Source organism: Sturnira hondurensis, unplaced genomic scaffold (assembly GCF_014824575.4).
Source record: "Sturnira hondurensis isolate 20B ecotype Veracruz unplaced genomic scaffold, ASM1482457v3 Scaffold0018877, whole genome shotgun sequence".
NCBI lineage: Eukaryota > Metazoa > Chordata > Mammalia > Chiroptera > Phyllostomidae > Sturnira > Sturnira hondurensis.
The window spans coordinates 1,632,176-1,754,815 of record NW_028091508.1 but is presented as its reverse complement, the minus strand read 5'-3'; the positions used below and the strand labels follow the sequence as shown (position 1 = coordinate 1,754,815).

Genomic DNA, 122,640 nt, shown 5'->3' with positions numbered 1-122,640 from the left:
TTAGACTATCACTCCAAGAATCCTCTAGTACAAAGATATTGCCTAGGTTCAAAAAATATGTTAAGAAAGACGTGCTTAATATTCGATAAACGTATCTACTAAGTACGTAGATAAGTACCTAAGTATCTAAGTACCTACTATGTGCCAGGCAGGGGACCAGGAACTCACGGGGAGATATGTAGAGGATATCAGTAGCTCATTGGGAGCTGAACTCAACCTCTCAAATGGACAAAAACACAATCTGGAAAAAAATCAGAGTAAAGAAGGATATTTAAAATTTTAAATATTGGAACACAGAAAGTCTTTTTTCCTCCACTGGCTATTACTGGCTTTCAGCATCCTTACAAAGCTGAGGAAAGTAACATGATCAGCTAAAATAAAACTTTTAAAACACAATTTTAGGTGGGTTCCTATAAGACATGAACTGAGCTTCATTAAGAAAAGTTTTTCTACAATTGAACTATCAACGATTGAATGTTAGCTGCCTATTCAATTTACCATTAGTAATTTTCAATAAACATTTTAAAACAAAAAGCAGTCTTAACAGACCTCAAATTTTAGATGCCAATGTATTTTGTCCAAGTATATAGCTTAGATCAAATATTTCCATGGTAAATAACTGTAAAAATTTCTTCAATGTCTAATTATACAAATTTTAAAAGTTTGTGACTAGAACCATTATAGGTGACAAAAGATGACCAGAGAAACAAACAAAAGTTCTTATGTTTGGAGGCCTTAAATTTCATTATCGGTGAACTGGCAAGTATTTGTACTTTTAAAATTCTTACTGCCCTTTCATGTTTTGGCAAGGCACTCATGAAGGAAGGTAAAGATATGCCAGAATAAAATGAAGGTTGGGTTCATGACTAGTTGTCAAGTCTTAAGGTGTTTAATTGACTATATTTAAGTTAATCCCTCTATGCATCTGATAAAATGTTTAAAGAGCTTTCCTAAAGCTCTCTAGCCTTATTTCTGACATTAATTTCTCTCCTACTCATTTTTAAAGTGCTGGGTTAGCAACGAAATAGTAAAATCCATAAACAAAGAACAAACAGTGAACTGAAAGAACTTGTCCCACTTAGAGTGTTAAATATAGATGAGAAAAATTTTTTAAAATGATTTGGAATTCATGGGCATAGATGAGTAGAAAGTGCCACTGTATTTACAGTTGCAACCGTAGCACCATCTTCAGCCTGAGTGCCATCTGGCCACATTTCTGGGAGGCGAAATGCAATGGGTGCATGGCCTTGCAGAAGGCCTGGAAAGTATGGGTGAGGCCTTCTTACACCGATTTTAGTGACTCTCTTCAAACACTAAAATATAGACTTTGGTACACTCTCATTTGTGATATTTCTTTTGAGATATTTAAGAATAGACAGATGACCACTTTTAAGATAGTGGTGATAGAGATCTGCCTGAAATAGCCAGGATAAACTGACTGTTTATGGTGCAGTTTAAAGAGAAAAAAAAACCTCCCAAATTGCAGGCAAAACCAACAAAGGTTTATTACTTTCTTATGCTACATATCCAGAGAAATTAATTGGCTAAGGTAAAGTAGGCTTGCTTCAGGCATAGCTAGATGGAGATACACCAAGGTGGTCCTTCAGAACCTGCCCTCTTGCTCCCCTCACTCCTGTTTTTGTCTGGGTTGGCCCCAGTCTCAACCACCCACCACCAAATCCCGGCTGACATCCATACAACTCCAAGTCTAGGGGGAAAGAAAGATTTTCTTCTCTCACATGAAAATCACAGTAATTCTCATGAAAGTCCCACAAGTCACCTAACTGGAACAGCTGAGTTGCATACCCATCCCTGAACCAATTGCTAGGAAGAGGGAGATGGAAATGCACTGATTAGCCTGGAGCCCATGGAGGGATTAGCTGCATCTGAGTTATGTGAGTTGACAATGTGAAAAGATTAGTTCCCTCAAAAAAAATCTAGGTTCTGTTACCCGAGGAAAGGATGTTAATGAAAGCCCGAACAGCAGTTTTTATTGTACGGTCAGAGACTGAAAATGCTTTGACTCCCTGCCTGACTCAGGCCCTGATGTTTTCCATGTTATAGAGAGTGGTGGCAAAGACCCCTATGTGCTCCCATAGTGGTTATAAGGAGGGGCTTTTCAATTTTAGTTATTCATTCAACAAGTAGATACTGAGTACATACAATACATCAGAAACTCTGCCACCCGATAGAAATACAAATTCCAATAAAATACAATACTTGACTTCAAAAACCTCTTGGGGTCAAAGACATTTAACACAAAATTACAAACCCCTGTCCTGCATACCATAAAAGAGGCATGTGGAAAGTGTTGTGTGACACATGTCCCAAATTCTACCAGTCACGGAACTTACTTTTCTAGATCAATTCTGAACTTGCACAGCACACCTAAATCTATTTCAAAATAGCAAAAATCTACTATTTTTCATGAGAATCTTATTAAAGAAATAGCTATGTTTTAGGACCTAAATAAAGTTCAAAGTCTAGAATGTCGCATCCTCATTTCGCCGTCAATCAGCATCTAAAATGAGGTGCATAAGTGGTTCTAAGACTGTGTGAAGGTGACCTTGAAAGCAGTTTTTTGTTTGTTTTTTCCAAACAAAATAATAAATGCCTCAGGGAGATAAATGTCACATTCTTGGCCAAGGAGGAGCCAACAATAGACAATCCCACCTGCCATTCAAAATTCCATGGAACTTTCCAGTAAGGACTCCCTGTACTGAGGCAGGTGGTTCAAGGGAAGTAAACTCAGGGATGAGAGACTCATGTCAGCAGGAGAAGAGCCTCAATGGACTTTATTCACAAAAGTGATTCATTCCTCCTGAATTTGTAACATCTTTATATGAAATACAACTCCCTATGAAAGGAAGACTTTGTTTATGAGTGAAATTTGAAAGTATTCCTAAAATGAACTCGAGTCTATTAACTTCTTTTTCTCGACTACAAGTTCATGTTAGGTAGAAAGTGAATATTTAAGAAAGTTTTTAAAACATGGAGTCTAGTATTCATTTACTTTCATTCAAGAAACATTCATTGAGCACCTACTATGTGCCCTACGTGTCTCACTGTCTACGGGGGAGATAAGATCATAAACACATAGTTACAGCATTATGTCATTCATGCTGTAACATGCTTTTCTACGGTGCTAGAAGAAGGGGCCAGGGGTGGAAAAAGGGAGGAAAAGAGAGTCATGTTTAAGTGGAGACTTTAAAGATGCATTGTTTCACCACGTTGATGAGGTGAAGGAGGGTCCAGGTAGCAGAGACAAAGAAGTGAAGGTATAAAAAGTATGTAATGTATGTGCATTCTAACGAACAAAATAAACTAACAACGTGGAAACAGATACATGGACACAGAGAATAGACTGACAGCTGTCAGAGGGGAGGGAGTTGGGGGGGGGGAGACCAGTGAAGGGATTAAGCAAAGGGGAAATAAAGAAACACACATGGACACAGTCGACAGTGTGAGGACTGCCAGAGGAGGAGGGTAGGGGGATGCAGGCGAGGGTGCAGAGGGGATAGATGAGGCTAGAGGGAGACTTGACTTGGGGTGGTGAACACACAACAGGCAGATGATGTAGCACTGCATGTCTGAAACCTATATAATTTTATTAACCAATTTCACCTCAATAAATTCCATTAAAATAAATAAAATTTAACTTAAAAACTTAAAAATGGAAAAAATATATGTCATGCCTAGGGAACTTCAGGAAGCTCACACGGGCAGCGGGCAGCCACTGATAACTTGAACAAGGGAGCAACATGATCAAAAGCTGTGCCTCTGAAAAATCCTCCTGGCGATGTTACGAAGGCTTAGACTGGACAGGGGAAGAGTGTGGAAATCAGAACACTAGCCAGGGGGCTCGTGTGGGCATCGGGACATGAGGAGAGACTGAACTAAGGCAATGAGATGGCAGCAACCGAGGCATGTTGACTAGTTGCTAGAAAAGCAGGGGAATATCCGGCATGATTCCCAGGTTGAGCTGACTTCAACTTTGATGTGTGCGGTTTTGATCTCCCAGCCCTTCTCCCCTAAGAAGAGCCCAGGCTTGGTTTAACGCTCCACTGCCACCATCTTGAATTCAGTAACTTTCGAACAACAGACCCCATAGGCTCAATTTCATTTTGCACTGGGCCTTACAAATCCTATAGCCAGTCCAGGTTTCTGTCTTGGGCCAAGGCATAGATCCAGTGCCAATCATTAAGATTGGAAAAAGAAGGACAAATTTTGTTCCACTCTGCTCTGTGAAGAGCCGAGTTCAGTTTTATCACATGTCCTATGGGTCATCAAAGTAGGGATATTCAGTAGACTGTTAGAAATTAAATGTAAATTCTCAGCAAGGTACAACCTAGAGTTATAGATGCGGGGAGTACCGAGGCCAGAGTGGTGGAGATCCTGGATGTAGATGAAGTACATAGACGGAAGAGATGGAGACAAAATGCTTGGGAACACCAAAGTTTGAGGGCAGAGAAGGGAAAGAGAAATAGAAGAGTCAGAGTCCTGTGTGAAGTGTGTCCTGGAAGCCAAGGAAAAAGGAGTCTCAGGAAGGAGGAAGCAATCCTGTAAAACATACACCACGAAGAGACCTAATAGGACAAGGCCCATTGCATTTGGTGACCAGAGGCTTGGTTGTAATTACTGAGACTACTGGTCAAGCTGGAAGTCATTATAATGGGAAAAAGGAAAAAGAAAAAGCAGGAAGCGGTACATGCAGACTGTGCTTTCAAGCACCTGGGCTATGAAGACAAAGGGAGGAAAGGAGGAGAGTGGAAGATGTGTAGAATAAAGGCAGGTTTGGGGTGGGCTTTCCCCTTAAGATGGGGAAATGGAGCACATTTGTGTGAGAGAGCACAGCTCTTAGGAGATGAGAAGAGGGCACACACTTCTGGGACAAAAGTACAGAAGATAAAGGTGGGAATGAAGAGTGACAAATTCATAGAAGGAGTAGACAGGTGAGTGAGTGTTACACAGGCTCCCCCCTGCACATACACCTGCAAAAAAAAAAGAAAAGCCAACCCAACAACGAATCTCTACTTTTCTTAGTAGTGTTAAGTTTACTACTGAGTGAGGTGGTCTGGACAGTGGGGGGCTTCCGAAGAGTGTTGAAGGTGAGGAACTCATTGCCCTTGGAGAGGACACAGACCAGGGACAGGTGTGACTGCCTTGTAGCCAGGAGGGCTCAGCTGCTGTGACAGCAGAGGGCAGTCTCAGGAAAGAGGAACAACTGAACGATGCTTGCATTTGTATGGATGAAAAACTGTAATAAGCAACTCTGGCCCAGGATATTAAAAACTGGACAAGGGTAAAAGAGATTTGTCTTTTAATACTTTTAATTAAGCTCTGAAGACTCGGCATCACAACATTAAACCTTCAAAGAGCACCTGCTTTCTCAGTGCTCTCAGGGCTGCCCAGCCAGCACAAGGATCCTGAGCAAGTTAGAGGCTGAGGCAGGGCAAGTGCTTATTTGGTGAATAATTAATGCATCACTAAGACCTGCGGCTCCTGCCTCCCTCAGCGAAAGCATATTTATAAACTCATAAAGCAACTTACTCTATGGTCTAATGATTAAAGTTTCCTGGGCCCTATTTCATTACAGCTAAGTTAAAAACTGACCAACTAACTGGGCACTTACCCCTTCTCCCTGGGTGATTAATCAGAAAACAAGCGAAATCTCCTGAGTAGGACTAACAACTAATTACATCTCCCTCTTCCAGGCACTTTTGCCCAGAGCAGGATGCAGGAAAGCTAAAGCCTTAACTCCATCCGTTGCTAAGGCAGAAGAACTGGGCTAATTCACTGAAAGGGAAGCAGAGTCCTTCCACTCACCTCTCTTCCCCCTCCAACTCCTAGGAGATTGGTGAGCTTACCTTTACCTTTTATTTAACCAGACAGGTTACACACACGGTGTCGCTCGAGACCTTTCATTAGGGCTCCTCTCCCCTACTACATTATATGTATAGGTACCATGGAATTTCTCTCTAATTATAGCCGGTGTGGTGCTTAAGATTGTGGGGAAGTCTCATGAAGAGACCTCCAGCTTCCTTGTTGAGTCAACCCTGTCCAGGTGAGATGGGAAAAGGTGTCACTTAACAAAAGTGTCGATCGAGAAGTTAACTGAATTAGAGCCATCATCTAGATTTAGATAAGAAGTCTATTTTTAAAAGCAGATGGGTAATGCAATGCCGTGGCCACTTGGGCGGGTCCTAGATAAATGTGTGCGCAAAGGAAGCGAAGTGAAGAGCAGTTTTCTTCCCTGGTACGAAGACACAGATGTCCCGCCTAGTCCAAGCTCAGTGATACCGATGTCAGACAGTTCGTTTCCCAGGAACCAGCCTGACTTGTCGACCCTGTGCAAAGGTTTAACCGGCCTTCCTGAGTGCTTAGGGCAAGAGTTAGTACCGTAGGGCACCTTTTCCTGACTCATTGCTTACAAATGTAAATTGCACGAGAGCGCGGGAGGTCTCGACCAGCCTTCCAAGCCCAGTGATCTGAACACCCACCTCCAAGACCAGTTCAGGCACAGCCCGCCCCCTGCACACCGCTGGAGACCCACCACGGGTGGCAGCCCCGGAGCCCCTCGCGGGGAACTGGAAGAGCCAACCCTGCAGTGACGGCGGCCGCATCCTTAAAACAAAAGCGCCCCTCCAGGCCAAGTTGTGGCCTCCCGCCGCCCTCCCCCTCCGCCGACTCTGCAAATGCGCATGAGCAGAGGCGCCTCCCTCGGTTCCTCCCAAGGCTAAACTTTATAATTCCCTTCTTTGGCTTGGGCTGCCGGCCGCTGGGAGAGCGCTCGCATCGTCGGGTGAGCTGAACAAAGTGGTTGCGCGATATCCCCCTCCCCACCCTCCCACCCCGCGTTTCCGTGGGAGCGGCAGGAAATGGAAGGGCCCCTCGCCTCTCTCTGAACATTTGCCTTTTTCCCCCCACTCCACTGCTCCATAAAGGAACACGGGGAAACGGGGCAAGCGGCTCGGTGATCGCTCCTCTGCCGTGTCCCCTCGGCCGCAGGGACTGGACATGGGGCTGCTCCAGGTGTTCGCTTTCAGTGTCTTAGGTAATTCCGAGGAAACGGTGGGGGAAGGGGTGGGCTTGGATGTGGGGAAAGAAAACCCTAAAGCCTTTTGACCCAGCTTCGAGGGCACTTGGGGGATAGGGAGAGGGACTGGAGTGGAAATTATGCGCTGGGATTAAACCCCAGCGCCATCGGTGGCCGCTGAAGACGGCGCGCGAGGATCATCGCGGACCCGCATACTCTCAGCTCTGTGCCCAGAGCTCTGGGTCCAGCGGCCGCTGCTCCGGACTTTACATATTCCTGCTGGGGCTCTTCACTGTGGGGGGAAGGCTCCTTGGGGTGGCATGGGTCGCTGCGGAAGGCCCCCCGGAGCCCGTTTCCCAGAAAATTGCCCGAGTTGAGCGCAGGCTTCGTCCTGGGAACAGATTGGGGCCATGTGGATTTAATTAACTAGCGCTGTCTGCCCCCGGATGGCGCCAGAAACAGCTGGACGCGGAGCTACCCTGGAATGGCAAAGCGTTGAAGCTGCTGCGGAGCCTCAGGAATTCTCCGCTCGCCCCTCGCTCGAGAAAGCGGACTCCCTCACGAGCCCGCCACCTCTACCCCATATCCAGGGATCTTCGCGCGTGCACGTGCGCGCGTGCACACACACATGCACACACTCTCTCCTGTGCCCCCTTGATCACAGATTTCCGCGCGCACACACATTCGCATTCACAGCGAGGATGCACGGGCTGCCCGTGCACGCAGGTTCACATACACACTCCGGTGCAGATGTGCGGCGTTTGGCTGCCCGCTCACTATATTGCACCCAGGTCAAGTCGCGTCTAAGTGGCGGGACTGCACCTAAGTCTTTTGTGTCCAGAGCTGCCCCCACCCCCGGGGCAAATCAGGGTGGGCGAGATGCCCATGGCTGCTGGATAAGTCAGATCGTATCTCTGTTTCTCCCCAAATTCGCCTCTCCACGTCCCTGCCTTTCCCTCACTCACCTCTCCATTGTCTCTTTTCTGTGCATTCTGCTTTCTTCTGAACCGACACTATCCTGGCCCCTGCTTGTTCCTTTTGCTCGGGCTCGCTTTCTACTCCCAATCCCCATTCCCCACCCCCATCTGCCCCTTCCGCAGCGGTGTTCGGGGTCCGAGTGCGAGGTCAAGAACCCGAGTTCAGCTACGGCTGCGCGGAAGGCAGCTGCTACCCAGCCACCGGCGACCTTCTCATCGGCCGAGCTCAGAGGCTTTCGGTAACCTCGACGTGCGGGTTGCACGCTCCTGAGCCTTACTGCATCGTTAGTCACCTCCAGGTGAGCGCGGAGAGCCCAGCTGGACGCTCTACGCGCACGTCCTCCAGTCCAGACCAAAGGGGCTGGCCCAGGGGACTCCTCATCCTGCCTCCTATCCAGATAGGAAGCGGGCAAGCCAGGGAGGCCCGGGATTCGTCTGGTAACCCACCCTTTTGCCCCATCTCAGTTTGCACAGTTGCATCCGCCAAACGTTTCCTGTGGTCACCGCTGCCGGCACAGGCAGTATGGAAAGACAGGGCTGCAGACAGACCTGGCCTCTGCCGCTGCCCTAACCCGCAGGCTCCAACCCACCCGCTCCGGGGGCTCCAGAAATCCTGTGTGTGTGCGTGCGCGAGCAAGCGCTTAATCTTTCCCCTGTGGAAATACGGGTGAAAAATTTTTTTTTCTTTTCTTTTTTCTTTCTTTCTTTCTAAATAACGAGTAGTGATCTTGGATTTTTTTTTTCAAATTTTGCACTTGGATAAAGGGTATTACAGCGCTGACCTTTGTAAGGTCACTCCAGTCATCGGACAGGTTTTTCTCGCCTCGTTTGGTGCTGTTCTCCCATCCACCTTTATTAGATACGAGGATCAGATGCTTTCTTTTTCAAAAATGACCTGGTTGCCATGGTACCCTGATAGATGAGGACCTAAACGGAATTTCAGGGTGTTTTCTGTTTCTAAAAGTAGGACCAGATTTTAGATTTCAGAAGTCACACTTTTATAAAGTCAACACATTCTAACAGAAAAAGTGGGAACTATCCAGACTGAGAATCCCCTTCCTTGATTTTTAAAAAGGAGACTGATACCTCTGGCCTCTCCGGCAAGCAGGTGTTAATCTCACAAGTGGGGCAAGTTCCAGACCAGTTAGTCTAATTTTGGTTGCTTCATCCACCTGTATGCCTGCCCTTTAGGAGGAAGGCGGTGTGGTATGGTTTACATAGCAGATTCCTTAAAATGGAGTCGCTTTTACAAAGCAGAAGGGGAGCCCATTCTGGAAACCTGATAAATTAAGCTGAAGGAATGTGGTAAAGTGGATTCCACTCATTTGCTTGCAGATTGATGCAGAGATGTCTAGACTGTTTCCTCCTGATTAAAAGGGAGGCTATAATTAAACTTTTTGTAAGTTCTGGTAATTGTTCTTCAGTATTAGTGTGCTTGAAAAGTTAATGAAGGCAGTAGATGTTACCTTTTCTAATGTTAGCATACACATTGTACTTAAAATATTCTGCTAGCATTGACCTCAGAGACCAGGCCATTCTGTAATGAATCGCCCAATCCCGAAACCAGTTTTGACTAGAATGAGATTTGGACTATTTGTGTTAAAAGTAAGTAGAACCAGACTCTCTGGTTTAGGTGATTAGCCAAGAAATTATAGAGTGCTCTCCACAGATACCAGATCTTAAAGAAAGGGGCTGGGCGAGAGCTTTCCTCAGGCATTTAGCGGGTGTAAAAACCGAGTCAGGAAGCTTATGTTTTGTTCATGGTCCCTGAACTGCACGGCTGACTTCTGGTCTCTGTATTTTCATTAGTACATTTTTGCCGGGTTCTAAATTCTTTAGGGAGGAAGAAGATAAATAGATAGAATTGTAAAGTACTGCCAGTTGATAATGTACTCGTAAGAATACCACCCTTGCTTAAATGTTTTTGTAAGATGTGTGTGAGTCTCTATAGATTCCAGTCTCAGTGCATTCTCAGACTCAAGGGTGACCTGCATTTCAGAAAACTTAGGTGGAAACCAGAGCCCTGTGGGGAAGAGGGAACTGTGAAGTCACGCCATTTAAGATTTGCCATGCTGGAATAGGAAGAGGGTTCTTTGAACTCCCCTGACCCAGCTGCCAGGCGGCTCTGCTGCAGCCCCATTGTAGGGAGGAGGAGAGTGAGGAGGGCGCGGTTCAGAGCTACCTGACAACCTGAAGTGTCCTCAGCTCCAGCTCAGGTCTACTTTGCTGTTCTTCAAGTTGGTCACAGTTTATAGTGCTCACAGCACAATGGGGCAGCCTGGTACCCCTGTCCCCAGATATCCGGAGGAGTGTGTTGTTTGTAGGCCACCACCACCAGCTGGTTCACAGTTTGGGCAGAGTAGAAGCTAAGAAATCTTGTTCTGTAGTTCCCAAAGGCTCTTGAGTACATCTGCCTGATAGTTGATTTCTGCCTTATGTAGGTTTTAGGAAATCAGGCCAAGTGAATTGTTTTTTTTTTCTTTCTTTCATTTTCAGTTTGCTTTATGTCAGCAAAAATTCTCTAATACCTATTTTGCATTTTACTTGAAGAGTGAGCTTGTCTAGCTATTTATTGAGATGAAGGCTTAAGCCTAGAAATTTCATTTTGATTAAATTAATAGCCAGTGGAAACAATACCTTCTTTTACTTTTGACCTTGAATTTGCAAAACAGGAGGAAATTTTCAGGAGAATCTCACATGCTGTAAATTAAAGTGGAAGGCATGTGACACGTTATTTAAGTAATGTTGGCACATCCATTTTTTTTCTTTGAAACAAGTAGGTTTGGTTTTTGTATTATGGGCTTGAATTTTATTAAAATTCAAGGTGTGTGTGTGCATGTGTGTGTGTGTGTGTGTATGTGTTATTTCCCAGACTGATGAAAGTCACTTTGCTTTCAGGAGGACAAAAAATGCTTCATATGCAATTCACAAGATCCTTATGATGAGACCCTCAATCCTGACAGTCATCTCATTGAAAATGTGGTCACTACATTTGCTCCAAACCGCCTTAAGATGTGGTGGCAATCTGAAAATGGTATGTGGTTCGTGTGGGAACAAGTTTGTGGAGTGTGATTGGTCACTTGGAAGGGGTTGACAGACTCCTGGGTACTTGTAATTATGGTTCCTCTGTCCTGTGATCATGGCCTTTGATAGATTTACTGCCTGAAGCACTAACTTCTCTGGTAAAATCTGATCCTTCTTCCTGAGCGTGTACTCCCTAAAAGAAAGCAGTCTTTCATGCTAGACCAAAGTCATCCCTAGTCCTCATTCTGAGGGGGGCCTTTGGGGAGGGAGTAGGTGCTAAGGAGGGCGTGGGAAGGCCTGTGTTCTCTCAGGCCCTTATTCTTCTACAAAAATATAGCATCTCATTTGGATCAACCCCAAATGAAAGGGCAGAATCAGCCCCCACCACTATCACCACCTTCCTTCTATCTGAAGAAAAATTGGTAGTACAATGAATAAGTACTAGATGTGATTTTTCAAAGACTCGATCAACGTGTATATGACCCCAAGTCGGTTTCCCCAGTGAGTATGTCAGTTTGATCTTTTGTCTCTTCTTTGCCTTCTGGCTTTTGGTTTAATAAATTCATCAAATATGGTATTACTATCGCTGTGAAATTAAGCCAAAATTATTTTTGCATTTGTTTGAAACTTGAATGCTGAGCTTTGGGGGATAAAGGTAGAGTTACTGTGTTTGTTAATTAACCAGGTACCATTCGATTTTTAAAAAATTATGAGTAAGGTCTCTCACCAGTGAACCTAAGCCTGGCCGTCGAAAGCATGGACACTACTAGATCTGATTGGTAGACACCCTCTACCTGAGCTGTTTGGGGATGCTTGCAGTCATCCATCATTCTGTAAAGAACTTCCTTAATCGATTTCCTCATCATTGACTAGAAAGTCCCACATGCTTTCTAGAAGACTGTTGGTTTCTGGGGAGGGTTGAATTGTTCGTTGGTTGGCCTTGGGACTCCACTGGTTACCAGCTTGATTGAAATAGACTGGTTCCCAGAAAGTGTGTATCTGTTAGAGCTTTATTAATTCTTACAGGAGGATCTCTTGGTCGATAGATCAGTGTGGAAGTTTCTGTAAATCTGCACCTGAACACAGAGGACCCCTGAGATAGTGTAGAGCTTGTTACAATTAATTGAGCATTTCCTGACTGCTCATGTTCTAGGGAAATGGAAAGAGAAGGAGGATGCCCCCGTGTTAGAAAAGAAAGACCGTTCCCATTTTAGGTGATGGCCAATAAAATAGTTCATCACGTGCTGTAGTTCTAAAGAAGAGGTGTTACTTGGTTACATCAGTAAAAATTTTCTGCAACTTTTAATTTTTATGGCAAGAGAAGCCAAATGCCAGAAAGAAGGGTTTTCCAGTGAGAGGGACTTGCTTTCTCTGTCACTCTGAGACAGGGTTAGATGACATGAGGCTGCTGGGGCTTGGTCTCTAGAGGGTCAGAGCAGCGGTTACTGTCGCCTGTCATTTCTCTGTCATCTGACAGTGGGAGTCACAATTAAGGACTCTCTGTATAAGTGTGATTTTATCTACTTTCTGTGTTTTTTGTCCAAACCGAGCTTTCCATGGTGGCATTAAATTATCAGTTCTTGGGCTTGGCATGTATAGCTGCTTTCAATTTCCCCTTCATGGTGATCCATTCCTAGGTCCGACAGAAATCAAATACACCATGTAAGAACGGTCTTCTTTCTTCTCGCTGGATTTTTCTTCCCATATTAAAAAAAAACTGTAGTGCTTTACTAGGTTATAAATCTAAAGTGGAATGTGCTTTTAGGCCACACATCGCAGCACATGGTCTTATGTTGCAGAAATGGTACTAGTCTTGTTTGTACTTTCTATTGTTTCGTTATCTCTTTATTTGGAACAAACATTTCACATTTTTGAAAAGATTTTATTCACTTATTTTTAGAGGGGAAGGGAAGGAGAGAGGGAGAGAAATATCAATGTATGGTTGCCTCTCCTGAGTCCCCTGCTGGGAACTGGCCTGCAACCCAGGCATGTGCCCTGACTGGGGATCGAACCTCGATCGTCTGGTTCGCAGGCCCCAGGCTCAATCCACTGAGCTACACCAGCCAGGGCAACATTTCACATTTTTTAAAAGCTTGGGCGAAGAGAGACATATGGTTGCTTGGCTAACATTTCACATGAAAAGAAATGTCCAGAACAGGTTTATAATATGGTTCTTTTTAATAATTTGGTAAAGCTAGGATGATTATAATGTTTTTCTGTAACATTCCAGCTCACATCCGTTCCAGTGACCCCTCTCCCCTCCCCCAATTGACTTGGTAGTTTCCCAGCTGGAGAGTTTATTTCGAAAGCCCGACTGATTTCCTGAAAATACAGCAGCTGGCGATGTGATTCATTCTGACCCATTCCTGCCTTCTAGCGTTTGAGGCTTCCTTTGCTCTGGAAGACGGGCCCTGAACGCCCTCTGAGGTGCAGGAAAGGTGGAAGGGCTCCTCTGCCCAACAGGCAGGGCCCAAGGCGTTGGGGCGGAGATGAGGCCCAGCGCTGGAATTCCAGTGGCCTTTCTGTGTGTTGTAGTCGGTCTGATGTGCCCGGGGGGCACGGTGCAAAGGCTCATTTGTTTGTTCAGGCTTTCCCCTCAAAGAGGAGATGTTAGTGTTTGTCTGGGCTAGTTTGTTTATGGGACCAGCGCTTTATCTCTTTGGCATCATTTTTCAATTATGGAAATGGATCCAAAGCCTTCCCCATCAGAAATGGGTTTCTCTAAATTGGAGTGTAACTCTTGTTTTCCTTACTGCTACATGAAAAAAAAAAGGAGTATCTGTGTTTCTCCTGAGGGAGGATTGTGTCCTGTGATTTATACCGAAAGGCAAGCCCCTGCCGTGCTCAGGAAGTGCCCCTCTCCTTTCCCCTTGGAGAGCCTCTTGGCTTAGAGGGGTGGGAAGATTTCCCTGTTTCCTAAGTAAAGATGTCCTTGACCCAGCTAGAGGCTGCTGCCAGATGTCGCCTTCCAGTGGGCAGAAGGATTTGTGGAAGATTGAAGGATCCTTCGGATTTGTGCTTCACCACCTCAGTCAGGACGGGGGTTTATTGTCGTCTTGTCTGCCTCTTCAGGCACAGAGGATTTCTATGAGGAGCATAATGATAACTTAAGAAAATAGTCTCAAGTGTTCACAGATGTTCCTGATTTCCTTACTGCTCCTTTTTTTTTAAAATCTGTAGGCGTGGAAAATGTAACCATCCAACTGGATTTGGAAGCAGAATTCCATTTTACTCATCTCATTATGACCTTCAAGGTAAGGAATCCATAACTTCCTCACAAGGGACATGAGAGCACTGCATTCTCCCTTTCAGAACTGGTGTCTGTTGTGAACTGACCTGAATGGGAACTTAAATATTATTGTTGCCATCATCAGTGGGGCTAATTGGGCAATTTTTTAAATATGGGCATAAATAACTGTGCTTAACCAATACTCTATCTGCATGCCAGTAAGTAAAGAAAGCCATTATTCTAAGGTAATTAAACTGTAAACTTTTAATCAAGTATCTTTTTATTTCCCCATGGAGAGAGGCAGCTCTGACTCTCCCAAACCACAACAAAACATCTGGAGAGTAAATCCCTGATCTGAAATGCTGAGTTTGGTAACTGAAAAGGAAGTGTATTGTCTTTAGTTTCCAAGGTTTTGCAAAATTTGTGAGAACAGTTTACAGTTCCTTAAGAAGTGTGCATGCCTTCTTAAATGTGGATTTTCTCATCCTTTTTCTTTTTGAGATGTAAAATGACTCCAGGATGAGGGAATGTCTCTGCATAAAGTCCCTTTGTTTCTTCTCAAGCAGCTGTTTGGAAATGACAGGCTTCACAGGGCTTAGAGTATATGCTGGTGCCCACCAAGCCCATAATTTACTTACTATTTCTCAGATGCAAATCACTTGTGAATAGTTTCCAGTTGCAGCTAGGGGCCTTATCTGCACCCTCTCAGGTTAGGAAAAGGTGCCAGGTTAGTTTACCATGTGGGCAGGTAGCCATGAAAGTCTCATTTGTATCTGCTACTGAAGCCTGCGAGGCTGGGGCACGTGTGGGCGTGGAGGTCAGAACGTGACTGGGAGGGATGCTGGGCCTGAGGAGGAAGGTTTACACAGTGACACTGAGAGGGTGGGAAAGGCTTCCCCTCAACACCTTCCGCACTTACTCCTTGTTCCTTCATTTATCACACACTCAACCTGGCAGTTAGAATTAAAACTCAGCTAGGTGTAAGGATTTTGCCTTCCTGTTATGTGACACCTGAATATACTTAGTCATCTTTATTAATGTTTATGGTCCTATTTTTTACTCTGGAAAGGGTATCTGTTTACATACATGGGTAGTTCTGAGTTCCTTTATATCCAAAAGTCCTTTGGGCACATATTCTATAGTTGAAACTCATTCAAGTGAGTACAATGGGCCAGAGGTGCAGTTCTGCCCAGAAGTACAGAAGGCCAGATGGAGGAGGTGGTGATTTAACGGAGATGTGAAGAATGGGAACAAGGTGTCACACTTTATGAGCGAGAACTCATCTTTGGGTTCTAGTTCATGTGTGAAAAACAGTCTCTATGGTGGTGACTTGCACGTGAACCTGCATTCTGCCCTTTACTGGCGTGCATGGCCAGAGCTTCGTCTTCCCCCTTTGGAAAGTGCAAATAGCAGTAACACCTACGTTATAGGGTTGTGTGACCTCTATACCCTCTGCCTTGGGAATAGGGGTAATCTCACTACCCTTGCCTAGTAGGATAGGCCTCAGTGGGATTTCCTAGTGGGATTTCGTTTCCTAGTGGGGAACTAATGTGATCGTTTTTATATATGCTAATACTTGGCCCAGAACTGCTTCTGCAAATATTTACTGAGACATGAGTAAGTAAATGAATGAGTCTAACTACCTTCCATTTGTAAGAAACTGCTCCAGGTTTTATGGGATGTTTTAAAGATAATGGAGTTATTGCCCTCCTGGAACTTCCCATTTTCTCGGGGAGAAATGAACTTGCAAATAACTATCATACACGGCTGAGTGTGCTAATGGTTACAGCAGAAGGTCAGATAATGCGCGTTAGCACAGAGGAGTGTGAGATTAATTTTAGCCTGGGATACGAGAGGAAGCTTCATGAGGAGAGGCCTGGGGCTGCCCTTGACCTGTGCCAGGAAGCACAAGCAGGATTTCAGAGGGAGGAAGTGGAAGAAGAGCTGTCCTGGGCAAAGGAAACAGTCAGAGAGCATACCTCTGGCAGGGTCTGTTCAGCACAACAATGTAGATTTACCTTGACCTTGGGGTGGTGAGGGGAGGAAGGGAAGTAAGAGGACAGAAGGACTCGACTCCTTCCTGAGGAGTGTGAATTTTACAGGAAATAGGGAGCAACTGACAGGAAGTGAGACCTGTATTTCAGGATGGGAGGCAAGCGGAAATGCAAAGGAGGGCCTGGGGCAGCTCTTGTGGAGGTCAGTGTGTAAAAAGCGCTGACTCAGGAGAGGACTGGTGTCCGTGCAGAGGCTGTCTGGGATTCTCAGCCCCGATGTCTCGGCAGCATTACGAGAAGCTTCTTTAGATGGCACATATGCCCTGTGACCCTGCTACTGCTGCCTCTGAGAATGATCACCCAGACGTGGAGCCTGTTTTGTAAGGTCAGTTGGACCCCTTAGAATCAAAGGTTAAACCGTGAATTAGAGAAAGATTAGAAGCAGAGCAGTGGGAGGAAGGGTAACGACAGGGATAGCTTAAAGATGACTCACTGTCTAAGCTGAGTGGCTAGGAGGGTGGTGATACCCTCAACAATAGTGAGGACCGGAAGGGCATGAGAATGAGTACATGTCATGCTTACTCCTGTTTGCCATGGTCACGGCCGATTGCTAAGTGGATTGCATTTTCTTAGGCTGGCAAAATTCATTCAGCATATACACAGCGTTTTTGTATATGGCCAGATGTTTCCAAATCCACAGCCCCTTTATTTAGTATAAATTCAGAGGCATCTGTGCAGCACTGTGAGGCCTTGAAAAGGTTGGTGACTAAGCAGAGAGTGTGGAAAGTCTTCCATTCTGTTGGTAAAATGTGTTGTTCTCATTTCCAGCAGCTTCCTCATTCCACAGGAAATTGGATAACCTGTCAATGGTCCTTTGGGACTTAGACATTTACAGAAAGGAGCGAGAAGGAAGCATAGCAAGGCCTGGCTATAAGGCTTTTCCTCTCTGCTCCCCGGTGACACAGACGTCAGGCTAGTCTCTCCCAGGTGTCGCTCGCCATCTAGGAGCTGTTCTTGTGGGGAGCTTGCCCTGCTTCAGTTGGCTACTGGGTTTTCTCCCTGACCTTACAGTTCTAATTAAGTATCATTTTTTATATTCCTGAATTGGTTAAGAAAAAAAAGAAGAGGAGGAACCTGAGCCACTCGTCATTGAATAAGTCAAAGAACCTGTCAAGATGTGATCTTCCGTTTCCTTACCTTTGTCTCCTTTTATCAGTGGAAAAGACCATCAGAATTATTAAGAGAGGCGAGTGGAGACCTGGGGATGAGCCAATTTATACCATAGTTGTCACCCAAATCTCTGTCAAGTGCCAGTTTTAATTCAGAAGTGTCTTTGTGCAGCTTCTGTTTAACTTTCTTGATCTTCATTGTAACCTGGCTTTCACTTTACCCTGTTCATCAGTGGCTGAGCATTTGCCTACTCTTAGTGCTCATTCTGCTTCATCTCTGATTTCCAGTTGACCCTGCTCACAACACCCACCCCCCAACTTCTATCCTGCCTCTGTTTCTAGGACTTTTGTCTGTTATTCCCTCTTCTCTGAAATCCATTGTTCAGTCTTCTATTATGCCACTAGCCAGTGAGGCAGAAAGGTAGGTTTGGTCTTGGGCTTGAATCTGAGCTCCACAGGTGGCTAGCAAGTCAGCTGATGTCTCTCAGCCACAGTTTCTTCATCCGTTAAGGTAAGTGTGTTGTGAGGCTGTTTGGTTCCCTGGGGTTCCATTCGAAGTCCCGCAGACTGGACGGCTTAAACAGTGGTCCGAGCTCAAGGTATCGGCAAAGTTGGTTCCTTCTATGGCCTTTTCTTTCCTGGACTTAGAGATAACTATCTTGTCTTTTTGCCTTCACGTGGTCTCCCTTCTGTCCTTGTCTGTATCTTAATCTCTTCTTCTAAGGACAGCAGTCACAATGGATTAGGACCCACTCCAGCGACCTCATTTTACTTTATCCCTTTAAAGAGCCTACCTCCAAATACAGTCGAAGTCTGAGGTACTGAGGGTTAGGTCTTCAGCATAAGAATTTGGGGAGGATAGAGTTCAGCCCATAACAGAATGTTAAATGAAAGAATGTAATTAAAGTTCTGGGCACCATTCTCTTTTCTCCCTTGTCTAGCCCTTTGTGGATGCATTTTCCTGGAGCCCCGACTTTGGCTCTCTTTTATCTTGTCCTTTGCTCTTTGGGGACATATTATATGTGTGGAAGTTTCAAATATTGTAAGTTACAGTGAATCCCAAATCCATGTTTCAAGCTCCATTCTTGCAGCCATGTGCTTGACCACTGTTTTGTTTTTTTAATATTTTGTTTGTTTATTTTTAGAGAGGGGGGAAGGGAAGGAGAAAGAGTGGGAGAGAAACATCAATGTGTGGTTGCCTCTCTTCTGCCCCCTCCTGGGGACCTGGCCTGCAACCCAGGCATGTGCCCTGACTGGGAATCAAATGGCGACCCTTTGCTTCACAGGCCCGTGCTCAATCCACTGAGCTGCACCAGCCAGGGCTTGACCACTGTTTTTAATTGTCTAGTGGGTGTCACCATACGGTTGGCTCACATGTCATTAGTGCAGAACCAAATGCCCTCACATCTCGAAGACACACAGTTGTTTGTGTCTTCGTTACTAGTAGCACAGTCCTCCCAGCTACCCAAGCTCAGGTGTCTGTTTCTTTCCTCTCCCTCCCTTTCCACTGAAGTCTAATTCAATGTATTTTACTTTTAATAAATTTTCAGAGTGGTCAATTCCAACCTGTTATCTGTATTCAAACTGTAAAACTTGAGTTACACCCTTCATCTTTTTTCTATTGTGTGGTTTCATTTTGTCCAGTTAAATCTTTGTGTTTCCCTTTCGTTGCATGAAGATGAAAACTAAACCCCTTCCCACGGCAGGCAAACCCCTTCCTGTTCTGCCCTGTGAGACCTCTTCCGCCACCTGCAGCTTCCTCCGCCCCTGCCTGGGAAGCACCCAGTTACCCTTTTAAGATTTAGTTTGATGTCATCTCTCTGAAGCATTCGCCAGTTTTGTGTGTGGTCAAATATACATAACATGAAATTTGCCTTTTTAACCCTTTTAAGGACAGTTCAGCGGGAGTAGGCATATGCACAACGTTACTGTCACCACTGCCTCCAGGACTTCTTTATCATTCCCCACAGACACTCTGCACCGTAAGCAGCAGCTCCTTCCTGACCCCTCCCACCACCCCTGGAAACCTCTGTTCTGCTGTGTCTCTGTGCGCTTGCCAATCCCAGACATTCAGTGCAAGTGGAATCATACAGTATTTGTCCTTTTGTGCCTGGCTTATTTCACTTGCCGGAATGTTTTCAAGGCTCATCTATGTTGGAAATATTAGAATTTCATTCCTTTTGATGGTCAAGGAGCATTTCATTGCAGGGATATAATTTGTATTTATCCATTCATTGGTTGATGGACATTTGAGTTGTTTCTCCTGTTTGACTGTTGTGCATAATGCTGCCGTGAACGTTCTTGTACACGTATTGGTCTGAGTCTGTTACCGGTCCTTTTGGGTGTATGGCTAGGAGTGGAACTGCAGGATTCCCCAGATTCTTGAGTTAGTAATTCCTTTCTCTTGCTTTCCCAAAGCACACCACACGTGACTCTACTCTGATGCGTGACATATTGTGTGTAAATGATTTATACCCATGCTGATACCTCATCGGACTGTCTAGAGTGTGTGCGTGGTACCGAGTAGCAGGTACTACACATCCATTGATAATTAAATGAACAGTTAAAAGAAGAAGCACTCAAACTGAACAATCGTATTATGTGTCTGGTGACTAAATATACCAAGACTTGACTGTTACTAAGCCCTCCTTATAGTCAGCTTCTAAAGAGAACCAGCTGACTGACCTTGGGTGGGGTGGGAGCAAGTGCAGTTTCGGGGGCAGACACTTACCTCGTGAGAAGAGGCTCTGTGGAGCCGTCTGAAGTATCTGAAACCCAGCTGCATTCTGAAGTACCGACCACATGCAGTCGGTTGAGTGATACTGTCCTCAGAGATTTTTTTTAAAAACCCTTACAGATAAAAAACATTACATGAGTCTTTTCCACCCTGTCTTTAGACATTCCGCCCAGCTGCCATGCTAATAGAACGGTCCTCTGACTTTGGGAAGACGTGGGGCGTGTACAGATACTTTGCTTATGACTGTGAGAGCTCCTTTCCAGGCATTTCAACTGGCCCCATGACAAAAGTCGACGATATAATTTGTGATTCCCGATATTCTGACATTGAACCATCAACAGAAGGAGAGGTTTGTGTGCTTTTTTGTATCGCATTCTACTTGCAGATCTAGTTTTTGATCATTGCAAAAATACCAATTACTCTTCTATCTATTTTTAGGTGATATTTCGTGCTTTAGATCCTGCTTTCAAAATAGAAGATCCTTATAGTCCAAGAATACAGAGTAAGCTTGTTTTCAGATAAAAGTTTGATAGAAAATAGCAATCACAGAAGAACTTTTACCCAGAGTGCTTCTACCCCAAATCCAAATATTCAGTGCTAAATCTACCCTCTTCATTTATTCTTTCTCTGCAATACCCTACCGGAAGCTTTCGAAATCAGCAGTCATCAGAATCCTCACTGATGGGGAATGCATTTTGATAAGAGTAAAAAATTTTGTCACAGATACTCAAACAGTTATGCTTCTCATAGCACCTTATTTATTTTATTGCTCAGTATATGTATATATGTGTATATATATGTGTGTGTATAGATTAGGCTATTAGCTAAAGCTGTTATAACAAAGGGTCTCCCAAAATACAGTGGATCAAATAAATGGAAGTTTATTTCTCTCTCACAAAATCACCCACAGGAATTTTTGGGGAAAAGTAGCTCAGTTGCGATGAGTAGGCTCACCAGATAAAATACAGATTGACACCTAGTTAAATTTTACCTGTACATAAACAATGAGTTTTTTTTTTTAGTATAACTATGTCCTATGTGATATTTGGGACATAATTATACTAAAAAATGACTATTTATCTGAAATTCAAATTTAACTGAGCATCTTGTATCTTTATTGCTAAATCTGGCATCCCTAGCCAGTACGTGACCCCGATTCCCAGGTTCCTTCTGTCTTACTGTCTTTGTCCATATAGTTAGCGCTGGTTAAATATAGTTAGGGCTTTGTCCATATAGTGCTGGGAGGGGAGAAAGTGAGGGGCAAGTGACACAGAGCTGTTATCACTTCTACTTGCATTCCATTGGCTATAATTAGTCACATGGCTACACTGCAGGGGCCTCTGCGGAAGATCTCTCACCGCTGCCCCCATGCTCTCTCACACTCTTAGCGGGGCTCTTATTGTCAAAGGAAGGAAAGAAGAAAGAATAGTAAGGGGAAATCAGAAGTCTCAGCCATGCTCAATGTGCTCAACAAGGTGAGGGTTGTATCTCCATTTCCCAGCTGAGTAAACTGAGGCTCAGAGTTGAAAAACAGGTATGAGGTGACATTAAATAATGTCACTCAGATCTTGAACCATTATGTTAGGATTCTTCGTCCAGAGCTCTTTGCAGCGTTCAGTAACATTGCTATGTGTTTACAGAATTACATTTTGATCTTTTGGGGAGGCAGAATGTGCACTAATTAAAAGAATGGGCTTTGGAGTCAGACAGATTTAGGTTTAAATTCCCGTGCAATATATTATAATAGCTATGTGACCTAGGGCAAGTCATTTGCTTAAAACTTTTCTTCAGTCTCTGTGGTTTTTTTTCCATCTGTAAATGGAGAGAGTAATATTGACCTTAGGGTTGTTTAGAGAGTTAATATGTGTAAACCACCTACCAAAATGCATGACTCATAGAAAGTTTCCAGTGCATTGAAGCTACACTATTATTGTTATTGCTCTCAGCTGTGGCTTGGGTCTTGCGTAGACCTGGTCCTGTGGTCCGGGTGAAAGGGTGAGGCCCTCTCCTGCCGCTGAGGTGCCTGCAGTCAGGTGAGAAGGGGCAGGCTGATTCTTCCCTGCCAAGCAGGGCCCTGTTTTAACCAAGGCCCCATGGAACTACCAGCCTGAAGAATGGAAGAAGTCCAGGGAATATTGCCAGAAAAATGCTGTTTCCTCACTTAACTTAATTTTGCATGTGGCCCAGATGCCGCTGGTCTGTACTTTATTTACTCTTTCATTCTGTTGTAAAACAAATGTTTAATGCCTCGTCCAGTCCTGTGCCGTTTATGGGTGAGCTCTGCGAGGCCCGCCCACCCTGCTCTCAAAATCCATTTGTGAGAAATGTCCCCTGGGCCCTGCAACAGCCCACCCTCCTCCCCGCAACGCCAAGTCCCTGAAAGGACTCACAGTCTCTCCGCTTTAGGTGAAGTTTGTGGGACTTGGGGAATGTGTTGACATGATAATCCTGTTGTCTTCTCTTGTTAGATGGCATTAGGAAAATCTATTTCTGTATCAAAGAAGCATCCATTTCAGCTGTTCCATGCTTTTAATTTACTTTGTAATCAAGGGAACAATATCTCTTTAGTTATTTCTATTGTTGAGACCTTTGAGATTCACTTCAGAAGTGATTTTCGCCTCTTAGAACACCAGTCAGTGCAATGCTGAGTTGTTAAATATGGCAGGAAAGTGGAGCGGAGTGTGTTTGCCCTTCTGAAGGTTTCCAACAAAGATCAGTTCAAGGGCTTCTAAATACTCCAGCTGCTCCTCAAGTTTGTTGTTTGGCCTCTCGTCAATAGGCACTTGTGCTCTCTCCGTGCAGGAGCATTTGTGCAGGAGGAAATGTTGGCATTCATAAGTTCCATTCAGCTCAGTAGACCACAGTTTCTCTGTTTAGTTTTTGGTTTTACAAAGAGCCCAAGTTTAACGCATGGACTCATGGACTTTCTCTTTCAACCCACAGCTCTTTCTATAATCTCTATTGTAAGCTATGCATATATTATAAGTGTTTAACATCGAACTTGGGCTTTGAAAGCATCTGATGCGCTGGGCCAATCCCCTGTTGCCCTGTGCCGTAAATGATAACAATACGTCAGCAGAGACGAAAGTGAATCGTAGGAGCAGTTTCGGGCTACAGAGCTAAGTGGTAGGGCAGATGGACCGACCAATCTTTTGGGGTCCACTTTAGCTAGAACAACGTGGTAATCAATGAAAACATTGGTCAGAACGTGGAATGGCTCTTAAAAAGTGACTACAGATTGCAGTTGACAGCCCAGCTTTCATAGTCAGCAGAGGTCTGTAGACCCAGGAAAAAGAAGATAAAATAAGACAAATGGGTCTACGAGTGACTTGTATGTAGGAGAATAATCTGCCCCAACACCCTAATACTAAACTCTACTAAACTCCTTTACCCTCCTGCCCCTACATTGTGTTGGTAATTGTATTGGTGAATTTGCATCATAAACTATGACAAAAAAGTTACAGATCCTCATGCTGCTTGAAAACTTGGTTGACATATTCTGTATCTGGGTTGTGTTTCTCCTAGGGTGTTAGGTCTATTTTAGTAACTTGGATTTCATCTAAATGGCGGGCAGTTCCAATAGTGTTTTCCTCTGCAAAAATAAACACAAATACAAGGTAGGGCCAGAGTAGGTGTACGTTGTGAGTATGTAAAACATCATTTATTCTTGTATTATTTGTTAAGTATTGTATTATTTTACATACAGAAATTGTAAACCTACTTTTGCCCCACCCTGTATGTTTCTTTCTGTTGTATGATAATATTAATGAGAATTTGGGGTACCGTGATAAAACCTTTCCCACCTGAGTGGAGTTTTCTGATTTTGAGAATGACGCTAATTGCTATGGAAACCAGATGGCACTGCAATAGTTTAGTTTGCTACATGCCAGTAGGTCCTGGTAATCATGCAACCACATTCTTAAATTTGTCCACTCTTATAGTTCTTCCTGAAACGTTAGTCTGCAAATAAATCCATCATAGAATAAACATTCTCGTTAAACTCATAAGAAGGTCGTAACCTTTCTTCCTTCCAGAGAGTGTCGCATTATGTTCAGTTTTACTGCTGTGATCATCTAGATCATACAAGGGGGGTAAACCCGACTTAAGTCATTTTTATTTGCCAAGTCTTTCTATGAAGAGAAAAGATGTATAATTGCAAAAGAAGTCTTGCTCATTTGATTAGATTTTTCATCTCCTTGGTGGCCTTCATAGATCTCTTAAAAATCACCAACTTGAGAATCAAATTTGTGAAACTGCATACTTTGGGAGATAACCTTCTGGATTCCAGAATGGAAATCAGGGAGAAGTACTACTACGCCGTGTATGACATGGTAGTTCGCGGAAATTGCTTCTGCTACGGCCATGCCAGCGAATGCGCCCCCGTGGGCGGAGTCAATGAAGAGGTGGAAGGAATGGTAAGCAAGCGTTCCATGTGGCTTTCTCCTTTCTACAGGTGAAAAAGAAAAATTGAAGCTAGTCCTACCTTAAGCTTTTCACATTTTCTAGGGATTTTATTTTTTCAGACTTACAGTTAGGCCTTTGTACCATGGTCGATTTTTCTTTGCTGACTTCCTTGGACTATGAAACTGTAAGGACTGCTCATAGACACTGAATTCATTTTTGGGATTTGTTGCTGTGGGCTGTTGCTGCAGTAGGTATTTTAATCAACAAATGTTAAAAATGTTTTCTAAATAATATTCTTCATTTACTTTAGGAGGGATGAAAAATCACAAGCATTCCAATCTTTATGGTAGAAGATATAAATTGATCCTAGTCCACAGAGCCTGGCAATTTGAACCCTGAACCACAGGATACCATTTAGGAATCAAGTGGACTTTGTTTCTTTGTATCTTCTAGTTTTGCTTTTCCCCATGTTTTCGAATTTTGTACTTTTAAAAATTTTGAATTTGGGAGATTTGCAAAATGGATAAAGTTGGAGTACTTTACCACTTTCTGAGTGTACTTATAATTTTTGTAGACCCATAGGATTTTAAAGCCAGACAAGAATTATTAAACCCACTGTCCTTATTAGAAGAAACCAGAGAGTAAGTAATTTGCCAGAGGGCTTTAAATTAGCAAATGCAGGTGGAAATTCAAATCTGGCTCTCCTCAGTCTGCCCCAGGGATCCTTCCATCCTGGTGAAGGCAGTGCCTTGCTGACTTGCTGTTTGCCTTTTCATAGCCTGTTAGTTTTCATCTAAGAAGGTACAGGATTGAGTGTAGTTGACTGTCTAAAACTTGTCTTCCTTTTCTTCCATTTAGAAATTTATTGCATAGTTAAAGGAGAATTTTTAACGGAGCCTAAAAGGGAGATTTATCCTAGGTTTGTTGGCTGTATCTTTCAGAGAACTCTATGAAGAAACATTTACTTGTTAATGTAACACATTGTGTGTGTACCTAATGTCATGTCACTGTCATGCATCTCACAGTACCTTGGACTGTTTATTCAGAAACTGTAGAGTCCTATGGTATGTACTCGAGCTATATTTTAGTCTGTGTGAAACCACCTTGGAATGACAGTGTTTTAGTTCTTCTGCAAACTGCATTCCTGTCAAAGTGGGCCCAGGGTGGACCTGTCTGTCCTGTTCCTGAATTCCATTCCATAGAAACTAGCATTAAGGTGAGATGCCGTGTTGGGTAGACTGAAAGAATTTGTGTGCCTTGAGGGTTTAAGCTTGCTCTGCAGTGACACAATGTGTCATGGGCCCTTATAAAGCAAAATAATGTGTATCTTTTTCTGAGACTTTATATTTCCTTTATTAAAGGAAAAAATAAATGTAAAAGAAAGATATAAATGTAAAATGATTGGTCAAAAAAAATTTTTTAAGTGCTGTGCCTGAAGTCAAAAACAAAACAAGCAAACAAAAACCTCTTACCTGGCCTAGTGGTAAAACCTGCAGGAAAGGGAGTTGGTTCCCAGGTGGTGGGTATACATTTGATTCTACGTTATAACTTTGTTGATTCCTATCATAATGCACTTTTTAACTTGTAAGTAGTGTTTTTTTAAATTCTCAGCTTACTAATGTTGTTTATCTGGGTTCTTTTCATTGATACTTTAATAAGATATTTATTGACTATATATAATATAATAGGATTAGTTCCTAGAGATGAGTATTATAGCCATCAACAACATAGATAGAAGTCACTGTGGGGAGGAATAAATTAAAAACAAAGAAATCCCCAGTGTGGTGCAGTAGAGATAAGAATTTGTATGAAAGGGGGTTTATATTTTCCATTGATTGTGGAGAGAATCTAGCCCCTGCCATATCTCTTACTTTGCTCTTTCCTGTTTGTACAACTTTCAAGGTTCATGGGCACTGCATGTGCAGGCATAATACCAAGGGCTTAAACTGTGAGCTGTGCCTGGATTTCTACCACGATTTACCCTGGAGACCAGCTGAAGGTCGAAACAGCAATGCCTGTAAAAGTAAGTCCCAGTCAAAGGGGCATTTTGAATCAATTCAGACTCTGCTGTCCATTTTTTTGTTCAGAGATAGAGTAGCAGTACACTGTTTTATGAAAAGGAAGGGAAGTGACCACCCCTTTCCCAGCTTCACCCTGATAGTCCTTAGGAAACCAGTATTCACTCGGTTAAAGTAATAAGTTACTCTTTACTGAGCAGTATCTATGAGTTTAGCAGATTCAGTAGAAGACAAAGATGTTGTCCCTGACATTGTACACCTTTAAAGAAAGAGGCCCATGAGAGGAAAATGAAAGGAAAATAAGGCCTGGTCGATCATTAAAACAGATATGGAGGAGAATGTTTGGCCTTGTTTCTTTGCCAGTCCAGCTGCAGCCTCTGGCTTACTTCCGTCTGCACATCCATCCTTCCATCCACCTATGCACCCACCCCTGTGCCCCAGAGGTAAGCTCTGGGCAGAGGTGTTGTCTGAAACACCACTACCCCCTGAACCCCCCACCCAGTGATTCTCATAAACTGCCCTCCCTCTGCCTCTGCCCCCACTGACAAGGGCTGTTCTGTAAGTTCAGAAAGCAGTGAGGGCTGGAGTGAGTGGTCAAGGTCTTGTTAGTGATACAGCCCAGCCAGCACTGTGTGAATAGTTAAGATTGTTTAGGTAAAGAGAAGAAAGAAAGAGAGCAGGGGTGGTGGGAGGGAGTTCAGGGAAGGAGAACAAAGCCCCAAGGACGTTCTGGTGACCAGCACAGAGTGTATCCTGGGAAATGATTCCGAAGTTTAGTTCGACCAGTGTATCAAGAATGAGACTCTGATGGGCACCGAGAAAACATCAGCACATAAGACACATTTCCTGTCTCCAGGACTTGTGTTACAGAGGGGACAGATGAGGCCAGAATGTAAAGCCCTATGAGGGCCAAGCTCACTTGAGCTTCATTGTGAGACGATGAGAGGAACCCATGTGGATTGCTGATGCCAGCGTGAGAGGACTAAGGCTGGGTTGGACCACGAGGACTGCCAAGTGGGCTAGTGGAGGAGTGGGCTGTGCCGCTGAAGCCGGCTGGATGGCTGTTAAGCAGACCTTAATTCTCACTCAAGAGCCTGGCCTCATGTGGTGGTGGGAATTCGAGGAAGGGCATCAGACCTTCATACCCTGTTCCTCAAAGCCGGCAGCACACACACGGGCTTTTCTAGGAGCCTATTGCCCAGAAAACCCTCTGGAGTGAGATGTTCCCCTCCCACCCTGAGTGGGACCCAAAGGTGTCCTCTGTGCCATGACATCCTTCCTGCCAATGAGCTTCTGAGGGGAATTTCCCCAAAGGTTTTAAACTTTTTGCAGCCCATGCTCTTCCAAGGATGGCACATTATTGAGCTTATTTCATAAAGTTTACGCTTTGAAGACTTCCAACATGATAGAGGGTTTAAACTGCTGTCATAAGTGGATACATCTTTTTTTAGCACAAGTGCCTTCTTGTTAATTGCTGCTTTGCCTGAACTTCATCCCTAGTTTCCAACATGAACTTTCTTCTTACCAACCCATTCCTCCACTGGCACATAGAATTAAAAGCCTTTTCTTGACATTGGTCTTTCTACACAGAGTGTAACTGCAACGAACATTCCAGCTCGTGCCACTTTGACATGGCGGTCTACTTGGCCACTGGCAACGTCAGTGGGGGAGTGTGTGAGGACTGCCAGCACAACACCATGGGCCGGAGCTGTGAGCAGTGCAGACCCTTTTACTACCAGCACCCGGAGAGGGACGTTCGAGACCCTAACTTCTGTGAACGTAAGTGGGGAAGGTCACCTTTTAGTTTCAACAGTCCCGTAGTCCCCAGCCCTCCCTGGGAACTCCTAGTATGGGCATGAGACCCAGCCTTACTCTATCTGCTGTATAGGATGCTGGGAGTGGAATTTACTTGGGAGTCCAGCTGTCTTCAGTCTATTTGTGTGACATTTGAAAAATGAAGGGGAATATATGTATGTATTCGTACAAACCTGGTGCTTTTCGTTCTTTATAGCATGTACCTGTGACCCAGCCGGTTCCCAGAATGGGGGAATCTGTGACAGTTACACAGATTTTTCTGCGGGCCTCATTGCGGGTCAGTGCCGGTGTAAATTGTACGTCGAAGGAGAACACTGTGACATTTGCAAAGAAGGTTTCTATGGCTTAAGTGCCGAAGATCCATTTGGTTGTAAATGTAAGTACATTTGTTAAGAACTTTGGGAGTTTTCCGATGTGCATAAGCCCCATTCTACTTTGTAGTCTAAACCCAGACTACTACTTCAGACTCACTTGGTTTGTGTTTCTTTATTTTGTTTTATCATCAATAAAGCTTGTGCTTGCAATCCTCTGGGAACAATCCCTGGTGGGAATCCTTGTGACTCCGAGAGTGGTTACTGCTACTGTAAGCGTCTGGTGACAGGACAGCATTGTGACCAGTGTCTGGTAGGTAAATCCTAATTTCCTAATTGCATGGGATGGTTAGCTATGGACATGACAAGTTTTAGTAGGGAATGCTTTTCCCTATGATAGATTTTATCATCACCCTTATATGTAAATGTTACAAAACATAAGTGGATACTTCGCAAAGGAGGAATTATAGTATCTTTTCAAAAATTATTTTATGTTTCAATTACAGTTGCCATGCAATATTATATTAGTTTCAGCTGTACAATAGAGTGGTTAGTCGTTCATACACCTAATGAAGTGATCACCCAATAAATTACTGTATCTTTTATTAATCATTGCAAAAAACCTAGAAGCAACAGTGGGAGAAAGTAGTTAAGTGCATTTGGGGCTCCGCAGTGTGATATTTAGTTGCCACTGAAAACAACAGTAACATGAGGAAATGCTTACGGTGACATAAAAAGAACTCAGGATATGAGTAGTATCTTGATTACAAAGTAAAAAAATCCATCAAGAAAAAATCTGGAAAGAAATATACCGACAAGTTCGCTGCAGTGATTTCAGGTGGAGTAATTATGAAAGTAATTTACAAAATTATCTTCTATCTTTTATAACACTTTTGTGATTGTTTTTATAAGTCGGGAGAGAGGTCTACTGAACCCAAACTGTATGTATGATCACCAAATATGCATAGTGTCTGTATCCTGATAGAGTAAATTTCTGGAAGTCTGATTTGAGTGGTGAACCTGGTCCTTACCTGCTCGTTAGGAAACGTGTGCATGTGGAAGCACACAGAGCTCTTTCCCCCTGTGTATCGATGCTGCGCCAGTTCCTTTTATCTCCCTCTCCAGGGGTTCAGCACGCAGCGATCTCCTCAACGTTCCCTTGTGAAAACAGTTCTAGCTTTGTAGGCTATGTTTCCACATAAACAAATCCTTGAAAAGCTTTCTTTCTGGAGTTTATGACAGACTGAACTTAGGAAAAATTTAAAGGCCTACCGGATATTTGCCAAAACTCTCTTACTGCTGGAGCAATTCTATGGAAAAAAAATTGGCTTCTTTGCGTCCTTCTCTTGGTGATTATTGGACGCAGGCTATTTGCAGGGCAAAGACACTGCTCAGATCTGGTCTACCACGCAATTATGTGACACCCTGTCTGACCCCAGTGACTTGCAGCTTGGGTGTCCTTATTTCGGAATACTTATACTCATTTCTTTTATAGGCTTTCTACTTTCACGGTGCAAGTGAACATTTGGTGGAACAACCAGAACATGCCATAACTTGCTTCTTGCTGAGTCTATTGTGTAATCACAGGAAACCACTTTAGCTGCATTGTTTCTTTTGTTCTGCAGCCGGAGCACTGGGGCTTAAGCAACGATTTGGATGGATGTCGACCTTGTGACTGTGACATTGGGGGAGCCTTAAACAATAGGTGAGTGGAGCTTCACTGGCACTCTTGTGCTCCGTCACCCAGGGAGGCCCCTATGGTCCCCCGGAGGGGTAACGTTCAGTCTCTGAAGAAGATGTAGAGAAGAGAATGTTCACCTCTGGTTTGAACCCTGATAGTCACTTTTATCTGTGGTCTCAATGTTTCCAAAGATTCGTTCATTCCAAGAGTTAACTTTGACATTTTTCTAGTCTATGTTTCTTGGTTTTAATGATGTTGCTGTTCCTTGTTTTTGTGCTTTCATTTGCAGTATTTTTTTTAATTATGGGAACAATGTAAAAGCATAGTTCCAAAAATCCCAAACAGTTCAGGTAGCTCTTCTACCCAAGGTCTACTACCTAGAAGCCCCACTGTTACCAGTTCCTTGTATCTCTGTAGAAACTAATAATAGTGCTCAGAGTACCTGTTAAAAATTATAGTTTCTTCTCATTTCTTTTAAAATAACATGTTAGGTTTTATTTTTTTAAACAGTCAAGTACAAAAAAAATAGTCCATGATTTCCCACTTCACTTTACTGACATTTTTTGAAAATCGAAGTAGTAGATGTTATGTACACAATTCTGCAACTTGCTTTTTTAATCTAGAGATCTTTTTCACATCAGCATGTGTTCATCTGCCCTGTTTTGTATTCTGTCTTGTGAAAGGATCATGATTTATTTCCAGTCTTTTTGCTTTTTTAAAATGTTGCAGTGAATATCCTTGTAGAGATATCCTGATGAGTGTTCGTTAGATGAACCTGCAGATTAGGTTCCCAGCGATGGAACTTGGAAGTCAAAGCGCATGTCAGCTTGTTCTGCAGAAGGGTTGTGCTGATCCATTTTTTTTCACCAACTGGTTATACAAGCACTTTTTTCTCTATTCCCACCAGCGGTTGGTATTATCAACCATTCTTTCAGCAATCTAAAAGATGAAAAAGGAACTCCCATTTTCATTTGTGTAAAGAATCTTTTCATTTTCTTCTTTTATTTTCCCACTTCCAAGCCTATTAATGAAAATTACATAAATAACTTGTAGTTACTTAAATATGCTGGTATTCCTTGAAGAGATGAGACGTGAAGCTATACCAGAAATTATCCTAATACATGTTTGGCAAGATGCTAAATTTCTGGAAGTTTAATTAACTGGCTTTGAGTCCAAGAGAGTTTTGGTCTCTATTGGTTATGGGATCAGATTCAGAACATCTGGTGAAGATAGTGTGAGTGACTGCTGAGAGAACGGGCAGATGTTTCTGTGTCCCTGAACTTTCCCAGAGAGAACATGCTGAATTCATTGAGCAAGCTTTATGTTCTCAAAAATTGACTCTTTACAAGATTATTTCCCAACATCTTAGTAGTCTGCTGGAAAGGAATGAGATTTCAGGCAGTAAGAACAAGTTCTGTCTGGCCTCTGTATTGGGGTTTGTTTTATTTTAAATAGTGTAGTAAACTCAGTAAAGCATGTATATAGCCCTCTGAAACTCCAGTATTGAATGTCTGATGTTAGAAAATCTCCAGAGGGAAGGAAGCAAGGATAATTCCATAAAAGCCAGAAAGAACGGCAAACTGCTTGTCTGCTTATGGAATCACTTTGGTGACTTTCCTTTGTGACTCCCAGAAAACATGCTGATTCCTTTACTAATTTATTCCCCTATTCGAAGCTGTCATCACACCTACAATTCTTCTCGGTTAGATGAAAATGACATCCGGGATTCTCCAAATTATGTCATAAAGTCAGGAATGTCCTATGTTCCTTTACCCTAAATGGTTTATATTACCTACACTCCCTTCTTCTTTCTCTCTATTCCACACACATCTCCGATCTCTGAATCTACCCACACACAGTCCCTGAACTGCTACTCGTATTTCTTGCAAAAAAATTTATAAAAACCAGAATATGCTAATTAAAGGAGTTTGTGAAGCAAAAATTCAGTGGAGATTTTCTAACATAATTGATGAGACACTGTTTTTTGGCGTGACTGATGGAAAAAAGAACCTTGCAAGATGCCTCTGGTCCTGTGACTGCAGAGTTTTGAGGTGATCCTTTTCCAGGGTTCCCTCGTGAGGACTTTCTCTAGGGCTCCGTAAGAGTGGTCAAGGCCCAGTCTTTTGAACACCCATCCAATTAGGGAATGCTTGGTGCATAGCAGACACTCAGGAAATACTTCTTGAGTGAATGATGTGTGCACCCACTCACAAATGCCTTCTATCTGATAACGTTCCTTTGCTTCACGTTGGATGCATAGTAGGTATTGAATAAATGTTGATTGAGTTAAAGACTTTGAGGAACAAGACTTCTTAAATATAAAAACTAAATATGTACTCCTTAGGAGAAACAGTCTCTAAATGTAATCCCAAACATTCCTTAATTTCTTAGACCAGGGCCAGAACTGAGTATAAAAATCATGTGAAGTGAGAAATTTTTTTAATGTTTTGTATAATGAGCCAAATGGATTTTTGTAGAATGATAAAAGCTTAATAATCCATGTCTATTATGTTGACAGCTAATCTGAACTTTGGAATATTTTTAAGAGGTAAAACGTAATTAATGTAAATAATGTAAGGTTATTGAAGATTTGCCTACCAGGTAACCTGCTTTAATAAGTAAGAATGGTTGTTAGGTGAATGCTGCCTTTAAATGTTTTAAAAACATTGAAATCAGGGAAATGGACATCACATGGAGGGATTTCAGTAGGGAGGGGGGAGGGAGGATTTGAGGGGAAAAGGTACAAAGAAGAAGCATAATTAGTAGGTATGGAATAGGTGGAGAGATAAAAATGGTATAGGAAACAGAGGATTCAAAGAACTTTTGTGTACACCCAGGGACATGAACTAAGGTGGGGTGGAATGCTGGAAGGTTGGGGAAGCAGGGTGGAGGGACGATAAAGGGAGAAAAAACTGGGTAAACTGTAACAGCATAAGTGATAAAAGTACTTTAAAAAATTTAAAGGGGGAAAAATTGAAAAATGTAAACATCTTTATATCATCCTTCGAAGTCATTTCATTAATTTAGGGCCTTGGTATCTGGCTTGAAGACTTCTAACTTCCTAGACTGAACTCCCTAGCCCCCTTCTGCGTCTCTTCTAACACTTACTCTGTTTGGCTACTTATAGCTATTTGCATTCCAAAGGTGTCTTTAGATAGGGGTTGCATCTTACTTGTTCTTATATCTCCCTTTGTACCCAGCACAGTGGGTCTTGCAACACTCAATAAATGAGGAACTGAAATTATTATACTTTGAAAGAAGAGCAGAAATTAATATATGTTTTCATTAGTATATTGAGTGGATACCTAACCCTTTGTTAATTATAAGTATTTGGACATAAAAGGAATAGAGAGCACAGCTCCTTCCCCTTAAGACAATACCTGACTTTATGGGGAAGACTACTCTGGATAAAATGAGTAGTGCTTACTGTGTATCACTGAAGAACCAGCTCTTATTATTGGTAATCAGAATTATGGAGAAGGCATCAGTGTTGCACAGTGGTAGTTCTCACAAATGATGTTTTTTATCCTTGTTTCCCCCCTAATATCTTAGTAATAGAGAAAAGTTGAAACTGTACAGTATTTGCTTTGCTCATCACTTTTTAAATGAAACAGAGTTTTTCTTCCAATAGAATTTTAAATAAGTTGCTAGATTCTGTATTTATGAGCAATCTGTGTTTTTAAACAATAATCTTGGCCTTCACTCAAGTAGAAAAAATATGACTTGTATTAGTTTTCTGTTGTTTCCATGGTGTATTACCATAACCTCATGTCCTAAAACAAATTTATATGATTACAGTCCTGTGCATCAGCCCCAGTCTGGACTAAAACCAAGATGTCAGTGGGGCTGTGTTTCTATCTTAAGGCCCTTGGGAAGAATCTGTTTCCTGCTGATTCAAGTGGTTGGCAGGATTCCATTCCTTTCAGTTGCAGGACAGGTCTGTTTCCCTGCGGCCCCTCAGGGAGGGCCATCCCAGCTTCCAGGGGCACCCACATCCCTTGACTCATGGCCTCCTTCTTTCCCAATAACTGCAAATCAGATTCTTCTCTTCTCACATCTTTTACCCTTTTTTTTTTGCTTTCTTCTTCCACTTTTAAGAGCTCATGTGATTACATTGGGCCCATCTGGATAATCCAGGATAATGTCCCATGTCAAGATCCTTAACTTCAGTCACATCAGTCCCTTGTGCTATGTGAGGTAACATATGCCCAGATTCCAGGGATGAGGCTATGGACATCTTTTGGGGTCAATATTCTACCTACCACAGAGCCTGACTTATTTTGTCTTACCTTAAATCTTTATTCTATTTTACTCATGCAATCAATGAAATCTATATCTAGTTACAGGGAAATGTAAACTTGTAAAATGTACCGTTTCTATCCAATATGATTTTTACTTGAACACAGAAAAGAATAATTACATGTAATACACCTCTTGCCTCACTATGGAGAAAGTAGCATTTGAGCTTGGGCTTTAAAACATGAGTAAGGCCCTGGCCAGTGTGGCTCAGTTGGTTGGGCATCATCCTGCAAAGCGACAGGTTGCCAGTCCGATTCCTGGTCAGGGCACATGCCCAGGCTGTGGCTTCAATCTCTGGTTGGTGTGCACATGACAGTCAACTGATCGATGTCTCTCTCACATCAATCTTGCTCTTCCTCCTTTTCTCCCTCCCCTCTCATCTCTCTAAAAATAAATACAATCTTAAAAAAGGTAACAGATAACAAAAAAATGAATGAGATTTGAGAGGCCTTTTAGATGAAAGGAAGAAGGCTGCTAAAGGTGTAGAGGTGAGAACGAGTACAGCCAGGTTAAGATCTGGTCTGACCTTGACCATGTCTGCTCAATTCCTCCATTACCCCTCTTTGCTCCTATCATTCCTATCCTCCCTCTGCCTCCTGTCCACATCCCCTGTGACCTTCAGAGACAGCTCTTTCATGATGTTGCTCTTAATTGGACAAACAATGCTTTCCTCTCCAGGGGTGTCCAACTGTGGGGGCGACTTTGCCCACAAATCCCCCCATCCATCACAGATGAAAGTAACACTACCAAGACATGATCTGCTTGGGGAAGAGAGGTGGCCAATTTCTCAGAGGAAAAAGGCCAGAAGCCCCTTCCTCAAGGGGCTTTTATTGGGTTGTAATACACAGGAATACAGACTGGCAAGGAGCAAACAGTAGATAACATTTCAAAGAAATCTGAGGGCTTAGTTTGAGTCAGAGTCTGTCAGGAAAGGGGGTGGCAGAAACTTTGGGAGACATACTCATTTCTTGCTTAGACCCTTAATATATTAATGAAAGCACTCTTAGCAAAAGCAGGCTTCACAGGACTTTTAGGAATTCTTTCTTATGCCAGATCACCCCAGATCCCACTCTAGCTGGGCAAGGGGCTGCAACGCCTTCCCCATCACAGGTTTCAGGCTTGAGTGGATTAGAGCCAGGAAGCGCTTCTCCCAGAGGACATGGGGACTCGGGCTATGTCAGCTGGGGGGCGAGGGTCCATCACTCCCTCTTTGTTGCAGCCCCCTGAATCCTTCCATGATGGCCTCCCAAGTGATCGTGTCTGACGTAGGTTGCCCCTCCTCTGAGGAGTCTTACCCGTCATGGACTAACCAACCATGCATTGGGGGCAGGGGGATGAAGCAGAAGCAGCATTTGCTGCCAGAGACAAGCTTTGTCTCCTTGTGGCTCACATTCCAGGGGTTGCTCACTCATCCTTAGCCATGGGAGGCAGTTCCAACTCCTGAAACCAGGCAGAGCGGTTCCCAACATCCAACCTTTTGGCATCTCTGAGCCACACTGGAAGAAGAAGAGTTGTCTTGGGCAGCACGTTAAATACATTGTGACATGTAATCACGAAAAAATCTCATGACATTTTAAGTAAATTTGTGATTTTCTGTTGGGCCGCATTCGTAGCCCTGCTGGGTTGCATACGGCCCGTGGGCTGCAGGTTGGACACCCCTGCAACCCAAAGTACATTGCTCGTAGCTCTATATAGGTATTTACAGCATTTTGATTTGTCATATTAGTCGATTGCTTTATTGTTTATCTCCTAAATTAGATCGTAAGTTCCTTAGGACAAGGACTATTTTTCCCCTCCTTATCATTTAGCCGAAACAATGGATTTTACTAAGGAAGTAAGGATTGATTCACAAGAAAGTTGACAATGGGCCAAAATGTGAGAGTATTAACACCAGGAAGCACAGCTTCCAGAGCCAATATTTGCTCAGTAAATATTTGTGGAGGAGTGTAAGGAGTGTGGCTGATCTGAGAGCAAAGGGCGGATACCAGAGTAAGAAGCATGGATTCTAGAGGCTGCTGGAAACCAGGCAGGGACCGCATAATGTGATATAATAAGTAGAGACAGTTGTGGATTTTTTGTGAAATGATGGAAGCAATGCTATGGAAAAATCGGTTCAGCAGTGTAGGCAGGATGGCTGGGCAGGGGGAGGGAGGAGCTCAAGAGGTCAGTTGGTAAGTCTGCTGGAGCAGCGGGTCCAGGATGATGGCACGCTGCCCGAGGATAGTGGCAGCGGCAGCGAGCGGAAACTGAGTTGAGAAACATCTTCAAACGAGACTTGGATATTGAGGATAAAGGAAAGGGGAGTTTATGTCTCACCTACGCTATCAGAAGATCTTTAAATCTGCTGACAGAAATAGCAGAGCTGAAGATAAGAAGTCCGTGTGAGAGGTGACAAGCAATTGGTGACAAGATGAATCAGAGATGACAGGTGGGCAAACCATAGAAATGCCCTGTTCCTGGCTGGAAGTGCCTCCCCAAAGCACAGCTGAGTGTGCGTGCTGGGAGCCGTAGGTGTGAGGGCCATCTGCGCAGGGGCAGGTAAAGCCACAAGAATGCACTCACTGAAGGAGTAAGTGTTGAATTGGAGCCGTGCCTAGCGAAGAGGAGAGATTGCCAGGGCTGATGTTAAGGGCATTCCTTTCACCTGATTGGGTTCTCCTGCACTGTCCCTTTCCTCAGCTGTATTGCTTATTCTCTGTCAATGACATGAAAGATCAAGTTGTTTCCTTGATGTTTCGTGTTTTGGACATTTGTTCCCTCAGTAAACATCTGAGGAGGAAATACTTTTGTCCTTATGATGTAATGTTTGATGCCTGGATTTCTGAAAATGGCTTTTGTTGGTGGACTGTGCCCAAAGAGGGCTAGGTCCTAACTGGAATAGTGTTTCCCACTCTGGCAATTGGCTATAGGATGATAAGTATTCAGATTCCTGTAGGGTAAAAATGACTTCCGTGGTATATGGAAGAAGACTTCATTGGGACTTAGATACTTGTTTTAAAATGACGTTTGGGATGAGGAAAAAAAGAGAAGTCTGGGAATGTGTTTAAAGTAACAATTTTAAACCACGTCTTGACTTTAATGAAGTAAAAATGAAAGTGTGTAATTTGGTTTTACCATGTACATGAAGTCGTGATACTGAGGAAAATGACAGACACAGACTGAGAACAACATGAATACATTATAGTTTATCCCGAGGCATGTATTACCTAAAAGAGTAATGACTAATTTTTAAGTGTTATTTCTTTAAAGATTTATTGACTTATTTTTAGAGAGAGGGAAAGGAAGGGAGAAAGAGAGGGGGAGAACCATTGATGTGTGATAGAGACAGAGATTGGTTCCTTCTGGCAAGCCCCCTACTGAGGACCCAGGCCTGTGCCCTGACTGGGAATCGAACCAGCAACCTTTCGGTTCGCAGGCTGGCACTCAATCCACTGAGCCATACCAGCCAGATCTGAAGTTTTATTATTACATTAAATCTCCTATTTTTTAAATTCAGAATCTCCTATCCTTCCCACACTTATTTGTGGAACCAATGTTTGAGTGTACGGTGTATGGAGAGCACTGGGCCAGGCCCCGCAGGGTTGACTGAGCTGAATAAGGCACAGTCCAGACTCTCAAGGAGTTTACTGGCCAGGAGGGGTTAGATAGGTCTGCCGATAGTTATGCTACTAGAGAGAAGGCAATAAATGTCTTAACAGGACAGATAAGGAGCAGTTGAAGCCTCAGGAAGCACCAGAATAGTAGAGGGAGGGAAACAAACAAAGGATTTAAGGTAGGATTTGAAGTAGCAGTGCCTCGACTTTAATGAACGCCTACTGCCTGACAAGCTTTGTCTTAGATGTTGTGAATACATCATTTCTTCTGCAAGGAGGTGGTGGTGTGAAAGAGAAGGCAGTTCATTCCATGGAGCGGGATGATGGTCAGGAAATGCCATAGCCGGAGCCCTCAGTGAGCTCACTCTGGAAAGAACAGGTGGACCTTTTATTGGGTGCATCAGGGAGAAGAGCCGCCCAGGCTGAACAGTATAATGAAAGGCAAGGGGTCCTGAAGCCCCCAGTGCATTTCAGAAATTGTAAGTAGTTCAGTGTGGTTGGAGAGCTGAGGGAGGAGATGAGGGTGGAAAGACAGAGAAGGGCCAGATTGTGGGAGTCCTGTTGCCCCCCAAGCCATTGCAGCCAGGAAGTGATACGGTTAATGCATCTTAGAAAAGTTCATTTGGGAAGCTCTGGGCGTGGAGGTTTGGGTTGGGAAGTTGGAAGATTAGCAATAAGGATGCTGATTAGAAGACTAACTGCTTTTACTATGAGTGAGAGTAAGAAGAAAGGCAAGCATAGCCCATGGAAAGGGGAAGAGACTACCAGGGGCTAGGAGGCGAAATCCTGGAAGGTGGTGTCTGATTGATGTGAAAACTGACTTCCACATCTCTGACTTGGGTGGCAGTGTCATCTTCCCAGTGGGGAACGTAAGTGGGACTGAGTGCTGTCCTTCTGAATTTGCTGTTAGCCTCTGGGGTAACTAAGTTAGAACTGTCCTTTCCAGGAGTTGTGTAGGGCCCAAGAAAAGGGGTTGCAATGGAAAATAAGGCAAACAACCTAAGCAAGGAAAAAAAATCAAAACAAAAACATTTGTTGTATCTACAGAAAACCCCAACATGGTGTGGATGGAGCACAGTGAAAACCAGGCAAGGGAGATAAAAGTGAAAGACCAGGTCATGCTGAGCTTTCAACTGCAGAGTTTGGAATTAATTCACAGGCAGTATTTTTTCCAAGTATTTACCTTCCAGAGGAAATAAGAAAATCCCACCTGAATCTTTTACCCATGTAACATTTAACGACAAATGTCCAACTGCGTCCACTGAGTTCCTGTATTAGTGGTGAGCATGCTGACCCGGCTCCAATCCCTTCCAGCTGTTCCTCGCAGTCCGGCCAGTGCATGTGCCGACCCCACATGATTGGACGTCAGTGCAACGAGGTGGAACCAGGGTACTACTTTACCACCTTGGATCACTACATCTATGAGGCAGAAGAAGCCAACTTTGGGCCTGTAAGTAGGGGGCGTTTGGCAGGTTAGTAAAGCAGTGTTTGGGGAGCAGTGATGGCATATACACATTTGTAAACAGATCAGTTAAGAAGTAATTTGCCATTGAGCCCAGAGTAAGGATCAGGACCATACTGACTTGAGAATGGTCATATTTAAAGCTAAATAAGTCTACAACTCAGAGACTCTGGGACATTTGGTGTTTGTGGGTATTTTGGGGGTTTTTTTTCCTTCCATTCTTCTCTCCACTTATGCTCCATGGTTATTGTTGATCTGCTATAGTAACTACTCAGAGAGGACATTATTTCCACTTGCTGTTGCTGCGTAATAAGCCATTCAAAATTTAGTGGCTTAAATGTATATCTGGCCCTTCAGCATCCTGTTTTTCTCTGCATGACATCTTCTAGCAGTTGTCTTGGGCTTCCTCACAGCACAGTAGAGCCAAGATAGTGTTCTTACCTGGCATCTGGCTTCCAAGGAGAATACAAACTATCAGGTCTCCTAAAACCTGGGCTCAGAAATCCTAGAATGTCATTTTTTCACCTTTTTTGGTCACGTCATAAGGCCAGACCAGATCTGAGGGGGGGGTAATGTGGGTGCTACCTCTTACTGGGAAACCTGCACATACATGCATCCAGGGAATGAAGGTCTTTATCTTTGGAGATGACTGATCACAGGTATTATATAACCCTGTGAACAAACTCAAAGGCTTGCTTGAGTTAAGCAGCTCAAGTGGATCAATTTTCAGTCTCAGTGAGTCACAATGAACTCATCAGTAGTGAATGTTCATGATTGAACACCCATCAGCAGTGAACTTGGGTGATTATATCAAGCTTCTTCACTTGTCCTTGAAGCCTGAAGTGAATGCCAATGAGGGAGACAGAAACAAATCCATTAAGTATTGGACTCACCTTGTAGAAAATCTGGGAAATTCCTCGTCACTCCTAGGCCTGCTGATAACAGCATTTGGGATGTTCTCTCTCGTTCCTTAATGCTTGTTGCCCTGGTTACATCATAGAAGCTCTGTTCTAGGCCTTTGAGTCCCATCTCTAATGTCCCAAGACCACCTCAACCACAAAACTAAAAAGAAGCCAATTTGCTGTCTGTATATTCAAAATATTTTACAATCTACTGGGAAATGTGACTGCAAAATTTAGGTATAATATCTACAGTTTTGGGCCTTTGGGTGAACTCGGATTTCTTTCACCTCTGCATTTCAAGTAAAACATAAGGACTGTCCTTGTCCTCAGGGGGTCACCATAGTGGAGCGGCAGTATGTGCAGGACCGGATTCCCTCCTGGACTGGAGCGGGCTTTGTCCGAGTGCCCGAAGGGGCTTATTTGGAGTTTTTCATTGACAACATCCCATATTCCATGGAGTACGACATCCTAATTCGCTACGAGCCACAGGTAAACCCTTGGTGAATTATTGGGGGTGGGGAGGATATTGGTAGAGAAATCTTTTTTTCCTAATGGAAAGTATGTTTTTGTGAAATTTGGAGGTTGCGCTGGAATAGAAGAATTTCACTCTGACTTTCTAGCTTCCACGCAATTGAAAATGGACATTTTTCTTCAATTCAATTTCAGGAACATTTAGCAATTCCTTGTTAGGCACTTAACCTTCCTAAGAACTGAAGTGGGAGGAGCCTGTCTCCGATCCTCCCCTTGCCCTCAGGGCCTGCACAGCCCAGGGGCAGGCACGCACCCTGAGTGTGGTAAAGGCTGAAGGTGGACGGTGTAAGAGCAGAAAGACAAACAGCGCTAGAAGATGAGAGTTGCATCATGCCAGTTGGGCCGGGCCAGAGGCTGCCGAAATGTTTCAGAGAGACTCAGATGTAGGCCTGCCCAAACACAGATGGGATCTTGACATGAGGAGGTCAGGAATAAATAGCATGAGCAGAGGAGAGGAGAGTGTTCTGAGGGTGACTCCACACAGCTAGGTGAGGGGTGTGAGATACAGTCAGACATGCTGCTGGAAAAATGCTAGATCAGTAAGTAGACATGGGCTCTCTCTTAGAGGGCGCTTTCGAGGGGCTTTGAGCAGCGGGTTGTCATTATCCGAGTTGTGTTTTAAGATGGAAGTAGTGGGACATTGGGAGATGCAAGGAGAGCAGTTGGGAAGCTGTTTCACTGTCCAGGCGAGCAGGGATTCGGGCAGGAACTGGGGCTATAGAAGAGGAAATGCTGAGAGGGGAAGGGCAATGCAAGAGAGTGTTTTCCATTTAAACTTGGCAAATGATGGATCAGGAGATGTTTTTATTAACAGGCAGTAGTGGGCCAGTGCAGATGGTCCTTTTGCTTGATTGTTTCTTATTCTAGCTACCCGACCACTGGGAAAAAGCTGTCATCACGGTGCAGCGACCTGGGAAGATTCCAACCAGCAGCCGATGTGGTAACACAGTTCCTGATGATGACAACCAGGTGGTGTCCTTATCACCTGGTTCGAGGTCAGTGTGACAGTGGTTTGCAGCTCACTAAAACTAATAAATTATTATTATTATTATTATTATTATTATTATATCTTTGCATGTTTCACAGCAAAGCCAAACACCGATTGTTGACTTTCTTCCTTCAGAATGAGTAGTGTAGCGCTTTGATTGATTGATTGGTTACTTAAAGTTTGTCTTTTGTTGTTGTTCTGTTTTGCTCTGGGGCAGGTATGTCGTGCTTCCACGCCCTGTGTGCTTTGAGAAGGGTGTGAACTACACAGTCAGGTTAGAGCTGCCCCAGTACACGTCCTCCGATATCGGTGTGGAGAGTCCCTACACGCTTATCGATTCAGTAAGTGCAAGGCCGTTTCAGACACGAGCAGGGAAGACTGGGCAGAAAGTGTTCATCGGCTTCCCCCCAGGGTTTGTGGAGGGGTAATGCTGAGAGGCTAGGCAGAATCCTCTTTTTTTTTTCTACCTCTAAGGCTGATTTGCTCATTTATTTTAATAAAACTCCACCCTCTGGGAGGGATTTATTCAAGTTGATTCTTTCTGAAAATATGAAGTATCTTAAAAATAACATGTCAAAAACCATCAACCTAGCCCTGGCTGGTGTGACTCAGTGGATTGAGCTGGCTTGTGAACCAAAGGGCCACTGGTTCGATTCCCATTGAGGGCACATGCCTGGGTTGCAAGCCAGGTCCCCAGTAGGGGGTGTGCAGGAGGCAACCACACCTTGATGTTTCTTTCTCTCCCTCTCTCCCTCCCTTCCCTGCTGTATAAATAAATAAGTAAGTAAGTAAGTAAATAAAATCTTTAAAAATAAGTGAATAAAATCTTTAAAAAATACCCATCGAACTATGTAAGGGCTATCTAAACTTTTTATGGCAAGAATATTTTAAGAATGGGAAGATTTATTAAGTGAATCTAATTTGTTTTCAAGAGGCAAGAGCGTTTTAGGTTTTTGTGTTTACTCGGCTTTTACTGATGACACCAGAACCAACAACCACTGTAAGAACACTTTGCTGTTCTCATTTTTTCGTAGCTTGTCCTCATGCCATTCTGTAAATCCCTGGACATCTTCACTGTGGGAGGTTCGGGAGATGGGTCCATCACCAACAGTGCCTGGGAAACCTTTCAGAGATACCGATGCCTGGAGAATAGCAGAAGCGTTGTGAAAACGCCCATGACTGATGTTTGCAGAAACATAATCTTTAGCATTTCCGCGCTGTTACACCAGACAGGCTTGGGTAGGTATTCCTGCGGCTGCTCTGCCTCTTTCCTGAGAGCCAGGAGCACACTTGGCATCGCGAGGTACATTGGAAGGCATGCCCTGTAGTAGCTTTGTCAGCACGAAGAAAACAGTGTCTCAACGAAAGTCTGTCTTTATTTATTTATTGTTAAGGAATGTTTCAGTGACAGAGCACCACTGCCAGCACAATCAATACTCAAGAAATACCCAACAGGCAACTAGGGGGCAAGTCCATGGGGAAGGAATCAGAGGGGCAGCACAGAACTGAAATGTTTGTTTCTCGACAAACCCCCAGAGGTCACCTGGCTCTTGTCTTTAGGTCCTGTGATATTTAGGTTTCGGAGGCAAGGGGAGAAAACTTCCATGGCCTCTTCCTAAAGAAGCTGTTCGTATCTGCTAATTCCATCTCCTGTTGCTTCCATAGGGATGCGATTGTTTTCTGTGGGACTTCTGAAGAAGCCTAGGTGGTGAAGGAGAAAGGGTCAGGGAGCGCCCGAGGGAAGGGAGGAGCCAGTTCAGAGCCAGGTGGGACAAGCTGCCCTCATTCCTGGGGGGTAGCAGCTGTTCTGTGTCACAGGTTCTGGCCTCTTTTTCCCTGGCAGCATGTGAGTGTGACCCTCAAGGCTCATTAAGCTCCGTCTGTGACCCCAACGGAGGCCAGTGCCAGTGCCGGCCGAACGTGGTTGGGAGAACCTGCGACAGATGTGCTCCTGGAAACTTTGGCTTTGGCCCCAGTGGATGCAAACGTACGTAAATCAGAATTGTAATGTACTCATTCAGATGATCTGAAGCCTACTGGTGTGGTTGCCATAGCTTCAGAAGGCAGTGCCTCACTCTGGATGTTGATCACATGAGCCCACGAGCATCCTGTCCTGGGCACAGGGGTGCTTATCTAAGGGGTGTGTGTGCGTTTAATGAGTCTCTCAAGGAGGTTCCTCGGTTGCCTGTCTCTGCAGCTTGTGAGTGCCATCTGCAAGGATCTGTCAATGCTTTCTGCGACCCCATCACTGGCCAGTGCCACTGCTTCCAGGGGGTGTACACCCGGCAGTGTGACCGGTGCTTACCTGGGTACTGGGGCTTTCCGAGTTGCCAGCCCTGCCAGTGCAACGGCCATGCTGATGACTGTGACTCAGCGACAGGGGAGTGCTTTAGCTGCCAGGACTACACCACGGGCCGTAACTGTGAAAGGTATGTGGAGGAAGCCTCTTGAAAGTAAAGGGAATGAAATTGTTTTTGGCTGAGCACACAGGGGCTTAGAGAAACCACAGAACGAATCTCTACCATGGTCCAGATGGCTCAGTCATTTCTGACCACTTCAGTATCTTCTAGGAACTCATTCATCTAACACATACTTAGTTTATACCTTCCATGTGCCAGGCGTTGTTCTGGGGCTGTGTGTACGTCAGAGAACACAGCCAACGTAAATCCACCCTCTTGGAGGGCCATGCCAGTGGCCACCAGAGACTGTGCAGACTTTATCTCCATCTCAGCAGGTTCTGGCCTAGGATGAGGTTTGTGAGATGTTAATGCCTGATTTCAGTCAACGTAGAAACCCAGTCCAAGTGGGGTTAGTCATTTTAAATAGCTTTTTTTGAAGCATTTTATGTAGCTGCAGTTTTCAGGAGACCATAGAAAATGTGCAAAAGTGGATCTGTTCTCCAGTTAGCAAATGTGAGTCGGGTAATTATTGTGGATGCAAAGCACTGCACTGTGTACCGTAAGAATAAGGCATAGAAGGTGCTTCTAGTAACATCACAGCCCTGCTCAGTCAGTAAGAAATAGTTCACATGGAAAAGTGACGTGACAACTTACATTATCCACCACTTGTTAAGAAAGGTAGATGTGCCGTGAGAACCTGCTTTTTTTGGAGTTCTAATATCCCACCTTCCGTGTCAATACATTCTTTCTTTTTTAATATCCATCCACTCCATATAGGATATTTGTGTTAAAAAATTCAGCAAATTGCTTCAGTCAGTACAAAAGTTGCTCATCAGAGGAAAGAAACTGAGTGAAAATGAATATGCAGTTAGGTTAGGGCATGAAGACATTCGTGAAGGCAGACGTGTGGGCTTGGCTCCGTGCTGGAGGCTGTTCGCGAATTTGGAGGTTCCAATGATTGTTCCTTTGGGTAAAAATTATTCCCTCCACCCACAAAACTGTATTTGAAAGACTACAAGGAAACAGTTGTACCAGATTGAGAGGAAGAAATTGGTATATTGGCGTCATCTTTTGTTTTCTGCATTAAGTTTCCTATTGTTCTGCCAATGAGAGATGGAAAATAAGTTATAGAAAAAGAGACAGAGGAGAATATCAAATTAAAAGGGGGCACACAGTAAACAAAGGGGGTTGTTTCCATGCTGATTCGAAGTCAGCATACTCAGCAATGTCTTTGCGAGAACATTCTGTGAGAATGGCTTCGCTGGTGTTTCTGACCGTTCTTGGATTTTACTTGGAAAGCACTTTGATTTATTGCCGGAGAATGAGAGACGGTGTGGGAGGGGGGAAGATATTTAGCCCTAGTTTGGATGACAAAACTTCACTAAAGTATTTGGGATTCTGCTCTCTAGTTTGAGCCAATTCCTCGTCATTCTTTTTCTTTTTCCAAGATAATTAGTATCAATCCCATGAATTGAAAAAGAAGCTCTAGGCTCAGATTGTTTCTGCAGAGGGAAGCAGAGGGGAGGGCAGGAAGGGAACATTCAATTTCTGTCATGATGTATTTAGATTTATTTCACTTAGAAAACTTTCTCAAAACCCATTGTAGGAAATTGCTTCATCACCACCAATTCCCCCAGCGGATGATTAATTTGCTCTGAACAACTTTTCCCTCCTATTTCTTCATCCTTCCCCGCACTCATTTACAAAAATATTACCTCTGCCTCAAAAAAGTGGGGCGGGGGGGGAACCATGAAAAGCAAACTGAATTGGAAATCCTTAGACCTGAATTCCAGGCCCAGTTTTGCTTCTGACCTGTTTTATTACCTTGGGTGAGTTCTCTCACCTCCCCAAGTATTCAACCTCCTGTGAGTAGAATAGCTAGGTTGGATTAGATGATTCAAATTTAAGCTCTTATGTTGTAGGAAGTTAAAAAGTAATCTAGGTATCATTCACATTGAGAAGCAGTATGTCAAACAATTCCTTGCCAAAAGTCAGGAGGCTAGACTCAAACCCTGGCTCATTGCTAAGAAGTGTGTAAGCCTTGCAACCTCCATGGGGTTCCTATCCATGAGGAGAGGAGATGGGACCTGCTGGGTTTGGGAGTTGATAAAAAACACCCCTCATCCCTACCCAAATGTGAAGCTACCTGAGAGATACAATGGTCGTGGAGCTAGAGAGCATCCTTATTGGCTCTATTTCTGCTACAGGCCAGATTACAGAACATGCCCCCACCGGCTTGCTGACAGGCCGGCCTCTTAGGCGAACGGAGAGACAGACAGCCACAGGCTCTCCCCCGAGCCCCCATACTCCTTAATACAAGGAGGGAGCCAACTGGAGTGCTCCAGGCCGGCAGGCAGGCAGGCAGGCAGCTGATAGGACAGTAGGGTGCACATGGGGAGATAATGCCTCTTTCTCTGGAGAGGAGTGACAGAGGGTCCAGGTGATGCCAGGAGTGGAACCCTGATGCCGTGTGGCCTGCAAGTGTGATCCCCAGACCAGTAGCATCCGCACTACCTGGGACTGCCTAAGTGAGAAACAGGGGAGAAGCCCAACCATCTGATTTGTAACTAGCCTTTTCAGGGCATTCTGCCTAGCGCTGACATCGAGAACCACTGCTCCAGTGGGAAGTGCCCGTGTGGATACGTGAAGAACAGGGAATGAGGGTTCCCAAAGAGAGAATGCGGTTTCCAAGACTTTTTTCTTGTAGCAGGTTTCTTGCAAGTCTGGTTCACAGCCCTGTCTCTTTTGTGATGGATGTAGGTGCTTGGCTGGTTACTATGGTGATCCCATCATTGGGTCGGGAGATCACTGCCGCCCTTGTCCTTGCCCAGATGGTCCCGGCAGTGGACGCCAGTTTGCCAGTGGCTGCTATCAAGATCCTGTTACTTTACAGCTTGCGTGCGTCTGTAATCCGGGGTACATTGGTAAGTAATGTTGAGACTCCTGAAGAAAAAGTCTTTATGAGTTAGTTGTTAATGAAGAAAATAGTTGAAGAGTGAGCCAATTTTGTTGCATTTTTACTTATTTATTTTTTAAAAGATTGTTTTTCGTTTTATTTTTATAATCCTTAATTAAAAGTGAAGGGGTCTAAAAAAATACTCTTTTTCTTGTTTGGCATGTGGAGCGAGTCAGTTCTTGAGTCTGTGATAATAATGTTACAATACAGAGCAGAAGAGCAAGCTCATTTGAACCCATAAAGGAATCCCTATGAACGCTTAATAAGTAGTAGAAATTTTAATTTCCACTTGACTTCTTCTTCCCTTATGCATCTTCTAGCAGAGGAGTCTCAAAGTGGCCACTGGAGAAAAAGAACAAAAGAGTATCATGTAGAGGGTCCCCAGGCAACTGAATCGGTCCACACTAGATACGTTCTTGTTTGTTGTACTTACATTATCTGTCAACACTCAAGGAGCGTAGCAAGTTGTGAAAATAAACTCCCTTTTATTTCACACTTCATGCCACTCTTTCAAGTACGAGATATGCTTATCTGTGTCTCAGTAAGCATTTGCCTTTAGTTTTGGGATTCCTCAGGGAATTTGGGATCACGAAGGACCCCATTTTGGGGTTGCTCAGACAAAAGCAGTGCTATTTCAGTTAGTGTAACCTTTGGATTAAGATTTAACACCAAGCTAAGATTTACTCTGCTAGATCATTAATTTAGCTCCTAATCCGCTTCACCCGTGTGTGAGGTGAAGCTCCAGGTCCCGTGTGCTGGAACTGCTACAGCCATCCTGGCCCCACTGTGGCCTCTGAGCCAGGCTGCAGCAGGGTTACCGGTGACAAGACACTTCTTTCCCTCACAACTCGAAGCCGGGTTTTCCCCCTGAAAGTGTGGCCACCCCAGGCTGGGTAACTAGCGTGGTGAGGGGCACAGCCTGGGTTGACTCTCTGCAGGAGTGTGGATGGACTAGACCTTTCTGTCAGCACGCTGAGGTGTTTGTTGTGCTTGCTTTCGTTGGACAATAGGCTCCAGGTGCGATGACTGTGCCCCAGGCTTCTTTGGCAACCCCTCTGATGTTGGGGGGGCATGTCAGCCTTGCCACTGTCACCACAACATTGACACGACAGACCCAGAAGCCTGTGACAAGGAGACTGGGAGGTGCCTCAAGTGCCTGTACCACACGGAAGGGGAGCACTGCCAGCTCTGCCGATTCGGTTACTACGGGGACGCCCTCCAGCAGGACTGTCGGAGTAAGATGCACCTTTGTTTTCCCACCTCGTTGTAATGATTTCCACTTGCTTCTTCATCGGGAGGTTTCATTTCTCCGGAATTTATTTCCTTTGGGAGTGTACTTGTCACTTGTTCAGAGTGGTAAAATTTCACTCTTGACAAACGAAGGATGAGAGTGATTTTTTAATTTATATCCTCATTTTCTAGCAGAACTGAAGTCTCAAGCCATGACTCAGTGCCTGAGAAAACCAAAAGAAAAAATATGTAGCTGTCACCATGATACATGCTATCCAATAAAGTATATTGATTTTATACAAGTCCTACCCAGGATCCTGCTGATTGGCTAGGATGGGTAGATCTTAGGTACCCACTCTGGTCCACACCTTTTCTGTCATCAATGGACAGGAAAAGAAAGAACCATCTTTAAAGTCTCTCTTAGCAAGAAATCTACCACTTCCTCCTGCTTCTGCCCCACAGCCCCGGGCCCTGTCTTTATGTACACAAACACGTGTGGAATGTCGAGGACCAGCAGGACTGGATTCTTTCAGACTTACCAGCTTACGGGGCTTGTACCTGCTCTGTCTGACACATCCATTACTGCTGCTTCCTGCCAAGAATTTGAAATCATTAGACAGCTCAATTCACACAGCGTATTTTTTATTATTTACAGTTCTATCCTCAGCTTTACAGTGATTCACCAGCAGCTTATTAAATCTGCGTATTTTGAAAATACTGCTAGACAGAGTGTGTTGTTGTGCATGTCTGCCTAAGAAATGTCAGGACATCTCAGGAATTCTGGAGAACAATAGTTGTAGATTTTTTTCTAATAACCTCCGTTCCTTTCCCTACTTATTTGCATTTTCAGTTTGAAATTTGCAGAGTGAAAAACCTTAGCCCTTGGGATGTAGCTAGCTGCATCTTGCATTGCCTGTGTGTTTCTGAATGCGACGCTATTCGCATATGTGGCTGTGCTCTTTTTCAGAGTGTGTCTGCAACTCCCTGGGCACCGTGCAGGAGCACTGCAACGGCTCTGACTGCCAGTGCGACAAAGCCACAGGCCAGTGTTTGTGTCTTCCTAATGTGGTCGGGCAGAACTGTGACCACTGTGCACCCAACACCTGGCAGCTGGCCAGCGGGACTGGGTGTGACCCATGCAACTGTGATGCTGCTCATTCCTTCGGGCCGTCTTGTAACGAGGTGAGGCACTGTAGCTGGGGTGAGGCCATCATGGCGTAAGGAAAGATGCCTTTGTGAGTCCAAGTGACAGCTATTTGGTGCCTTGGTCCCAATTAGAGAGAGAAAGGCACCTTCTCCTGTGGTCACAGCCTTTCTTGCCATAGGACACACAGCTTGGCAAACACAGCTCAGACCAGATGTCAGCCATCACTTGTCTCCTCAGCTGGGACATAACCGGGCGTGTAGGCCCCATCTGATGCAACCATAGCCTCTTAGTACAGGGCCCCCCTGCGGACTCACATTAGAATGGACAGGAGCGTGCCGTTTCTCTCCAGTCCCTGGCTGCTGAATCAGACTGTTTTCTTGGCCACACGGGCTGAAAGGAACCGAATGGCCGTATGCAACATTGTCAGAACTACTCATGTTTCTTGACACATACTCAGAGAGAAGGGCTCCTGTGGAGACAGGAGACCAAAGTGGCCTGTTAATGATTGGTGAGGAGACATGCAAATTGCATGTAATGGACTCTGGGCCTCTCCAGCCTCTGTTGCAGCAGAGCAGTTAGCCCTCAGCACCCAGAGTAGGAGGTAGAATCCCTTCTCCTTGTCAGGAGGTGCAGGTCTTCTCAGGCAAACAGCTCAGTCCCACTTCCCCTAACTAGCAGCCAAGAAAGCCAGTGCGACTGGCCTCTGCCCTGCAGCCCGCTGACCTAGGTCTGTTTTCTGGCCGCAGTTCACGGGGCAGTGCCAGTGCATGCCTGGCTTTGGGGGCCGCACCTGCAGTGAGTGCCAGGAGCTCTTCTGGGGAGACCCCAACGTGGAGTGCCGAGGTAAGGCTGCGGGCGTTCCTGCCTTGGTGTTCGATCAGAGTGGGGGGAACGTCTGTAAGAGCTCTTTGTGAACTCCAAAGTACAGTATAATTAATTTGTCTATAAAAACTCCATGCTTAATAACAAAAGAAATTCACACTCATTGTGTTAAAAAATGTAACAGTCTGGACCCATAGAATTGTGGTCAGTAAAAAGCGGACCTACTGTATTTTCCAGGATAGTGTCTGTTTATCTCTGTGCAGACACACCTATGGACCTCAAATATACTCAAAATTGCTTTTTAGAATGCTTTTTAACAGCATCTTTATTGTATTGTTTCCATCACCATGTAGTCCCCTTATACCCACCCCATCCCCTAGCAGTCACCACACTGTTGTCCACGGCCGTGAGTCCTTTTCCCCTTTTGCTCAATCCCTTCACCCCCTCGCCACCAGCTGTCATCCTGCTCTCCATCTATGGAGTCCGTCTCCGTTTCCCTTACTAGTTTGGTCTGTTCGTTAGATTCCACACATGAGTGGGACCCTATGGTATTGTCTTTCTCTGTCTGGTTTATTTCACTTGGCACAGTGATCTCCAGGTCCATCCATGCTGTCACAAGGGGTAACATTTTCTTTTTTACAGCCAAGTAGTGTTAATGTCCATTGTGTAAATGACCCATAGTTGTTTTATCCACTCATCTACTGATGGGCACTTGGGCTGCTTCCTTATCTTGGTGATTGTAAATAATGCTGCAATGAGCACCAAGGTGCTTATGTTCTTTTGGATTAGTGTTTTGGGTTCCTTTGGATATATTCCCATAAGGGGGATCACTGGGTTAAAAAGCAGACCCATTTTTAACATTTTGAGGTAACTCCATTCTGCTTTTCACAGTGGCTGCACCAACCTGCATTCCCACCAAGAGTGCAAAAGGGTTCCCCTTTCTCCACATCCTCGCAGATATTTATTGTGTGTTGATTTACTGATGATAGGCATTCTGGCAGGTGTGAGGTGATACCTCAGTGTGATTTTCATTTGCATTTCTCTGATGACCAGTGACATTGAGTATCTTTTCATGTGTCTGTGGACCATCTGTTTGTCTTCTTTGGAGGAGTGTCTGTTCAGGTCCTTTGCCCATTTTTTAACTGAGTTGTTTGTTAACCAAAATGGGCTTATATTAACCATGAATTTTGGTGAGTTAATTAGTTCCCCCTGAAAAAAGTATTGTGCGGCCAGCTTCCTGGCTGGCATGTGCCCGGCCGAGCGGCTCTGGTTGTGAGATGGTTTGACCGCACACAGTGTGTCGAGTGGATTCTGCTGACAGTTGGAACCCTGAGCATTTGCATTTTGTGTGATGTCCCCACGAGGGGGAGTGGAGGGCGTGGTCAGTGCCCGGAGGATTGTTTAATTTTTATTCTGTTACAATCTTTTTTTCATCTGCCAGATGACTTTTCAGATCTTAAAGTAAAAACATTTACAGAAAAGGTTTTAACAGGTTGAGTCTATTATTTTTTCCTATTCTTTCTTTCCTATTTGGTTTTCTTCCCTGCGTTTTAAGTTTATAACTACAGATAAATATTTTCTGTAGTTTTATGTTTGTTCTTTGATATATTTTCTTTGTTACATATCTGAGATTCTAGTTCCCTGTGGACTCTAGATTTAAAGTGACCTTTAACTTTTGGGGGACAGCGGTAGTGAGAACCAGTACAGACCTTCAAGGTAGCAGTGTATTCAGTTATCACCTAGTGAAGGTCAGAAAGGTAGATACTGTGTGTTCTCTAAGTCAACCAATTGTTCTTTACGAGCAAGAAAATTTCAAACAGTGGACGAGACCAGAACAAAAGGCACATGGTTTGTTTTTCCAACTGAGGCATAGCCAGAAGGATCTGGACCAACAGGTAGGATTAGGTTAAGGTCTGTTCTACCGAGGAGGTGATGTTTGCTGTGAGAGCAAACAGGTGCTTTTTCATTCACCAGTGCTCAGTCCAGATATTGGTTCCTAGTGGGAGCTGATTTTCTCACTTCCATCCAATAGTCCAGGACACGCTCTGAACCACTTGCATGAGATGTCATCTGCAGAAAAACCTTGCTTGAAATTTGGTTTCTCCTGAATTCTAAAACTATTCTGTTAAATCCCTCAATCTCACAACACCCTTAATGTCCCAGGGGCTTGAATTTTCTCCAGATAATGGTTCTATCACTGCTTGTAGCCTGATTGCCTTAGCATGTGTCACTGGAAAACTAGCTTTGGCTGCCAAAGCTTTCTGACCTTTTGCTCCATTTTAAGTTTAGTATGAGAAGCCTGTTACCAGAGCCAAAGCCAAAGCCAATCAGAGAGTTGTTCTTTTGTACTCAGAAGTTTACCCTTCTATCTTTTCTTTAAGCTTTTGGCTCTAAATTTTCCAGAGAAATTGTGCCTTATAGGGACAATATCAATTTCTTTAGGTCAAAAGGTGATCACGTTTTAGAAACTTTGCAGAGTGAAAATCATGACATCAGTGTTTGTCAAATCATTTGTGTTACCCAGAAGAAAGGCCAGTTCATTTTATAAAAGAAAGTTGTGGGGCCTAAATGCTTTTGACACCAGAGAGGGCGAGAACTGATTTGAGTTAACCCTGGGCGGTCCTCACCAGCAGCAGAGCCTCGTACGCGCAGGTGGCAGTAGGCGCAGCACCTGTGTGATCTGGTGAGGGTGGGGACACAGGTGCAGGAGCAGGTGGAGCTCAGGGCTCTCGAGGCAGTGAAATGTCACAAATGGGAATGGAATGACAAAAACTTGAAGGGGCTGGGCCCAACAATTAGCAGGGACAAGAGGAGGTGTTGTCTGACATTCAGTGGAACTGTGGGAAAAGAATGTGACCACTTTTCTCAAATTAAGTAATTAATTGCCAGTCTTCAATTTTTAATCTTTCAGTTGAATGGGGCACAAATTTAGACTTTCTGGCGCCACCTCATTAATAAATCCTTATAGAAAAACTTAGGTCATAGCTAAGAATTCTCCTTATGGAAAGAAGTGTAGTTATGTAAAGGACAAATGAGTAGAGCCTCATACTTACAAATTGTTGAATGTTCCTATTGTCCGGGCGGGTTGAGGCTCTTGGCCAGTCGTGCCAAGTCTGAACAGGCCCACCACTGTGCTGGGACGCGGAGAGAGTCTCATCCACCCACTGCTGACCATGCCAGAGAAAACCTCGGCTCAGAGCGCTGCGTCCAGCCCCTCAGGAGTCAAAGGGTCACATGAGGAATCTTTCTGTTGACTCATAGATAGCAAAGACCCTCTGGCTCTTGGGAAAGGCCAGTGCCTCTTATACCCAGGCAAACTGAAGAGTGGGGCATAGGTGGGAGCGGCCACCATGCTTGTTTCTCATTTCAGATTGTTTTAGTAGAGAAACTAAGTGCATTTCTTTGCTCAGACGTACATTTTTAGAATGCTTGTATTCTTTTCTCAGCCTGGGATTCATTTTGAGCCACCTTATTCCTTATTGTCAGTGTGACTCAGGAAATCAGATTTCATTTGGTTCTTTAAAGAACCACAACACTCTTGTTAGTACAGGGAAGGCTTGTTTTACATAATCCTAATCCTAATCCCAGCCCAGCGTGCTGGGCTAGACCAGAGGTAAGCGCAACATGGCCCTGTGTCAAATCCAGTTCACTGCCTGTGTCAGGAAGTCTTCATGCTACAGTGCCAGTGTTGAACAGTGTGACAGAGACCATATAGCCTGCAAAGCCTAAATATGTATCCTCTGGGCCTTTGCAGAAGAAGTGCTTACCTCTGGGCCAGACAGCCAGCTCACTTCTATAGGGGAAGTCATAGTTGCTCTGTAACTCTCCTTCCCCAACCGAAGTACTGTTACTGCTGAGGCCAAAAAAAGTGGGGCTGAGGGAGGTAGAAGATGTGAAGAAAAACAAAATCACATTGGAGAGATTTAAAAGTAGGTAGCCCCAGCCCGTGTGGCTCAGTTGGCTGGAGTGTCGTCCTGTAACTGAAAAGGGTGGGTAATGAGGTGGCAGGAGGCAGTGGAGACCTTCTCCCCTGCCAGGAGAGGCAAGACCGGGGGCACTGGAGTCGCTTGACAAGGTTTCATAGAAAAGGTTAGCTCTGGTGGTCACTTACAGAGAATTTGTCCTGTGCTGAGCACTTTGGGGGACATCATGTACATATTCCTGATTCTGCCTTTACAACAAACAACCTGTAAGTATAATGTCCATATCTGAGAACTCTCAGGCTCAGGAAGGGTGAGTGACTTGCCCAAAGACAAACACAAGTGAGGACCTGCTGGGTCCTGGATGTCAGTGACATTTACAGAGAGGGAATTATTGTCCTGGCTGAATTGGGACAATAAGGGCAACACGTAGCAACAGGACTGGGGAGGGGGCGCCCTCCGTAACAGACCGTCTGACTGGAGAGTCATGGAGAGACTCGGTCTCACCAGATTGGGTAGAGCCCCGGTGCCAAGCCGCTGAAGATGGACTTTCTTCAGGGGCAGAGGCGGTCTCGAGAAGGAGAGGGAAAGATATGAAGAAAGCAGAACAGTTGTACCTACTGACAAAGAGGCACAGCGGCTGTTTCTCGTTCTGTCATTAACTTCCGAGTGTTTTCTTCCACGCCTCAACATCTATAAAATGGGGCAGTGTTCTTCATTTACCTACCTTTCAGACACCCTGTGGTAAATGATGAGAAAACTTAATAAAAGTAGAGTAAACCTACTGACCACATAACCAGAAATGTTGTACAGATAAAGGTAGAATTCTTTATCTGTTTATTTATAGATAAAGGTAGAATTCTTATAGCTCATTAAAATGATTATCTCATTTTAAAAGTGATATTCTTCATCTTTATGATTTGTCCACCTTTGAATATACAGTCTCCTTCTTTCCAAGAGAAAGCTTTGGATCCTCTGCCCAATGATCCCATGACTTAAAGCAAGACTAAGCTACAGGCCCACCTGAACTCCTGTCCCTTTCCCTTAAGGAGGAGAACATCTGTTGGACCTCGTCAGAGGCAGCCTGCACAGTTAGCTCAGACTGTTACAGATCCCAGTGAATGGGAGAGATGATTGGAAAATTCCCTTCATAATTTTAGTGTCTGTGAAGCTTTAAATTGTCAGGTGAGAACTGATGTTTCTGCGTCGGTCAGAAATATTCTTGGGGTTCTCTTTACAAGGTTGTAAGCATAGGCCTTCTTGGGCTCGCCTCCCAGGTGACCCCCTTGGAGACTCAGTGGGCAGGGAAGGAAGCACACATCCATGGGAGCTCTAGCAAGTTCGAGCTTCAGCTTAAATCGAAACCTTCTGCGAATTACAGGAGGCATTCGGTATCCTTCCAGAGAGAGTTTGGGATCAACTTTTCAATGATGAAACTGCATCTGTGAGCCATCTGTGAAATTTGACTCCACTTTCAACTGCAGGAAAGAAATGTTGGTCAGTTCTGCTGACTGGTCCTTAGCTTCTGGAGATAGCTGAATTTCTGCCGGTCCTTCAGAATACTGGTCTTAAAGGGACGAGGGACAGGATCCAGAAATCAGCAGGGATAAGAATAGGTGTCATCCAAAATTAGATGGAGCTGTGGGAAAAGAACATGGCCGCTTTCCTCAAATTATGTACTTAATTGCCAAATATGTCTTCCATTGCAAATCTTTCCATTGAAATGGTCTGTTGGGGAGCAGAATATTAGACTTTCTCGTATCACCTTGTTAACGGTATGCAAATGGAAAGAGTTAGGTCATAGTCAGGTATCTCCTTATGGAAAAAAAAATGTGCTTTTATGTAAAAGGCAAATGAGGAAAGCCTTAATGGGAGTGCTTTTGCCTTTTAAAGCCTATGGTTCAGGGCCAGTGTTGTCCTCCTCAAAGATGCCCAGGACAGAATGAGAGCAAGACATGCCTTTAAGACAAAGTACAAATGAAGTCTATGTAGGCACATGCTCTTGCCCCAAGCACGAATCCAGTAAAAAGCCCCTTTAGGACTGAACTAAAGTGTACCTGGGTATTACCTACGAAAAAGAAATCATTTTGTAAGCAAACGAAAAGCAGGTGCCAACATCTGCCCCAGTTGTCCCAAGTTGGTAAAGTAGGCACAGGTCCACGGGACACCTAGACCCCACACAGGTCACCCACTGGAGCCTGCTGGGCAGCAGCAGACTGAGAATCATTAAGCATCTCTACTTACGTAGGTCCTTTGGTGTGTGTATCGATCTATGCTGTGAACTTCCAGAGTCAGGACTCTGCTCCAACCCCACACACACTCTCTCACCCCTGCACACACACATCAACATGCAAGAGAGGGGCTGGAACGGCTGGGCAGATGACACAGACAGTGCTCCTCAAAACAGGGTCTAGTCCCCCCTAACATCAACAGCACCTGGCAACTGTTCATTCTCAAGCCCCATCTCAACCTACTGATTCTGAGTTTGGGGGTGGAGGTATGGTGAGTCTGATGAATGCCTACATTTGACAGGCTAGGACCTAAATGACCCAGGTGAGTTTTAGCTTTTTTCGAAGGTGACTGACTTTTACCAGATAATGTGGAAATCCATTGCTAAAGTCTCCACAGCGTAAGCGTTCAGACACATGTCATCTAAGTTCTTCCCCTTTTCCTGATCTCAGAAACAGGTGAAGGCACCGGCTTTCCCAGGCCTCCCGCGTCATACCTGTGGGCTGTCACTAGGCACTCCTCTCGAAAAAGACTTCACAGTCCAATGAGTTTGGGATATGACAGGGGAATAATAATGCAATGTGAAACAGTGTTTTCCTGCACACCTCCTCTGCCTCTGTAACATGCTGGTGTTCGCTGTGAGCCTCCAAGTGGAGGATGTCCGATTTCCCGAACCCACCTGATTCTGGAACCCTTATTTTCAGGGACATCTCCTGGAACAAATGGTCTAGGGAACACACTTGACGTTATCTCCAGCTCACCTTAGCTGCTTCCTGATTCAGGAGAATGCCCCAGAATAACATTGGAAAGATGAAACATGCCTGTTGGGCCTGGACATAAAACAATATTCTTAAGGAGAAAAGGATTAGTTTTGAAAACCCAAGGCACCAAGAGAATGCTACGTGTTTTTCACCCTAAAGTTTGAAAACTAGAATATTCCGAGCTTCAAATTTTTGCACAATCATGATGTTATTGTCAAATATACAAAGATAAATATAAGGAAGGCCATGACAGCTTTTTCCCCCTCTTTGTCCGATGGAAATGTCAATCAAGCAACACTTTGAGTAGGAGCCCACCTGCCATTTGCATGGACACAGAAAGTAATAGTGGTAAAAAACGTTGCCTGAGCACTTACTCCAAGTCAGACACTCCTTGAAGCACTTTAGCATTAAGGTATTCTGTCCTCAGAGCAATCCTGTGAGGTAGGTGTAATTGCTGCTCCTTTTGTAATGATGTGGAAACTCGCTCAGTTTCCCTACTGCCCAGAGTCATGTCTCTGGGGTGTGGGGAAGGCAGGATTCACAACCAGGAAGGATGAGCCCACTTCGCTGACAACACTGTGTTGCTCAAACTTGCTACTCATGAACTTGGAGTGCACTTGGCTAACAAAGGCAATGAGAAATCAAACTGATCCAAGGCAGGATGTGGGAGGGTCGGATAAAATGTTACAGGCCATACGCATGTCTCTCTGGGTTTAGAGCTTAGAGGTGCTGTGAGCAGCTCGCAGGACAGTCAGGGAAACTGGCTCTGGAAGGTGTTTAACTTAGAAAGTCTTTCAGAGACAAATGGGAGCTGTGGACTCAAGAAGATTTTGTAAACAGTATCAGAGAGGGTGAGTGCGTTGTGCTTTGTCACACACGGCCTTTTAAGAGAATTATTTTCTTTTATAGAGGCATGTAAATGTCACTTGCATGCCTGTACCAAAAATGAGGTTAGGGCCTCACCTGACAAAGACAACTGAACTCTGTTTCGCTGCTGAGAATGGAAATAGGGTTTAAGAGGTAGCCCTGCCCTTGGAATCTTCAGTCTGGTTAAGGAAATAAGATATTTGGCGTTTTTGTTGTTCTTGGTTTTTATTTATTTTTAATCCTCACCTTTTTCCAGAAAGGATTTGATATTTAGGGATTAAAGGTGTGTGTACAGGTCTTCTGTTATTTAAACACTGTACCATTACTCAGAAATGTCAAGTGTTGATATAAGAACGAGTTAGTCCCCTGAGACATGAAACTGTAAGCCAGGATTCAGTGGCACAGGCATTGTGATAAGTAATCTCAGCCACAGTCCATCAGTGAGACTACCAATTTCACTCTGTACCGTCGGGCTCTGCCTAAGACGCCATCCCTCCTGGGCCAGTGAGAGGCTGGGACTCAGCTCCCTCCCATCTGTCGCTCAGATGTGTTATCCGCCTGTGCTGCTAGTGGTTCCCACAGACACCCATGAGTTAGACTGTACTTCACTGAAATCCTTGGAACTAGATGCTTAGAATTCCTGTGACTTCTTTCTGATTTAGTTGTTTTTTTTTTAAATCAAGTTTAGTGCGTTTTGCAGGTATTCATCATTCTATTTCATGAGCAGGTGAGGTGATGTCAGTGAGGAGCTGCTCTTTATAGTGTTGTGTCTCAGGCCACATGCCTTGTGGCCTCAGGATGTCACCTGAATTGTCTGCACTGGTAGCACCTAAAGAGAAGTCTGAGTAGGAGGGAGGCAGAGCCAGGGCAGAGCTCAACAGCACAGACTCTTGAGCTGCAGAGTTGAACCCTGGTCCAGCCATTTCCTTGCCAAAGACTTGAGGGGGGTCACTTATCCCACAGGGTTATCATGAGGGTTAAATGAGATGATGCATGAGAACCATTTCTGCAGTGCCAGAAACGGTAAGTGGTAGCTTAAAAAATGATTGTGCACTATTACTGTTATTGTCAAGAAGTGGACAGCAAGCACTGAGGTGATGCATGTTCTGGAGGAAGCTGCTGTGGTCTCTCCGAAAGCTGTTGGTAAGTGGTCATCAACGGGTGACACTGTGCCATTGTAACAGTCATGAAGATTCTAAATGCCACATCTTGTCACTGAGGTTTGTGGTCTGGTAGATCAACTGGCATTGCTCTCTCCCTTCTAGCCTGTGACTGCGACCCCAGGGGCATTGAGACGCCACAGTGTGACCAGTCCACCGGCCAGTGTGTCTGCATTGAGGGTGTCGAGGGTCCACGCTGTGACAAGTGCACTCGGGGGTACTCGGGGGTCTTCCCTGACTGCACACCCTGCCACCAGTGCTTTGCTCTCTGGGACGCGATCATCGCTGAGCTGACCAACAGGACCCAGAAGTTCCTGGAGAAAGCCAAGGCCTTGAAGATCAGTGGTGTGATCGGGCCTTACCGGGAGACTGTGGACTCGGTGGAGAAGAAAGTCAGTGAGATCAGAGACATCCTGGCCCAGAGCCCAGCTGCGGAGCCACTGAAAAACATTGGGAATCTTTTCGAGGAAGCAGAGTAAGTAGTTAATGAGCACAAGTTAAAATTCACAATATTGTTTCAACTTCATGAATAAACAGCAGAGATGGCTTGGCATAGTGCTTTCATCAGAATGCACGGTTAGTCCTGTGAGTGAAAACAGATGCTGGGCCATTCGTTTTCTGGCCGTCTTTACTCTGTGCATCGGGTGCATGAATGTTGGCACATCCCTGGGGACCAAAATTGCGGAGGCTGCAGTATAGAATGTGTGCATGTTACACTCAGCGTTCCATTTTGCAAATGGTGCTCTAAGGCAGCCGCATGGCCAGAACACTGGTTTCAGAGACAAAGGATCCATAATGAGTCACAGCTCGGTTGCTTGCTAGGCTTGTGAACTTGAGTGACTCACTGGTTCCTGAGCTTCTTTTCTCTCTCCTGTGGAGAAGAGAAGATAATGTTTTCCTTTACCTTACAGAGTAGCAAAAAGATTGATCTATGAAATGGATAATGTAATTGCAAAAAAATAAAAATATGTTATTCTCATATGTTTTGCTACTACCAGGGAAATTCCATTACCACCGATAAGACTGTTAGTTCCCCCCGCTCAGCCATGGGTCCACCGGAACAGTGCTTCCTTCATCTGGTTGTGACACTTCTCTGCGACAGCAAATCCTCTCTTAGCCCTTCTCTGGGTAATCATCTGTTTGACTGCAGAGTGTTTATTTTGCCATTGAAAGCAGGGAGCATTGAGCTGAGGGGATGCCTGACTTCCCAGGGTTCGTTTTGCTGTTTTTCCTAGGCTTGTCTTTCCTGCTCTGAAATGTTCCAGCCACCTTTGCCAAAAAGGACCCCCAAAACCAGCACAGTAAGATCTGGCTGAAGGACAAAACGGGAAAGAGTAGGAGGCATTCGTGTTTGCTGTGCTTTCTTGTTGCAGACAGCATTTGGCATGAGCAAGGGGGATGTTTCAGAGCTACATCCTACATACTAAAGTGCTTCTACATGATGATAAAATTACAGTAATATTTTTCGATGAGACTTTCATCAGTGTCTCCGAGCAGCCAGATGGACTTTTCATCTCAACACTATCTGTGGGCTACAGGAAGGGAACAGCTGATATTAGGTCAAGTACCTTGTAAAAGGTCCTTCCTAGACCTTATAGATTTAAAGTCCCTTGATGTCAGACCTCAGGTTTTGTGTCCAGACCATGTGGTTGACCAGGGTGTTATGGAATGTCTAATGGGGCGATAATGCATTTAGTGAGGACTTTTCCCTCATTAGGAAGTCTACTGCAGCTCAGCCTCCCAACGCTCAGTGCTGAGTTTTGAAAGGCCGTGTTCTGGGTGCAAGCACACCCAGGGAATGATTCTTGGCCTTGGTCTCATGCACTGAAAAACGAACAAAAAAATACGGTGTCCCCAGAGAGAGTTTACATTCCTGAAACAGCTCTCTTTGAGCCTCACCATTCACATCACAATCAGATAGATTGTAAGCATCTCAGGAAAAGTGGTTTCATTCATCTTTTCAACATAATATACAGGATATATGGTTTACATCTAAAGCAGCATTATTTAAAAATGTATAATGTTAGATTTGAGTTTTTAAGAAATGTAACATTGTATGAGACTTGAGAAGAAATGAAAGCCTCTGTTGAATCAATAGGTCAGTAAGAGCAAAGCACTGAAAAAAGAAACTATATTATAACAGCCCGGGGGAAGAAGCCATTGGGCTTATGCAATTTAACCTACAAACCCTTTTAAGTACTTTTTCACTGGATTGAGTCATGATGTTATCTCAGCCTTAAATATCATTTTTCTCTTGGCCCTCAAACTTTCAACAGCCCTACATTTTCTTCCAGTTTTTTATACTATTATGTCCCTGAGAAGACAATTATACCCAATTAGGTGATTTAGTAATACCCAGAGCTAAGGTCTTCTTCTCAACGGTTATTTTGTGATATACACACAGGTACACTGTATATATAAATAATACACAAGTCAGTGCCCAAAGCACAGCTTTAAAGATACAAAGATACAGAACAAAATGCTGTGTGGTTTAAAGTCCAGTGAAATATGTTGTGAAAGCTAAATGTTCATCTTATTTCATTCTCAATAGATAACTACTTTCTTTCTTTCGTAAAATAAAAGGGTTGCTTGTTGGTGGAAGGCAGCGGCTTCTTTGATGGGACCTCGTGGGGGGGGCGGGGCTGCGTGAAAGGCAGAGTGGCTCCTGCAGCCTGGGGGCTTTTTTCTGGCGTGTCCCATCTTGAAGGAGCTCCCTAAGGTTCAGAGAGGAGCATTTTGGGTGGTGGGTTGGGAGGCATAATTCCACACTGGAGTCACTTTGTCTTTCGAGTCTGTGAGATTGCGTGGGCTTGAAGTTGCTCACGTGTGGAGCTGGAACTCCATGGTCTGGACGTATGCTCATATCACAGCAGAGACCCGGACCCCTGCGAACGGCCCATCCGCCACGACGCGCAGAATGCTGCTTCTGTGCTTTTCTTCAGAGTCTCGGAGGACAGGAAAATTGTTAGATTTAATACAGTCTTTGTAATGATAAGGAGAATAAAACCAGTATTTAGAGATAAATCGTTACCAAGTGCTGAATTGGTTTGAAATTTCAGAGTTATAGTATTAGTAGAAAATGTGAAAAGATTTATTTTACTTGGGTAAGCTTACCCTTCTCCTTGTAGGAAACTAACGAAAGAAGTTACGGAAAAGATGGCTCAAGTAGAGGTGAAGTTATCTGATGTCGCTTCACAGAGAAACCATACAGCCAAAGCCCTGGATTCTCTCCAGACAGAAGCAGAAAGCCTCGACAACACAGTAGAAGAGCTTGCTGAACAACTGGAATTCATCAAAAACTCAGATATTCGGGGTGAGCATTTTCTGTGCATGTACTCAGTCTTGGACAGTGGATTTAACAATCTGTGTAACAACCTCTTTAATACAGTACCTTCACGAAAAAAATTAAGTAGTTACATTTATACAGTCCTAAAATTATTTCAGCCATTTGAAAGAAAACCGTGAGGCTGATGTGTCCCCAGTGAAAATGAGTTTGACACCCTTGACTTAAAGCTTTTTCCCATTGTGTCTCTGGCACAAATGAGGACTGACGTCTCCATTTTACAAATGTGGGAGCTGAGCCACAAGGCCACTTAAGAGTCACAGCCGAGCTCCCAGGGAGTGAGCAACAGTCCTTCATGAGAATGGCGTGTGTTTCCTGATTTTTTTCAGTTAGTGCTTTAACCTTCTAGGCTTTTCTTGGAAAGGGGCTCTTCAACAGTTAAGAAATTAGGTTGATACTTCCGCAGAGCCTTTTACATTCAAGAATGTTGGTCAGGAAAGAATTTTGGCAAATCCTTCCATTTCTTGTTGTCATAGGCCATATATAGCAAAAGAAAGTAAAATATGTCAGATCACATTGTCCATCCTGTTTAATGCATGATCACTTAATTTTTTGACTAGGTCCTTAAAGCTCAACAGCCATGCTGTTTAATGTTTATAATACTAGCCATTTGAGTGCATCTAAACAGATGACTGAGAAGGCGGGGCATTAGCTGCATGTGTATTCTACAGGGTGCCTGACACCAACTGTCTAGAACAACTGGATGTGTGCCTGTACCGAAACCACATCTGCATGGTTGACTTAATTATTCATTCAGATGTTTGCCATCTTCCAGAGTCAGAGTAGGTGCTAATAGGACACAGTATATTCATTGATCATAACAGGAAAGTTATGGTTCTTAAAAGATTTTATTTCTTAAATTGTGAAACAAAACCATACAGTAAACTTAGGGCTAGAAAGACACTCTATGGACATTGCTTGATGAGGAGACTGGGTACAAGGGCATTAACGGTGGGCAATTTCATTCCATGCCCTAGGCGCCCTGGACAGCATTACCAAGTATTTCCAGGCATCTCTAGAGGCGGAGAAGAGGGTGAATGCCTCCACCATAGATTCCAACAGCACTGTGGAGCAGTCGGCCCTCACCAGAGACAGAGTAGAAGACTTGATGCTGGAGCGAGAGTCCCAGTTCAGGGAAAAACAAGAGGCACAGGCCCGCCTTCTGGATGAACTGGCAGGCAAACTACAAAGTCTAGACCTTTCAGCGGCTGCAGAAATGGTAAGGTTAGGGCTTTGGCCTCAGAGCCATCATGCTATAGGAGAAAGAAAAGCACCCTGTTTTGTCTTTAATGTTGTTTACTTTGCAAATGAATCAGCAGGAGCACACCTCCCAGGCTCCCACCTCTGGACCCACACAATGGGGTATCCTGACCAGGCCAGGTCAAAAACAGCCGGTGTGTTTCTAATCTTCCTTCTCTTCAAGTGGTTTCTCTGGTACAACCCAAGAATCATGACTACTCCCCCATACTGTGGTACTGACTCAGTGACTTATTTAAACTTGATCCTTTTTTATACCGTGGACATTTATGTCTTTACTTTGTTCTGATTTGAAGTGCAAACTCCATCTCAGTGGAGTAATTCAGAATCATTCTGGGAGGGTTGTCCAAAAAAAAAAAAATTGAAGAGCATTAAGAATTTTTCCATGGGTGTTAGTTAAAATGTGCCTTTGTTCCAGTAACGTTACCTGGTGAACATTAACCCTAAGACCAGCCTAGAAAGTAGATTCATTTCCCAGAAGCTTTTAAAAAGTAACTCGGGAACCAAATGAAATTGAGTAGTGACTTTAATCAAAATCAAGCAAAAGGCCAAAAAAAACGATGTAAGCCTGTTTCTTCCTCTTGATTCAGGATTGTTTTTCATAGAAGAGCACCTATCTGAGAGTTTGGAGGGTATTTTTTATAGACTTTTATTTTGTAAGGCTTGTGCTCTCTTTGCTTAGAAACAGAGTGTGGGTAAACGGAGGGGAAGGTGAGTGCACAGAAGGTGGAGAGCTCTGTCTTAGTGATGGCTCCTCCCCCACCCTCCTCTGGCCCCAAAGCCCCTTTTTCTGAGTAGACAAAAACCCAGTTTGTACTGTATTGTGACCAACTTAACTGATGCACACAATGTGTACTCATTATTTTAAGAAACTTTATAGCATCTAGTGGAAATAGGGAGTAAGTAATAGGGAGTCACTATTTAATAGAAAAATAGGGGCTCAGAGCAATGTGTAAATTGTACCTAACAGGACACAAAGTTGTTAGGCTTGAAATGCCAGTTCTTTCGATCTTCTTTGCTTTCAGTAATGACTCCTTCCTTATAAATGCCAATAAAAATCCAATAACCACAAATAAGAAATCCACAGACTAAAATGAAAAGCAGCTAAGCATGCTAAAGGATGTTTGCTTTTCAGCAGAGAAAGGATCTTGGAATGGTTGGCAGTGGGCCGGCTCCTCTGGCCACGGGAAGGGGCACCTGTCCCTCGCTTGCTTTTCCATGTGGTGAGCGACCTGGGGATTAGCCATCTCCTTCCTGTCTCCTCTCCTTGTATATGTTTGTCTTGGTTAATTATTCTGTGAGGACTCCTCAATGCCACTTCGTATGTAGGAAACTTTGGTCCCTTTGTGTTTTTTCAAGTACCTTCAGTTCTTTGTCTTTATGTCTGTTTAGCTAGACCCATGCTGGTTTTTTGTCAGGCTGTCCTGTCTGTTGAAATAAAACAGATCTTGCAGTGTGTTGTCAGACTGGTTTCAGAAAGCGTCCCTGAGGCCTTACGCTGCTCTTCTTGAGTAAAGCTCATGTTCTTTAGCACACAGAATAAGTTTTATCTTCTGAAGTTTGATGTGTACTGTAAACCAGATACAGGAAAGACTATTTTTTTTTTATTTTTAAATGTAGTGGTATTGGAATTATAGAATTATTAGGCTAAAGAATTTATTGAATTTATGAAAAAGTACTTTTTTATTTCTTATAAAGAATACTTTCTTTGTTCTGGAGTATTCTGTTAACTGCCTTTCACTGCAGTAAATCTTTTGCTTATTCAGTAGGAGCATTTTCCACAAAAGGAGAGCTTTAAATACAATTTCTTCCTGCTCAGGCTTTTACATCACATAGCAAACTTGTAGTTTACCAATTAGCCATGTGTTTGCCATGCCCAAGCCCTAATCTTTGGAAGTTTCTGGTAGGTAAGAAAGGAGGAGAGTCTGGGGTGTTGCTTACTTGAAAAACTTACATCCACCTTTGTTCCTACTCTTTCCCTCCCTCACATCTGGAATGTTCCCCCACGTCCGCTTCTCAGAGCCCACCAGAAGCATCCTTCCCCAGCGACAACTACGAGCCTTGGACAGTCTCTCTTTCGTGTGCTTCCCTTCATACTTGCTGCATCTGACCTGCTCTTGGCTGTTCTATGGAGAGTCACCCTGTCTTCCTAACTAGACGGGAAGTTACTAAAAGGCCAGATAACAGGCCTTTTGTGTCACCCTATTCACCAGGGTATTTAACATGGCACTAGTCCAAAAAAGGTCCCCAATACCTGTTTTTTTTTAAAAATAAACCCAACTGGTTAGAACAAAGGGAAAAGAAGCATCCTGTGGCTCTCGAGTTGGCAGACTTCAACCCAGCAGGCAGAGCAGATAATGTTGCTCCCTGCTCAGAGCTCCCTGCTCAGAGCTCCCTGCTCCAGTTCATTTGGGCAAAAGGTATTGATGAGTGTGCTAAATTTTTGTTATTTCCTTGGAAATAAGCAGGTTAGCTTATTCCTAAACTCTCTGTTCCTCTCTCCATCCCGAACACCCTCACTGAGGACCACCTACACACTCTCTGGGGCCACCCAGGTCCTGCACAGCTGTTCCGCTGCAGTGGACTCCTTCTCTGAACCTGTGCCTGCTCCTTGGCTTGTTGCAGACCTGTGGGACGCCGCCAGGGGCCTCCTGCTCGGAGACTGAATGTGGTGGCCCCAACTGCAGAACTGACGAAGGACAGAAGAAGTGTGGGGGGCCTGGCTGTGGTGGTCTCGTCACTGCTGCACACACTGCCTGGCAGAAAGCCATGGACTTCGACCGAGATGTCCTGAGTGCCCTGGCTGAGGTCGAACAGCTCTCCAAAATGGTAATTCAGTGGATGGCCTCCATTTTTACTGTTTATTTACTTTCAATATGGAGTGGAGGATCTGAAAAGGAGAAATCAATTTAATTCAAAGTACTAAAGTAAAAAGTGCATTTCACACCAAGTATGAAAATTCAAGTTTTTGTGAGGTCAGGGAAAGAAATGAGGCAGTTTTATTCATAGATGTTTAAGAATTTGCTTTCTTATCATAACAGAGAGAATCGTGTTACTTACCAGGGGTGCAGGGTTAAGAATAGATGTTTAAGAATTTGCTTTCTTATCACGACTGAGAGAATCGTGTTACCATGAGTGCAGGGTTATGAATACATCCAGCTGCACTACATAACTTCTATACTAAGCAGTTGAGCATTTATTCTTCTAAAGTGATACATGAAGTATTAATCTCATATTAACTGAAATACTTATGTTGGTACCTGAGAAAAAGACTAAAGAATATTTTATAGGTCACCAAATGTTTCTGAAGGAGTTAACAGCTAGAAAAAATTCATATGCTAGTCTTATCTATATGACAATACTGTATAAAAATCTGTATACTGAATACTTCCACTCTGTACAGGAACATAATATGGATGAATGTGAGACACTTGAAGCTGTGATTCCAAATGTTAGTTTTTCAACATGATTTTCTGGACCATTTATAATAATCTGATCTGCTTTAGAAAGAATGAAGTTGTTCCCTGGGTAATTTATTCCTCATATGTAGGTCTCTGAAGCAAAACTGAGGGCAGATGAGGCCAAACAGAACGCTCAGGATGTCCTGTTGAAAACCAATGCTACTAAAGAAAAAGTGGACAAGAGCAATGAGGATCTACGAGACCTGATCAAGCAGATCAGAGACTTTTTGACCCGTAAGGAATTTTTTCATTTTACTTTTAGACATGTCTTCCTATCTCGAAATATAAAACTGTTTGATAAGGGTCTGTGTTTCACAGGCCATAATTCAAATCTTCATTTTGGATAGTCAATTTCTAGCAGTGAATAAAGTAACATTTCCAAATTTAAAAAAATTCCATGTTAAGAAATATTTTCTATCTTAAGAAGTTTATATATGTGTGTGTCAGTAACCTTCTCTTCTATGTCTGTATCAGACACCCAAGTTGCATATCAAGAAGTGAGAGCAAATCATACACTATGGGACTTGCATTTGGAATTTGTTATAAATTACAGATAATGTCGTTGGAACCTTAACTTGAAATAGTTTATTTTGGCATTGTCCCCAAAGCTTCATAATGCTCTTATTTACAGGACATTATACCTATGGTTAGCTTTGTACCTTAAGAATTTTGCAGAGAAAGAAATCTCCAGAATTTGTGATCTAGTTCATAAGCATTGCTGGTCAGTTTGAGTGTTACCAATAAGGATGGTTTCAGCTACAAGTTACAGAAGACTGTCAACTGAAATACACTTAATCAAAGAGATGTGTAACACAGAACAAGAAGTTCAGTAGTAAGATAGCTCCATGGTTCTGGGACCCGTGTACTTTTCACATTTCTGCTCTGCCATTTTAAGCCTATTAGCTTTATTCTCAGGCTAGCTCCTCCTGGTTACAAGGCAACTGCAAAAGTTCCAAGCTTCATACAAAGACAACAATATCTACTGGAAGAAAGACCACCTGTCCTGTTGTATTTTTTTAGAGGAGGAAAATATTTCCCAGAACCCTCTGAGCAAGCTCCACCGTAGAGCTCACTAACCAGAAATGAGTCCCATGCCTATGCATACAGGTCACTGGCAAATGGAATGAAACGACCATCTTTGCAGACTAATTAGGGTTTGCATGGCCATCACTCACTCACAGGGTTGCCAGGTATTGGAACTGACTCAAGGGTACATGAAACACACAATCAGGATTTAAGTCTGAGTTGATAAGCTTACCTTACCTCATGGGTAGGTGCCTAAACAAGATAGGTATTCTGTTAGTAAGAAAAAGGGTTAAAAACTAATATATTTAAAGCTTAACCTCTCTGTATTTTTCTGACCTCTTTTCACATTTTACATCTGAAACTCCTTGGATTCTGACAGGTAATATGCTACCCTGATTCTCTTCTCTGACTGGATTGTCTTTCTGATAAGGAATATCAACTCTTTATACCTGCATTTACAGTAGTTTCCTACCAATTCTTTCAACCTCAATTGAAAGTTTTTACTGCCTGTTAGGATCAAGTCCCAGCTTTCTACCCTGGTCTCTAGTGTCTTCTACCATCTGAACCACTCACTCCATTCAACTTGCACATAACAGGCTCTGCTCACACTGTTTCTCCATTTAAAGATGTCCTTTCTTCTGTCAAATACCATTATCCTTCAAAACCTGATCAGCTCCTCATCCTCCACAAAGACACCCCTGGCTCTCCCAGACCACAACAAATCCCGGCAGTCCTTGCTGTTTGCATCACCTTCTCAGGTGCATAGGTCTCACCTCCCTGCTCAGCTAGATTATACTCATAAATGGAAAGTGTGTTTTGTGTTGGTGTCACCCCACCGTGCTGCTCACATCGTAGATGACCAGTAAGTGACTGAATGCGTGAACCACGTTTTCACCTTTTTATGGGAACATCTTTGCTTTTAACAGAGGATGGTGCTGATTTGGACAGCATTGAAGCTGTGGCTAATGAAGTATTGAAAATGGAAATGCCTAGCACCCCACAGCAGTTACAGAACTTGACAGAAGATATTCGTGAGCGAGTCGAAAGCCTGTCTCAAGTGGAGGTTATTCTACAGCAAAGTGCTGCTGACATTGCCAGAGCTGAGATGTTGTTAGAAGAAGCTACAAAAGCCAGGTATCTGAAGATACAGCATTTTAAAAAGTGTAAAAAAAATATTCAACCAAAAAAAATTTCTAAGAGTATCTCTGGGTTATTTCAGAAAGGCTGTTTTTTAAAAGAAATATTCTTTTCTGGAAGGAGGTACAGTACTTTTTTCATGTTCACACATAATACATTGTCTCATTCTTTACTCAGCAAAAGTGCAACAAATGTTAAAGTCACTGCAGACATGGTAAAGGAAGCTCTGGAAGAAGCAGAAAAAGCTCAGATTGCAGCAGAGAAGGCAATTAAACGAGCAGATGAAGACATCCAAGGAACCCAGAACCTCCTGACTTCGGTAAGATGCTGTGGTCATTGTTGTATGTAGGTGTAAACACTCACAGGTACTCTTACCAGGAAGGTGAGTTTCATAGTTAGAAAATTCTTACAGCGGAACTATTCCCTTAGCACAGATGCTAAAAGTGACACGTTTCCAAAGAAGTAAAAGGACTGAAGACATTGGAACATCAAGCCCCGCTTCATTTTCACCCTACAAAAAGCTTGAGAGAGCAGCTTCCTGTTCTTTCAAGAGACTGCATAGGCTCTGTTTAGTAGTGTGAACACTACCAGACAACCAAAGAACTGTTCACATGCATTTAATGCTTTACTCGAAAAACCCTCTCTGAAAGTAATGCAGATATAATTGTTTCAAGCAAAACAGGTCTATAAGCAAATCTTTTTCCTTCCAATTTCAGGGAAGTTCATTTCTTTTCTAAAACTGGGTGAAAAAAATGGATGACCCATCCAGTCCCTCCCCATCTTCTCACAAGATGAAATTAAATACTCCCAATACTGGTAGCTGTCTCAGGCTGGCCGGCCCTTCGCTTTTCAGCCTATTTTTTCTGTCACCCATCGATACAAACCTGTCCCCCGCATTCTACTGCTCTCACTTAAGGCAGGCCCAGCAGTTCATCAGCCACTTTTCCTCCCGATACTTTGAGCACCAACAAGGCCTTTTCTTCAGGCTACTTGTTCAAGTTTAGAAAACTGTGTTTTTCCACCAAGTTATGTTCTAACTGCTTATTTTTATTTTTTGTCTCTTGTTTTTTAAATTTCTTAGTATGTTACTACATGAAAAATATTTTGGTAACTTTTTAAAAATTACTGTGTTTTGAAAAGCAAGTTAGAAAATATTAACCAAATGATAGGTGAGGTACTGGGCTTGACGATGCACGTTAGTTATGGTGTTTCTGTTTCTCAGGGACCCTGGGAGGCAGCAGGTGGTTTAGTAAGAAACAAAGACAACCTTTGGTAACAGTAAGAAACAAAGACAACCTTTAACTAAACTACGCTAATGAAAAGCTTGTCAGAAACTATTCACCCATAAAACTATAAACTTATTGCCTAAGAATTATAACTACTAAGAGTTTTTTTCTAAATTAATTAATAGGTACGCTTTTAGGTCAAGAATCATTTGGTTTGAAATACAAATATTAGTGCATGTCTATACCGACCCATCAGTTCCATTATGACTGTTCCTCAAATAATTCTATGGAAATGGCCTCCTCCCAAAGATCATTTTTAAGAAAAAGTGATTGCTGAGTGAAACCTTTTTCTGTCATGGGCCAGACTGTTTACTTTGGCCAGCTTTAAAAAAAAAAAGTTTATTCATTATCCTTTGATAAGAAATCAAATGTGGATTTTTCACTGGCTATGCAGATATTTCCCCCTAAATGACTTTGTTTAAAGTTTCAATCTCCCTATCCTAGTAACTTTAACATCCCTGGTCTCCATGTCTTCAGTAATTAGCTAAAAACACCAAAATTAACTTTAAAGGCAGTTTCTGGAGTGCCATAACCTCCACCACTAGTTTCATTTAAAGTTGACGGGAAAAAAAAAAACTAAAGATAACTGGAAGTTATAGTTTTCCCACCCATATTAATTTCACAATTTATGTGGAAATCCTTCTTCTCATATCTGCATCTGTGAACATTGGACCAGTTTGCAGGTCTCCTTAAAATGCTTCTCAACACATCAAGCTGCCTGGGGGTTGTTACTGTAAGGAGAAATTTGATATGAATTTCAGCCTAGATCACCAAAAGAATCAAGTTAATATATGAGATATCCGAAGATCATTTAAAGTTTGGCACATTAACTTCTGGTCAGGATGGAGGCATAGGTAAGCACAGCTTGCCTCCTTGTACAAGCACAGCAGAAATTACTAGACTATAAAACAAGTATCACTCAGAATCATCAGAAAACCAAGCTATATGGCTATCAGACAGCCAAGTAATTAAAGAAGGCACATTCCTCAAGATGGGTAGGAGGAACAGAGATGCAAAGAGGCACAGATGGGCATGGAGAGGTGTGGACATGTAGAATGGGCAGCCCCACACCCCTGTGTGATGGATAAAAATCAGGAGTGATACCTCAGGAATAAGGGATCCCAGACCACCCAGTCCAGGGTTCCAGCACCAGGAAGGTAAGCCCCCATAACTTCTGGCTATAAAAACCAGTGGAGATTGGAGCAATGGAAGAAACTATGGGATTCTTAGGAGTTTCCTCTTAAAGGGCCCACAATGAACTTGGGACTTATGCAGACTCACTCCTTCTGGGCTCCACAACTGGGGCAACAGCTGGAAGGGCACCTGTGGCACATGGGGAGACATGCAAGTGTCTTAGCATCAGGGTGAGTGATGAGACAGCTTCCTCCTAGAAGAAACTCAAGAGGCCAGGCGGTGGCCTTGTCCCCTTTTCTGAGCCCTCCTCCACACACAGCCACAGAGCAGTGACACTGGAGGTTACTTAAGGCTCTGCCCCATCCAACTTACAGGCGCGCTTTTCTACAACAGACCACTCTACTAAGACAGGGAGTCAAAGCAGCTCTACCTGATACACAGAAACAAACACAGGGAGGCTGCCAAAGTGGGGAGACAAAGAAATATGGCCCAAGCCCTGGCTGGTGTAGCTCAGTGGATTGAGCGCGGGCCTGCGAACCACACGATCCAGGTTCCATTCCCTTTCAGGGCACATGCCTGGGTTGCAGGCCAGTTCCCAGCAGGGGACTCACAAGAAGCAACCATACATTGATACTTCTCTCCTTCTCTCCTTCCCTTCCTCTCTAAAGATAAATAAATAAAAAATATTTAAAAAAAGAAATATGGCCCAAATGAAAGAATAGAACAAAATTCCAGAAAAAGAACTAAACGAGATGGAGATAAGCAGCCTATCAGATGCAGAGTTCAAAAAACTGGTTATTAGGATGCTCAAGGTACTCACTGGGTACTTCAGCAGCATAAAAAAGACTCAGGCAGAAATGAAGGTTACACTAGGTGAAATAAAAATTTACAGGGAATCAACAGTGGTGTGGATGAAGCTGAGAATCAAATCACTGATTTGGAACATAAGGAAGAAAAGAAACATTCAATCAGAACAGCAAGAAGAAAAAAGGAATACAATAAAACAGGGATGGAGTAAGGAGCTCCGAGACAATTTCAAATGTACCAACACTTGAATTATACGGATGCCATTAGGAAAAGAGAAAGCAATAAATTGAAAACTTATTTGAAAAAATAATGAAAGAAAATTTCTCTAATTTAGTGAAGGAAGTAGACATACATGTCCAGGAAGCACAAAGTCCCAAACAAGATGGACGCAAAGAGGCCCAGTCCAAGACACATCATAATTAAAATGCCAAAGGTTAAAGAAAAAGAGAGAATCTGAAAAGCAGATGCTTACCTCCAGGACAGTTCCCATAAGACTGTGAGCTGATTTCTCAAAAGAAATTTTGCAGGCTAGAAGGGACTGAAAAGAAGTATTCAAAGCGATAAATAGGACCTACAACCTAGATTACTCTATCCAGCAAAGCTATCATTTAAAATGGAAGGGCAGATTGCCCTGGCTGGTGTAGCTCAGTGGATTGAGCGCGGGCCTGCGAACCATAGGATCGAGGTTCGATTCCCAGTCAGGGCACATGCCTGGGTTGCGGGCCAGTTCCCAGCAGGGGCCAGTTCCCGGCAGGGGATGCACGAGAGGCAACCATACATTGATATTTCTCTCCTTCTCTCCTTCCCTTCCCCTCTGAAGATAAATAAATAAAATATTAAAAAAAAAAAAAAAATAAAATAAAATAAAATGGAAGGGCAGATAAAGTGCTTCCCAGACAAGGTAAAGCTAAAGGAATTCATCAACACCAAGCCATTATTATATGAAATGTTACAGGGACTTATTTAAGAAAAAAGATAAAAACTATGAACATTAAAATGACAATAAATTCTTAACTATCAATAATTGAATCTAAAAAAAATTAAGCAAACCAGCAGAATAGAAATAGAATCATAGATATGGAGGTTATTTGGAGGGTGTTCAGCTGGGAGGGGGAAGGGAGAGAATAGGGGAAAAGGTACAGGGAATAATAGTTAGTAGGTACAAAACAGGGCGAGGTTAAGAACAGTACAGGAAATAGAGAAGCTCAAGAACTTATGCATGATCCATGGACATGAACTAAGGACGTGACTGCTGGAGGGAATGAGGGGTACAGGGTGGAGGGAGGTAAAGCAGGAAAAATTTAGACAACTGTAACAGCATAATCAATAAAATATATTAAAAATAATAAAATTGGGCACTTTACATAAGCTTTCTTGAAATTGTTTTCTTTATAGTAATTACTTCTTTTGGTCTGTAGTAAAATGGCATTCTTTAAATCTTCCTCTAAACTATGTTCCGTAGCATTTCCTACCACTTCCTAAATCAATGGCTTGCCGACTGATTGACATTATACTTTTAGATTGAGTCTGAAACAGCAGCTTCTGAGGAGACCTTGCACAATGCCTCTCAGCGCATCAGCGAGCTGGAAAGGAACGTGGAAGAACTGAAGCGGAAGGCAGCCCAAAACTCTGGGGAGGCAGAATATATTGAAAAAGTAGTATATGCTGTAAAGCAAAGTGCAGAAGATGTTAAGAAGGTAAGTAAATCTTTGTAACCTCACAGCTGTGTTGATCCCGGAGCACTGGTCTCCTCACTGCCTTCCTTGGAAATACTAAGGAACACAGCCCGACTACAGTTAATCATCAGAAACACCCCAAATGATCTGTTCTGACACAGCAGTCTTTAAAGACACAGGGAAAAGAATGGGAGTGGATATGAAAGTATCCAATAAGCATGACGTAGGCCCTCAAATCCAATCTTGGATAAGGGTTTACAAAGAAGAAATTAGCACAAAGATGAAATTAGCTCAATATGCTTCTCTTAAGTCTTCAGACAAGCATATTGAGCATGTACTTCTGTGTTTCAGTCAAGATCTTTATGGTACCCAGTAAACACCTAGCCATTTGAGAAGTCTTTAAAAGCAGTGTAGAACAGCTTAGAGTGCATAGCAGAGAACAGCTAGTAGGAGGGAACCAACATCTCACCCCTACCACACTCGTTTTGAATTAACAACCCCTTTGCTTTCACTTAGTCTGATTTGCAGAGAAAATCCCATGTGACCCTTTTATTTTTTTTTTTTCACTAAAAGGCAAGTAATTTCTAAATTCCATGGGCTTTAGCTCCAAAGAAGCCTTTTTAAACCTGGGAAGAATGTTGCAACTGTTAAATGAATAGCAGGGAATTATAAACTGAAACTAACATCAAAATTTTTCCTGGAATTACTTTGGCCTTTGGGCGTTACATAACAGTGACCGTACTGTACCTCTGGGTGGGAGAACAAAACAGTAAGAAAATTTCACTTCCACCTGTCTTTTCCACTAGTTTCCTGCAGTCCTGAGAGCATGAGTCTCCCAAATAATCTTACAGAGCATTTGGCATAAATATGGCATTTGATTACAATCAAGAGCAAAGCCCCTTGACATGAAGTTCCAGTTCTCAGTGGCTATCGTTCTAAGTGTTTCTCAAAAGAATCACTTGTAACCATCTTTCCAAACCCAACTCCTCTCAAACACCCGCCCATGCTATAATCTTGCCCTTCCTTCCGTTAAATATCTGCCTTTTCACTCTGATTCTGGATACCGAGTCTCTACAAACCCCAGTCAAGAATCCAGATGGTCCTTTCAATTTTTTCAAAATGGGCCTTTTTTGAGGTCTAAATGTTTGGATCCCAACACACCTACTTTTGAGAAAATCTCTTTAGTGTCTCCACAGGAAAGAGCCAATCAGCAGGAGAATGAGGGCTCAGCCCTTGAGACCTGTTACAACACCAAAATGTCTGAAATCTTTTGTTTTTAAAAATCTTGTCAATGTTGTATTTAATTCCACTATTTCAAGATAATGTTTTCAAGCCTGAGTAGCCTTGATGAGGCCCTCAATCCAGAATGTTTGCTGTCCAAGTTCATTATCTATGTGGCCCAAGCTTGCCACGATCAGATTACACACTGCTCTTAAATGTAATTACTGACACTAACATTATCACTTCTTTGTCTAAATGTGGAACTGCAGTCTCTGGATGGTGAACTTGATGAAAAATATAAAAAAGTAGAAAATTTAATTGCCCAAAAAACTGAAGAGTCAGCTGATGCCAGAAGGAAAGCTGAAATGCTACAAAATGAAGCAAAAACACTTTTGGCTCAAGCAAACAGCAAGCTGCAACTACTGAAAGGTAGGTCATTTCACTTAGGTTCATGCTTTCATTAAGAATTTTAGAATTAATGCATCCACATTTTCTTTATTTAAAAGGTGAAAATCTATTTACTTGGTCCTTGGTGCTTAACAGAGCCTTATAAGCAAAGACACTTGAGTGTTAGATCTTGAGATCATCACTATAAATTGCTCAGACTTTTTTCTTTTTTATCTCCCACAGAGTTAGAAAGAAAATATGAAGATAATCAAAAATATTTAGAAGATAAAGCTCAAGAATTAGTAAGACTGGAAGGAGAAGTTCGTTCACTCCTAAAGGATATAAGCCAGAAAGTTACTATTTACAGCACCTGCCTGTAAACGGAGGAGGGGCTATATGAGATGGCTGAATGACCAAAGCAAAAGTGACTTACTGTTCTTCAAAGTAAATCTCATTGCCTATTTAATGTTTTTAATCACCACATTTTGTATGAATTTTAATAAAGTACACTGCTTTTGTATAAAATTGTTTACTGTCATTTTTAAATTGTTACTTTTACTGATTCCGTGTTCATGAATCCCTTGAACAAAGAATGTTATTTTCACTGTGGATATGGATTTATAGACAAGTTCATTGCCTCCACGGAGACCCTACTTTCTGTTACACCTATAAACAAGCTTTTACTCATCTGTTTGCTAGGTCAATACCCTCCACAAATCCACGCCAAAATCACTTCCGGTGATTTTTGGATAAAAGGATAGAGCCTGAGTTACTTGCACAGTATCAATAGCTACTTAGTTGCTCCAATCTCCGGAACTCCTGTAAGTATTCCTTGCTCTAGGAAAGAGAACAAAAAGCACCAATTCTTAGAAAACTGGCTTTTCAATACTACCACCTTGAATGGGTTTCGGATTGCTGTGGGGAAGGTTCAGGTTAACACAGGCCAGGGTCGCCCTACCCACGCGGCTCCTGCCAACTGAGCGGTGCTGCTCCAAGTACAGAAGGACGCTGTGATTTCTCAGCTTTTCTTCTTTGTATTTTTTATCGTTGTTCAAGTACAGTTGTCTCCATTTCCTCCCCACCACACACCCCCGCCCCACCCATCTCACAGCTTTTATATTTTATTTGAACTCACGAACTACAGATCCTTTGCCTAGAATCTGTAGATGAGGCCAAAACAATCACATGACAATCACTTATTCCACAAGGTAAAGAAAATAGCTGGAATACAAAGCCTGTGTCAACTTTATCCCTGAACTAACTGGGTAACAGCCCAGGCCCTAAGGGATTTTTTTCACACATTCTTAGAGTAAAACTATTCTGCTTACTACCTACCAACTACCCACACAGCCAACACAGCTGCATTTGAAACTGGGCCTGAACAACAGTTATGTAAACAGTTGTAATTTAAACAATACGGCAACTTCCCTCTGGTTCCAGTCAATTAATAGCCACTTTTTTAGGTAGGAATCCTAATAACTAACGAAGTGGTCACATTGCATCACCTACTAGAGCAACTACGTCTTTTTTCCCTCTAAGTATTTTATTTAGAATAGAAACCATCATACTCCTCATTCCTTCTTGGCTGAACAACTAAAGACCTCACTTTGAAACCATTAATCTTAATCAGCTTAATGAACTGGACAACTAACTCAGCCCCACCTTTCACGAGCCAAGAAAATACTGCAAACTTAGTAAACACAAGTGAACATTTAAAATTTGATTTCTACCCAGGACTTCAGTCCCACACAAATAAATCTGCATTCTCATATTGAATAGGGACCCTTAAAGCTGAATTTAACTATTATTTTGTGTCTGTATAGCTAGGACTTCATACTAAATTATACTTCACTATTCTCTAACTAGAAACTTCTCCCCTAGAGTAGGGGAACGTGTTCGATATTTAAATAAACTGGCACTTCACATAATAGTAGGGTTTCAGATTTTTTAAAAGATGCAGAGCTCACTTTTCAATAATGGCAAATAGCATGTATCTGACCAACCCTCCTGGTGATAACAGTTGCAAACTCTGAACATACACCTGCTCCCCGCCAAAGATAAATGGAGAATAACCAAGCAGGTAAAAGGCAGAAAGAGGATGACACTCAAAAAAAGATCACCACTGGATGAAATTCTACTTTTAATAACTTTGCACTTGAGGGGAGATCCCAGTAAGTGGCAACTTGGGCAGAAGCCAAGTTCCGTTGGTTAAGGACTTGAAGGACAGTTTAGGGCAACCACAGGAACTGAAATATGAGGGAGAGAAACACCAGAAAACAGACATATGAGAGGAACTCCCAAACTATGCATATGCTTTGTCCAATTTCTGCTAGACCAGTGAACTACGCACGCATGGGGCAGACACCAGCTGCTGCACCTCACGAAGACAGCAGGTTTGGAGTAGGTGATCAGCTAAGTTAACTGCCTACTTAAAAAAAGAGATCACTATTTTTCAGACATGTAACAGAATCCAGTCTTGACACTGTGTCATTCGTAAGTACTGCGATACAATCCAGGATACTGAACACATTAAGAAAAAGGAAATTGTGACCCATATATAAATGCGATAAAAACCTTAAGACTCCTAAAAAGTCTCCTTTTAGCTGTGATCAACTGATGGTCCCTTATTCCATACAGCTTTCTGCTGACAAATTATATTTTCTAAACTTTCCTTAAGACTACCATAACTTTTAAATTGCAATTAAGTGACTATCTAGTTAACATATTTCTAGTACTTTAAGATACTTTATTTTCCTCTTTAAATTTATACTATCCCAGCCCTGACCGGTGTGACTCAGTTGGTTGGGCATCGTCCCACACAGTGAAAGGTCACTGGTTTGATTCCCAGTCAGAGCATATGCCTTGGGTTGTGGGTTTGGTCTCCAGTTGGGGTAACCAATCAATGTTTCTCACATTAATGTTTCTCTCCCTCTCTTCCTCCCTCCCTTCCCCCCTCTCTAGAAATAAAGTATTATAAAAACTTATACTATTCCAGATTTGATACGTACTTAATCTGAAATGATTCTTAAATTTAGTTATATGTAAATATAACTTTCTGGCTTATATCCTTTAGGAGTGAACGGACTTCTCCTTCCAGTCTTACTAACTCTTGAGTTATATAGTTATTTGTCATTTAACACTTTCTTAAAAACTTCAAGAAATGGCCATCTTAAATATTTACCAATGAATTCAATTTTATAGCACTCTAAAGAATTAGTCGTTTAGCCAATGGAAATCTACAGAGGAAAGGCAGATTAAAGATTCCCTTACACTGTGTCTGCAAAAATATAAGCTAAACATTTAGCAGGTATCACTAAAATAGATGGAAGGGTAATAGTTACCTTTTAAATGCCTTAAAACTACCACGAGGAAAAAGGTATGTCCACGTTTATAAGAGCTATAATAAAGAGCAATAAGAATACACACAAAAGGTAGTCATAAGAACTCAAGACCATCCTGATATACACTCAGAATAACCACCAAATGAATATTTAAGAAATGTTTATTTTCTTATCTCCATTTTCCATTGTAATACAATTGAACTGCCATTCAACATTTGAATTTTGCAGATATACCTCCTTTGATTAATTATATACTTCAGACTACAATAGTAGCTCAATAGTAGCTTGAAAATTTAAACACAAATTCTATTCTAAACTGCAAGAATTTGGAGATTAAATAAAACAAGAGACGGTCATTTTTTTATTTACATGAGTTCAGTTTATACATATTTTAATCTTATAATGACCGACTCTTATGTCCAATCTGAAAACCAAGTTTAAAATAACTTGATCACCTTGCTTCAAACACAGCTGTTCACATACCACACTCCAGCTCCATCCATGGTAAATCCAACTTTACTATATACCAGAGATAAAAGCTATGTAACATAAATTCAGTGAAACTGAACCTTTCGTAAACAGCATGGAAATATGCATTAAAGAAGATTTTCCAGGATGCTACTATAAGTAGCTTTTCGTTTTCTTGCAATATTAATGTACTGAAACAAATAATGTACTTTACTGAAAATATAGGTATGAGATTATTCCCTTCTGTTCAAACCTATTAAATACCTTCTAAAAGTTTCATAATTCAGTCCTAGAAATTCTTGGAGCTGTGAGCATTTCCTGTTCAGAAATGTGATCTCTACAAAAACTCCCAGGAAATCTCAGAAAAAATATATATAATCTTCTAATTTAAAAGTTGATTGGTTTGCCAAATGATGCAGCCAGGTTTGCTTCTCTAAAAGCCTCTGACAGGGTCTGCAAGGGAAGAAAAGTAATATTACAAGTCAAGGACTGGGGTGTCAGAAGAAAATTTAGTAGCCATTAATTCTGCCGTGTTGTGAATAATTACCGGATGCGCATGACACACTCTGGCGATATCTTCACAGGATGCACCATATTCCAAGGCAAGAGCAGCTTCATTTACCATTTCACCAGCACCCTTTAAAACAGTAAGCCAAAAATTAATTTTACCTCCATGGCAAAAACAAGTACACTAATGGGACAGATTAGTTGTAAGAGCCATGAACGAACTTCCTCCAGTCAGAAAAAGCTTAACAGAAAAGGTGGCACAGAAGGTACAGGGCTGGGCTCTGGGTTCAAAGCTTACCACTTACTACCTCAACTATGCAGACTCTGTGTGCTTCATTCCACTCCTTTACCTCAAAACTGGGAATAGCAATTCCTACCCCACATAGCTGTGAAAATTAATGCATGTATTTAGAAAAATCACAGAGTGAGCACTCAAATGTTCTATTATTACTGGGACATCACATACCTAAGGGAAGGGCATGCTTTACATTCAGTGGTAGAAAAGGCTTCTCTTAGAAGGTAACATTTGAGCTGAGATGCAAATAATAAAGGAGTCAATCACACAAAGATCTGGAGGCAGACACAGTTAAAGCAAAGGGTACTACTATAAGCACAAAGCTTTAAAAAGGAAAAAAGTTTGACCTGTTTTGAAACTGAGAAAAGGCCCATGAGGTAGGGAATTAACAAAAGGAAGAGTGGAAAGAGATGAAGTCAGTAAGATGGGCAGGACCAGATTTGGTGGGGAGTTGTGTGTAAGCCTGCAATCGAAAAGAACCATTGGTGAGTGGTAAGCAGGCACATGGCACATGTTTTAAAAGCATAATCATAGTTCCAAGTGTGGAAAGCAGATTACACAGTGGGCAAGAGAGTATTGCCAGTATCTTGCTAGAAATGATGCACAAGAGTCCATAAATAACCTCATAACGTAAATACCTGGTGGTTTTAAAGCAATCTACTAAATGGCAATGCTTTTCAAAAATCCTAATGGAATTTCTGGTTTTACATTACTCACTGGTCCTAGAATATGTGCTCCCAATACTCTGTCCGTTGATTTCTGCCCAAGAATCTTCACCAGGCCATCTGTGTCAGCATTTGTCTTAGCTCTGCTGTTAGCAGCAAACGGGAATTTTCCAACCTTGTACTCAACACCCTGTGAGAGACAGAAAATGACAACCTATATAAACTCTGAAAAAGTTCATCCCATTGGTGAAATCATCTACCCCATGTTCAGAAAATAAATCCCAAGAACATAATTCTTCACAGACCATACAGAAGGAAAGACCAAAATACTTGTTAATGAAATATATTTTGGTATAAACACAAACAAATGCAAATTTCGGTCTATCTGTATTTCAAGGACAAAAAGAAAAGCTCTAGTGTTACTAGTTTTTGAATTCACTGCAAGTGAATGATTTCCTTCATAATACTAACAAAGGAAAAATATATAAACTAATCTATAATGTTCTACATAGTAATTACAATACATTCATACATTAATAAAATAATTCTCGAACTTAAGTCATGAACTTAATTCGCACACTGGAGTAAAACTACCCTGCACTTCAGGATTACCTCTTCTTTCAGCTGCTCCTCGGATTTGCCGACCCACGCCACTTCGGGGTGTGTGTAAATCACTGACGGCACACAGTTGTAGTCGATGTGCACGGCACCACCGGCCATTCCTTCAACACAGATGATGCCTTCATCCTCTGCTTTGTGAGCCAGCATTGGACCTGCCACCACATCACCAATAGCATAGATACTGCAATAGAGACAAAAAGCAGTGAACTTCTAAAATCAGACACCTATCTTCAGTTAGGCCATGTTCACAAAACTGAAAGTTTCTAAATATTATTCCAATTAATTATTTAGGTCTCACATATTAATTCACTATTTTTCCCTGAAGCCAATATATTTTTTAAGCATGACAGAACTCTTATTTTCAAAGTAATGTTTGACATAAACTTTGAAATTATTGAAAAACGCAGCAACTATGCAACTTACTTTGGAATTTTAGTTTGGAATCTGGTATTGACTGGAATTCTACCTCTAGGATCTAGTTCGATGCCAAGCTCTTCTAGTCCCAAATTCTGAGTAAAAGGTCGCCGGCCAATGCAAACCAAGAGAACATCACAAGTGATAACTTCAGCTTTACCACCAGAAGCCGCTTCAATCCTGGACAATGAGCATGTTATAACTATTAAACACACATCTACATAAATAGCTCATAGACTTCGAATTCTAAAACCAGACACTTATCAAGTCCTGATGACACTTTTAACAGTGTAAGTTTATTTTATTATAAATATAAACATAAGGGTCAGACAATTTAAAAAATGTGCTCTCATGAGTTATATCATTGAAATCCCACAAAAACAGGCAATATAACACAGGTCGGGGGCACAGGTATTAGAGTCAGAAAGACGCAAGTACAAGCTATGACTGTCACTAACTGTGTGACCTAAGGCGAAGTATTTCATCAAGTTATAAAAGTGTTTAATGAAGAGTGCCAGACACATAGTAAGCAATCTAATTAATATTACTGATTTCCCCATATAAGTATCTAAAAATACTGAATTCACTTTATTGCCCTGGCTGGTGTGGTCATTGGATTGAGTGGCCAGCCTGCGAACTGAAAGGTCACCAGTGTGATTCCTGGTCAGAGCACATACCTGAGTTGTGGGCAGGTGCCCACTGTGGGGGCGAGCAAGATGCAACCAACTGCCTACCTCGCTTTCTTCCTCACTTCCCCTCTCTCAAAAAATAAACAGAAATAAATTTTTTTAAAAAAAATTTCATCTTACTAAATATAGAGAGTTTAAATTTTTCTGAATGTATACTATGTTAGTGCACATTACAATGAGAATATTGTATTAATTTTTCCAGCATGAACTTAAATATGAATTTCAATAAACTGATTTGAGCCCTGGCTGGCATAGCTCAGTGGATTGAGCGTGGGCCTGAGAACCACACAATCGTGGTTCAATTCCCAGTCAGGGCACATGTCTGGGTTGCAGGCCAGTTCCCGGCAGGGGCCAGTTCCCAGCAGGGGACTCACAAGAAGCAACCATACATTGATACTTCTCTCCTCCTCTCCTTCCCTTCCCCTCTAAAGATAAATAAAATATTAAAAAAAATAAACTGATTTGATAAGGAATACTGAGTTTATACTAAGCAATATAATGGTCTTAAATTATAAAATAATCTAAAATTACAAACTATAAAGTAATTCTGAAAAACTAAAGGTTTTTGTTAAAGAAAGACAAGGATATCGTATCAAAATCAAAGGCAGCATACTTACGAAACATCAATTTTTCCATCTGACTTCTTGGTAGCACCAGTAACTTTTGTATTCAATTTAAATTTAAATCCTTGCTTTTGAAGGATGCGTTGAAAGTTTTTAGATATCTCCATATCAATTCCTATCCCACCAACATGACCCAAAAACTCAACTGCTGTCACATCTGCACCAAGTCTCTGCCAAACTGAACCCTGCAAATAACAATTTTAAAAAATCATCAAAATAAAGGTTCCTATAGCAAATGTTCACTGAATTATCTTAGTTTATTGTGAGGTATTTTCCCTTGTTAATATGCTCTCATTACAGAGCCTGAGGTCTAAAATGAACACTGTGACAAATATTTGTAACTTTATACATTTATTCACTCTATTCATTCAACATCTGTTGAGCATCCACAGTATGTCAGGCACCATTTTAGGTGCTCGGCACACCAGGAACCTCCTATCCTGGTGGAGGAGACAAGGAAAATTCCTGAAGAAGTTAGTAAAGTGTTACGAGAAAAATAAAGCAGCAAGTACAGCTGGGACCACTGAAAGAAAAGGAAGGGCAATTTTAAACAGCATGACCGGGGAAGGCCTCCCTGGGAGTGACATTCACACAAAGACAGGAAGAGATGGAAGGAACTGTACCGGTAACTCATCTAGAATGAGAGGAACAAGTGAGAAGGAAGGTCCTGAGGGGTAAGAAGTAGCCTCTTACTGCAACTAATTACTAATGCTTGCAAAATACTAAACTGGCTTATTTTGTTTTCTCAACAGAGAAATGTTTACTTTTTCATTCAAGTTATAATTTAAACTAAATGCTGATTTTTAAACATTTTAACAATGATAACTTCTAAACACTTACATGTAAAACAGGCAAGAAGACATAAGTATAGGAAATGGTTCTGTGTGGTATGGGAAATACAGCCCAGCTCCCACTCAGGCCCGTGGAAAGTGAGGTCCGGCACACGGGACTCACGCTCACGGACAGGTTCTCCCACGGGGAATCAGGTCTGCACTGTACCTAGGCCGCTTTGAGACTTGCTTTTTTTTTTTAAATTTAATTCTTATTCAAGTACAGTTTTCTGTTTTATATTCCCTGCCCTGCCCCCACCCCAGTGCTCCCCACCTCCCTCCCATTTCCTCCCAAGACTTGCTTTTTGCTTAAAACTCAATATTTGAGGCAGAAAACATTTACTGCACATCTTTACAGTAATTTCCTAAAATCTATGCTAAGCCTTCCAAGGCTGGGTGTAACCAGTACAACCACTTTTCCCTTTACATTTGCAAATACCCTTCTTTTGTGATGTAATAGGTAACCACCTAAAGTGAACCTGTGCATAGTAAATAAGGGCCATCCTCCATGTAATGTGCCCAGAAAAGCAATAAAAGCCTGTCTGGGCAGGGGTCTGGGCCCTCTCTTTCACCGAGAGAGCAGCCTTGTCATCTCTTTTTCTCCACAGGATTCTTACAGTCCGTATGAATTGTCTCGTCTCATTCATGATGCTGCAGACACTGTGGGCCAGCATCTGCATCACATAAGTAACAGGCACATACAAAAATGAACTCAAAAAGGAATCATGGACCTAAATGTAAAACAGAAAGCTATAAAACTTCTAGAAGAAAACATAGTAGAGAATCTTTGTGACCTTTGTGACCAAAGATTTCTTAGCTATAACACCAACAGCACAGTCCATAAAAGGAAAAAGGTGTATATAAATTGCACCTCATCAAAATTAAAAACCCTTCAGCCCTGGCTGGTGTAGCTCAGTGGATTGAGCGCGGGCCTGCGAACCACATGATCACGGATCGATTCCCAGTCAGGGCACATGCTTGGGTTGCAGGCCAGTTCCCAGCAGGGAACTTATGAGAGGCAACCATGCATTGATATTTCTCTCCTTCTCTCCTTCCCTTCTTCTCTAAAGATAAATAAATAAATATTTAAAAAGATTAAAAACCCTTCAAAAGATAATACTAAGACACAGTAAGAGGGCAGTGATATCACCACAGAGTGAGAAGACACTTTGGTTTTTCCCCTTAAAGTGACAAGCTGGACAACTATAATTCAACAAATGATTCCCCTGCTCAATACACAGACACATCAGGGACATCCATGCCATGCAGCATGACATCTGAAGGCGGATGTATCAGGACAAGCATGGAAGGCAGGAGGGGAAGAGAACAGAGACAGGGCCACAAATGCCATATGCCACTCAATGTCTAGTGCCTGCCATAACCCTAGCTGATGCAGTAGCAGGGAAGGAGTCAGGCTGTAGCCCCAAAATGGTGATCCACAGGGCCAGAGGGACAGAAGCACCATTCCAGCCTATTAGCCAGCACTCACTGCTGTTAAACCCAGTGACAAGGGTGGGGATGCAGTGCAGTGCAGCACAGCACAGCGGTGTGGCAGCAGTGGACTAGTAGCCACCATTACTATTAAGGCAAAACTATACACTTGTAAGCTCACCTCCCCCCTCCCCAACTGATCACAGAGGAACCTGGTAGAGGCAGCAGAGATGCTTCAGACAGCACACCTTGGTTGGCAGTCTCCGGTTATGTGGAGCCAAGTACCAGGAACTCAAAGGCCTGAAGCCCCATCACCAGCTACATCCCACAAAAGGGATGGTACCCTAAGCCTGAGGTGACTTGGACCTAGAGAGGATGCCTCTCCCCAAAGGTGACATATTTTTCTAGACTGAGGCCACTCCAACCCAAGATCTCAGAGGTACCAGTAGTGCACAGAAGAAAACGATAAAAATTTGCACTATAGCACCATCTACTGGAGAACAAAAGACAGACATCTACTTAACCTGCTAAATTGTTCAGAAAAATACAGCATCTAAAAACGGTACTACCTCAAATGGCTAGGCAGAGAAAACAATCCATCAAGTACCACAAATAATCAAAATAACAGGGTAGCTCAATGAAAAAGAAAGCATCCAGAAACTGAACTCAAAGACAAGGAAGACTGTGATTTAAATGACATCTCTGTCATTTAAATGATTGTAGTTATAAAAAAAAAAAAACTCAGTAAGATACAAGAAAACACAGAAAAGCATTTCAGTGAGCTCTGGAATAAAATCAACAAAGAAAAGGAGTACTTAAAACACTCAAACTATAAAAAAAAACTAACACAGAAATTCTGGAGGTACAGAACTCAGTAACTTAGATGAAGAATGCAATGGACAGCCCAGGAAACAACAGACCAGTGGAGAGATAATTAGCAAACTTGAACACAGAAATCTAGAAATGAGTCTATTGAAAGAAGAGAGAGAAGTTAAAAAAATGAAAGACTATGAGAATTATCTGACTCCATTGGAAAGATCAATGTAAAAACAATGGGTTTACCAGGAAAATAGAGGGAGAAGGTAACAGCCATTCAAACAAAAATCGATGAGGACTTCCCAAACCTATGGAAAGAGCTAGACCCTTGAATTCAACAAGCTAACAGAACACTTAATTATCTCAGTGCAAAATGACCTCCAAGACACATTATATGAAAACTGACAAAAGTTTTCATATGAAAACCAACACAGGCAAGGGAAAAGACTGCAAGATACTAAGGAAACAATTAGATAACTACAGATTTTTCAACAGAAACCTTATAAGTCAACAGAGTAAAATGAAAGTCAAAATATTGAAAGAGAGAAACCACCAGCCCAGAATAATATATCCAGCAAAATTATCTTTTAGATACGAAGAAATAAAAACTATCCCTAACAAAAATTTGGAAGATTTAAGCCCTGGCTGGTGTAGCTCAGTTGAGCACGGGCCTGCAAACCAAATTGCAGTTCGATTCCCCATCAGGGCACATGCCTGGGTTGCAGGCCAGTTCCTAGCAGGGGCCTGTTCCCAGCAGGGGATGCACCAGAAGCAACCATACATTGATATTTCTCTCCTTCCCTTCCCTTCCCTTCTGAAAATAAATAAAAAAGTAATATATAAAAATTGAAAATTAAAAACAAATTTGGAGGATTTACCACCACAAAATTTGAATCATAAGAAATATTGATCCCTGACAAATGTGGCTCAGTTGGCTGGGCATTGCTCTGTAAAGCAAAAGGTTACTGGTTTGATTTCCGGTCAGGGCACATGCCTGGGTGGCAGATTCAGACCACAGTCAGGGTATGATGTATGAGAGGCAACCACTGATGTTTGTCTCTTACATCAATGTTTCCCTCTCTTTCTCCATCCCTTCTCCTCTCAAAAAAATTTAAAAAAAGTAAATGAAATCTTAGAAAAAAAAAGAAATGTTTAAAGGAGCTCTTTTACTTAAAACAAAAAGATGAAAGTATACAAAACTATGAGTAAGCTGCCAGACAGAAGCAGAAAACTGCAACTCTATTTCAGAAGATTAAAGAGGAAAAATTTATTTAAAAAGACTATAAAACTTCTGCAATTTGGAAAAAATACACAGCATAGAAGAGGAAAATTGTGATCGCAAATACATAAAAGGAGAGGGGGAAACAACTTAACTTGCACAGGTGAAGATGAAATGCAATTAGAAGGAAAAGGACTACTGCATGAATGAAACTTTTTTTTGTCATAAACTTAATGATAACCACATAACAAAAATCTAGAGCTGAGACATATAGAAAAAGAGGAAATGGCCTTGGCTGATACGGCTCAGTGGATTGAGTGCAGGCCTGCAAACAAAAGGGTTGCTGGTTTGATCCCAGTCTAGGGCACATACCGGGATTGCAGGCCAGGCCCCCGGTACAGGGAGGGCAAGAGGCAACCATAGACTGATGTTTCTCTCCTCTTTTTCCCTCCTTTCCTCTCTTGATAAACAAACAAACAAATGAATGAATGAGTGAAATTTAAAATAAAATAGAAAGTGGAAAAAAATCATAGCCCAACAAACTCAAATGGCAGACAGAAACACAAAGGAAAAGAAACAATGGAGTCCTGGCTGGTGCGGCTCAGTGGATTGAGCACCAGCCTGCAAACCAAATTCCCAGTCAGGGCACATGCCTGGGTTTCGTGTCAGGTCCCTAGTAGGGGCCATCAATACGTAGTTGCACTCATCATCTCTCTCTTCCCCTCTGTCTAAAAATAAATAAATAAAATCTTTTTTTAAATGTGTTCTTAATAGAACAAACATTTCAAAAATTTATAGGGAACCATAAACAACCCTGAATAACCACAGCAATTTGGAGAAAGAAGAACAAAGTAGGAGGAATCTCCATACCTGACATCAGACTATAAACCCAATAAAGTCTCTATGGTCAATTAATATTCAACAAAGGGGACAGAAGCATAAAATGGAGTAAAAATAGCCTCTTCAACAAATGGTGCTGGGACATCTGAATAGCTATATGCAAAAAAATGAAACTTGGCCACCAACTTACACCATACACAAAAATAAACTCAAGATGGATAAGGCTTAAATATAAGTCATTATACCATAAAAGAGGAGAAGACAGGCAGGAAAATCTCAGATATTCCACACAGCAATATATTTTCACCAATATGACCCCTAGAGTAAGGGACATAAAGGAAAGAATAAACAAATGGATTTCATTAAAATAAAAAGCCTCTGCATGGCTAAAGAAGACATTAGCAAAATGAAAAAGGAACCAACTGTATGGGAAAATGTATTTGCCAATGATATCTCAGACAAGGGTTTGATCTCCAAAATATATAAAGAACACATATGACTCCACACCAGGAAGACAAACAATCCAATTAAAAAATGGCACAGGACTTGAACAGACACTTCTCCAATGAGGATATACAGAGGGCCCAGAGACATATGAGAAAGATGCTCAGCATCACTAGCCATCGGAGAGATGCAAATTAAAACCACAATGAGCTATCACTTCACAATGGTCAGAATGGCTATCAAATAAACAACATACATACATACAAACAACATACATACATACATTCAATAAACAACAAGTGCTGGAGAGGTTGTGGAGAGAAGGGAACCCTAGTACATTGCTGGTGGGAATGCAGACTGGTGCATCCACTATAGAAAACAGTATGGAATTTCCTCAAAAAAACTAAAAATGCAACTGCCTTTTGACCCAACAATTCCACTGCTGGGAGTATACCCTAAGAATTCTGAAACACTAATTCAAAAGAATCTATGCACCCCAATGTTCACAGCAGCACAATTTACAATAGCCAAGTGATGGGAACAGCCTAGGTGCCCACCAGTAAATGAATGGATCAACAAACTGTGGTACATTTACACAATAGAATACTACGAAGCAGAAGAAGGAGCTCATACCCTTTGTGATAGCATGGATGGAACTAGAAGCATTATACTAAGTGAAATAAGCAAGGCAGTGAAAAGACAAATACCATATGAACTCACATATAAGTGGAATCTAATTAACAAAACAAATAAGCAAATGAAATATGACCAGAGACATTGAAATTAAGAACAAGCTCACAGTAACCAGAGAGGAGGGGGGAGGAAAATAACAGAGGAAAAAAGGGAAAGGGTCATAAATAAACAAATATAAAGGACCCACAGACAAAACCAAAGGAGGGTAGGATTGAGCGTGGGAGGTGTGGGTTAGTGGGGTTGGGGAAAGTGGTGGTGGGAAAACAGGGACAATTGTATTTGAACATTAAAAATGATTAAAAAGGAAATATTAAAGGAATTTTCATTTTAAAGATAAAAATGTATTCTTAAAAAAAGAAACAATGAAGATACAGGGCAACTAGAAAATAAAAGATAAAATAGTTTTGATAACTTCTCACACATCATTAATTATTCTGAATTAAATGTACTCAACTCAACAATCAAAAGGCATAGAATAATAGTGTTGGTGCTGTAATGGTGGGGCAGCCTTCCAAAAGGCAAAGTAGTGAATGGATTAAAAAGCAGACTCAGGTATACACTGCTTTGCTCTCAGCTGCAAAGACAAACATAGGCTCAAAGTAAAGAAGCAGATTTAACTCCAAGCAAATGGCATCCAGCGAAAAGTGGGTGTAGCTGTACTTGAGACTTTACATTCTTCTCAACTGAACATGGAGCAGTGGGGCACAAAAATGATCTCAATAAATTTAAGACTAAAATCATACTAAGCATATATTTCAACCACAACATTATTAAACTAGAAATTAACTGTAAGAAGAAAGCTGAGAAAACCACAATATGTGGATATTAAACAACATGCCACTGAAGGACTAGGTCAAAGAAGAAATAAAGATATGGAGACAAATGAAATTCACAACACACCAAAGCTTGGAGGACACAGTAAAAGCAGCACTAAGGGAGAAGCAAACAACATGACAGGCCTACCTCAAGAAACAAGAAAAATCTCAAACCACCTATCATTTCACCTTAAAAAACTAAAAAAGGAACAATGAATAAAACCCANATTATTAAACTAGAAGTTAACTGTAAGAAGAAAGCTGAGAAAACCACAATATGTGGATATTAAACAACATGCCACTGAAGGACTAGGTCAAAGAAGAAATAAAGATATGGAGACAAATGAAATTCACAACACACCAAAGCTTGGAGGACACAGTAAAAGCAGCACTAAGGGAGAAGCAAACAGCATGACAGGCCTACCTCAAGAAACAAGAAAAATCTCAAACCACCTATCATTTCACCTTAAAGAACTAAAAAAGGAACAATGAATAAAACCCAAGGTCAGTAGAAGGAAGAAAATAATTAAAATTAGAGTGGAAGTAAGTTAATAGGGAATAAAAAAAGACAATAGAAAAAAAATTAATGAAACAAAGAGCTGGCTCTCTGAATAAATAAAATTGACAAACTTCTGGCTAGCTCCACTAAGGAAAGAGAAGAAAAGACTCAAAATTAGAAATTATAATGAACACAACAGAAATATAAAGGATTATATAAGATTACTATTAAAAGCTACACACCACAAAATTCAACAACCTAGAAAAAATGAGTAAGTTCTAGAAATACATAACCTTTTTAGACTGAGCCATGAACAAGTGGAAATTTAAACCAATCACTAGTAAGGAAATTGAAATAACCAAAAACCTACCCAAAAACAAAAGTCCAAAACCAGATAGCTTCACTGGTGAATTCTACCAAACATTCAAAGCTTTTTTTTTAATATACTTTTTTAAAAAAATTTTATTTATTTATTTTTAGAGGGGAAGGGAAGGAGAGAAGGAGAGAAATATCAGTGTATGGTTGCCTCTTGTGACTCCCCTGCTGGTAACTGGCCGGCAACCCAGGCATGTGCCCTGACTGGGAATCGAACCGCAATCGTGTGGTTCACAGGCCCGCGCTCAATCCACTGAGCTACACCAGCCAGGGCCAAACATTCAAAGCTTTAATACCTTCCTATACTTGCCAAACTTTTCAAAAAAATTGATAAAGAAATACTTCCTCACTTTAGGAAGCTAACATTCCCATGATATCAAAACCAGAAAAGCACAACCACAACAAAAAATCAATATATCTCTTGATGAACAGAGATGCAAAAATCTTAAACCAAATACTAGCAAATCAAATATAATACACTAAAAAAGATGCAAAGATGAACCAACATACCTAAGTCAATGTGATATACATTAACAAAATAAAAGATAAAAATCATATATCAATAGATGAAGAAAAGCTTTAATAAAATTCAGCATCTACTTATGATTAAAACACTGAATAAAATGTGCACAGAAGGAAAATACCTCAACATAATAAAGCCATATATGACAAACCCTCAGCTTATATACTCACTGGTGAAATCTGAAAGCTTTCCTTTAACACCAAGAACAAAACAAGAAAACCCACTCTCACCATTAGTTTTTAATAGAGTACTGGAAGTCAAGAAATAAAAGGTATCCAAATAGGGAATGAAGAAGTAAAACTGTCACCATTTGCAAATGACATGATTACATATATAGAAAACCCCCAAAACACCACCAATATACTATTAGAAACAATAAACAAATAAGTGGCAAGATACAAAATCAATATACAAAAATCTGTCACACTCCCATATACTAACAATGAAATATCAGAAAAAGAAATGAAGAATCCCATTTACAATTGCAACAAAAAGGATAAATTACCTTGGAATAAACTTACAAAGGAAATGAAGGACTTGGAACTGAAAACTACAAAACATTTTTGAAAGAAAATGAAGACTCAAAGAAATAGAAAGATACTTCATGTTCACAGATTATAAGAAATACTGTTATTAAGAAGGCTGTATTACCTAATGCAATATGCAGATTTAATACAACCCCCATCAAAATCCCAATGACATCTTTCACAGAAATAGAACAAAAGTCATCAAATTTGTATGGAACCATGAAAGAGTCCAAACAGCCAAGGCAATCCTGAGAAAAAAGGACAAAGCCAGAGGTATCAACTCCCTGACTTCACAGTATGCTACCAAACTACAATGATCAAAACACTATGGAATGGCAAAAAAAAAAGCACACACACAGATCAAGAAAACAGAAATAGACCCACACATACATGGGCAACTGATTTTCAGGGGGACGAAGGGATAAAAAGGGCGAAGGAGGCCAAACACGTGATGACAAGAGGAGAAAGATTACAGGTGGTGAGCATACAGTGGAGTACATAGGTGTTGCGTTATAAAGTTGAACACTGGAAATTTATATATTATCAACAACCGATGTCACCCCCATAAATAAATTTAAAAAGAAAAAAGAACACAAAAAAGAAGCCACAAATTAGGAAAAATTATTTGCAAAAAATCTATGTGATAAAGGATTTATATTCAGATTACAAAAGTCTCAAAACTCATTAACAAAATTAAAAAAAAACAACGAAAAAACAGTCAAAATATTTACATAGGCACTTTAGCAAAGAACATATAAAGATGACAAGTAAGTACATAAAAAGATGCTGAACATTACCAGTCACTAGAAAATATGGACATATCTTCGGTGAACATGCTTCCCAAATTTATGAATGACACAAAGCAAGAAAAAGCAGGTTAAGTATAAGAATGACAGAGTCAAGAAAATAGATCGAAATAATGGGCACAAGTGAAGTAAATTAAATTGAAGACAAATTATAAGTTCAAAGTCCTTTATCTAGGTTTTAAAAAAATCAGAATTCCTTAAGCAAAGGATGTAAGGTTTTCATCTGACTACAAGCTATGTGCCTTAAAATAAACAAACAAATAAATAAATACGCTGATCTTAAAGGATTACATTAGAAAAGGTATATTATATATACCAAAAGATGTTCTAAAATCCACATTATGCTTAGTTTTAAACACCGTTTACAAGTGATCCAGACGGACCAGACTGGATCAAAAGGCTGATGACAAAACAATGGATCTGGCATCTACAGGACCTAGTAAGAAGTATAAACAAAAGCAGTGGCGATTCCAATATGGATAACTCAGTCCCTGCCTTCAAGGAGTTTATGGTTTTGTGGGAAAGACATAAACAAATAATGCTATATAGCGTTATTAGATGATAAAAAGATATAGACACTTTCTATTTTTGACTCAAAAAATGAAAGACTTGGGCTTTTCTAAAACAAAGAAATCTTCGCCAAAAAAGGTATCTTCTAAACTGACTATTGAAAGTTATTACATTAACAAATACCTTTTGAATAGTAACAAAAAAAGCTAGTATGTGTATGTCAGCCACTATGCTAGGTGCTAAAGACACAGTAAATGAAACAACCATAATCTCTGTCCCCATGAAGTTTATGATTTCATGAAAGAGAGACAAGTGAACAAGTAATATCAGGAAAGTGAGATAATACTGTAACAAGAAGTACAAGGTGTGATGGAACACTCAGCAAGAGTACCTAAGGGCATCTAGAATAGTCAGGGAAGGGCTCATTAGAGCACAGAGACTACAGGGAAGAAATATTCCAAATGAAAGGAAAGCCCACAGATAACAGAAAGTACAGCTTACTCAGAAATCAACATTTCAATTTACCTAAAACCTAGTTTGTGAGGGAGAAGGGCTAGCAAAGAGGCTGGAGATTTGAGCCAGCGCCACATCATGCTGACCTTTATAACTGACACTGAAGAGCTTAGATCTGCCCTAACAGCTATAGTGAGTCACTGAAGGGTTTTTGCAGGAAAGAGATGTGATTACTTTTGTTGTAGAAAGATCACTCCAAACACTCTGGGGAATTAGAAGAAGATAGAAAAGAAGATAGATTAGAAAAAGATGAAAGAAGCCAGAAAGACCGAGGACAAGACATGCTGCTGCCCTGAACACGGAGCTAAGGAGGTACATGAAAACAGGATATATTCATGAAATCTCTATCACATTAGGAGCCGGTAACTGGCTCAATACAGAGCATGAAGGCATGGGAGAATGCACGTAATTCCCAAATTTCTTGCTCAGACCTCTAGATGGATGGCAGTACCACTCATTCCCTAAGATGGGAAATGTTATGAAAGGACAGTTTTGGGTTTTCTTTTTAATATATTTTATTGATTACACTATTGCAGTTGGCCCATTTTCCCCTTTATTCCCCTCTGCCCTGCACCATCCTCCCACCCACATTTCCCCCCTTAGTTCATGTCCATGGGTCATATATGTAAGTTCTTTGGCTTCTCCATTTCCTAAACTATTTTTAACCTCCCATGTCTATTTTGTACCTACCATTTATGCTTTATTATCTTTGCCTTTACCCCATTCTCTCCCCACCCCCTCCCTACTGATAACCCTCCCTGTGATCTCCATTTCTGTGAATCTGTTACTGTTACAGTTGTTTGCTTAGTTTTTGTTCTCTTTAGGTTCAGTTGTTGATAGTTGTGAGTTTGTTGTCATTTTACTGTTCATAGCTTTTGATCTTCTTCTTTTTCTTAGACCAGTCCCTTTAACATTTCATATAATAAGGGCTTGGTGGTGATGAACTCCTTTTACTTGACCTCATCTGGGAAGCATTTTATCTGCCTTTCCATCCTAAAGGATAGTTTTGCTGGAGAGTAATTTTAGATGTAGGTCTTTGCCCTTCATGACTTTAAATACTTCTTTCCAGCCCCTTCTTGCCTGCAAGGTCTCTTTTGAGAAATCAGCTGAGAGTCTTATGGGAACTCCTTTGTAGGTAACTTCTTGCTGCTTTTAAGATTCTCTCATCTTTCATCTTGGGAAATGTAATTATGATGTGCCTTGGTGTGTGCTTCCTAGGGTCCATCTTTTTTTGGACTCTCTGAGCTTCCTGGAAGTCTATTTCCTTTGCCAGATTGGGGAAGTTCCCCTTCATATTTTTTTGAGTAACTTTTCCATTTCTTGCTCTTCCTCTTCTCTTTCTGGCACCCCTATGATTCAGATGTTGGAACATTTCAAGTTGTCCCAGAGGTTCCTAAGCTTCGCCTCATTTTTTTGAATCCTTGTTTCTTTATTCTGCTCTGGTTGACTGTTTATTTCTTCCTTCTGCTACAAATTGTTGATTTGAGTCCTAGTTTTCTTCCCTTCATTGTTGGTTCCCTGTACATTTCTTTTCATTTCACTTTGCATAGCCTTAATGTTTTTCTCCATTTTGTGACCATACTGAACCCCTTCTGTGAGCATCCTGATAACCAATGTTTCAAACTCTGCATCTGATAGGTTGCCTATCTCTTTATCGCTGTTATATTTTTGGAGCTTTGATTTGTTCTTTCATTTAGGCCATATTTTTTTGTCTTGGTGTGCCTATTACATTCTAAGGGGCAGAGCTTTAGGTACTGGCCAGGACAGGGCAAGTCACTGCACTGTGGTGCTGTATGGGGGGAGGGGTCAGAAAGGGAACAATGCCACTTGCTCAACTCTCAGCTGGTTTTCAGTCACTTCCCTTGCTACTCACGAGGAAACAGGGCTCTTCTGGTACTGATTCCAAGGTGGGTGGTTTTGTGTATATTCTAGTACCCTGTGGGTCTCTTCAATGAACTCTCCTATGAGGCTGGGAGTTTCTCCTGCTGCCATTACCCCCACAGCATTAGCATTTTACAGTCAGGTGCCTTGAGGTTTTATTTACCCACACTGGAACCTTGGGTTGCACAGTGTCTCACTCCCCAGTTGTTCCGCCTGGTTTATCTGCACGCAAATGTGGGACCACCTGGTCCACCAGCCACCACCTTGCCTGCCTGCCCATTTCTAAGCTGCCACCTTGCTGCATCCTCTCCACCCCTACTACCCATCTGAATGTTTCTTCTTTCTTTAAGTCCTTGGTTGTCAGACTTCCATACAGTTTGATTTTCTGGCAGTCTAGTTATTTTTTTAAATTTGTTGTTGTCCTTCTTGTGGTTATGTGAGGAGGCAAAATGTATCTACCTATGCCTCCATCTTCCCAAAAGTCCCAGAATAGGCTTGGTTTTGTTTGTTTTGGGATGGAGGTCAGAGGAGGGAGAGGCAAAAGTTAAGTTATATGTTTACAGAAATGAGGACCAAGGAGACCTACAAAAAACAGAGATGCTGGTAAGCATTCAGATATAAAATTTAGAGGCAAAGAGGAAGAACTAGGCTGCAAATATTTGTAAGTCCTTAGGTAAATGAGATAGGAGTGAAGAAAATACTCTGTAGAAAGACAAGAAAAAGGGCCTAGGATAGAATCCTGAGACACAATCTAGGGTAGTGCTAACAATTCAAGGGAAGGCCAAGAAAGGGAAACATACACAGAAAATACGGAAGTCAACCCAAAGAGAGAGAGAAAATCAACAGAATATGTAATCAGAGAAGAATTTCAAAACCAAGAAAATCAGTAGTGCTGACTGCTACCAAATAAAGCAGTGAAGAAAATAGTCCACTGGACTAAGTAAGAGGTCCATTTATGTCCTGTTCAAATGCAATTTGATGGCGCAAGAAGTCCCTGACTAAGGAGTGAGTGGGAGTTGGTGCAATACATCTGGTCTACCCTTTCAAAGAAGTCTGGTTGTGAAAAGGTGAGAGGGAATTTAATAACTGAAGGAGGATGTGGGGATCAACAGAAGGCTTATTTATGTGTATACAGCCTGTGTCTCTGAGTGCAAATGCATCTGAGCATGTATGAATGGCACGTGGATGCCCAGAGATGCTTGCTTAAATGTAAATTAGAAGGGCCCTGGCCCTGGTTTGAGTGTTCTCCTGTACACCAAAAACGTTACAGGTTCAATCCCTGGGTGGGGACAGTATGGGAGGCAACCAATCAATGTTTCTCTTACAATGATGTTTCTCTTTCTCTGTTTCAAAAAATTGAATAAATATTTCCTCAAGTGAGGGTTTAAAAAAACATAAATGAGAAGTAAGCAAAAGTAGGGGAGAGTTTCAAGAATTAAAAAAAATGCAAAAATAAAAATCACAAAGCTGAGATCCTGAGGAGGCAGGAGACAATTCAATAAGCAGAGGTGAAGGGCTCCATCTTAGGGAAAATAGCATTTCCACAGTTACAGAAGAGAAGATCAAGGGAATGGGCACAACAACAGGAAAAAAAACATTTTCAAATCTGGGGCATCAAACTGAGGGAGTTTTTATTTTATGGTTTCTCTTTTATGTGACAGTTAGCAGACAAGGTCATCTGCAGGCAGGGGAAGACAGTGTGTGCTGACAGAGGTTAAGAGGCAAATAGGAAATGAAACAGTCACTACGGACACCAGGAGAGTGTACCAACGAGGGTAATAAGGGACTGTCAGGAGGTTGAGATTCCTGTTGAGATATATGACCAAGAATTTCTATAGGCCTTAATCTGCAGGGTGTGTGTTTTTCTCCAGGTGTAGTCAACAGCCTGGATATAGCATGAAGAAGGCAGGACCAAGAGTTCTGTCAAGCAGGTATGAACAGCAAGGCAAGGCACTTAAAGAACCCATGTAAGGCCCTGGCTGGTATAGCTCAGTGGATTGAGCTCGGGCCTATGAACCACACGATCGAGGTTCGATTCCCAGTCAGGGCACATGCCTGGGTTGCAGGGCAGTTCCCAGCAGGGGACTCACGAGAGGCAACCATACATTGACACTTCTCTCCTTCCCTTCCCCTCTAAAGATAAAGAAATAAAATCTTTAAAAAAAAAAAAAAGAACCCCCGTAAGACAATGGTTAAAGGGAGGGACCATGGAATCTAAACTAAACTGGAAAGCAGTCAAGACAGGAAAGGAAAGATAGCAAAAACGAAGAGGGATCTATGGACTAGAAAACCTGATAAAGTTTAGAAGCCTGTTTACTAGGAATAACTGAGTAAAAGAGGAAAGGAAGTTACGGTTAGAGAATAAAATGTCTAAATTTGTCTTTTTAGAATTACAGCAATTCTTGGTGATTGTAAGGCAAAACAGTCCTGGGAAAGGATAACTGAAATTGAGGGAAGAGGTCACTGGAAATACAGCCAAGTTGCCAAATAGACAAGAAGGAAGAACAAGGCAGAGAGAATGTATGAAATGGCATGATTCAGAGAACTGCAAATAGTTTGACATTTCTAATATGTAAGTTAGAAGGAATGAGATGAGGATGGAGAGGAACAGCAAAGCCAGATCATGGAAGTCATAGTCTTTATCTGAAATGCCATTTGCTCAGAATGAGAGCTGCCTTCTGAAAGGATATAGGGCTGTCAAAATTTTTTAAAAATTACTGAAGACAGGAAAGGTGGAAGATAGAGGGAAATAAATTGCAGAATGAAAGACAATGTTATATTACCTGATGATTACATAATTAAGTTGTCCTGAAAACTCTCTACTACTAGAAGTGTTTAAGAAAAACCCAATGCTGCTCTGCATGCGATATTATACAGTCAAATGGAGGATCGTTATGTCACTTCCAACCCCATGGACTTAATAGAGACAGAAAAGATACCACTTACCAATTCTACACCTATTACTCCTGCACCAATGACAACCATCTTTTCTGGAACTTTTTTTAAAGATAAAGCACCTGTAGATGACACTATTGTGTCTTCATCAATCTATTAAACGAAAAGGATAGAATCAAAATTATTTTTAAAAACCCACTGATTTATAGATTAGTATCTCATTTAGTACAATCACTAAAAATACTAAGTCATTTATTTTATTTTGAGGTATCTGACTTCTCTCCATATACTCAATTAAAAATTAAAATACCTAAAATTTTATCTTTCAGCATATCAAAACAAAATGGTCAATTTAAACTTCATATTAAATTGAAATATATCTTAATGTAAAGTATTGTATTTCTGGTCAAAATCATTAAAGAATAAAAACAGGCAACTTCCCAAAGTTGAATGATTGTCAACATACAGTATTTTAGTAAGAAAGCTCTCAAAGTTCATAAATCACATGAATTAAATAGTTTATAATATGTACTGGGTTGGTCAAAAAGCTCATTACTTTTCCCCCGTAAAATAAAAGACACATTCTTCATTTTCACCAATAACTGTATTGATGTGGATACTGTGAGTCTGTCAGCCATCTCCCACTACAGGCACCTAGTGGGTAGAGTCAGGGTGCTGCTAAACCTCTGCCAACACAGAGGCTGCCCCACAGCAAAGCGTTACCTGGCCCAAATGTCAATAGCACCAAGAATCTTCACAAACCACTTTTGACATGTTTGATCAGTCACAGCACCTTGCCCACATACTGCACAAATCTTTGTGTTTTTTTGCACATCAGTTGCATTTTAACTTTCTGGAAATAATAAAGCATAATACACCCAAAATGTTGCTTTTTTCTTCCATCTTCAATATTAAAATGGCTGCACAAAAATTCACCAATTTTGATAAGTGTTTTTAAAAACACACATTAGTATGACAGCTGTCACAATACAATCTAACAACGTTGTTTCAAATGAAGTAGAAGACAACTAAGCACTACTAGAGCCATCATCCGGAAAAAAACATTAAAGGACTTTTTGGCCAGCCCAATACTTCTGAAGGAAAGTTTTGACAATTGTAAGAAGCATAAATACCGTGATTCCAGGAAAAGGAGTAACTTCTGAACCTGTAGCTATAAGAATGTTCTTTGTATCAATAACTTGAGTGCTGCCATCAGCTTTTGTAGCAGTGACCTGGTTTTTGCCAGTTATCTTTCCATATCCATTTACATGAACAACCTTTACGAAATATAGAAATTCACAAGTTTAAAATAAATTTCCTGACACACATGGTTAACAGCAAAAAATTACTCTATTAAATAATTTATCCAATACAAAGTGCTTCCTTACTTTGTAATACTATACGTGGAGCAGCAAGACATTTGTTACGTATATCAGGGAAATCTACTTCAGGTTAGCATACTTAAATTAAGTAACTATTCCCCAGCAGCCAAGTTCTAATGGCATCACTCTATATTAGCATAATGCAATGTTTAAATGTGTATATGAAATAAAGCAAAAATCTGAACATTAAACACACTGACCTTATTCTGTTTGAATAAGTGGGCAATTCCACCTGTTAAAGCTTTTACTGCACTACTCTTCTGCTCCATCATCTTCTCTAAATTCAAGCGAACTTCAGACACTGTAATTTGTCAAATAAATCTTTAGTGCTTAGCTAAATTCTTAAAGCAATGTATGACATTTTTCACTAATTTCAAAAATTTCAGCCTAATGCTTAGAGAATTGTATAAAAGGCACTATTAACATTTTTAAATTTAATAACTGTTATAATCATCCTAGCTGGTAAAAGGCCAACAGCATCATATCACAGTAACATAACTTATTTATCACTATTTAAAAATCCACCTTTGGGAAAAATGCAGTCCAAAATAAAACATGATATCCCACTGTGACAACACATTCTCCAAACACCTTATGATGATCATAAGTGTAGAAGGGATTTAAACAGATATGGCAAAGTAAATCATCACCTGAAATTTTAAATAAAAAGAAAACGCTAAATTTCGTGAAATAAAAACTAGTAAAAATACAGAGAAAACTTCAAATACAGAAGCTTAACAGTTTAATCATTCATTTAACTCAGAAGAGAACTCTGAAGCAACAATATAAGATAAACTCAACTCACAGAACTTTAGAAGGCTATCTTACAAATCAGCTCATGCAATCAAAAACATCTTAAGAGGTAAGAAGGCAAAGATCCTGAGCGATTCGGTATACCTAAGGTCACAGAGCTAGAACATGAACCTCTGTCTACAATGCAAGTCTCTTGACTAACACTATCTCTTGTTTTAGTGGGTAAGGAAAACAGGCTTTCATTCCACTCTTCATTTAGTTTAATACAGTATTTGCTTTAGTGTATACACATCACCTCTGTGCCCAAAGGACTGCCTACATTATAGCTCATTCTTTCAGAAACCTACTTCTACAAAGAAATAAATGAAGAAAAAAACAGCCTTCCAATGTGTGTTAAAGCCGTTTCTAGAACAGACTACTTTTCTGGATGTATTTGTCAACAACAATCATTAGAGAGAAAGAATGAAATAACAGCCCAAAAAGAATGTCAGAAGACAAGACAAACCAAATTAAAATGTTATGAAATATCCTTTTCCACTATACTACATTCCTCCCTCTCTCCTCTGTTCTTTCCACTGCTAACAACTTAGGTAGACCTTCCTTCCTTCACCTGGCCATAGCACTTAAAAACCCAGGAGCCAACCTGGTGATTTATAGATTTAAGGAAAATAAAAACTGACTACACATACACAGACTTCATGCAAAAGCTGACAAATGAACAGAAGACATCATGGATTAAGCCTTCTTTCTTAAATAAATCTCTCTATATTTTTAAGATCTTCTTCCTATTCTTCCCTCACTAAATATCTATTACACATGTATCAGACATACATCTTTAGCCAGAAAAGTCAAGTCAAGTATGGCTGGTAATATTGCTAAATATGGAAAGTATACTTACTTTCAATTCCCCTAGATGCAAAATCTTTCCCATGGGCCATGTGGTAATAATGAGAGTTATTTAATAAAGCCTAAAGGAAATAAGACAAGATTATCAAATTTTCAAATGCAGACTATATGCAATCCACACTTAGAAAATGACAGCCTGTACATAGAATAATAGTACATATGACCACACCAACACAATTTCTGTAATTAATCTAAGACAAACAATAAGGACATTAAAATGTTTAACAAATAAGAAAAAGTAAACAAAACATCTTTATTTTCTTTAGAAGCAAAGGTATTAAGTTCACATTTCTGGGTGGCAGATGCAAAAAGCAGTCATGTTTACTAAATACATAAAGTTCCTAAAAGAAGTTACTATTCTCTATTTCAATGGTAAAGGAAAGGGCGGGGGGAATGTAACATCAGAGGCTGGCTGAATGGAAATGCTAGGTATTCTCAGACAAGGAAGCTCTTTCAGGAATGTATGGCTGACTGGTGACAACCCTCTAAGTTTTATAAAGGGAAGCCATGTTTTTTAATCATCCAGGGGTCGTTTATTTTTTAATAACTGTTATTAGTATAATATTCTAGTCTCAATATATCCTTCTAGTTGATGGCCAATGAAAGAAACCTGTGCATTGTACAAAAATGTATGCTCACCTTGGAAGGAATACAACCAACATTCAAGCACGTTCCACCAAGTGTTTCATTTTTCTCGACGCAGACTGTCTACAACCAAAGAAAACATTATTTAACTGCATATAAGCTGCCATGCTTCAGTTCACTGAGATTCCAATAATGCCTTCCTCCCTCTATAAAACAAGCTACTCAAGCTGTGTTTGTTAGAATAAAATATAGTCCTTTATAATTTATCATTCAAATAACAAACTGAAGCTAACCCACCAAAAGTGACTTACTCTAAGAGATATTTTTGTTTGTTTAACATTAGCAAATACATGCTTTCAGCTCTGTTTAAAAGCCAAAATGAAAAGCAATGGGGGAAGGGGAAAAAATGGACTTCTCTTTCCATTTCATGAAAATACTAATGAACCCCCTCTTCATTAGTCTCAGGATTAAATAGAATGTATAGAATTAAGAAATTATTTATATTATCTCTCTGCCAAGTATTTTGTGAATACGATCAACTCTCCCCAAATGAAAACGAATAAAAACCCAGTTTTAGTCTAACTCTTACCTTGAAGCCTAACTGGGCAGCTTTAATAGCAGCGACATACCCGCCAGGACCAGAACCCACCACCGTCACATCAGCATCAACTACAACAAAAGCAAATTGATATAAAACAGTAAATTGCTCAATACTGACCAAAAACAGTGCATTGCAAAAAAAAAAAAAAAAAAGCTACTATTTTATTCCTAGGTACTTAGTTTCCCTGATGTAACTGAAAATGGCACAAATTTTTGTATTTCATTTTCCATTTGTTCATTGTGGGATATGGAAATACTACTGAATTTTGTGTCTACTGACCTTGCTAAATTCCATATGGTTTTATTTAATGATAATAGACAGGAATCTACATAAAGGAAAGAACCTGAGCTTTCAAACCTGACATACCTAGCTTTCAATCTCAGCTCTGACACTTACTAGTTGTATAACCAAGTCACTTAGTTTTTCTGTAATACAGAAATAATAACATTGCCTTAAATGACTGATATTAGGGTAATAAGGTAATAACTTAGTAAGGTCAATAAACTTAAAGACTGATTATCCCTTTCAGGTTCTTAACTTCTAAGATATTGGGGGAAGGAGAATGAGCTTCCCTATAACACATGCAAATATGTTTTAAACATTATTTGAATACCGATAAATTTTATAGAGTTTAAGATGTTCTGGCTAACCAGAACATTCAATTAACTGTTCTGGATATTTATCATATAAACAAAAAAAATCAAGAATTAACTCTGAGCAGCACCTTTAAAAATATAATAATTACAATAAAAATGTACATAATAATTCCAATTATTCCCATTCTCCTCAATCCAACTTTCATAACTTAGGAGAGTGCCCCCTTCTCATTCCCCTCTACTGTCCTTAAAACCCAATTAATTTCAGTAGCATGGAGAAGTTTTTAACACTTTATAATACACTTTCACATATGTTCTGATGTTTAATTCTCAGACCTTCCTACAAGAAAGGTAAGAATGGGATATATCTAACATTTCACAGATAAGAAACACAGGTTCAAAGAAGTCAATTACTTGTCCAAGGTCATGCGGCAAGCAATTAGCAGAGACAAAATTAAGCTTTTTTCCTCTACTTCCAGTGATTTTTCCATTAGTCAATATAGTCTTTTTCCTTTCCTCAATTTATACTACCATAAAACTAAAATCCCCAAAAGCAATAATCAAGCTTTATTAGCTATCTGACCTTAGGTGAGTAATTAAACCAGCTTCACCTTCAGTTTCCTCATCTGCAAAATAAAGACCACAAAATATCTACCTCACAGGGTTGTAATACAGAATAAAAAAGTATATGTAAACAACCTAGTATAGTACCTGGAAGACACATAAGCATTCCCTACATGGTAGCTATATTCTGACATAAAAATAATGGCAATTTACATTTCTTATCATCCCATCCCCCACAAAACATACAACCCCGAGGGGATGGGAGTGCTATTATTATTCAAAAAAAACCCTTTGCTGACCTTGAACAGAAATAGAACTGTGCAGGGAAAATAAGTTACCAAACCCAATTATCCACAAAAAACTATGAATCTTTCTACTGAATAAATGAAAAGCAGTGATTCTCCTTTGTTATATCAATGACAATTACAATTACTCAATACAAGAACAAAATATAGCTAGTCCAATCCATTTAAAAAAAGTAGTTTCAATTTTTATTGATCCATTTGTGCCTTTTAACCACACTACCTGGTTCATTAATTCATGTTCAGAATAAAATGTATTTCTAATTTCAAAATTTTTTTTACCTTTTTATATTGGGGTGACATTGGTTAATATAATTATACAGTTTTCAGGTATACAATTCTACAACACCTGTATTTTGTATCATGTGTTCACCAGCCCAAGTCAAGTCTCCTTCCACCACCATTTATTCCCTCTATACCTTCTTGTGAAACCTCCCTTTACCCGCCTTTCCCACGGATAATCACTTCACTGTCATCTGTGTCTTTGGTGGGTTTTTTTGCTTCACCTTTTTCACCCGCCCCCTGCAACCACCAGCCCCCATGAACCTTCATCCCTGACAGTGGTCAGTCTGTTCTCTGAGTCTGTTCCAATTTCATTTAGTTTGTTCATTAGATTCCACATATGAGTAAAATTGCTTATGTGGAATCTGCTATTTGTCCTTCTTTGACAGTCTTATTTCACTTAGCATAATGTTCTCCAGGTTCATCCATGCAGTCTTATCCTTACCATACAAAGGATAAGAGTACCCCCTTTTTATGGCTGAGTAGTATTCCAACATGTTAATGTACCACAGCTTTTTTTATCCACTCATTTACTGGTGGATATTTGGGTTGCTTCCAAATCTTGACTATTGTAAATAACACTTCAATGAATATAGGCATGCAAATATTCTTTCAAATTAGTGTTGCAAGTTTCCTTGGATATCTTCCTAGAAGTGGTATCACTGGGTTATAAAGCAGTTCCGTTTCTAATTTGAGGTAACTCCATACTGCTTTCCACAGTGGCTTGCTGTTTGTTGATTTACTGATGATAGCCATTCTGACCAGTGTGAAGTGATACCGCATTGTTTTAATTTGTATTTATCTGATGGTTAGTGACATGGAGTACATGGAGAATCTTTTCACATGTCCACTGGCCGTCTGTATGTCTTCTTTGGAGAAGTGTCTATTTAGGTCCTTTGCTCGGATTGTTTGGGGGGGTTGGTGTTGAGTTTCATAAGTTCTTTGTACATTTTGGATGTTAACTCTTTATCAGATATTATCATTGGCGAATGAATATGTTCTCCCATTCAATGTATTGTCTTCATTTTGTTGAAGGTTTCATTTGCTGTGCAAAAACTTCTTAGTCTGATATAGTCCCACTCACTTTTTTTCTTTTGTTTCCCTTGCCCAAGGAGATATGTCAGAAAAAATATGGCTACAAGCAATGTGCAAGATAGTACTGCCCTGTTTTCTTCCAAGATTTTTATAGGTTCCTGTCTAACATTTAAGTCTTTAATCCATTTGAGTTTTCTTGCATTATGATGTAAGAAAGTGGTTTGGTTTCATTTTTTTGCATGTATCTATCTGTCCCATTTTCCCAATTCCATTTATTGAATAGACTATCTTTACTCCATTTTATGTTTTTGCCTCCTTTGTAAAATATTAATTGATCATAAAGGCATGAGTTTATTTCTGGCTTTCTACATTGTTCCATTGATCTATACCTGTTTTGGGGCCTGTACCATGCTGTTTTGATTGATATGGCCTTGTACTATAGTTTGGTATCACGTAGCATGATTCCTTCAACTTTGTTTTTCTTTCTCAAGATTGCTGTGGCTATTCTGGTTCCACACAAATTTTTGGAATATTTGTTCCAGTTCTGTGAAATACACCATTGGTATCTTGATAGAAACTGTGTTTAACCCACGAACAGCTTTGGATAGTGTGGACATTTTAATGATGTTAATTCTTACTATCCATAAACATGGTATAACCTTCTACTTATTTGTATCTTCTTCAGTGTCTTATAATTCCAAGTACAGGTCTTTTATGTGCTTGGTTAAATTTTTCCTAGGTATTTTATTCTTTTCGAAGCAATTGTGAATGAGACTGTCTTCCCGGTTTCCCTAGTAGTTTGTTATTGGTGTATAAAAAAGCAACTGATTTCTGAATATTTTATATCCTACTACTTTCATATCCTACTGAATTTATTTATCACTTCTAGTAGTTTTTTGGTGGAATCTTTGGGGTTCTCTATACAGAGTATCATGTCATCTGTAAATAATGACGTTTTTACTTCTTCCTTGCCATATTTTCAAATCTTCAACCAAATGATGACCTAAACAATATCCCTTAATTTGGGTTCAAATTTTTAATTTCATAATAATGTAAGTAAAAGCTATAAAAATAGGTTTCTTTGCTGTATTTTAACTGCTTTTCTAATTATAATATATAGGTTTATATACAACTTAAACACACAAAGCTAAAAAAAAAACATTGAGTTTTATTTCCCAATGTACTATGTGATCTTAGGGTTTTCCTTTTTGATTTTTCATTTATTGACTTTAAAGAAAAAAAGAGGAAAGTGGGGAGGGAGGGATGTAGGAGGGAGGCGGAAAGGGGGGAGAGAGACAGAAACACATCTATTTGTTGTTCTACCTATTAACAAATTAATTGGTTGCTTCTTGTATGTACCCTGACCAGAGACTGAACCACCAAGGTGGCATATCAGGACAACACTCTAACCTACTGGGCTACCTGGCCAGGGTAGAATTTTCGCTACAAAAAATACCAAAAACTCAAAATAGTTCACCTGTCACTAAAGACGTACCATTTCATCAGAATACTGCTAGAATACTTGGAGACACAAAAATGAACAGCAAGCAGAAAAGTCTTTAAAGATTCGCAAGCTGAGAATATAGGAGGGTAGGATCCAGTGACAAACTTCAAGAATAAGACAGTATTTAGGCAAAGTATACCGATTTCTGAAATTTACTTTGAAACACACCAAAAAATAAGATGGACTGATGGATAAATCGGTGGGCACATACATGTAACAATGTAAGTGGGGTAAAATTTCTACTTTTCTAATGTTTGCAATTTTTCATAACAAAATTTTAAGAAAAACAAACCAGCTAGCTCTCAGCTTTACCAAAGGTACATACAAATGGAAATTTCCAATACATGATTCTGACTTATCTTGTCAAGAAATACTTCTCAGCTTGGTTCTAATATATAGCTTTAAAAATAAGGATATAGCAAAGTAGTGAAGTGAAATACATTAAGGAATACTTGATGGAAAATTTTACAAAATTAGCACCAGACTTTACAGGAAAAAGAAAAACTGAAAAGGATATACAAATTGATAGACGGAGGAAAAGACAATTAAGTCAGCAAAAATGGCAAAGACAGCTAGATAGCAACCTGCATTTCAGGTGGCAGTGAAATACCAGAAGAAAGCTATTAGACTGATACTTCGAAAAATAGTAAAATGAGAGGTGACTGACTTTAGAAATGTGGCAATTAATGCCATAAAATATACTGAAAGAGAAAAAGCAGGAAAAAGTGCCCTACAATTATTATACAAATGTTACTTACAGCACTTTGAGAAAAATAGATACTACATTATTAAGGCTACACTGAAATAAAGGTGTCAGGTTACAAATAAATTGCAATCATCAACAAATTATAAGAGGTATATTAAGAAGTCAGTCTGCAGTATCTGCCATGTTGGGTAATTTACTGTGTCAGGCAGTGAGCTAAATGCTTCACGCTGTCATATTTAAGCCTCATTATATCTCTATTACATAGTTATTACCTCCATTTAACAGGGAGAAAACAATTGAGAGTAACTAACTTGCATAAGGTTGCACAACTAGTAAGTGATCCAGCCAGGTTTCAAACTAGGTTCTTTAGATTCTAAAGCCCACACCATATGTTCTCATGCCTTCCCAAACACTCAGATAACCCCTTATTTTCCTGGACAGCCAGGAACTCAAACTAAAATGACAAGCACCTCCTTCATTTTCAGAATGAAATCAATAAATATTTATAAATGCCTACTCTATGTAGAAAACATCACTACCTTCAATAACGTTTCATTATAGTTAGGGAAAACAGGCACATATCAAAATGTATATAAATCAAAATTCTTTTTAAAAAGAAAACAGGAATATGAACAGATATCATAAGGCAGTAATCATTAATTACCAGATTCATTAAATGAGTAAAGCTACTCATAAAGCTACTTTGTTAAATTTACTTGTTTCATTGCAGAGGAAGGGTTGCTGTCTTTAAGTTATCAACGTCCTCAATCTTCAGTTTATTTTAGTCACCTTCTTCCATATACTTGTCACCCCCCTAAACTGCTCTGCCTCTGAAATCTTGAATTCTAATACTTGATTTTCTGATCATAACCCTATAACCTCCTAGTCCATAAGGAAGGAGAAATAGAGTAAAAAAAAAAAAGGATTTGAAGTAATACAACCTGAGTTCAAAGATGAGGTCTACCACCTCTTAATTTCTTGGGCAAATTATTTAATCTCTCTGGGCTTTGATGTAATATAGGGATTAATAATAAGAGTTAATACCTACATCTCAGGGTTGTGAGGTCAGAGATAATGCATGTAAAGACCCTGGGAGGATGCCAGGTGCTTATTAGGCACTCAATAAATATTTCTTCCCTGCTGAGAAGGTTCCCACCTTAGTCTGGGAACCTCCAGTCTTATTCCCACCCTCCGTAACACCCTACACACTGCTATACCAGTGTTAGCCCCTGCTAAAACCCAATTTAGACCTTATTCTCCTACTTTTCATTGGTTTCCCTGTCTCTTGTTGTATAAAATCCAAGTTAGTAAATACAGCATCAAAGTCTCTTCAGTAACTATTTCTCCAGTCTCATCTCCCACCACATTCTGCTTATCTACTAATACCATGCAGTTTAAGCTTCAACAATAGTGAATTACTGTTAGTTTATGCCCACAGAATTGCACTGGTCTACCTATGTACATTCTTCCCATCTACTTAGAGATAAATCCTGGCGGCATGCATTTCATATTACCAGCACTACTCTAAGCTCTTGGGCTACCTATAAATAAAACAGCCCTGGTTCTTACAGTATAATGAGAAAAGAAAGGAAATTACAATAAACACTCCAATCTGCAACCAGAATGATCTTTAAAAATAAATCTAATCATATTATACCCCTGCTTAAAACACTTCAGTGACTTTCCAACTACCCTTAAAATAAAGAGTTAGGGTCTTTCCTAACTTAGAGAAGTCAATTCAAAGTCTTCAACAGATTCCGGCCACAGTGGTTCTTTTCATGTGCTATGCTGCTTCTCACTCAAAATATTCCAACATGTTGTACCTTCTTCCTTGAACACCTCCCTCCCACACCCTATTACTCCCTTTTCAAATACCAAAATCATTTCCTTCGGAAAGAATTCTGTGAACATTCCCAATCTACAGGTAGATTTCATAGCTCCCTATGCTTAGCCTGTGGAGTCCTTATTATAATTACAATTAATTATTTGTTGGATATTTGTCTTCCACAAATGGACTATGAATTCTATAAAAGCTGCATCTTGTCTTGTTCATTGCTGTATCCTAGAAACTAGTCCAAACAACTAGCACAGAGTAGATAGTCTGATTTGTTGAAATAACAAATAAATATGTAATGAGTACCTACTGTGCCATTTTAAGTACTAAAAAAGAGTCACAATCCCGGTCATTAAATAAATACCTCAGATTAATATAAATACATAAGCAAAAACATTTGCTACTTCATCCAATCGGACTTTACACACTGTATCTACACAGGTACTAAGGAATTTATAATTTACTCAATGTCGAGGGATCACTAACCTGTCTGATTCATGAGGGCTCAGCTACCTTCGTTCCATTAAAATCTAAGCTCCTGCTGCAAACTGCTCGGTAGATAGAAGGCACTAAACAATCTTTGTTGAATAATTCCAAGACTGTAGAATCAGCCATGAAGTTTTTAACTGCATGCTTTGGAAGTGAGTATCTAACATTTCTATTGTTGTGTAAGTGCAGAATAATATTCCCACTTAAAAAAGACAAAGGGTGTATCACAATCATATCTCAATAAAACTGAAAAGAAAAAAGGGGCAAAGGGTACAATGGTCCAACTTATTTCCTTACCATCAAATTAGTATCTTTTTAAGGATTTCCTGACCTGTTAAAAGTTAGTATAAATCACTCACTGTTGGTTACTGGTGACAGAATCATCCCCCCACTTTTTCTTCTACATATAAAATCTACAGAATGATGACAGTTTGACAACAGTTAAGGACACAGGATAAAATTATTTCACAGAATATAGGGAGACCGATGGTCACAGTTCCCCCCAGATAATAGTTGGTACAATGAAGTAAGACATGACAAGTAACTTTACTTGTAACCACACTAGTGATTCTAGTAAATGCCAAAGGAGATAATTTCAGATAATCAATATCGTTGGTCCTTGGAGGCCAACATACCTTACTACAACCCCACTAACTTTCTGTTTTTAAATACTTTAAAAAATAAAACACATATCCTTTATGTAAACTTCAAAGGCATAAAAATGTTTTAAGTAAGAAAATACCCATAATCCACAGCTCCTTTTCAGGCATATCCTTCTAGTCTTTCAAATGTGATTTGGTAAGCCCATCAAGACTTTCATTCAGGATTTGAAAAACACCATCTCACCATTCTAAACAGTGTTAAACAACCAACACAAACTGACCAACAAACAGGCAGAATGAACTTTTAAATGTTAATATATAAAATCACCCTCCTGGTCAAAACCCTTCAGTGACTTCCCATCACACTTGGAGTAAAATCCAAACTCCTTGGCCTGGCTTACAAAATCCTCCATCATCTGATCTTTGATTTTACATTCTACAGGTCTCTGCTTAGCTATATGAGCCTTCTTCAATTCCTTAACCCTCACAATGGAATTCTCACCTCAGACCCTTCTTACTAACGCTCCCCATTGCCTGAAATAATTTCTCACTCCCTCTCTTCACTGAGGCACTTGTCAGACATATATACTCAGAAAAGCCCTGCCACTTTACCTAAAATAATCGATTTTCCTTCCAATTACTTGCTTTAATTTTCCACCACAACCCAAAATATTTATGTGGTACTTATCTATTATATGTCTTTTATGGAACCAGACTAAAAGTTCCGTAAGAACAGGACTTTGCCTTATTCATCACCTAGAACTCATGAGGTCCTCAATAAACATTTAAGTGAATAAATTCATGAACAATTTTGAGGGGAAGCTGTTTTACTAAGTACTTACTTGGCTGATCTGCATAAGTTCTTAGAGGCACTGCAGAAACTCCCTGGATGCCATGAGATATTCGACCGAAATGGCTTCTCTGGAAGAAAAACAGAAAATGTCCCTATTATGTAAACAAAGAAACTACTGAAGGTCCTATGTGATTTGGGGCAAATGTATCAAGCACTAATTATCGATGCATTTTCAGTTGCCACCCAGAGGATACATATCAATTTCTCCTCTCTGATAACACCAATTATTTAAACTTTTCAACCTCAGGTTACCACACTATCTTTTTCTTATAAATATTCAAACATCTCATGTTTACCCTAATAAAAATGTTATGTGATGGTGCTAACTTTTATTAAATTTTCAGAAAGCATGGCTAATTGTCAGTGCCAGGGATCATTTTAATGTCAAAAATAAAGTTCTTAAAGTTTTAACCTAAGCATCTGAATAATCTACATTATGACAATCCTTTTACTTCTAATTATTGTTTCCTAAATAAAATCTACCATATAAAATCTATGAAGATGTTCCTGAATTATCAACAAGGAACAGAAAATTAGACAGTAATTTAAGAAAACGTACTAAGTAATATATTCATATTCAGGAGCTAATGCAGCTTTACAAACTGCATAATATCCACACAAACTCTGAATATGGATGGCTATTTTCTAGAATAGTGAGGTACACAGAAACAAAGCAAATACACCGACCACATGAGGAAAACGGAGGCAGTGACAAAACCTACAGTGATCTAGTAATGTTCTCTATTCCAACGCAATTCTTGCACCCGTGGTCAGGAAGGTAGACCAAAAAGGCGCAGACTAAATGTGAGTCCTGAGTTTTAGTATGAGCTCTGGCTGTCACTAAATGTATGGCTTCCATCCAGCACACCACATCAACTTTCAGGAACGCAGGATACTCATCTTCGAAAACAAGAGTTTTGCGCTTTATTGTCTTTAGGGTCTCCAGCAACATAGTACTCAACCATGATCCCACACCTAAACAATTTGGCTGTATTTGGTACGCGGATGAAAAGAGAAATGAAGATTAGCTTAAAGCGGCAAAGAGCGAAGAGGCTTTGAGGAATTCCTAGGGTTACCTGTTGGGGCTGACTGGGTTTGGGTCTTCCAAGCAGTGGCCCCAAGGTCACCCGCCCACAGCATAAAGTTAGGCAGGGACCGAAATTAGGAACGGGTAGGTTTGAAGAGCCAGGCCAGACCCGACGAGAGTAATTTCTTCATCCTGCAAGGCTGCACAGGCCTCCGTGCGACCGCACGCCCCACGGCCCTGGCCTGGGAGTGGAGTGGAGTGTGTGTGAGACTGCTGACCGCCCTGAAACCGGCGGGCCCTCTGCAGAGCCTGAGTCCGAGCCTCGACGCCGCGGCCTGGGCAGAGCCGGTTCACGAGCGGGGCCGCGAGTGGCCCCACTCAGGCCGGCGGCCTCTCCCACTCCCACCAATTAGGCGGCGTCCCGGACCCTGTCAGCGGGTCTCTGTGCCTCTGGCTCAGCACTGACCCCACCTACTCGCTCTCACCTTTGCCAAGGAACAACACACACGACTCCAGCTCTGCATTTTGCCGCTGGTCTTCCCTCTCCGCCAAACCTTTCACCTCCGCCAAGCCTCCACCGCCTCGCCAAGGTCTCCCCGCCCTGCGCATGCACGAGCGCAGCTCGCGTCACGGGTCCGAAGCCACGCGATTGGCCACGGCAGGCCGGACCCAGCAGGAAAGTGGTTCCTAAGAGGCTCGGCGTCGTACACTGTCGTAAAGAGCATAGTGCTTTTTGACAGCTGGGGATTGAGGGACGATTTGGGAGCGGGGCGATAGTGGTAAAAAAGTGTCACGAATTTCAGTGTGATCCACTTGGAAGACGAAATAAACGAGAATATCCTTCGTTTAATGCACGCTACAAAAAGTAAAGCTTGACAAGGTCTTAATTGTGTTAGGCTGAGGAATTTCAGCACTTTCCTCATTACAATACGAAAACTCGCAATACGAATATGTTTAAACAATACCCCGGAGGTCTCACGAGGGAAAGATGACTGCAGCTTTGAGGTCAAAGCCTTTTGTCATAATTACTGCTTTATAGCCCCCCTCCCGTCCCCATATCAAATGTCGTGTAAGGGATGGGGCCACGGACTGGCACCACCAGCATCTTGCTATAAGTAAGCCAACTGGCAATATGTAGAAAACACACTGTCTTATACCTTCTCAGGTGGACAATACACCTCCCTGGTAGTGTAGATAAGAATGGGTGGGGTGGTAGATGAGATTTTAGGTTTTCATAAGAAAAACACTACTCAAGATTAAGCAAAGAGATTTAAGCAAAGAGATTAAGCAGAGAAATCTGATTCTTTCTTTGCATTGACTACACTATTTTGCCGTGTTTAATGCACACTTTTTGCCCAAATTTTTGAGGAAAAATAAGGCTGCATATTATACATTATAGTGATTACATACCATGGGTGTAATACTGTGTGGAAAACACTGGTGCACATTATACAATGCAAAATACGTTGTATATAGTGTGTGTTAAGGTGGCCAGTGACGTAGTCTGTGAAAGAATTCACAAAGAAAAGAAAGTGCGAGAATAAAGTTTTTATTCCCCAAGGAAGGAGAGGGGCATGGTGTGGAGAGATACCCTAGCATTGGGGGTGGGGGCTTTGACATTTTATTAGATTATGATTAGATTAAAAAAGGGTGGGGGGAGTTCCTGTTGTGTGGTCCCTGGACTGTTGAGGCATTGTAATACAAGGCTGCAGTTTGTTCCAATGTTATAGTTCGCCTACAGATTATAGGGAGTGAGTGGTTAGTTCTGTTCTTGCTTTCCAGTAATTTCCAGTCCTCAGAACAGGCTCAGAAGAGTAAAATGGCAGTCATGTTTAACAAGGTCATAAGCCTGCTAGGCAAATGGTGCCACAATAGCAAATGGGGCTGGCTTTGTCCTTTCAATGTAGAGAAAAAGTAATTCTACATTTCTGGAAAGGATACTTATTGGCCAGGCACTGTGCTGGCTGGGCTCTGTGAATTTAAACACTACTTCAAAATTACACTTTACCTCAGTTTTAGGGAAGAAGACATGAATGGTATTTAATGTTTGTTATAGAGACTGCTACTTGTCTCTATATTTATTCTCCCTGTTCTTTCCTCTGAACATAGCATATTGGCCATCATAACCATTTTCATGGCTTTAGCACCTGCTTATGTATACTAATAACTCCTAGTTCCTTATCTCTGGGTTCTACTTCTCTCATGAGTCCAGCTGGGTTGTCCTGCTGGCACCTCAGTTTCAATGATATTTAAAACAGGCTTCTCGGCCTTTTGGCTAAGATCAAGTGTAGTATCTGTTCTTATCAGTTTAAAATATAAATGATACCCCCCAAAAGGCAATCATACATAGTAAAACTTTATAGCCATTCTCAACTCCTCCCTTTATCCCAATATCTAAGTAGTTACTGTTTTATTTGACAAGTAGAAGGAGACTCACAGACAAGCATTCAAGTGCAATGAGTTTGTTTGAGAGGCAATCCAAGGAAGCATCAGTTGGGGATGGAAAAAGCATGAAAAAATATTTCAGATGCATTAACGAGTAGATTCCCACCATGGGCATTTAGGACTCAGGGAGACTGATGGCCTCTGGGAAAGCACAGAGAGTGCTTCAGAGTTGTTCTCCCCAAAATATATACATCAACTGACCAGTCATTGGATGAGGACTACTCCCAGGGATTTTAACTTTTCTGGCACTTCTGGCCTTCCCAATAAGTAGGCTGAGTGAATGCCAGCAGCTAGAGAAATTGCTCAGGCAAAGAGTCTTTGGTGCTTGCAGTAAATAGGACTTGGGTGAGCATGCAGGGAAACGTGAGTGCTAGAAGGATACAATCAAGACACTGATAAGGTCTGTACCAAGTTCTAGCAATTCTGTGTAAAAATGAGAGAGAAGGAAACATTGAAGATGGCTCCTAGCTTAGATTACTGGATGGGTAGTGAAACCAATACAGAAATAAGCAACACAGGAGGAAGAACAGCTTTGAAAAGAAGATAATTAGTTAAATTCTTTGGATTTTTTTATGCCAACTGGACAGCGCAGGTGAGATCCTTAATAGTTACTTGAAACATAAGTCTAGAAACTCAAGACATGAACTTGAAAGTTTGCTGGCATATGGAGAGTGGCTGACATTTTAGGAACAGGTGAATTCACTAAGGATAATACCTTAAAAGGAGCTTATGAGGGAAAGTGAGAAGGGGCTATTGGAGAGATTGTACAATTAACACATTTCCTGGCGTGGAGCAAGTCCCAATTACTGTTTGTTAATTTACTTTAAATTCTTTTTAATCCTTATCCAAGGATATGTTCATTGATTTGAGAGAAACATCTATGTGTGAGAGAAACACCGATCAGTTACCTCCCGTATGTGCCCCTAGCGGGGATCGAAGGTGCAACCTACGAATCTGTCCTGACTTGGAATCAAACCCGCAACCTTCTGGTCTGCAGGATGACACTCCAACCTACTGAACCAGCCAGCCAGGGCTGTTAATTTACTTTTAATTGATCTGTGGGACCCTCCAGAAAAGGTTGCTGCACAAGCAGAATCCCCATATCCTGTCACTCTTCTGCAAGCTGCCCCAGGCAAGGGTGATACCCGCACGGTGGCATTTAAGGGGGCCTTAAATGACTTTCCACTGCCCTCACTCCAGACTTGAAAGTTTCCCATTAGGAGATTCACTCCTATTGTTCCTTTCCCTAGCATTCTCTGTTAAAATAAGCCATCAGTTGCTGGCTAGAATTTTTCTCTTAGGGAAAAGAGAGTAGGAAGTCACTATCTGTTGAACAGATGTTCTAAACCCTGTGGTAGAGGCTTTTACATCACTTCTCCATTAAATTCTCACCCCAGCCCTGTAAAGTGGTTTGCCAAGTGTATTGGGGATTGTTCTGGGGGCTAAGAATCCTCTCTTATTGAGAAGACATGGGATGGGGGCAGTAGAGAAGGTGACAAGTGGACAGCAGGTAAAAGGCATAGGCAGAAAGAAAAGAGAAGCCAAAATACATGTAAAGTTAAAGACTTTCACTGGATACTTCCCTGGTGTATGCATATGACCACGGCAGTAATAGTAGTGACAACTCTAATAGTAACCCAAGTTTCTTTGTAGTCTGTAAGCTCTCTTTATCCATTCACTTCTGTACTTGTCAATAATCACGGAGGGCCCACTCTATGGTGGGCACTGTGGTGAAACCTGGAGAAGTAACAGGGAACAAACCCAGAACCAGTCCCTGCCCTCATGGAGCTTACTTCCTAATGGGAACATATCAACCAAATACTTCCATAATGAGATTAAAAAGATGTCGTTATGCTAAGTGCTATGGTGACCTAAAAGGGAATCTGGACTGGTTGGACAAGGGAGAGAAGGCTCCCCTAAGAAAGCAATGCTTGAGCTAATATCCATACAATTCGAAGGAGTGTTCTGGGCAGTAAGCATCTTACTCTTTTCTACAGATGGGAAAGAATGCCATGAGGAGAACTGGGCTGACAATTAGGAGAGCCAGGTTCTAGACCTGACAGCTCTTCACTTGCTGGGTAATCTAGCATAAGTCATCTCTCAGGATCTTGGTTTCCCAAACTTTAAAATGAGGGGCTATAAGTTCCCTTCTAGCTAGAAAGCTATGCTATTGAGTTGCAGAGTTCGCTTTCAGAGAACCACAGATATTTGCAGTACATATTTACAGTGGATGCCTGTTACTTATAGGGCTATTGCCTATTGGAACCCCCTTTGTACATTTAAGAGATCTGTGACAGTGTGAGACCAGGCTCCACTAGGAAGCCCAAGTGGCCACCTTTGGCCCCTTTGGGCCATGGGCAGGTAGAGAAGGCACAGGACCCTGGCTAGTTAGATACTTCCACGAGGACCTGAGTCAAAGGTGTGGCACAAAGAAATTAATAATTTAGAATCATTCTACTGACAGTTTCTATGGCTCCTGTGTCTGTGGCCAGTGTTGGCAATGGCAGTGTCCTATTTAGAAACTTCCTGTGGAAAATTTCAGCTATGGCCATCTCTATCATTTTCTGACTGCTTCTCAAAACATCACATTGGTCCTGTGGCTATCCTATAGACTGCCCATAAACGACTTTCTGCAAAAGTGAACCAGCAATTATTTCTCAGAGATTACCTAAACTCCAAAGTCATGATTGGTACACTACCATTTATTTCCAGGGGGAAAGAGGGTCACTTTTTAGTTAAAAAAATTAACTGTTTTTTAATCTCATAACTGCAAGACAGGTATTATTGACATTTTTAAAGAGAAGGTAAGAGAAGCTCAGAGAGTTTAAATAGTATACCTGAGGTCGTGCAGTCCGCACGCAGCTAACTCCAGTGTGCCCCTGCTCTCTCCACAATTCCATGTTACATCCATTCATTCTAGACACAGTACTTACTAATTGGTAAGGGACAGAGTTCCTTGGCTCCTTCTTTCTACTACCTCATACTCTTACGATGGAAGACTGTCTCTGGCATTGACCTGCCTTGATTGTTTAACCCAGGTCTACTGGGGTTCAATTTCACCACCCATCATCAGACAAACTAGCTTCAATGGTGTCAGAGTTACTGCTGTACAGCTCTCTCCTGTGGATATTTTGTGGTTTTATTGAGGAAATTACTGCATTTCATTTTCTCATCATGTGTTGTAGACCGCTCTGCCTGGTTTTAGGAATTGTATCTCTACCCTTTGTGGCTAAGGGCGAGGGACGACCTTTGGAATGCGAACCACAGGAGACAAAGCTTGTCTCTGGTAGCAAATGCTGCCTCAGTTTCCTTTCCCTGCCCCCAAAGCCTTGTCGGAAGTCAATGATGTGTAAGACCCCTCACAGTGGGGGGGCAACCTAAGCCACACTCAATCAAATGGGAGGCCATCATGGAAGGACTGAGGAGCAGGGCTGAGACAAAGAGGGAGCAATGGACCCTCACCCTCTGACTTTGACAAAGCCCGAGTTCCCATGTCCTCTGGGAGAAGCGCTTCCTGGCTCTAATCCCCTTAAGCCTGAATACCTGATGGGGAGGGGTGCAGCTCCTTGCCTTGCTAGAGTGTGTCAGGGGGGAAAATCTGGCATCACAAAGACTTCCTGATAAACCTGTGAAATCTGCTCTGCTAAGAGTGCTTTCATTCATATGTTAAGGGTTCAAGCAGGAAACCCTAAAATTCTGTTCCTGACAGATTCCAACTCAGACTAAGCCCTCAGATTTCTTTGAAATGTTATCTACTGTTTGATCCTTGCCGCCTTGTATTCTGTGTATTACAACCCAATAAAAGCCCCTAGAGTAGTGGGCTCAACGCCTTTTTCCCCTGAGAAACTGGCTGCTGCTCATGGCTTTTTTCCTCTGGGAAAATGGCCACTTTTCCTCCCCAAGCAGGTCGCATCATGTCTCAGTCATGATTACTCTCATCCATGGTGGCTGGAGGGAAAGTCACCCCCACAATCATGTCCATTTTTCTGGATAAATTTCATTTGCTCAGATAATGCTTAAACAACAACAAAATTATATCAAGATGCTAATCAAACTTTTGTGGTTGGTCGAATAGGTAATAGTGAGTTACAGTGTAGTTAACAGTGTAAGTGAACCGAGAGTCAAAAGCCTCTAGTACTACCTGCCCTGAAAGTGACATTGTTGTCTCGTGTCATTCACTCTGGTAACTTCTGAAAAAGTAGGAAACACCAAAAAGAAAATGTGTATGTTGGGACAGGAATGAAGAGATTTACCAATAATTTTTCAAAGTGATTCTAAATACAAAGATATTAGACCACTGATATTTTTAATCAATAAATTAACAATTATCAAGAGTTTTTTAAGAGTTTTTTTCTTAAGCAAGAAAAAAATATGAGGTGACAGAATGGCTCAGGCTAGACCTTCTGTTCATACCTCCCACTCCTAACCACCACTCTATATTTTAGTTGTAATTCCAGATCAGTCCTAGGAGGAGGTTAGTGTAGCCTCCATTTCCTTCTCCACCATCTTGGGTCTCCCCCAGCCACCATTCATTGACTTACTTGCCTTCTTTAAATCTTCAGTCAAGTCACTTTCTCAATGAGGCCTGTTCATTGAGAAATAGACACCACCTCTGACCTTCACTCTCATTCTCCCTGACCCAACTTAATTCTTTTGCTGGCACTTATCATCTTCTAACATATTGTATAATACTTTGTTGTGTTTATTTTATAAAGTTTTCTACAGCTACAAGTATCTAGGCTGACAAGGGGTAATATTTCTGTCTGTTTTGTTCACTGATAGATCCCTAAAGCCTAGGACATTGCCTTGCACATAATAGACATGCAAAAAAATGTTGAATGCACAAGAATAAGTAGAAAAGGTAATTCTATTTGCTGTGAGAACTTGGAGGTGGAGTGATCAGGGTGGGCTGGGGACCTGCAGGAAGTAAGTCTTCATGCAACAGTAATGACTTAAGTTGGTCTTTGAAAGGTAAGTAGGATTTTAGTAGAGAAGAGAGGGGAAACCAAGGAGAATGTGATTTCTGAAGCATGAAGACATCTGGGCAAATAAGAATAAAGGACAAAAAAAGAAACCTGAATAAACCTCCAAAGACAACATGCAGATGACTGATATGCATATTTAAAAAGTGCTCAACATCACTAGTCATCACCACTAGTCATCCGAGAAATGCAAATTAAGACCACAATAAGACATCATCTTACACCTGTCAGAATGGCTATCATCAGTAAATCGACAAACATCAAGTGCTGGAAATTATGTGGAGCAAAAGGAATCCTTGTGCACTATTGGTGGGAATGCAGTTGGTGCAGCCACTGTGAAAAGCTGTATAGAGATACCTCAAAAAGTCAGAGAATGGAACTACCTTACAACCCAGAAATTCCACTTCTGGGAATCTACCTGAAGAAACCCAAAACACTCATTCAAAAGACGATATGCACCCCTGTGTTCATTGCAATATTATTTACAATAGTGAAGATATGGACACAGTCCGAATGTTGACCAGTAAATGAGTGGATAAGAAAAGCTGTCATACATGTACACAATGTAATACTACTTGGCCAGAAAAAAAGAAAGAAATCTTACCCTTTGCAACTGCATGAGTGGACCTGGAGAGTATGCTAAATGAAATAAGTCAGTGAGAGATAGATGAGTACTATATGATTTCACTTATATGTGGAATCTAATGAGTAAAATAAACAAAGTAGAAACAGCCTTATAATACATAGAACAGACTGACAGCTTTCAGAGAGGAGTGGGGTTGAGGGGCTGGGTGAAAAAATTGAAGGGATTAAATGAAAAAATACCCTCATAGACACAGATAATTGTATGGTAATTACCAGAGGAAAGTAGGGGTGGGTAGAGGTAGAAAAGAGTAAAGGGAGGATAAATGGTGATGGGAGGAGACTTGACTTGGGGTGGCGAACACACAACACAATATATAGATGATGCATTAAAGAATTATACACCTGAAACCTATATGATTTTATTAACCAATGTCACAACAATAAATTTAATTTAAGAAAGGACAGAAAAACATGATTTACAGCAAAGTAGAGGGGAAAAGGTCATGAAAAAAAGCTTCAGAGTCATAAATCCTCCTTCTGCAATGCATTTGCTTATGCCCTCGGACAAATTTGCTAATCTCTCTAAATTGTTTCCTCATCTGTAAAATGGAGAGAATAATACTGACATTAAATATTGTTAAAATGATTTTTAGAAACTTAAATAATGCATCTTGCACATAATAGGTCCTTAGAAAGAGAAAGAATTTACAGTGCTGTAAATACTTTAGGACATTTATTAGGCAGTTTAGTTGAATTCACATTCAAAGTCCATCTTGAGCCCTGGCTGATGTGGCTCAGCAGATTGAGCATGGGCTGCACACCAAAGGGTTAACAATTTGATTTCCAGTCAGGGCACATCCCTGGGTTGTGGGCCAGGTCCCCAGTAGGGGGCGCACAAGAGGCAACCACACATGGATGCTTCTCCCCCTCTTTCTCCTTTCCCCTCTCTAAAAATAAATAAATAAAATTTA

The 122,640-nt window shown here is 41.5% G+C and overlaps 2 protein-coding genes and 1 pseudogene across 2 annotated transcripts; 2 read left to right on the top strand and 1 right to left on the bottom strand.

Moving 5' to 3' along the window:
* Positions 1–6,649: 6,649 nt before the first annotated feature.
* LAMB1 (laminin subunit beta 1) lies at positions 6,650–76,921 on the top strand. Its single transcript, XM_037070613.1, has 34 exons — positions 6,650–6,802; positions 6,945–7,054; positions 8,137–8,312; positions 10,912–11,047; positions 14,218–14,291; positions 20,327–20,515; positions 20,605–20,668; positions 24,379–24,581; positions 26,473–26,593; positions 28,179–28,367; positions 28,600–28,779; positions 28,915–29,027; positions 30,340–30,419; positions 39,602–39,737; positions 40,982–41,140; positions 42,050–42,177; positions 42,388–42,511; positions 43,205–43,409; positions 44,014–44,157; positions 44,368–44,599; positions 47,330–47,493; positions 48,536–48,760; positions 49,723–49,937; positions 50,649–50,745; positions 59,767–60,136; positions 62,790–62,974; positions 63,982–64,223; positions 66,887–67,090; positions 67,812–67,956; positions 69,675–69,882; positions 70,063–70,204; positions 74,633–74,809; positions 76,279–76,438; positions 76,640–76,921. Exons 2-34 carry the CDS (start codon positions 7,018–7,020, stop codon positions 76,774–76,776), a joined length of 5,361 nt encoding a protein of 1,786 aa, XP_036926508.1. The 5' UTR covers positions 6,650–6,802; positions 6,945–7,017; the 3' UTR covers positions 76,777–76,921.
* Positions 76,922–79,884: 2,963 nt separating this feature from the next.
* DLD (dihydrolipoamide dehydrogenase) lies at positions 79,885–114,275 on the bottom strand. Its single transcript, XM_037070641.1, has 14 exons — positions 114,143–114,275; positions 112,620–112,698; positions 103,852–103,931; positions 103,317–103,385; positions 102,670–102,739; positions 101,219–101,319; positions 100,770–100,913; positions 99,688–99,789; positions 84,014–84,204; positions 82,717–82,887; positions 82,285–82,474; positions 81,725–81,862; positions 80,753–80,842; positions 79,885–80,658 (listed from the first exon to the last, which is right to left on the bottom strand). Exons 1-14 carry the CDS (start codon positions 114,179–114,181, stop codon positions 80,593–80,595), a joined length of 1,530 nt encoding a protein of 509 aa, XP_036926536.1. The 5' UTR covers positions 114,182–114,275; the 3' UTR covers positions 79,885–80,592.
* A 1,637-nt stretch (positions 114,276–115,912) lies between these two features.
* LOC119004004 (uncharacterized) lies at positions 115,913–116,036 on the top strand (annotated as a pseudogene).
* The last annotated feature ends 6,604 nt before the right edge of the window (positions 116,037–122,640 follow it).

Excerpts from the sequence above, each read along its gene's own strand:
- LAMB1 (XM_037070613.1), top strand. The coding sequence starts at position 7,018 with ATGGGGCTGCTCCAGGTGTTCGCTTTCAGTGTCTTAG. Across the intron at positions 8,313-10,911 it reads GCATCGTTAGTCACCTCCAG|GAGGACAAAAAATGCTTCAT; the intron begins GTGAGCGCGGAG and ends CTTTGCTTTCAG. Across the intron at positions 62,975-63,981 it reads CAAAAACTCAGATATTCGGG|GCGCCCTGGACAGCATTACC; the intron begins GTGAGCATTTTC and ends TCCATGCCCTAG.
- DLD (XM_037070641.1), bottom strand. The coding sequence starts at position 114,181 with ATGCAGAGCTGGAGTCGTGTGTGTTGTTCCTTGGCAAAG. Across the intron at positions 103,932-112,619 it reads AACTTATGCAGATCAGCCAA|TTGATGCTGATGTGACGGTG; the intron begins GTAAGTACTTAG and ends CTTTTGTTGTAG. Across the intron at positions 84,205-99,687 it reads GAGTAATAGGTGTAGAATTG|GGTTCAGTTTGGCAGAGACT; the intron begins GTAAGTGGTATC and ends TGTTATTTGCAG.